This window comes from Arvicola amphibius, chromosome 12 (genome assembly GCF_903992535.2).
Source record: "Arvicola amphibius chromosome 12, mArvAmp1.2, whole genome shotgun sequence".
In the NCBI taxonomy this organism is placed as follows: Eukaryota; Metazoa; Chordata; class Mammalia; order Rodentia; family Cricetidae; genus Arvicola; species Arvicola amphibius.
Genome location: NC_052058.2, coordinates 21355730 through 21495714, shown reverse-complemented (window position 1 = coordinate 21495714; position 139985 = coordinate 21355730). Strand labels below are relative to the sequence as shown.

The window sequence follows — 139985 nt, the reverse complement described above, 5'->3', positions numbered from 1 at the left end:
TTCTGTTTTCTCTCTGTGCTCTACTCTCAAAAATTTTTTAAAGATTATGCTGTAAACTCTGTCTCAGGATTCATTGGTATGCTTAAAAAATCTGTAAAATCTGTAGCAAAAAAATTAGCTTAAAACTTTGAACAAAAGGTTTATAATTAAAAATCTATGCATGTATAATCATAATTTGCTATAATTTACTAAATATGTGACTCAACTCTTGTTTAGAATATACTGTATTTGTAACTTAGATTCAACTCTTGTTTAAAAATAGGTAATTCTGATTTTTTTTTTTTTTTTTTTTTTTTTTTTTGGTTTTTCGAGACAGGGTTTCCCTGTAGTTTCTAGAGCCTGTCCTGGAACTAGCTCTTGTAGACCAGGCTGGCCTCGAACTCAGAGATCCGCCTGCCTCTGCCTCCCGAGTGCTGGGATTAAAGGCGTGCGCCAACACCGCCCGGCTCTGATGTTTTAAAATAACAGTCATGCTGGCAGGCATCTTTACTAAGGTGAAAAAGGGTACATGCCTTGTGACTTTGCTACCATCTTAAGATGACCATATGTCATCAACCAACTGAGGCAACCCCTATAAAACTTCTTAGTCCTAGGGGGCCCTTGGTTTATCATTGTGTCTCCCTTTTAATTATAAAAGTGACATTAGGGCCAGGTGATGGTGGTGCACGCCTTTATTCCCAGCACTTGTGGGCAGAGGCAGGCTGATCTCTGTGAGTTCGAGGCCAGCCTGGTCTACAAGAGCTAGTTCCAGGACAGGCACCAAAGCAACAGAGAAACCTTGTCTTGAAAAAACCAAAACCAAACCAAACCAAACAAAAACAAAACAAAAAAAGTGACATCAGGTTTCCAAAATCTTGGATTAGGATTTTTACATGATGGCAAACTCCCATATTAGGTATACTCAGGTTAACAAAGCTTAAAAATATATGTCTAACTACGTGTGTCTTTGCTAAATCTGTTCAACACCAGAGTTCTAGAAAATTTAAAGTAAAAAACAATGTGTGTTTAGTAAATATGTATTTCATAAATAACGTATGCTTGATAAATAAGTTTATAAATTCCTAAGGTCTGCTTGGATCCATAGTGATGTTTGCCTAGCCTCTTTGTCTTTGCTCACATTGCTGAGTGTTAGCTATTGGATAAACTGAGTTACACAAAAACAAACTGTGATATTCTGTAATGATACACTATGAAAGGATCAAGAAAGTTCCCAGTCTCTTGCCTATGCTGTAACATTCTATTTTGATGCTAAAGAATCTTCAATGAAACTTTTTACTCAATTTTTAATTATCCTTGTTCTCAAACTGAACAAGGATAAAGCTGTAAAATTTAATCTTACAAAAGCTACTGACTTGTAATTTATTTAGGGACAAGCTTTATTTAGCCTCCTGTATGTGTTTTCAAGGTTGAGCCTAAAGCAAGTAACTGACCCAGGTATAGTGAATAGATGGTCCTCAAACTCTTCAGAGATCAGCTGATTGTGACACTTAAAGTGTCTAATGAAAAAAGCTTCCCATTATAGACAGACATGCCAGTGCCTAAGGAAACCCTAAGGTCTCCAAAGAAGATATATGGACAACTGCACCTGATTTGTGGTAATACTAACCGTGGGGCAGAACTGTCCCATGCCTTGCTGCCCACCAGGGCTCTGTACACGCTGCGGATACTTTTGGGGTGATTGTCCTACTCTGCCTGGTCAGATAAGGTCTGTCCCCCAAGCTCGTCCTCCACAGGACGATCTCTCCGACCTGAATCTGGCAGCCGGAGTCTGAGGCTCTTGTGGAAGCTGAGGATGAAAGCAGGGCTGTATGTCAGCCGAAGACTGACCGCTGCCCCCGGAAGCCATGGAGACCTCAGAGCCTAGAGCGATTGTCTAGGTGGTGGGTAAGAGTCATTTTAATGGATACATAGGCCATTTGGATTATACTTCTTGGTCTGGTTTTTCCTTCTCTAGTCTCTGATGACACTGAAGAACTGATTGTAACTTTAACAGCAAGCATACCCCTTCCTCCCCCAAGGCCACAGCTGCCTTTACTTCAAAATCAGACCTCCTTGAGCTTTTCTAGAAAGACAGTTTTCCTTGCCACCAGATGCTTTTAACTCAAAATCATTTTGGGGGTCCAAAGCTTTTATTATGACTCAAAGGCGTAAGTCTACTGTTCTTTCTACCACGTGGATTTCAGTACAGTGGATTTTATAAACAGATTTTATAAACAGCTAACATATCTAAAACTTTTTTCTCTTTTTGTGAACTTAAAAATTTTTATATATGCTTCAGGGAGTCAACTTGGATCCACCTTTCTCAGGTCAAATGGAGTCCAGATAAGTACTCTCAAATTTCTCCACCTGCCTATTCCTGAGAGTTCTCCCTCTCTCTCTCTCTCTCTCTCTCTCTCTCTCTCTCTCTCTCTCTCTCTCTCTCTCTCTCTCTCTCTCTCTCTCCTGGCCTTGGGACTTCCTTCTCCAACCACTAGGACTGTGGGCCTGGAAGTTTCAAGTGAACACTGAAGCTAAAAAAGTTACCCTTGCCAGTTGGTGGTAATAACATACCTTTAATCCCAGCACTCCCTAGCACTCAGGAGGTAGATGCAGGTGGATCTCTGTGAGTTCAAGGCCAGCCTGGTCTACAGAGTGAGTTCCAGGACAGCCAGGACTGTTACACAGAGAAACCCTGTCTTGAAAAATAAATAAAAAATTAAAAATAAATTCCTTAACTTTAGCTTCTTCTGTCCCTGGTCTATCTGTACCAGTAGATTTCATTTCAACAGCAGACTGCTCTAGCAACTAACCAGTCCTCGTGTTCCCTTAGAATCTACATCCTAAACAGCTCCAGAAAGGCTAGCGCCAGGGAGTGTAGCCTCAAAAACTGCTTCAACTTGGCCTGCACTTCCCTAACCACAGGGGGTCCCCTAGAACCCCCACAGCTATGGAAACAGCCTGCACACTGTTGTGATGTTTTGTTTGTGGTCTAACAAATAAAGCTTGCCTGAAGATCAGAGTGCAAACCTAAGCCACTAGTTAGTCATAGAAGCCAGGCAGTGGTGGCACACACCTTTAATCCCAGCACTCAGGAGACAGAGGCAGAGGAATCTCTGTGAGTTCAGGGCCACCCTGGGCTACACTAGACTGATCCAGTCTCAAGGAGAATCAGAGCCAGGCAGTGGTGGTTCACACCTTTTATCCCAGTACGTGGAAGTCACCACCTTTAATTCCAGCACTAGAGGGATGGAGACAGGAATGATATGGCTGGGCAGAGAGAGGAATATAAGGTGGGAGGAGACAAGAACTCAAGTGCAGTCTGAGGATGCCTTCTGAAAATGCAGTCTAAGGATTCGTAGAGACAGGATTGCCCCTTCGGTATGAGCAGTGATAAAGAGGTAAGAACTAGTGGCTGGATCATCTGCTTCTCTGACCTTTCAGCTTTCACCGCTGACAGCTGACTCCGAGTTTTTATTATTAAGAACAATTAGAATCTGAGTAACAGCAGTCTTTTCTCTTTTCCTGGCCTTGGCCGGCATTCCAGCTTGAGTCCCCAACAATGATGCCCCAATGTCAGCAGGAAGTAATCATAGGAAAGATCACGTGGTCCCTTATCATTTATTATCAACACAAAGGCTGGGACCATTAGACTTCTGTTAAAAAGGAGTGTCAAGAATATGCCCAGAAGAAGGAGGACAGTGGGAGAGGCAGAGATGCCAGGGGGTGCGCTGACATTTAAGAAGGGAGGTAGAGGCCGGGCAGTGGTGGCGCACGTCTTTAATCCCAGCACTCGGGAGGCAGAGGCAGGTGGATCTCTGAGTTCGAGGCCAGCCTGGTCTACAAGAGCTAGCTCCAGGACAGGCTCTAGAAACTACAGGGAAACCTTGTCTCGAAAAAACCAAAAAAAAAAAAAAAAAAAAAAAAAAAAGAAGGGAGGTAGAGTGTGAGACAGTCCCTAAGCTGAGAAATGGAAAATACATTTTATGACTTGGATGTCTTATTCTCAGTGTTGCTGTCTATTTCTGCAATAAATGTATTTCTTTATTTTCCCTGAGGACAAGCCTGCTCGCTACAGCGCTCCCTCCCTTATCAGTGGTTCTTTTTCTCCATGGTTTCACTTATCTGAGGTCAGCTGGAATTTTCAAATGTTCAATGGAAAATTCCACAAGTAAATAACTCTAGAGTTTTAAATGCTTTGAGGAGCATGATGAAGTCTCTGCAGCCCTGCTTCATCCTACCCGAATAGACTCATGGCTTTGTCCAAGGGATCCGTGCAGCATGCACTACCTACCCATCAGCCACTCACGCATCTTGGTTGTAAGGTCAGCTGGAGGTATCACAGTGCTTGTGTTTAACTGACCTGTGACTTACTTAATGGGGGTCCCAAAGCACAAGAGTAGAGATGCTGGCAGTTCAGATCTGATAAGGAGCAGCAGCATAGGACATCCTCTCTGTGAGAGGGTGAGGTACAGTAAGAGTTTTTGAGGGATCCCATTCATAGAATTTATATGGCAGTATAGTAATGGCTCTATTTCATTATCAATTGCTAACCTCTTACTGTGCCTAATTTAGAAATAAAATTTAGTCATATGTAGAGGACAAAACATGGAGTATACAGTGCAGTCTATGACCTCAGACTTCTGTCTCCCCGGAATGGATTGGGAACACAGTCTACCAATGCGTAGGGGACCCTGCTGCATCACACTCTTGGATGTGGGCGCTTTGGTGAGTGACGTTACAGGCCCAGCATCCACCATGTAGAAAGGATGAAGTTATGAGAGGCTGCTGAAGAGAAAGGACTGAGAACCCAACCACAGGAATTACAGCAAGAAGTAAGCAGAGGAAATACAAAGTCCCCAGAGAAACACACGCAATGGGAAGGATGCCCAGTGTGCTGCGTGGGCTGGGGGAGTTAGGCATTCTCTGAGTTTAAGACAACAGTCATCAAAGAAGGCTGAAGGAGCTGGGCATGGTGTGTGTGGGGGGCATGCCTGTACCTCAGAAGTCAGGAGGCTGAGGCAGGGCAGTTGGGGAGTTCAAAGCCAGCCTGAGCTATACAATGACACCCTATCTTAAAAGAACCAAGAAAACAAAACAGAGGACTGAATAACTCATAACAAACAAACAAACAAAAAACCCTAGGTTGTAGCTGTATACTTTATTTTCTGATTGTTATTAAGGAACGGAGCATAAAAACAGGCCAGGGCTGGACTGTATGTGATGACAGAACGTTGACCTATGACCTTTGCAGCATGCAACCGAAGAGTGAAACCAGATTCACGGCATTCGTGGGCGCAGGAAAGTCAGGACTCAGGTAAAAATAGCTTTTCTCCAAGTCAGTACCAACCAGGGAAAGTGAAGGATGTTTCCCTGAGACAATCTCATAGATGCTGCTTCTAGTTACCCTGCCTCCAGCTTCCCAGACCAGCAATTCATCAGTCCTGGTTTGCACTGCTCTGGCCAAGCGCCACTCTGTGTGGTTTATAAGTGTCCGACAATGATTTTTCACAGTTCCAGAAGCGGGAAGCCTGGAGTCAGAATGTGACCCCGCTGGGCTCCAGGGAGAACCTTCTTCCGGGCTGCAGACAGCGGCCTTCCCAGAGCCTCACTTGGGAGAATAGAAGGTGAAAGAGCCTGCACCCTCCCACTATCTCCTTCCTTGCCACCTCCCACCTTCTTGAAAAGATACGAATTCCATTGCTGAGGGCTCTGTTATCAGGGTCTGACGCCTGATTCCTACAGGCTCCGCCTTTAAACAACACCACATTAGGATTAGGGTTTCAACACACAAAGCTGGGGGCAGCTGGAGAGGGAAGGACAAACATTGAGTGTCTGTCAGGGAACACAGAAATACTCCCCCCAATTATAGAGCTTCCCTGTTCCCCACCGGCCTCAGAACCTTCCAAATGCTAGTGAGGCCAGCTCACCTTCCTGCTAATAGCAAGCCCAGAATAGATGGTTTCTGTTTTTATCCGGGTGGCCTTTGTTTTTACAGTGTCTTTGGCTTTAAGGTAGACAGCTATGTTAACCATAGTTAAGACCTTTCTTTCAGAAACCTGTGCATTTGTCACGTCTCTCATATGATGGCTGTACATCTATTTTTGGTAGCAGGACATTCTGTCTTATGGTTGCCTATTGAAATGGTCACAGTCATGTGACATGCCAGTGGTGATAACAACCATTTGGATCTTATCGCTAACTTTTGGAAGTTCTCCAAGATTGAGGTAGATAGATATTCCTGCCCTATTAAATAAATATATTTTCATCTCTAGATTATTTAGGCTTTCTTTTCCTAATAGCAAAAAAAATAAGTTTTTAGTGTCTATTGAGTTAATCTTTTTATTCATACGGGTAATATCATATTAATAGAAATTCTAATTTTGGCCCTTACTTGTATTCTTATAAAAATACACCTCCTTGATCATGGTACATTATTCTTTTATGATGCTGCCGCATTTAATTGGCTAATATTTTATTCAGGATTTTTGCATCTATATTCATAAGTCAGGTTGGTCTGTAATTTTCTCTTTCTGGAGCTATTTTCATCACATTTATGACTGGGAAATCTCTTCTGTCTGCTGCTAGTACTCCAGACCCTCCTTCTTGTTAGTATTAACAACTGGCGTGTGCTTGAGATGCACACGCGTTTTGGTCACATTTGGAACTTGCGACCCACACCTGTCATCTTCTGAGGGACACAGCTGTCTGGCAATGCTTTTCCGGTTTTGTCCCACGTGGATTAGTTTGACAGATCGCTTGCATTCTCCTAACCCAATTCTGATTATTCATATTTCCCCACACACCTACCATTTCATCAAGATTTTCAAGTAATCTGACATAAGACTTTACATGGAAACCTTAAAAAAGACGGCCTGTGCATGTGCGCTTATAACCCTGTCAGCCTGTGGCTAAGCTGTGTCAGCGCTAACGCGGTTCGTCCCGTTTTCATTTCTCCCTCTCTATAGGTGTAGACCTTTTTATACATTGTTTGTTCTGTAGGTGTAGGTGCACCCACCCGGGTGGAGGTTAGAGGACACTTTGGGGGAGTTGGTTTTTTTGTTTCCACCAGTGGGTCCTGAGGATAGAAGACAGCTTGTCAGGATTGGCAGCAAACAGCTTTTCTTGCTGAAGCATTTTGCAGTCTTGGTATAGACTTTTAAAAAATTCAATGTACAGCTTGAGATAAGGATCTGACTTCTGTGTATTTGGTTTGTACAGGAAGACCCTGGAGGGGAGCCAGGAGGTGTTGTGGATGCAGGAAGGCAGCCAGCACTATGGGCACGGGGACAGGATCCTGGGAGTGTCTGAGGAAGAGATGCCTGCCTCAGGGGGTGGTTCTCCCACCGGGAATGACAGTTATTTATACACACTCCCTAGGGTCACTGGTTGAGGGCAACTGAGTATGAAGGTGGAGCAGGTAGCGTGTGAGGAAGTTCATTCCTTCCTGAGGTGCAGGCAAGAGGCCCCTACAGCCTCAGGAAAGCCACTGGCAAGGGGTTGCAGCTCCTGACACCAGCAATCTCTAGAAAGACAAGAAGCTCGTGACGCTCTGTGCACGTGGGAGGGGTTGGGCACCTATCACTTAATCATCTGCGGCCCGTGTGTCATTTATTCCTTTCCATAGATTTCAGCTAGTTTTGGCTTTTTATCTCTGTTAATATATTCTTCTACTTAAGATTCATTTAATTAATTCGTTTATTCTTGTGATAGTGGGGTTTGAACCCGGGGCCTCATGCAAACTAAGTTCTGCCATTGAGCCACACCCACAGTGCTTGGTTTTCACTTTTTATTTTGAGGAGGGATTTCAGTAAGTCATCCAGGCTCTCCTAGAAGTTACAATCCTCCTTCCCCAACCTCCTGTGCTGTCAGGTCTTGCTTTCTTTGAGTCTTAATTTATTCTCGTCCTTGTGAGCACACACATGTATGTTGTACTCGTGTCTTGTGGGCCCGAGGGCAAACATGGGTGCCTTCCTCAAGTGTTCTCATTTTAATCTGTCTGCTATTAGTTTGCTTTCTGTAGTTGTAATCAAGACAACATGACCAAAAAGCAGCCTGAGGAGGAAAGGGTCTATTTGTCTTACAGGTCAGGATCACAGTCCATCCACAGGGGAATCCAAGGCACAGACTCAAGCAGGATAAGAACCTGGAGCCAGGAACTGAAGCAGAGGACGTGGAAAAGAGCTGCTTACTGCTTGTTCCCCACGGCTTGCTCAACCTGCTTTTCCCCCCCAGTGGGTCTGCATTTCACCTTTGCTTATAGTAAACACTCAAATCACAGCTTCCCTCTCTCATTCTTTCCTCCCCTTTCTTTCCCTCTCTTCCCCCTTCCCTCCCCTACAGTCTCGCCCCTACCCTTTCTTTCTTACTCCTCTCATTCTCTTCCCTTCTTTCCCCCTAACTTCTTACTCCTCTCATTCTCTTCCCTTCTTTCCCCCTAACTTCTTGCCCCCTCCCCTTCCCTACTCTTTTCTCTGCTCCCTGCCTTTCCTTCCTTGTTTTTCTGGCATAGGTTCTCCTAACCTATTCTAGGAGGTCCTGGAACTCAAGGTGTTTCTGCTTCAGCCTCTGATGTGCTGGGATTACAAGTGTGCACTCCAGTGTCTCAGGTTAATACAGTTACAATTTAAAAGGTGTGTATGTGTGAGTGTGTTTTTAAATATGTGCAATTGGAGGCTAGCAATCACTTTTGGGTATTGTTCCTCAGAAACCCCCTTTTTCAACCTGCTTTCTTCTAACTCCCAGACAACCACAATGGGCTGGGCCCACCCCCAAACTAGCATCTATCTGTCTGTCTGTCTATCTTCTATCTATTATAATCATCATTTATGTACTATCTTCTCTCTGTGTGTGTATGTGTGGTGTAAGTGTGCGTGTAGTGTGTGCGTGTGGGTTGTGCACTCACCCACATGGGTGTGTGTGTGAAGGCCATAGGTTGGCATCAGAATGTCTGCCTCAGTCACTTCTCTACTTTATATTTTTGACAGACTGTGTCTCTTGCCTAACCTGAGACTCTCTTTCAGCTCCTGGGATCTGCCTGTCTTGGTGCCCTAGTGTAGGTGTTTGCAGAATAGTGCACCCCCACCTACTGGGAATCCAAACTCAGGCCTGACACTTGCTCAGCAAGCAGTGTAGTCACTGAAATATCTCCCAAGTCCTCCAACTTATTTTTTGGGACAACGTCTCTCACTGAACTTGGAGCTCACTAGGTTGTCAGCCTGGCTGGCCGGCAAGTCTCAGGGGTCTTCCTGTCTCTGTCTTCCTGGCACTAAGACTATAGGTGTAAGCCACCACACCTGGCTTTCCACGCTGTCCTGGGGTCTGAACTTTGGTCTTTATGTCTGCAAGCCAAGCACTTACTGCGTCATCTTCCAGTCCTGTCTTTTTAACTTCTTGAGTTATCATCCTTCTTCATACATTTTCAGTCTTTTTCATTAGTAATGCAGTAAAAGCAGCTCGGATGGAAGAGGTCAAGTAATTGAGAAATTAGTTCCACAAGGGCTTTGCACTGTGTCTGAACTACAGAAAGTGCTCAGCAAATATTAATGGCAATTTTGATTGGACACTTTCTTTTCTTCCTTTTCTAATTTTTTTGTTTGTTTTTTGAGACACAGTTGTTGCTGTTGTTTTTAAAACTCTTTGGTCTTTGGGGACCCACCACCCAGCTCCCAAATAATTACATGGAGACTTATTTTTACTTATGAATGCCTGGCATTAGCTTGGCTTGTTTCTAGTCGGCTTTTCTTAACTCAAATTATCCTATCTACCTTTTGCCTCTGGGATTTTTATCTTTCTTTCCTTCTTACTCCACGGATGGTTGTGTGACTGGGTGGTTGGCCCCTGGCATCCTTCTTTCTTTTTCTTCTTTTTGCTCCTTTCTCCTTTCCTTTCTCTTTCTATTTATTCTCTCTGCCTAGCAGCCCCACCTATCCCTCTTCTGCCTAGCTACTGGCTGTTCAGCTCTTTATTAGACCAATCAGGTGTTTTAGGCAGACAAAGTAACACAGCTTCATAGGGTTAGACATATGCAACATAAAAGAATGCAACACATCTTTGCATCATTAATCAAATATTCCACGTCATAAATGAATGTAACACATCTTTTATTTTTTTGAGAACACATCTTAAAAAACATAACATTGCACAACACAGGGTTTCTCTGTGTAACCCTCTCTGTCCTAGAACTTGCTCTGTAGACCAGCCTGGCCTTGAATTCAGAGATCTTCTACCTCTGCCTCCTGAGTGCTGGGATTAAAGGCATGTGCCATCACTGCCTGACTTTGATTAAGTATTTTTAGGTTACTGGCATTATCAGAGGGTAAGTTCAAATGCGATGGACTAATTAATTTGAAAGAGGCTATCCCAAGATGGCATAGCACTCGGGTGGCAGCATGGATTACTGCAAGTTGCTTTTAGTCAAGTTTATAGTGAGGATCAGGAACAAAATACAGAGCAAAAGGACAGAAAAGTATGCAGGCTGGCCTGAAAGGGGCAGCTGGGAATTGTGGACAAGGAGGGCCTGTTTGTTAAGGAGATTAGCGTCAGTAAAGAGAAGTGAAGTCCTTCCAATGGGACGTCAGAATACGAACTGAATGCATTTTGAATCATGAGATGTGCACGAACCTTTGGATGCCAGGGGCCACTGTTACTTTTCTGTTGCTGACAGAAGTAACAGGGAGGAAGGCTTATTTTACCTCACAGTTCATGGTGCAGTACGTCATGGTGGGAAGTCAAGGCAGCAGGAGCTAGGAGAGCTTCTGGTGACATCACATCTACGATGAGGAAATGGAGAGAGGGATGGATGCTAGTGCCCAGCTGGCCTTCTTGATGCCATACAGTCCAGGATCCCCACACAGGGACTGGTCCTCCCTGCAGTTACAATGGGTCTTACCAAATCAATGCGCCAAATCAAGACACTCCCTCACAGACATTCTCAGCAGCTACCCTTGGTGAAGACTTCTCCAAGGTGGGATCAGAGTCTCATCTCCTAGGAGATCCCAGATCCTGTCAAGACGGCAGGCAACGCTGGTCATTGCACTTCTTATTAATTATGAGAGCTTGGCCTTTAGCTTAGGCTTGTTACCAATTAGCTCTTGTAAGTCAAATTAACCTGTTTCTATTAATCTACATTCTGCCACATAGCTTTTTACCTTTCTTCCATATGTCCGATTTTCTCCATGTCTCACTGGTGTCTTTCACATGCCTAGATTCTTCCCCAGTTCCCCTCTTTCCCCAGAAGTCCCTCCTAATCTCTCCTGCCTAGTTATTGGCTGTTCAGCCCTTTATTAAACCAATCAGGTGCCTTAGGCAGGCAAGGTAAAACAGTGATACATCTTTACACAGCTCAAATATCCCACAGCATAGCACCTTCAGTTGTGTCTGTGTTTATTCTAAGGAGGCAACTCTCAGTAGAGCCCCTGGGTTGACTGAGGACGGCGGCTAGTCACCAGAGACCAGGCCTTGCAACTTTCAGTCCTCCCCCATGGATATAGCCATTGATCTCATTAATTATGCCTGTCAACAGGGAATTCTCTTAAAAGCTCTAAACAATGGGGTGCAAGAGCTTCCTGGACAGCAAATGCATTTATGCTCAAGAAGGTGGCATGTCCCAATTCTATGGGGACAGAAACTTCTGTGCTCAGGACCCTATAGGGAAAAAAAAAAAAAACCTCTAAAGAGTTTACAGTGTGTTTAAAAATATACTTAGGCTTGGGAAAAAAATAAAAAGGATAGAGAAAGTCCTTATAAAAAAGAAATAGAGTAGCCAGGCATGTTTGCACACACCTTTAATCCCAGCACTTGGGAGGCAGAGGCAGGTGGATCTCTCTGAGTTTGAGGCCAGCCTGGTCTGCAGAGTGAGTTTCAGAATAGCCAAAGAGGCACAGAGAAACCCTGTCTCAAAAAAACAAAAATTAAAAATAAAAGAAATCAAGGTTTTTTTTTTTTTTGCCTGTCCGTAGCATCAGGCAGCCCCTTAAGGGTTCCCAGCTGGAAACAATTCTGTTCTGTGCCCTGTGTGTTCTTCCCTGACTGGAGCCTTCTCCATTTCCTCCAACTCCCAGGAATCCCAGCCCTCAGTGAAGGAGTCTGATCTGAACTTGACAAGGGGTACAGAGCATTCAGGAAGATGATCTGTTTCCTCACCTTGACACATGAACTCCAGACATTTTTCTGTGAGTTCCCCCCAAGCTTTTGCCCTATACCTATGGTTGGTTCTGTCCTGATCTTTGGCAGCTCAGGCCCAAAAGGAAACCCCAAAGTCAACACCCATCATTGGGAGTCTAGTTTGGACTTGCCTAAGCCATGGCCATGGTCTAATCTTCTTTCCAAAACTCCCATCAGGGCAGCACAGAAGATCAGAAGCTTGGAGATGCTGCCATCTCATTGGTTGAGATGAGATTTATCAGGGTCCCCTTCAAGTCCAGCCACCACATTTCAGTATCTTGAGGATTTTCTACACTTCAACTGGCTGGATCAGGTCTCACACCCAACTCCAGGGCTTCAGGGTGGGACCTGGGGCCTGCTGCCTACACTGAATGACTGTATCTGGGTTTTGGTGCTATTCTCTTCTCGCTGCTGTGGCTGAGTGGTGTCCTCTTTCATCGGACTGGCTGGTGATAGCTCCGTTTGGACTTCTGATCCCTTCAACTGTAGATAATGGAACAGTTCTGACTAGAAAGTGATGAATCAAGTGTAGTTCACACCTGAGAGGCCAAAAAAGCCTAGCAGGGCAGCCTGAATCACATCTTCATTGAGTACGGTCCTGAGGCTGGAGGATGAGCCTGGGTGAACAGCTGAGTCTGTCAATGAGCTGTGGCGTCCACGAGACTCATGTGTTTGCATTCTTTCCCCTTTCTTTATTTTTTTTATCAATGGACTAGCAGCAGGTTCCATACAATTTTTGATAAACTAAGTGTCTTAAAGTAAAAAGAAAAAGAAGCTTCTTCAATACTTATCGCAAATGTCTTGTTAATTTAAAAATGCAAACACAAAAGCTCAAATAAAGAAGCATTGCATGATATTCTTGTCCGACTTAAGTAAGCACGATTATAGGCTTCAGCAGTAGAATACAGTAAATAGGTAGGGGATTCCTCGCTCTTCGGCTCAGTGAGAGCTGTGGGCTGTGGGTGTGAGGGAGACAGTGCTTCTCCTTCATACATCTCGGTTTTTCTCACGTGATGTCTTGTTATGATGGATGTGAGTCTAATGTTTCAAAACACAGGTAATTTTGAACAGTGTGGTACCTAAGTGAAAGCCGCCTGCTTCCCCTGGCGCTGTGTGCTCTAACCAAGAAGAGAAAGAGCCCAGCTGTGATGGGCACCAGTGTCAGCTTTCCCAGGGTTTTCATGGATAGTTAAAAACATCATGTTTAATTTGCTTCGTGGGAAGCTTTGAGAGGTTATACTCATTCTCTGTTGCTGTGCACCAAACTGCCACATGTCCAGCAGCTTGAAAGGACGTGCACACTGGCTTGCAGCGCCCATCGGCACCTCAGCATGGTTTATTGGTGCTCTGTCCAAGGCTCACTGGGATTTGTTTGTTTCTGGAGGCTCGGCTGCAGGGGAGCTTCTGCCCAGCTCATTCAAGCTTGTTGGTCAAATTTGTCTTCTTGAGATTGCATGACCGTAGAGTGTTTCTTGAGAACATGATCTTAGAATGTTGCTTGGTGCCGTCTGGAGACAGGTCCCAGGTTCTAGAAGCTAACCTCTAATTCTTTACAACTGAAGGTCTCTCTGACCTCAGGGAGGGTCTGATGCTTCTTTTACGGATTTTCATCTGATCAACAAGTCAGACCCAGCCCAGATCATCTTCCCTTTTGTGAGTGCAAACGCAACTATTTAGGGACTCTTAATTATGTATATGAAGTCCCTTTGCCGCAGTCTGTGGTTTAGATTCTGGTCACAGGTGCTTACCCCACTTAAGGGGAAGGAATAGTTCTATAATCACGAAGGGGACCCTAAGCATCTCTCTACCACAGAATGCTAACCCAGGAAGACAGGAAACACACAAAGCATGCTAACAGAATGTGTTCAGTTAGTGAACTTTGAGAATGAGAGAGAGCACAACAGACTAATTCTTTTAAGTCCTTTACTGAGCAGTTCCGTGGAAGGAGGAGCCTGGCAGAGCTCTGATCTCTTTCTTTTTTCTTTTTTTTCTTTTTTTTTTTTTTTTTTTTTTGGTTTTTCGAGACAGGGTTTCTCTGCAGCTTTGGAGCCTGTCCTGGAACTAGCTCTTGTAGACCAGGCTGGTCTCGAACTCACAGAGATCCGCCTGCCTCTGCCTCCCGAGTGCTGGGATTAAAGGTGTGCGCCACCACCGCCCGGCCCAGAGCTCTGATTTCTAAGCATGGGTGCCACCTGGCTGTTGTGGGTGGTCCAGTTGGTGACATGATGTTCTTTCTGGGAGCACTGATAGAAACTTAAGACAGATCAGGAAGACCAGGAACAGCCAGCCACAGGCAGGGCAGTTCTCCTTACTGCCTGCTAGTCTCTAGCATCTATCCCTTTTGGTAGAAACCAACCACAAAAGAGCTGCCAGTGGAAAAACGCACTTTGTTGAGTCCTGGACCCAGCACCATAAACCCATCCGAAGCTAGGAAGTTATCTTAATGATCAGTACTTCACAGTTGCCTCCCTTAGATAAGGCTCTAATTCAAAAGCTCTGGGTGTAGTCATCTAGTCTGATAACTATAAAGCTGAGATCCTACCAACTTTCTTTCCTCTTGAGTTCAGAACTACCAAGTGAGAATTTCTGTTTAGAAGCTGGTAGTCAAAATATCAGTTTACAAAGCCAGGCATGACGGCTTATGTGTTTAATCCCAGCACTAGGGAGGCAGAGGCAGGCTGATCTCCGTGTTAGAGACTAGCCTGGTCTAAAGAGCACATCCCAAGACAGTTAGGGCTACACAGAGAAATCCTGTCTAGAAAAACAAACAACAACAAGAGCAGCAAAAACAGCTTGTTTACTAACAAAGTCTCTGGTGTAAAGTATGTAGCTGGTCATTCTTGCTGACATCCCTGACTGAAACTTTGTTATTTTTTAATATCTATTTATTTATTTTATGTATATGAGTTCTCTATCTGCTTGTACAACTTTATGCCAGAAGAGGACATAAATCCCATTACAGATGGTTATAAGCCACCATGTGGTTGCTGGGAATTGAACTCTGGAAGAGCAGCCAATGCTCTTAACTGTTGTACCATCTCTCCATCCCCTGACGGAAACTTCTTGTGGCAAGGCCTACAGGCCCAAAGAGAATGCATTTCTCAGGTGCTGCTAGGTTCCCAGGCAAGGAAACCATGCTTGAAGGCAATGGTGAAGGGACATGGTCCAGAGGAGCTGAGCGAGGCCGGGAGGGTTTCCCAGTGGAAGTGAGCAGTAAGGAACGGGCTTTTTCAGACTGGAAACCTATTCAGTCACAGCCTGGCTCTGTTTATAGGTGCTGTAAAGGGACAGGGTTCATGCTGCAGACAAGCTTAGGTGGCAAACTGCTTTTGTGGCATTCACAAAGCCCAGGTTCACTCAGGGCACCCCATAAACAGGGTGTGGCGGTGCACACCTGTAATTCCAGAATGTGGGGAGTGGAGACAGGAGGATAAGAAGTTCAATGCCATCCTTTGCTACAAGTTTGGGATCATCCAGGGATACATAAGAGACTATCTCACAAAAGAAAAAAAGGAAATTAAAGCATTCTAGGAACATATTATTAATGGTAAAAGGAGATTGATGAAATCAATAATATATTCTGTTGAATCTGCTCTACCCAAATATCATTTCAGCATACAATAAATATTAAAACTACAAAACTATTTCACACACTTCTCTAGTTTTCACTAAGAGCACTAGTTGGGGTTCCACAGAAGAACAGAATCAATAAGATATTTATGAAATTATAAGGACATTTACAAATTAGCTTTAGTTCTTTAAATTAAAATAGAATTACATCATTTCCCCCTTCCTTTTCCTCCCTCCAACCTTTCTCATACACTGCTTTGCTCTTCCTCAAATTCGTGGCCCCTATTTCTGTAGTTGTTGTTACATACATATGTATATTACTGTTATATATGCATGTAACAACAGTTAGATAATATACTACTAATATATTATCCTAAATATATAACTACAACCTTTGCAGTCCTTATAATATATTTCAATGCTGACCAGTTGTATTGGGTAATCAGCTGGGGGCTCTTCCCTGGGAAGGATTACTCTCCTTTCCTTAGTTGCCTGTACTTCTCTGTCCAGGGTTGAGCCCTTATGAGATTTTCCCTTTACATCTTAGAACGTCTAATGGTGTCCTTGAATAAGCAGTCATGTTGCTGAGATTCCATAGGTGTAGATTCTCTGACAGTTCTATGAGATGAATCTCATAGAAAACTTCCTGCTTCTCTGACTCTTCTAATTCTAATTAGCTCTCCTGGTCAGAGGCTAGATGGTCCCGCAGAGTCCATCGGCTGGTTGGAAAGCTGGGTAAACTAACAGCTGCTCAGCCAAGAATCTGGAATCTTCAGAACGAAGGGATTTACTGTGACTACTCTGATCTGAGGCTGAAGGCCTGGGAACCTGCTGGTGAGTTACTGATGTGAGTTTGTGCTCAGTAGCTGAGAAGCCCAAGTTGGTGCTTTATAGACAGTGGAGGAGCAAAAGTGCCCCTGCATAACAAAAATATAAGATAAAATTTCCTTTATCTTATATTTTACCATGGGGCTTGTGGTTTACCGGTAAGGTTCCGGGGTACCTGTCTCCTTCGGCAGCTACATGGCATCTCTTTGGCTCTGCCTTCTTTCCTCCTCTATCTGCTTGGGATTCTCACCTTGCCCTATTCTGCACTGTCATAGGCCCAAAGCAGCTTCTTTATTGACCAATGGTAATAAAACATATTCGCAGTATACAGAGGAGAATCCCACATCACCTCCCCTTTTCTGTCTAAATAAAAAGGAAGGTTTTAACTTTAACATAGCAAGATTGCGTACAACAAAACAGTAATGAAGGAAGAATTATAGTTATAATATTTAGTCTGTTTATGTTTGAAAAATTAAGGAAAATACTATTATCTATCCTATTTTTGTGAGTGAGTCTAAAGTTTTTTTTTTAAGTTTTATATCTATCTTTTCTCAGGTATTTGATGGGGTTGAAGACAAGATAGTGGTAGTTCCTTTCCTCTCATGACTTAGTCAAGACATTTATAATACAAGACTTAGACTCCTTAGGATAGAGTAATTATTGAAACATTTAACATATGTTTCTTGCTTAGTATTGTTTATGCTGGTTGTAGTTCTAATTTTTCTACTTGATATCTGTTCTTATTGTATATAGTTTTGTATTGGGTTTGAAACTATCTTAATTTAGACAAAAGGGGGAGGTGCTGGGGAAACTCCTTCAGCCAATGGACTTTGAGATGCTGAGCCAGGTTGGGCGTGGCCTTGGGTACTAGAAATGGGCACGCTTGCCAGCTTGCTCTCTTTTTTGGTTGCTGGATTTGGTTCCTGTTCCCAGCTCCTGCAGAAGACTATGAGTCTACCCCTAAATAAAGAACCCTTTATTATACCCCATTCTGAGCTAGCATGGAATTATTTTATCGTGTCCATCTGCACATCAGTCTTGTGTGGGTATCCAGGATAACCTCCCCGTCTCAAGACATACATATGCATAAGTTACATATGCAGCGTCTTCCACACCCTTTAATGTGACATTTACATGTTCTGGGAATTAGGATGTGGACATCTTTGGGGATCATTATTCAACTTCTGTAGAAGGGACTTTTTTACAATTATATAAGGAATGCTGTGAGCTGAGCCTGCAGTTTTTGTGCTCCCCATCCAAAATGGTGAATTCAGCTCACCTTGCTCCTCTGGGAAACACTTTCCTTTATCCCAGGCTGTCTGTAGCGCTGCTGGTTGTTGCGGAGACACAATGTTTCTTCTTGCCCCACGCATCCTTCCATTTAGGTCCCTTATTGTCACGTGTGTTTGTTCTGGCAACTGAATGCACCCTTTTCCTTCAGATTTAGAGATTTTCAAGAAGCATTTTGTCATACTCTCTACTTTTAATTCTGGGTGAGAAGATGGAGGTGAATAGCCAGAGTCATGGACCGGAAGAGGTTTGTGTGTCCTTGCAGAGGAACCTAAGAGGTTCCTAGACTCAACACTCCATCCTTACCTTGCTTTCCATCTCAACTATGTTCCACAGGGTCCAGGCCAACATTGACCTTCAACCCACGCTGGCTTTCTCAATCAGGTCAGTTCATTCCTAACAATGATCATTCGAGTCAATAATTGTTAATAATAGAAATAATGACTCAGGAGGCAGAGGCAGGCGGATTTCTGTGAGTTCGAGACCAGCCTGGTCTACAAGAGCTAGTTCCAGAACAGGCTCCAAAGCCACAGAGAAACCCTGTCTCAAAAAACAAAAACCAAAAAAAAAAAAAAAAAAAAAAAAAAAAAAAAAAAAAAAAAAATTAGAAATAAACTTGGATTAACTCAACAGGAAAAAGTAGTGGACGGAGAGCCTTTGACAGAGAGCCTTTCCTTAGGAGATCCAATTTCTTGCTTTTCAGGATCCGTTTTCTAACCTTTAGGATCCCTTCTTTAGGAAAGGGAACTCTCCTTGTTCCCTTCAGACTACTGGGACATGCTGGCTGTGACGCTCAAGGCCAGGTATCCTCAGACACCCACAAGTCCTGTGTGTCTCTCTCCACCAGATGGATGAACAATCACAGATCCTTGATGGGACCAGGGAAAAGGTCCCTGGGGTGAAGTTCTACAAGAGGAGGTAGGCAAGATCCTACTAACAGCTAAGCAAAGTATTGTGATATAAGCTAGGGACTTTAATGCTATGTGTTATAGATACATATGTGTGCCCAGAAGAACACATGTAGGTACACTTCCCCTCCACAAAGTTTGAACATCTACTATGTACGTGTACTGCACTAGAGTTAAGAATACAGAAGTGATTTCGTTTCTACCCTAGAGGTTTCCCTGACAGAAGAGTTGCTGGGAAGTTTGATAAATGTCTTAGGTGTTAGTGTTGAGTACAAAAGTAGCACAACAGGGCTATGGCTTTGTTTGGGTGGGTGTGCTCTTTGGGCGGGAGTGTCTGCTTGGGCCTCAGAATGTGACTACATGTGCATTCAGGGTCTCTTAAGAGCACTCAAGATAGATCGTTAGTGTTGGTCCTAATCTAATATCATATGTAGTTGTAAGAAGAAGAAATTGGGATACTTTAAGGATACATGGGGACAGAGGAAAAATCAGGCGAGCTCATGGGAAGAAGACAGCCAATTACAAGTCAAGAAGCAAGGATTCAAAAGGAACCAACCCTGAGACAGCTTCATCTCAGCCTTCCAGCCTCCGGAACTGTGAGGGGAAGATGTTGTCCAGGCCCCTAGTCTGGGTTATTTGTTAGGAGCTGTGGTGTGCTCAAGGATGAAGGCCTTTTGCTCTTGGAAACCTTTTATGGAAGAGACATTTGAAGTGGGACTTAGTGAGAATCCAAAGATTGGCGTGTGTGTGTGTGTGTGTGTGTGTGTGTGTGTGTGGTGTGTGTGTGTGGTGTGTGTGTGTGTGTGTAAGGTTGGATAGTGGGGAAGGATGTTCCATGCAGGGATTTTCAGCTAACAGATGAAATGATGAAATAGCACGCGGGTTTATGAGTACAGAACATTCCACATGACTGACAGAATGGGGTAGGGTTGGGAGATAGATAGGAGAGCAGACACTTGAACACAGGCAGAATCCGAAGAGACTGCATCTTTCAGTTTTATCTTGTAAATGTCCAGATATCTTGAAAGCAGAGTGTAACAAGATCAGATTTGAATTTTAGAAGGGCTCTAAATGGTGTGGGGGAAGGGATTAAGGAGGCAGTGTGGGGGCAGCAGGATCAGACAGAAGAAACAGAGAGTAAAGCAAAACTAGCCCTGGAGTGTTTCTCTGGGGGAAACACTGCCTGCTGTGAAGCCTAGAGGCTACTAGCACCGGGCTGAGCAGCAGACTTCGGGTATCAGGGTAGACTAGACACCTTCTGAGAGATTAGGCGGGGAAAGACAGCCTATGGGAGGGAGCAGGTCTGAGAAAGCCTAAACTGGCTCAGAGTGGAAGTGTTCCAGAACAGGAACTGTGTCCTAGCGAAGTTCTTTCTCTAGTACCTAGCTGTGCTCAGTCATTGGCTAGAAAAAGCTCGGGGCGGGGGTGGGTGGGTGATGGGGAGCTGGGTAGACTCTGGGTTAGCATCGGACACATCCAAAGGTGCGGTGCCTGGAGGCTGTCACTCAACTGAGCCCCTCACACCAGAGTCTCCAAGCAGGAGACGCGAGAGCGCCAGTTTACCGCAGAGGGCCAAGGCAGCCCAGTCGTAGCGATGGCAGTACTGAGGAATAGAGCAGTGTAAAAGGCGGTTCCTCCATCTTCAGCCCTCCTCCTGGGGCGCCCCATTCAGACAAACCGAAGCCGGTTTCTGCAAGTCTCTCCCAAAGGCTTCAGCTGTTTCTCTTGTGCACGTGATTGCTGCCCCCTTCCCTTTTTCTGCTGGGTCAGAATGTCCCCTTTCATTATCTTTTGGAATACCACAGGCGCAGTAGATGCACAAACAGTTCAGGCTTCCGTATCAAATAGCTCAGATTGGGACTTGAATAACAGACTTATCGCCTCATAGTTTTGGAGACCGGAAGTTGAGAGTTGGGGGCTCAGCAGGATTGGCGTCTTCTGAGTTCTCTCTCCTTGGCACGCAGATGGCCATCTTCTCCTTGTGTGCTCACCTGGGCTTTGCATGCAAATCCCTGGGGTCTCTCTGTGTGGCGAGATTTCCTTTACTTCTAAGGACGTCCATCAGAATGGATTATGTCTTATTGAATGACCTTATATCTGATTAATTACTTCTTTATAGGTACTGTATGTAAATGCAGCTACTTTTGGAAAACCTGAGGATCAGGATATCAGTAAATAGACTTGGAGGGGTGCACAGCCCAGCCCATGTGATCTATATTTGAGTTGAAACTAGTGTCATTCTATCAGGGTCTTTCCATCTTAGCTTCTTATTAAACAGGGCTTTCCTGCTGTCCGGATTCTGGGTTGTTTTGTTTTCTTTGATGATGATTGCGCGTGCGCGCGTGTGCATGTGAATGTGTGCATGTGTTCGTGTGTGTGTCTGTGTGTGTGTGTGTGTGAACATCAGAGGACTACTTTTAGAGGTCAGTTCTCTCTCCTTCCTGAAGGTCAATTATTGATCATCTTCTTACTTACCAGTTCTGGAACAAATTTGTAAGAAACTTTATTTCAAACTTGCTTTAAACTTTCTCCTTCATTACATTATATAAAATGCTTATTTTTTTAGACAGGTTGTCACTATGTATATGTACCCCAGTATAGTTTTCTTGTGATCCTTCTGCCTCTGTCTCCCAAGTGTTGGTGTTACAGGTGTGCACCTCAGCGTTTGGCTTATCCACTGCTTGCACACACTAGACAAGTACTCTGAGCTACCCTGAGCTACTCTCAGTCCTCTCCTCTGTACTCTGAGCTACCCTGAGTTATCCCCAGCCCTCTCCTCTGTACTCTGAGCTACCCTGAGCTACCCTCACCCTCTCCTCTGTACTCTGAGCTACCCTGAGCTATCCTCACCCTCTCCTCTGTACTCTGAGCTACCCTGAGCTATCCTCACCCTCTCCTCTGTACTCTGAGCTACCCTGAGCTATCCTCAGTCCTCTCCTCTGTTTTCTTATCATCTGTATGTGTATTTTATTTAATATACATATGCAAAAATGTAGATTTGTTCTTAAGCATAAATGTTTTCATATTGAATGAATAGATTTGTAACTCGTTCCCTTTGAGACAAGTTCTTTTGATATTGGTGCACACAGATATTGTGTTGATTAGTTCCTGATAATGAGTTGCAGAGAGGTGGAGATATCTGTATCGTTCTCAGGAAGATCATTAAACACTATGCCTGAAGGGTAGCCTGGCTGGTGTGGCAGGGTGGCAGCACAGAAGGGCAGCTTGATCTTTTAGTTCAGTTCTTTCAGATTGCTAAGAGTCAGGCCCAGGTGTAGGAGAGCTCAGGCAAGCACTAACAAGGGAGGATTCTTCTGTTAACAGCCTCCTAGTCTGGCCTTACTGAAGAGTGGGGACCACTCGGTGACCATCGGGGAATGACGGCCACTGTGGCTGTGTAGGCAGCCTGCTGTCCCTGCAGAAAGGCCTTTAGTCATAGCTTATCTCCTTCCTCCACTCTGCTCTCCACTTTCACTGCTTTCTGCCCTCCTAGTTGGTGATCAAAGTTCTCTAAGAGAACTTGGCTCTGTACAAAACAGAGCTCACCTCTGAAACTACTGGGTTAGTCAGACCCTTGACCTTTGCTCTAATCAGTCATATCCAAGGTAGCCCGATCATAAAATTCGGCGTCTGGCCAATTTTGCAGGTATCAGCAGAAAGCAGGTTTCTTCAGAAGAGGCCCATGGACTTGGCAGGCACTGAGAATATTACGAATGTCTCTCCAGTCCATCCACTTCAGCAGGGTTTTAGGAGGCTGAATCAGTTTGCTGAGACCACTGTAACAAAATTTCACAGATATAGGGGCTTAAGAACTACACACTGGAAGGCTAGGGGTGTAGATCAATTGATAAAGTGTTCGCTATCTCATATTGAAGCGTGAGTTTGATCCTTAGCACTGTATAAACCAAGAGTGTTTTATTCCAGTAATTCCAGCACTTGGGAGTTGGAGGCAGGAAGATCAGATGTTAAAGATAATCTCCGGCAATACAGGAAGTTTGAGGCCAGCTTGGACTATATGAGATAAGGAAGAAAAAAGAGGAGGGATGGGACAAGAGGAGGAAGGGGGGAGGAGGGAAGGGGAGGAAAAGGAGGAGGGGGGAGGAAGAGGAGAACAAAAAGAACCAGGATTTTAGTTTTGAATAGTTCTAGAGCCTAGAAGTTCAAAATCAAGGGAACAGCAAGGCTCTTTCTTCCGAGGCCAGTTGTAGCTGGAGGACTATCTTCTCCATGAGCTTCACATGGGCTTCCTGTGTGTCTGTATCCAAGTGTCTCCCTTTTATAAGAATATGAGTCAGGTTGGTTTAGGGCTTGTTAGGGTTATCGTTGTTGTGATGGAACACCATGACCAAAAGTTGGGGAAGAAAAAGTTTACTTGTCTTATATTTCCACATTGTAGTCCATCACTGAGGGAAGTTAACGGGGCAGGAACTTGGAGGCAGGCGCTGATGCAGAGGCTGCAGAGGGATGCTGCTTCCTGACTTGCTCTTTATTGCTTGCTCAGCTTGCTTTCTTATAGAATCCAAGGCCACTAGTGCAGGAGTGGCACCATTCCAATCAATCATTAATTAAGAAATGTCCTACAGGCTCACTTATAGCCACATGTTATGAAAGCATTTTCTCAGCTGAGGATCCCTCCTCTCTGATGACTCTAGCTTGTGTCAAGCTGACATAAAACTAGTCAGCGTAGGACCTATTCCAATCTCATTTTTAACTCACTCACCTCTTTAAAGACTCCATATATGGTCACATTATGATGTACTGCGGGCCAGAGAATCAATCCTATGGGTTTCTGGAACCCATAAAAGAAGATAATCAACATGTTACCTCTTCAGCTCCTTCACACATGAAAGAGGCCCTGGACTTGTGGTGGATGCGGTAGCCTGTATTGGTGGAGGCCACTCATTCGTTTCCTGGCTGCTCAGACCCAAATAATCACACAGAAACTAAATTAATTAAAACACAGCTTGGCCAATCACTTAGGCGTATTGCTAGCGAGTACTCATATCTTAAATTAACCCATTTCAATGAATCTGTGTATTGCCACTTGGTTGTAGCTGTCCAGCATCCATCTCCTGCGGTGGCTACATGGTGTTTCTTAGACTGCCTACTTTCTCCTACTCTATCTGCTTGGAATTCCCACCTTACCCTATTCAGTGTTGCAATAGGCCCAAAGCGGCTCCTTTATTAGTCAATGGTATTCACACATGGGAATCCCACACCAGGCCTGAACCTGTATTTCTTGCTTTTGACACTAGGCATGGTAAAGGTAATCAGAAGGGCCCTTGGTAGCCCTTAAATGTTGCCCATGAGTGGGAGAGGATGGAGAGGCACTTGGACAACCATGTAGGATAACTATCATTGTCACCTTTGAGAGACTACAGAGGTAGCTGTGAGGTGAAGGGTTAAGGGATAAAATGTGCCGAGACTGGTGTGCTGGGGAGCTAGGGGTAGGCAGAAAAGGGAAAGAGCCTGGGGAGGGTGGTAAGACCGGAAGGCTGAGCCAGAGCAGTGAGTGCTGATCTGAGTGGGGCTATGGATTCAGTTCACTGCAGAGAAGCTTGTATGGCCCAGAGGTCCACCCTAAGCATGCCCCCGGGGATCACTCAGATGGCGGGATGTCGATGTCCTCCCATCTCCAATCAGTGGAAGAGATTGAGAAGAGTGGAGGACACAGGTTGCTGACTGCCCCTAAACTTCCGCTTCATCTCGGTTCCAAGGACCAAGACATTCTTGTCTCCCACTCTTATTTCTATTCACCCCTACACCACGTGATCCCCATTCCTGTGCCTTGTCCACGCCTGTTCCTTCAGGTATAACTTATGCCACTTACACTAGCCTTCTAATCCTTCTTGAGCCATTCTAGAAACTTCCAGAGCGGTGGGACATGTGCCTTGGATGCTGGGACTTTGCTCTGGGTCTTCACATCTGTTTATTCTTTCATGGCTTGCAGCTGTTTCATGCACTCATGTGTAGCATTACAGAAATTATTGCTGAGTAGAATTCAAAGAAATTGTTTTATGCTGTTTTCTCTAGGTCACATATGGTAAAGGGTTCCTTAAGGTTTCTTTTAGTAAAAACAAAACAAAAAACTCTTTCCACCTACTAGACCTTGACTCTTAACTTCAGACTGATTTAAAGTACTGCCCTCCCAATGCTTACGCTTGCAGTTTTACAAAAATGAGCTCATAGCTTCATCTGAGCCTGCTTATCTGAAAAAATTTGCATTTTTTCAGACCATTTATAAAGCTCTAGAACGGTTTCTAACCAGAGATATGGCATGGTTTCTTCTGATATTCCTAGAAGCATTTGCATCTTAAAAGATAAACTGGGTGGGGGAAGGTAGTGCAACCAAGAAAGAAAATCAGAGAAATTAGTGTCAGGGGAAGGGTGGCTCTTGGAAAACTACGATGGGGAGGGACATTGTTTTTCTTTCCCGGTGCTGGAGATTGAACCCAGAGCCTTGCACTTGAACCCAGGGGCTCAGCCCCCCCTGGTTTGTACCCAGTGTTATAATTTCCCTCTGCTCACACCAATTTTGCAAAGTAAATGAATCATAAAGTTGGAAGAATGAACACGGCAAAATAGAAATAAAAAGGCAGTCAGACTGACAGCGTAGCGAGGCTCATTTAGTTACACACAGGACTAATGTCATGCCTCATGGAAAGTAGGCAGAGGTTTCCCCAGTCCTCTAAACCAAAGCAAAACCTGGGCCTTCACACAGTCAGATTAATATTTCTGAGGTCAGCCCTGGGGCGTGCAGGATGAAAGGACTGGAGAAGCCCGTCTTCAAGAAGAGAAAGTCACTGCTCAGCCAATGTTGCTGCAAGGGAGACCTGTGCATTTAATAATAATAATATTTATTTAATTTATTATTATTATTATTATTATTATTATTATTATTATTATTATTTTGGTTTTTAAGGACAGGGCTTCTCTGTGTAACAGCCCTGGCTGTCCTGGAACTCACTTTGTAGACCAGGCTGGCTTTGAACACACAGAGATCCATTTTCCTCTGCCTTCCAAGTGCTGGGATAAAAGGCGTGCACCACCACTGCCTGAGAACTGTACATTTATATCTCAGATGCTCAAGTTCATTACATAAGGTATATAAATGTCCACTAGCCGATGCTATGGAAGGAGTTCTTACTCTGTGTTGCTCAGGAACTGACAAGAACGTCTTTGTGCAGGCTCTATTCTGTCAACAACAACAACAAAAGCTTTTGAATGTTTTGGTGGGATTTTTTTTTTCTTTTTTTGAGACAGGGTCTGTCTTAGGGTTTCTGTTACTGTGATAAGATACCATAGCCAAAAGCAACTCGGGGAGGGAAGGTTTTATTTAGCTTATACTCCCACACCAGTTCTTCACTGAGGGAAGTCAGGGCTGGAACTCAGACAGGGCAGGAACCTGGAGGTAGGAACTGAAGCAGAGACTGTGGAGGAGTGCTGCTTACTAGCTTGCTTCCTCTAGCTTGCTCAACCTTCTTTCTTATAACATCCAGGAGCAGGGACCCAGGTGTGGCACAGCCCATAATGGGCTAGGCCCTCACACATCAATCACTAATTAAGAAAAAGCTTTGCAGGCTTGCCTATAGATCGATCTGGTTGGGGACGTTTTCTCAGTTGAGGTTCTTGCATCCCTAATGACTTTAGCTTGTATCAAGTTGACACAAAATTAGCCAGCATAGGGTCTTACTATGTAGCCCTGGCTGTCCTAGAACTCTCTATGTAAACCAGGCTAGCTTCGAACTCATAGAGGTCTGCTTGCCTGCCCCTGCCTCCTGAGGGTATGGTTCACCATGCCTGACCTGGAAAAAGTATTTTTGATGAAGGTTAGTAGGATCTACAGTTACAGAATTGGAAGACAAACAGGGCTAACAGCCTTGCCTCTATGTGCATGTGTGTCTTTAGGTCAGAGGTAACTTCGTCTGTTGCAGTCCACCTTCTTTTGAAACAGAGTCTCTCACTGGACCTGGCACACACTAGTTCAGCAAGATTAGCTGGTCAGGGAGCTTCAGGGATCCTACCATCTTTGCTTCTTCAATGCTAGGATTACAGGGACATGCTCAATGCCTGACCTTTTGTTTTGGTGCTAGAAGTCCAAACTCAGGTCATTATACATTCATGGCAAATACTTTACCAATTGAGCTATTTACCTAGCCCCAGAACTGTCTCTTTTTCACTAGTAACAAAGTCCAGAAGATCTGCAGTTAAATCTTATATTCGTTTCTATTGCTGTAACAAAACACAGTAACCAAAGCAACTTATAGAAAAAAAAAAAGGTTTATTTGGGTTTATTTGTGGTCAGAGGGAGAAGAGTCTATCGTGGCAGGGAGACATGAGAGCAAGCGGGAGGCATCGTGGCAGGAGCAGAAAGCTGAGGGCTCACATATTGAGCTGCGAGGACAAAACCGAGAACGTGCACGGGGAAACTGCGTGTGAGGTTCCTTTAAACTCTCAAAGCCCACCTCCAGTGACACACTTCTTTCCACAAGGCCACACCTCCTAACCCTCCCCAAATAGCATCAGCAACTGGGGACCACTATGGGGGACATTCAAACTATCACAGACCCAAACAAGGGGCTTCTGGTGGAGTCGGGTGGCTAGAGACATAGACCTGAGGTTCTCTCTGCTTTTGAGATTCGCCTTTCCTAGAAATCTCTCTTTAATCACCTGCTAATGTATACAGAGTGGGACTGTGAGGCCTCTTTGTTCTATCCCTTTAACTTATAGCTGAGAGAAGACGAAAGCTTTAGATGTGTTCACAATAGACTAGGGAAAAGCAAAAAGGGAGGAGGGTTGGAACCAGGAGTCTGTCTCATAAGATGTGGGCTTTATCTGCATTGCTTTAGTTGCTGGCCTGTCTGGAAGTCATCCCATCGGATTCATCCTTCCTTCAAGCTAGAGCAGGCCCCTGAGAGAGAAGGATTTCATCCCAACTACCTGAGACCCACTGTGTCAAATCTGGTGTCCTATCTACAAATCTACGTTTCCCTCAATTGTTAGCACAAAAATCCAGCTCTCTTTTGCCAAGTTCCCCAACTATCTTCATGACTACCCCTGCATCTTTTCCCGCTTCCTTCTTAGAGGATGTGGTAATTGTCTTTCATGTACCATCTGGTCTCTGCTCACGGGTCCTCCTGAAGCAGCTAGGGTGGTCAGAGGCTGTGCAGAAATGCTCCTGGGGGAACTGAGACTGGGCAGGGTAGGGGGACCATGGTAACTGGCATTCCCCACATCCGTAGAGAAAATATCAGGGAGGGAGCCCACAGATCTCCTGTGTGCACCATTACAGTCCTTAACGATTGCTTCTGCCAGGAAGCCCCTTATTTAATCTAATCCCCCCACTTTTCTCCATTGAAGGTTCCTGTGATGGAAACTTTGGTGAGCCTTTAATTTCACGTTTCTTGCATGTCCCTGTGTGTTGTTCCTGTTTTTCTGTCCCATTCCGACCACCCACGCCGTTTGTGAATGTCGGCAAGGACAGCTGTCTGGCAAAGGGTCCACAGGCCCTGACTTTAGCTCAGTCAGGGAGACTGGCTCCATTCTATAAACTCAGATTTTTGTGTAGACCTGCACAGTCTGTCCTGATGTTATGAAATTTGTGAATATATATGATGGTGTACTTTTTTTTATAATTTATAAGTACAGGTAGGGACATTATATACATAACTTTAGATGCTGATTTTACCACCCCACAACAATCCTTTATTTTAGGACTCATTCTATGTATGTATTTAGGATTTATCTCTTTTTTTTTCTTGTGGTTCTATCATATTTTATTATATAGTTAGATTATATTTTTAACCCTTTATAGTAGATATTTTTGTTTTTATCTATCATAAACTATACATATTATTTTTTTAAAGACTCATGCCAGTGTTCTACCTGCATGTATGCCTACAGTCCAGAAGAAGGCGCCAGATCTTATTATAGATGGTTGCAAGCCACCGTGTGGTTGCCGGGAATTGAACTCAGGGCTCCTGGAAGAGCAACCAGTGTTCCTAACCTCTGAGCCATCTCTCCAGCCCCTATACACATTATTTTTATACACAGTCTCGATGAGTCTTTGTCAACTTGCCACAAGCTAGAATTATCTGACACTAGAGAACCTCTACTGAGAAAATGCCTTCAACCAGACTGACTGGTAGGCAAGCCTGCATGGTGATTGGTGTGGGAGGGCCCAGCCCATTGTGGGTGGTGCCACTCAATGAACCTCTGGTGCTGGGTTGTATAAGAAAGCAGTCTGAGCAAGCCATGGGGAGCAAGTCAGTGAGAAGCGTTACTCCATGGCCTCTGTTCCAGTTCCTGCGTCCAGGTTACTGCCTTGAGCTCCTGCTTTTATTTCCCTGGATGATGGACTACAAGCTATAAAATAAAATAAATCCTTCCTAAGTTGCTTTTGATAGTTATCACAGCAATAAAAACCTGACATGCTAGCCGGGTGGCGGGACGCAGCCCTGCTGCTCCATCAACATTTACATGTAAGAACAAAGGAGTTAGTCTAACAAACACACATATTCCCCCCCTCTACCCTTCATGCTTAAGTACTCTACCCACACACTTGTCATTGTATGTCACCAAATGCTAAGGATTCTTGAATCTATCTTCCAGCCTAGAACAGACATTTAATTTACACAGACTTTAAACTGATGGATACCCCCATCGGGTAATGCCAAAAGTGCCTTACCTGATTTAATGTATCACTTCTCCCACACACCTGCTCTTTCTCAGTTTCCCATCGTCTCCAGCTCCTCTGTCTCCATCATCACGTGCTGGGTATCTAGCTCCTTAGCACCAATCACACCCTCTCCCTTATTTCCCCCCATCGCCAGTCTCAGCTGGTGCTCTCCTCTTTTGCCTACGCAGCGGCAGCCTCTCTGTCTCTTCGCCCAGAAGCTCTAGGATCTCAACTGCACATCTAATTGTATTGTTCCAATTCCTTACCTTCTCCCATCGTTCTGGCACAGTGTGAAGTTTACTGGTCACTACCTCTCCAGACTCACTTCTCCAGGGCCACCCTCCCCATAGCCTGCCTCTCCAGCCTGGCCACATTTCCCAGAGTCCAAGAATTCTCCTGGCTTCTACCCTTTCCTTAGGCGCCTCCATCTTGAAATGAAACTTCCTGATTTCGCCATCATACTGAACACTTGCCTGTGTTTCAAGGTGAGGTCAAGATGACTTTCCTACTGGACTCTCCTCTCCAGTTAGAATGGAAGACTTGCTTTATATATTTACACTTACAATACCTTATGTCTTTTTCTTCTCTGTCAGGCTTGAAGCAGCACATTTCCTCAGTGTATGGCCTGTAGAATGTATTTAATAAATGTTTGATGGATGAATAAGCTGATGAATTAATAATAAATAAATCCCTGTTTCTCTGCTTTGCGTGAATCAGTCAAAAAGGAGACATTGTGACAGACATACGCAAACTTCCAGTGAGTTATGAATGTCACTGCTTGTAGGAGAACGTGTGGATACTTGGAAACTCAAGAGCTCTGTGACTAGTACTGATTGAGAGACCAGTCTTGGGAAATGGGGAGTGTGCCCGTGACCTTACAGGCCTCTGTATCTTAGGAGTGATGCTAGGTACCCTGTGGTCCAGGAAGGAGGTTGAGTATTTGTCTTCCTCCGTGGATCTTATTTCTACAGTTCATCATCATGATCTTTAGGACCGAATACCAGCTATGGTGTTGGCTCTGAAGGATACCATGGATATGTGGAGTTTGATTTGTGAGAGATTCAAAGGCCAGAGGGAAATCTCTAGGCATCAAGGGTCAGGAGTGTCTTGGGGTGGAGGAGGGTTGTTCATGGAGGAGGAAGCCTGCAGCCTGAGAGGTAAGATTGGCCTTTTCACACCTTGCCTGTCATTCGGTGCCTGAGTCTTGTCTTCTGCTCATTCTGTGACAAGGGGTCACTTGCCCTGCTGTAAGAAACAGCAGAGTTCTTCTGTCTACCATGGTCTCCTTTGATTGGGCGATCTTGGGGACCTACCTAGCTCCCCCTAGCATCAGAGTGGGGTACCAAGAGGTCCTCCCAGGAGGTGAGTTCATTGTCCCCAGGAAGAGGCTCTCCTTGGTGGTATATCTTGTTTTCCATGCAGAACCTCAGCTTTGGGCCTGGGATTGCCACTTATCTTCCAACCTCACAGCCTGGTGGAATGTGGAGCTTAGAGTGGCAGACAGGTGAAGGGAGAGGGAGAGGAATCGCGGTTCCATGTAACCACAGAAGCTGCGATTTTTTTTTTTCCCCTAGAGAACTGTTTTCCTGAGGTCTCATCATTGCTAAGCCCTGCATATCTTGGCCTGTGACATAGGTATCTGCCAGGTTGGGTGAGGGAGACACAGTGTATGAATAGGGAGACACAGAGGTGCAGGAGTTTTGTGTACAGTTGAGTTCAGAAGACCTGCAAATGTCCATCGCTCTCCGAGGTTGGTAGATGTCTTCCAGATCCGACAGCATTTCTTGTTTTTTCTGATTGGATGGACCACTGACATGAGGCTATATGCCATGCTATACAGAAAGTTCACAGCCTCTCAGTCAGGTAGGTGGTGTGTGTGTGTGTGTGTGTGTGTGTGTGTGTGTGTGTGTGTGCACAAGACTCTCAGAGTGTCAAAGAAGAGACAGCAGCTGTTTTGACTCAAGTGACTCTTAGGGTCTGGAGTCTGAGGGTCAACTGCCTCCTCAAGTTAATGTCTTTCTCAAATGGTTCTGAACATCTGGCAGGAGTTCCCCCCTTCTACCACACATGAGTCCATCCTAATCCAAATAAACAAGGCAATAAAATAACCCTGAGACAGTCTGCACCTCCATGCTTTCTTTGGTTCCAGAATTCACTGAAGGACAGCCCTTCCTACCTCACTCACGTGATGGGCATCCTGGTTCCTTTCTCCACATTAGAGTACCACAAGCAGGAAAATCAGTTTATAAGGTGGCCAGTCACTGGCTTTGGTCATAAGAGTCCCTTCTGGAGTGCCTTATCATTGTTTCTCTCACGGGACTTGATTCCATTTTTAAAGAAGATAAATAGTCTGGTCATACCTCTACTAACTTGATTTGGCCAGTTATTTGCTCTATCTTTTTCTTATCTTACCCCAAAGATGAATTTTATATGTGATAGAGCAAGAAATCAATCTTCCCTAAAGATTGTTCTAGCTTTCACCCTGAGCTACTGGGATTTAATTTTAGAACCTTCCATACCAGGTATGATCAGAATGTCTATTTGCCTAGGGGTGTTGGTCACCAGACAATCTTATAATGCAATTTGCCATGGAGGCTAAGAGCCAAGTATGATACGTTCTATCTCCAGAGAACTGAAGATTGAGGGTATCAGTCCAACCTTTGGACGGGCTGGGAGCTCAAGGTTAGCCATGTGGGTGGCAGCATGTGATGTAGCTCTAGTAAAAATTCCACGGCTTGGGTGAATGCTCACAACATACAGGGAGACGCTGTCCGAACTCATGAGAGACGTCTCGCATGCTTAATGCTTCTCTGAACTCCTAGGTGCTTCTTCTCCAGCACGACCGTAATCTGTACCCTTTCCCTATCCTAAATCACAGCTAGGACTGCAACAGTTGAGTGGTCCTTCTAGCAAATGACTGCAGCGGTGAGCGGGTGGGTTTCAAAATCCCTCAGACTTGGCAACTGGTGTCAGAGTGAGGGCAGTCGTCTTGCCTACTGCATTTCCTCTAACTGTGCACTTGGTTAAAAGCCCACAACGCTGTTTCAAGTCTACGTAACATGACAAGCTAAAACACCAGCTGGTTAGGAATGGGAGGCTTGAAGAAACAGTAGGGAAATCAGCCGCAGCTAAGGAATGGAGTTAGGGTCTAAGCTGCATCCATTAGTGCTCAGTCCCTGCCTTAGGTGGTCGGGCTTCCTAGCAGTGACTGAGAAAGGGTGGCAAGTTGTATCCTGAGAGCGCAGGAATGCCCAGAGAAACGCGGATCCTTCCAGTGGGAGGCAGGTTTTCCCCTCAAGAGGACACTTAGTGGTAACAAACAGCATCTTGGTCGTCTCTTTTTTGTGCCTCTAAAGAATAGTCCCACTTTATCACACTCTTTTATACGAGCTGTGAGTTTTGTAGCAAAACATATTACCGGGCAAGTCTACACAGTCCCCTTTGATATTGCTTAGGTTTCATTCTTCTTATCGTCCGGCTCTCCCAGGTTAATGATTCACAGTGGGGGCCCTCCTTCCTCCCTCCAACTCTGAAGAGCTCGCAGCTAAAGCAGGCGGTGATTACTGCGAGGGTGTATAGCATTTTTGTAAGGCTAAGTCATAGCGAGGGTGAGAAACACACTTTTAAAGGATTTTTAGTGGCGTTGGGGAAGGCTTTATAAAAGACAGTCCATCATTCTCCATAGAGGTCTGGGAGTCCCACCTGCCAACTCCTGAGCAGAGGGTGCAATAGGACATTTAGAGCTGAATAATTGCCATGGGGTTTAATTGAACTGCTGAGATGGGCTAGACCAGTCCATTTCTTCATTGTATTGGGGTTCCTGTAATATTTCCATTGAAGGGAGCATGCATATTTTTGCCATTTTTGTTTATTTTAAAATGATTTTTACTGTTTTATTTTTTATGTGTATGGGTGCTTTACCTACATGTCTGTCATCTTTTGAAAAATGAAGTGGCTGGGACCAGTTGCTTGCTCCTTCCCCCCATCCCCAAAAGTTATTCACAAGAACTGCAGGGATCCCTCCCACACCTTCTTGCCCTGCTTACCAAATGCCCCTAAATCTTCCACTTTTCCCTTTGTGCCTTAATTTCCTCTTCTAGTAGTATTTTTTGGGAGGGTAAGGGGTGTATGTGTGTGTTTGTTTTGATTTTTTTTTTGTGGAGTGAGGAATCCCCAAGGCTTTCCTGACTTTGTAAATATTTCCATAGATTGAGAGAAACAAAGGGAACCTCTGAGATCCATGTTCTCTGAGATCCTGTATCAATATCTCACAATGGTTGGTCTAGATTCCAAAACACTTCAGTCAGCCAAGGCCAGGCTCCCTCACAGCTTCTCTCTCAGAAGAAAGATGTAGCCCAGAGAGCTGAGTGTCCTGAAGCGTTGGGAAAGCCATCATAGGTGACAAGCTCTTTGGGGAACTTAACAGGGAAGATAGAGCATTTTGTGTGTTATAAAAGAAGGGCTGCAGACTGTAGGAAGAGGGGAGGGCTGTGTTCTCAGACCAAAGTATGAAATTCAGATGGAGATCATCCAAGATGAGACATAGAAATTATCTGTAAAAAGTGAATAATCAAATGAAGATATGTCCCTTATTAAGAAATTAAGACCAGGGACTGTGACATATCGCAGAATGAGAGCCACAGAAGAACACATCCTGGCCACACCAGCTGAGTTGTGTCTGAGTCCCTGATAGCCAGACCATTGCATTCAAGGGCCACAGAGGGCAGAAGGAGCCATATTACAGAGACGAACATGATAGACTCTTGCTGGGCTGTTGAACCTTAGCTTGTATCCTCTCCTCTCGTCCAGTGGTTTCAACCTTTCTAATGCTGCAACCCTTCAGTACTCATGTTGCGGCAACCCCCCCAACCACACAATTATTTTCTTTGCTTCTTCATAACTGTAATTTTGCTACTGTCATGAATCATTATGTAAATATCTCATATGTGGCCCCACATGTTGAGAACCGCTGCTTTAGCATCACGCTCCCAGGCGGCCTTCTGTGATGACTCCACGTTGACTGTATAAGGAGAAAATGCCAGGGTAGGGCAACTGCAGCTGGTGTATTTGACCTGGACACCATAAGCAAAGAACGCTCCTTGCCTCCTTAATTTGCCTGGTTTTCCCTCGCAGTACATCTTTACTTGATGGGAGATATTTACTGAGTATTGCTCATCTTTCGCTGACCTCTAACCTAATGATAATGAAGGCTCATGCTTTCCTCTTCACCCCATATCCTACGTCTGGAATTGTGTCTTGTTTTTAAATGAAGCTTAATAAATATTTGCAGGAGAATAGCTGATTTCATGTCAGTTGATAACAGTTCTGATAACATGGAGAATGATCATAGAGTCTGATCAATTCTGGGATATTTACAGTTTACTGCAAAGACTTGGAGGCTGAACAGTACTGAGCTAACTAAGAAAAATGTCAGCATGTGCAAAATCTGCCTGGGTGGCCAGCCGGCCCTCCTCATTCCTCTCTGTCTCCTAACGCTTGCTGTGTGTACCTCTAGTCTCAAATACAAATCAATAGTAACGAATGACTACATACAGTAATTAATAATGACACCAATATGGTAATGACATTTACTAGTCTCTGTGCCAGAACATCTCCAGATTTGGCCCTATTATAACTGCAAAACCATTTAATCAAGTAAAGATCACACCAACAAGATACCAGAAGCCAGTCCATCTCACCCATCTCGGAATAGCAACCATCAGAAATGAATGACAACAGTCGCTGGTGAGGATGTGGGGGAAGAGGAACCCTTTTCCCCACTGAGGAGACTGTAAACTGTCGCAGTCGCTATGGAAATCAGTATGGAGGTTCCTCAAAAAAAACCTAAAAATAGAACCCCTGTGCTAGCATTCCTGGGTGTATACTCAAAGGAACTGGGGACTACAAATCACAGAAATACTTGCACAAACGTGGTGGTTGGCACCCTACTCACAATGGTCAGCCAGGAAGTGGGACTAACTTAGCTGTTCATCAACAGATGGATAAAGAGAATGTGGTACATATATAACAATGGAATTTTATACAACTGCGAACAAAGATGAAATCATGACATTGGCAAAAAAAAAAAAATGGACAAAAGTTGGAAATTGTTAAGCAAAATAAGCCAGTCTCAGAAAGATAAAAACACCCTGTTTTCTCTCCTATGCACAACCTGAATTTAAAATTTCTCTCTCTCTCTCTCTGTGTGTGTGTGTGTGTGTGTGTGTGTGTGTGCATGTACGTGTGTGTGCACGTGCCACAAAACGGGAAAGGGTGTCATCAGAGGGGAGGAAGAGATTTTACACGAGGTGGGAAATAGAGAGATTAATGGATATTTGTAGTTGGAAAGCAAAGTGGGGGATGGTTTGGGGGAGAATCCAGAGGGAAAGGGCAGCGGGGAAGGGGAAACTATTGACAACCAAGGATAATGATTCATATGTAGTAAGATGCTGTGATGAAAGCCAGTACTTCGCATGCTAACCCAAACAATGTTTTTAAAAAAGAAAAGACAGCAAAACAAAACAATACTAAAAAACCTGATTTTGGTCCAAACTTTGCATGAAATTTTGTGGATGTGAAGTTGTTCTACATCCTTGACCTGTGGATTTTGTATTTGGTTTTAATTTGTAAGATAAGAGGTTGGGCGAGCTCAGTAGATTCTACTTTTTAAGAATGTGCTCTGAAGTAACCTACTTTCCAACAGGTACTGCCTCTGAGCCCCCATGTGTGAAGAGATAAAAGCAGAGTTCTCAGGACTGGTACCTGCCACCCGGCTGCAGTCTGCGAGGCCAGCCCAGGAGAACAGGTTAGACGCTGGTTGAGCCTCTCTTATGCTCCCCAGAGCCCAGTTTAAGAAAAAAAAACAGACAGCTTCATTTCACGGCTTTTCTCAGGGGAAACCTTTTGTGACTGGAGACTAAAGACACCACTTGGCTAGGGAGCGTCCTCTCTGCTCTCACAGAACTGAAGAGCAGGCACAGCATTCTTTCCAGTTTACAGCAGACTCACTTGGTGACCTTGCACGATGAGCAGGCGGCATCCCTAAACTCCATCCTCCATACCTTCACCCAGATTCACTGGGTATGAAGTGTGGCCAGTGGCATCACCAGCATTTTAACCATCTCCCTGTGTGCAACTCTAAAGTAGTGGGACAAAGTCTGCACTTTATTAATAAGGGCAATTAATATAAGGGGACCAGAGGGGATAGGTAAGTCGAGGGAGCCACTTTGGCATTCTGGGATATGTGATGCCAATGAGACGAGGTCTTAGTTGTTCAAAGGTGCAGCTGGGGGAATAGCTTTAGGCATGACATGGTTGTATGCTCAGGGCTCAGTCTGGTGAACCAGATGCTGCCAGCATGGGGGACATAGTGCTGAGCTGTGCATCCCAGTGTCCTGCTCCATAAGTGGGCTGATGGATACTTTTGGCTTACCTTCCTCATCTTAGAGATTCTGGTGTCTTATTTTCAATAATCACAGATAGTTGCTAATTAATGAGGGGGCCCTGACCCTCACAGTGCCAGCCATTAGTAACCACCACAGCTCATATTCATTGAGACCTCATCATGGGCCAAGCTCTATGCCAAGTGCTTTCCAGGCATTATATCAACTTGGTTTTTTACCTTTAGAGTACACGTGTAAGCATCCAGTTCTGCAAAGGAAGGAGCCGAGCAGTTTAGTTCCACTTGTATGGCTTTCCCCATTGTGTGGTCCACTGCCCACTCCAGGTCTCAGGGCAGCTGGTTGCCCATTAAAGCCAAGGATAGCCATTGCTTTCTTGACATATGCAAACCTTTCTCATCTCTGCCTGCTCTTTCTGATTTTAAGGGAGGACCTTCTTGTGATGTTAGATGGGTCCCTTTTCCTGGGCTCTAGATGTCACCTCCAGACAACCCTCTGGGTGAGGGGTGGGTGGAGAAGAAGCCTTATTCCATTCTCCCCTTCACCTCTATCTTCAATGCCTTTCCCTACCTGCTCCTTCCCTCGTCATCTGTATATAATTATCTTTCTCCTATCACCACTAATGAGTGTTCCTTATACACTACACTTGGCCCTTTCTCATCGCCTACTTCCTTTCTTCATCAAAGGTAAACGTGAGAGAGTATGACTTAATCTCTTGGTCAGGTCTGTAAAAGGTCCCTTGGCGAAGCCCATACCCACAAGCAGATAAACTTTCCATCACTGCATTAGGAGGCCTATGCCAATATTCTTGCTCTTGCATCTTCCTTTTTGAGACCCTCTCTTTCTCTTAACCTTCATGGCTAAGCCTATATCACTATATCATGGTACCATTAATATCATTTCCAACTCTGCCTTACCATGCTGCCCAGTCTTGAAATTCTTTTCCATGTCAAAGGGACCAATCCAGTCTCTAAAATCTTAAGAGAACCTCTCAGGCTCCTGTTTATCTACTCTTAGCCTTAGCTCAACCTCTTTTCTGTCTGCTTTTCTTGGTTCCCGTGTTCTGGATGTTCTTTGTGCCTCCGTGTGCTCTGACCTTTCCCCCACCTCCATGACGGCACATGCTAGTCCCTCTTGAGGAAAGTTCTCTTTTCTGCCTCACAAGTGACTCCTTTGGGTGCACTTCAACAATCTGAAGATCATTTTGTTTTGCTCCAGCTACCTTCATGGTTCAGTTGAATAATTGCCCTTATAACACGGACACTTAAAAAGGAATAAGAAAAAGGGCACAGCATCTATCAAATGCACAGACTAGCCCAACAATGGAGGATGCATGTTGGCCAACATTTTTCATCTTCAGAGGAGGATGAGTCATTTGGAACTTACTCTCTAGTAACCCCTGCAGGACCATGTGGCTCTGCCATGAGGGTCCCCATCTTTCTGATCCAAAGGGAACTTTCTATGTTCAAAAATCAACTTTTCACTACTTCTCCCTCCCCAGGCTCTATATAAGAATTAGAATGGGAGATTTATTTCTTGTTGACTTATTTGTTGACCCAGATAGAAGAGAGGGGATATATAAACTTTACTGGGGTGAGTCTACTATCATGCATAATAATGTCTTAGAGTGTTTTGGTGGCAGATTTTGATTGTCAGCTTGGCAACAGTAAGGAGCACATTTGCATGTGAGCATTTTCAGAAGATGAACCGAGGAGATAAGAGCTGTCCTACGTATGGACAATATCATGCTCTTGAGTTGGGGGCCAGGTCTGAATGGAAACAAGAAACCTATTCATCTCTTTCTGCTTCCTGGTATACCATGGAGCTACCCACTGCCATGTTTTCCTTGTCATGATGAACTGTATCATCTTGAACTGTAAGGCAAAATTAAGTCTTCCTCCCCAGGTTGCTTCTTGTCCAGTATTTGGCCACATGGATGAGAAAATTACCAAAGTACTGTTTCCCTCTTAAAATACAGCCTTTGAAAATAACCTGGGTGGAAGGAATATTTCTGGGGGTGGTGATCCAAGAAGGAATGAGAAGAATGAGATAGAGAAGGGAGACAAGTCAGTCAAGGGTGCGTCAAAGATCAGTGCTGGTGTGGACAATGAGGGCTCCATCACTCTTAAGAACCATGGTGAGCAAGCCTCAGAATGGTCTCATGGAAGGCCGAGGAGACTGGGGCACTCACCCAGTACTCCATTGACGGGTTTGTATCCACCCTCTACTTCTAAGATGCTCCTGTGCTTGGGTTGAATTCACTTGCCTTTGCTGCAGTAAGATCAAAGCAGCAGGTGGGCTGGAAAGATGACTCAGAGGTTAAGAGCACTGACTGTTCTTCTGGGGGTCCTGAGTTCATTTCCCAGCAACCACATGGTGGCTCACAACCATCTATAATGAGATCTGGTGCCTTCTTCTGGCCTGGAGGCTGAACACAGTGTACATAATAAATAAATAAAGAGCAGAAAAGCAGAGCATGCTCAGGATGAAAACTTCAGCAAGTAAGGTAGGGAGGTTGTCTTAATCATAAAAACTGTCTAGGATAGAAATCTGGTTCCAAAAGAGACTCACTGCAGAAAACGTTAAATGCATGGTATAAACAAGATGTTGAAATGGATCTCTTTCCGCTTGGCTACCCTGTGCTGACAATGTGACGGATGCCAGGAGATCAAAGGCAGCGTGAGGGAGATAAGGTCTCCCTTTTCAGAATTACAGTGGAAATTAGAAGAACCTGTATCATTGCTCTTAGAAGCCCTCTCCCATGGAGAGAGAGCAACTTAGAAAGCAACATTCTTGGACATAACCATCTCTTTGGAAGTGTCCCCTGCAGAAGACAGTCAGAGAGGACAGCAGCCTAGGGCAGGCCCAGGAAAGTTAGAACTGATTATGGACTGGGATCTGACTCCAACTAGGGAGCTAAAAGCATGATACTACACTGTCGGTAGATACTGGAATCTGTCAGGGAAGTAATATTTACAATCATGGCCTTCTTGGTTACGTAGGGAACGCTATAAGAGGGACACTTAAAGATGTGTGTGTGTGTGTGTGCATGTGTGTGTTCTGTGTGCGTGTGTGTGTTTGTAAAGGGAGGTATGTTTCAGATGTCTATGGAAGGAGAAAGGAGTTATGAAGGACCATCCAGAATGGATGCCTTAGCCATCAGAACTGCTTAACATAAAATAGTCCCTTTTAACCTCCTCCCAGGACAGAGTACAAAGTCATTCACTCAGAGAAGAACAATTTGTCACTCCCAGTCCCCCATCTGTCTGGAGAGGGAATCATGAGCTGTGGGAGACACTGCTGGGAGTACCAAGGAGGAAAGGGCAGGGTGAAGGTGCTGAGGGGAGCGGTCCAGGGACCTCCCTCTCCCGTTGTGTACCTGCGCTAATGGGTAGCAATTATTTCACTGTAAGTTAGGATTGGAGTTTTACCTCTCATTTCTGAGCTGAAACTAGGGCAAAGTTCTCACCCAGGGCAGGAGAAGACTTCAGATGTGGATAATATTAAAAGGGCAGCACGAGGAAGCAAGGAAGCTTCCTTTGGAGCACAGCCCAAGAGCTGAAGAACGGTTTTTTGAAAATGATGCTGAGAAGTGACTTTCTCCACAGTGGCCTGGAAGAGCTCAAGTGAGGAGTGTAGACAGCAATCATTTTTCTCTTTCCGAAGATGTGATGGACTGTTCATATTTATGGGGGCATGCTCAATAAATAGGAGTACAGCCATCTCTGGCTGCCAGCGTGCCCACTGGAGCAGCAATGGAGATGGCCTTCGACTCACCCTTCAAGAGAAAACTTTTCTTCATCTGCAAGGAGTGTTAGGAGCTGGCAGCCTCCAACTGCAGTTCTTCAAGGCCCACCACTTTCAGGGCAGCTCCAGCCAAGAACTGCACACAGGGCAGGCATTGGTACCTGACCCTCTTGCACAAGATCTATTCTTGGGCAATCCTACCCAACTGAGGCATCCTCACCTACATCATGGTACCACACTCTCCCAGTTGGGCTTGCTCTCTCCTCCGTTGTCTTTCACAAGCGTTCTCTCTCCCATGAAGCCTCTTTTATTCTTGACTCCAATACGTGAAATCTTTAAACCCTGGACATTATACACACGAGCTTGTTTTCTTTTTAGCTTGCTTTAATTGTATTCTTAATTTTGTGTAGTTTAGTTTTAAAAACTGGTGAAACCGTGTATACATTTATCATGTACAACATGTCACTTTGAAGCATATATATGTGTGTACCTTGTGCAATGGTTAAATCATGTTAATTAACATATTAACTGCCTCAAATAATTTTTTGTACTACAAACACAAAATCTATTATCAGCTATTTCTGAGAATACTATTTATTAAATGTATGTGCCATTAACTGCAATCGCCATGTTGTATAGTAGCTCTGTTGAATTTATTCCTTCTGTCCACCTGAAACTTTGTGTCCTATGACTACTGTCTCCCCATCCGACCTGATCCACAAATCCTGGAAACAACCACTCCACTCTCTACTTCGATGGGTTCAGTTTTTAAAGATCTTACATGTGAGATCATGTGGCATTTGACCTTCTGTGGCTGCCTTGTTCAGCTTAGCATAACACATTCTGGCTCGTCTCTGTTGGTGCAGATGAAGTTCTTTTTCTATTTTTAAGGTCAGATAGTATCCATCATATATATGTACCACATTTGCTTTCTCCATCCATCCACCAATGGACTGGGCCGTGCCCTTCTCTTGGCTGTTGTGACTAATGCTCCAGTACACATGGCACTGCGGATAAATCTTCAACATACTAATTTCATTTCCTTTGAATACAGATCAAGCAATTGGGATTGCTGGATCAGATTTCTTTTTAAATACATGGGAAAATTGGTTTTAAAACCTTCCAGGCTCAAGTTAAAACCTGACCTGTATTTATAGAAAAATCCAAATCAAAGAGGCTTGGTTCTCAAGGGCACAAGAACTAGCACTCTCCTTCACTTAGCAGACCCTCTCATCCTTGAGAGTTTTTCCTCAACCCTCCTGACTTCAGGAGCTTTTTGGAGGCTCTTCCTTTTTTTCCCCCTTTCTCTTTTGTTCATTGTGGTAGTTTGAATGTAATTAACCCCCAAAATCTCATAGGGAGTGGCACTGTTAGGAGGTAAGACTTTGTTGGAGTGGGTATGGCCTTGTTGGAGGAAGTGTGTCACTGTGGGGGTGGGCTTTGAGATTTCCTATGCTCAGGATACCGCCCAGTGTCTCAGTCCACTTCCTGGTTGATTTCTGATCAAGATGGAGGCAACACTATGTCTGCATGCTGCTGTGCTCCCTGTCATGATGATAATGGACTGGACTTTTGAAACAGTAAGTGAGCCACCCAGATCAAATGTTTCTTTGTAAGAGTTGCCATGGTCATGGTGTCTCTTCACAGCAATAAAAACCCAAACTAAGACAGTCATGAAATACCATTTTGGCTTCCTTGTCATAGCATAGGACTTGTTGAATTGAGCACTGCTAGAAACTTCAAGGCTATCCAGTTTGAGGATCCATCTGGTGTCAGAGATGCTGTAGACTATCTGAACTAGTGACTGTCCATCTTAACTTGAATACAGGGAATGAACGCTATCTAACACAACCCATTCCATCTTTACAGCCACAGTTTATCTTTTCTTTTTTTATTTTTCTTAACCTTTGGTTTGTTTATTTTTTGTTTTTGTTTCTGTTTTTTTTTTTAAGACAGGGTTTTTCTGCGTTACAGCCCTTGCTATCCTCGAACTAGCTCTTGTAGACCAGGTTGGGCTCAAACTCACAAAGATCGGCCTGCCTCTGCCTCCCAAGTGCTGAGATTAAAGGTGTGCACCACCACTGTCCAGTTCTCTTTTTAACCATTTTAAAAATTTCAATTATAGTGTGTGTGTGTGCATGCATGCATGCATAAGGAAGGGGTCAGTGGGTATCAGATCACTTGAGGCTGGAGTTTCAGGCAGTTTGTGAGCCGCCTGTTATGAGTGCTGCACATCAGTCTTGGGTCCTTTGTAGAACAGATGTGTTCTTAACACTGAGCCATCTCTCCATAATGGGTTTCCCTATAATACTTTCATGTATGCATCTAACATACTTTGATTGTGCTTACTCTCTATCATTGTTTCTTGTGTTCCTCCTTCCCCACTCATTCTCTCCTATTCCTAATTAGTCTTCCTCACAAAGTCTAGGTTTTGAAAACCATCTAGGCCTAGGTTCTGCATATGAGGAAAAAAAAAAAAAAAACAACCCATGGCCATTTTGTTTAGCACGATTACTTCTGGTTCCATTTCCTTTCCTACAAATTCCATAGCTTCATTACTTATGGATGAATAAAATTATTGGTGTATACATATCACGTCTGCTTTATGCATTCACCTGTTGATGGGCACTTAGGCTGGTTCCGAAACCGCTACTGTGAAGACCATTGCAGTAAACTTGAGTGTGTAGGATCACTGCAGGATGCTGATTTAGATTCCTCTGAGTATATTACCCAGGAATAGCTATATCATATGATAGCTCTCTTTTCAGTTTTTTAAAAGAGCCTCCATACTGATTTCCATAGTGACCTAATTAATTTATATTTCTACTACTTTCAGTTCTACATACAGTTTCATTTCTGTTATTGTGATGAAATACCCTAAAAGCAACTTAGTGGAAAAACTGTTTTGGCCCATGATTCCAGGCTACAGTCTATCAAAGCAGGGAAGCAGTATCAGGAGCCTAAGACTGTTGCTCCAGATGAACAAGAATAGAGAGAAATGATTACATGCATGCTTGCTTCTTTGCTTATGCTTGCCTCTTACACAGTCCAGGACCCCTGCCTAGGGAATAGTGGGCTGAATCTTCCCACATCAATCAACCCCAGAGACATACCCATAGACTAACTCAGTGTAGGTCATCCATCATTGAGACTCTTTTCCCAAGTGATTCTAAGTTGTGTCAAGTAGACATGTAAAGCTAACTGTCCACCATACTGCCAAGAGTGCACATAGGGGTTCCTTTTTTTCCATAATATGTTTCTCTTACCTTGATTCTCTACAATCTCTTCTCAAATCTGATTTTCTCTATATCTTTGATCAAGATTGATACTCTGAATGATTTGAAATATTTCTATGACATTAACAACTCTAACAAACTCCTTCTAAAATGATTGCTGTTATTATTGTTGTTATTTTCCTTTTGAGACAGGGTCTCCCTATGTAGCTCCAGCTCACGATGTAGACCAGGGTGGGCTGGAATTCAGAGCAATCCACTTGCCTCTGCCTCCCGAGTGCTGGTGTTAAAAGGTGTGCACCGCTATGCCTGGCCTGAAACAGAATTTTAAGAGAATCAGACTTTCCGTGCTGCCTGGGGTGGGGGGGTATCCAAAGGATGTTTCTCTCAATTCACACTGAAATTTAAGGGGTAACTCACACCGTGTCTGGAGCCCTTGACATCCTGCAAGTGGAGAAGAAGAATGTCCTCAAACTCCTTGCAGTAGGAACCCTCTTAGGTGGCACCAACCTTAACTTCTAACTGCAAAAGGCAAAGTGATGATATTTGCATCAAAAAATCAGAGGAGGACCTGGTGAAGCTGTTGCTGACAGCTCCATCCATCATTGCCCCTGAGAACCCTGCTGATATCAGCATCTTCTCCTCTAGGAACCCCTGGGGCCAACCAGCTGTGCTGTCCATTTCAAGTGCCAGCCGCTCCACTCCTAGGACGTTCACTAGCCAGATCTAAGAGAACTTCAGGGAGTGATGTCTTCTGGTGGTGCCCAATCCCAGAGCTGACCATCGGCTTCTCACGAGGGTGTCTTGTGTTAACCTACCTACCGTTGCTCTGTGTAACACAGACTCTCCTCTGCACTGCTGACATTGCCGTTCCATGTAACAAACAGGGGTATTCACTCAGTGAATCTCTTGGGAAGTTCTGCACACATGCAGCACCATCTCTGATGAGCACCAACGGTGCCCATCTGGTCATGCCCGATTCCTACTTCTATAGAGATTCTAAGGGATTGAGAAGGAAGAGCAGGTGCTGTTAGAAAGGCTGTGACCAAGAAGGAATGTCAGAGCGAATGGACCGTACTTACTCCTGAGTCCACTGCTTCCAGACGGGAGGTGACAGACTGGCCTGCAGGTGTGCATGTGTCCTCTGTACTCATGCAGCAGTTCCCTGCTGACGATCAGATTGTTCAGATAGCCGCCGGGGTCTAGTCTGCAGTCCTCACTGTGCAGGCTACGGAATCAGATGGAACCACCACTAAGTGCTCATCAACTGTTTTACAGATTCTTGAGCAGCAGGGAAAGGTGGTTGGAAGACAAACCAGAGTTTCTTAGGAAACAAGCAATCAATCCCCCGTCCCCAAAGTGGGAATACAGATAGCTTTAAACAGAAGGGCTTCTCTCACTCATCCTTTCTAATGCTGTGAGTGTGCACTTAACAGGGGCCAGGAACAATGAAACATACAGAGGAAATAAATTATAGACTCTCAGGGGAAGTAGAGAGCGCAGCAACACAGGACACACTGAGGTGGCGGGGAGCACATGCCGAGGGCCGGCAGCAGGCTGGTGCATGCATATATGATTTCCATGGGATCTGGACATGCAGAAAATTGGAAGCAGAAAGTTGTTATTAAGAAGTAAGACTTGAGCTGAGTTTGGGGGATGGGCAATCTGAGTCAGTGGATAAATCATCTGACTGTTAGACTGGGGAGAAATGTCCCATGAGGGCCAGTGAGGAACTTAATGGGGACAGAGGAAGTTGGAGTGCAAAGTATTTCCCTCTCTGTTCCTGTCAATATCAATCAGTCATTCTTCTTGGAGAACCCCATACCGACTTCTCTTTCCACAGCCTGTGGAGCTGACCAAGCCATTCTTCCCAGGCAGGGATTGCTGATATGGGGGCCTTTCTCTGGTCACTCCTTCTGCTGCTTCGAGAAGGTGAGTAGCTGCCTGTGCTGTGTAAGACTCTGTACCCCTCGGCTCTACTTGGCCTTAGGCTAACAAGACCCTTCCTTTAGGGATGATGCTCTGCAGTAAACGTGGATGTGCATGCATCATAGCATTATGTTGGCTTAGATTGCACTGAGCATGTACCCAGGAGTGATATAGCTGGATCCCAGCCTAGTTTTGAGGAACTTACATTCTGATCTCCAAGGGATGAGAGAGGAGACTATCTGGGGGGCGTGGATGGGGTTGCAGTTCAAGAAGGACAAGGAAAGAGGGAAAACTTTGGATGGCGAAGAGATAAATGGGGACCATTCCTGGTCGGCTTGGGTGCGGTGGAAATATAGAACTACAGAGGTAGCTAGAGAGTCACACTGAACATGGAGCTAGAGAAGGTGCTCAGATGAGGAGTAGCCACGGCTACCATGCCAACTAGCCTCAGTCTCCCAGAGATATCGGCTGGCCTACATATGTCTTTTTTCAGCCAAAGGGTTTTCTGGAGATGATGAGGACCCTGAGGAAGTGGTTGCAGCTCTTCTAGAGTCTATCAGTCTCTCTCTGGAAATACCACCCAATGAAGAGGTTGAGAACATCACCTGGATCTCTCAAAAAAACCTCGCCATAGTCGTACCAGGGAAAGAGGGACAGCCGACTAGCATCAAGGTGATGGATCCTCGCTACTGGGGTCGAGTGGACATCTCGGAGTCCAGCTACTCTCTGTATATCAACAATCTGACTTGGGAGGACTCGGGACTTTACCAAGCCAAAGTCAACTTGAAGACATCCCAGTTCTCTATCACGAAGTCTTACGATCTCCTTGTCTACCGTGAGTTTAGACTCCTATTATTCTGGCTTTTCTGAGGTTAGCATGGGAGATTGGGAGCTGAGGTAAGCTTTAAGAGGCTGAAACTGGAAGGCAGACCGCCTCTAATGTGCTCTGCTCCAGTGTCTGAGCTCAGCCATGGGAGACTGAGCTGGAACAAGGAGCCATTAGGTACTGAGGCTGCTTCCACAGAGGTTCCCAAAGCAGCGAGTGATGAGGATCATGTATAGCAAGGGTATCTAAGGGTCCTTTTTCACCCAGCAGACTGTGCATCCTCTAGATAAATAGCTCTTGAGCTCCTTATTCCCCTGTGTGGTTTGAGGGTTACTAATCATTTCTTCCCCGCTTGAGCCAACATTTCTTCTTTCTACCTGCCTTACTGAATCTACTTAGGATCTTGGAGAGACCACTAAAATGTAAAAACCCTTGGGAGGGTGGTAATGCTTTTTACAATCAGTAAGACTGAGGAGAATCTGGAAGAAGGAGGGTTCTAAAGCTGAGAGTGAAGTTAGAAGGAGTACTGGTGCACATCAGTCTAAGCACATTCCCTGGGACCCCGTAACCACAAATCAGATGCTTGTTTTTATCTGGTTTTATTTGTTTTATGAGCAAAGGGCCTCTCAGGATAGCTAGAATACCCACGGCTTGAGAAATGTAGGAAAACGGACCCAACTTCAGAACGTTCAGCGGGTCTTTGTGGTTTTTTGTTTGTTTGTTTTGTTTTTGTTTTTTCTCTTTTAGGGCGACTGTCAAAGCCCCATGTCACTGTGACCTTTAAGATTTCCGAGGAAGGTGCCTGTAATGTATCCCTGAGGTGCTCTGTAGAGAGAGCAGGCATGGATGTGACCTACACTTGGCTTTCCTCACAGGACAGCACTAACACTTCTCGTGAAGGCTCTGCCATCAGTACATCCTGGAGGCCCGGTGACAGAGCCCTTTCCTACACGTGTAGGGTCAGCAACCCCATCAGCAGCACCAGCTCCCGTCTCATCCCTGTTGGGTCCTTCTGTGCAGGTACCAGAACCCTAGAGACAATTCCTGAGACTGTGCAAGTCCTGTGACTGAGGATACCATCTCCTCCCATGCCCGGGGCTCTTAAGGAGAGCACTGGACTCTAGAACATAATGCTCTCCCGTAGAAGCTTGCCATTGGATCAGAGAGGGGCCCTCCCTTTGTCAATTGCTCTGGATTCCCAGAGGATTCTTCTGTACTTGGCTTGAGACTGATGGCCAGATATCAGTCCTCAAGCGTCTGTGCACAGAATAGGTATTTCTAGAGACATGTGCTGTAAGATATGAGACGATTATTCTCCCAAGAGCCTTTCTGAGACACTTCAGGTAGACATCTGCCCTCTAAACTTTATCATTCTTCTAATGAACTCTTGTTCTTTCTTCCTATCCTAGATCCTGGCTCTCCCGAGAAACCTCCAATGTTCTGCCTCCTGGCTAAGGGCTTGCTCCTTCTCTTACTCTTGGTAATTTTAGCTGTGGGACTCTGTGTCTTTCGAGCCCAGAAAAATTATGAGATGTCAAGGGTGAGGAAACTCAAGAGAAACCGAATTAAACTGAGGAAGAAGGGGAAACCTGGTCCTAGTCCAGTCAGACCACCCCTTGGGGACCTCTGTTCTGAGCTCTGACTCCTCTTAGCCTCCAGGGAAATCATCTGGGGGGCAGGTGGGAGGGCAGACCAGGGTTAAACACCTGAAAGGACCATATTCCCCGAGAGACACCATCTGGCAATAAAGTCAAGTCCCCACCCCTCTGCAGGAGCGGTGTGTGCTTGGTGTTTCTGTTTGTGCTCAGCAGCCCAGAGAAAACCTGTTTTCCACCTTCACTACCTGTCCCCGTGTCTTTACTGAAGCCCTCGTGTGTCCCTTCTCAGGCTTGCCTCTGAGCAGGAAAACGAGTCTGAAGACCCCGTTAGAGTGAAGTGTTTGTTTTTACTATGTGTATCCCATTCTTCACTAACCCAAGTCTCACAATACTCTAAACTACACAGCAGGCGTTCTCGCCTGATTGAACTTGTGACAGCCATTCATTTAGAGTTCCATGCAAGTGCTGTGCCCAAGACTCCTCGCTCTCCTACCCCATCCTCATTCTGACAGGTAACTTTACTTGACTCTTCTACCCACCAAGTCTATATGGAAACCGCCCCACAAGGAGGTGGCGGAGGCCCCTGCTCAGTCCTTCCCTGGGTTATAGTTGAGTTTAGTGACCTCTGTTGTCTCCCTGATGCCAGCTGCTCTGAGTCCTGCTGCTCACCTGGTAGGAGTGACAACTTACTGGGTCAATTACCAAGATCCTGTACCCTTGACTTCTGTTTGAGGTTGACATAGTTTATCCAGGTGTGGTGGCACACACCTTTAATCCCAGCATTTGGGAGGTAGAGGCTGGTGGATCTCTGAGTCTGAGGCCAGCCTGGTCTACAAATCAAGCTCCAGGACAGTCAAGGGCTAGAGAAAGAAACCCTGTCTGAGTTGATTTTGTTGGCCTTCCTGTTTTTTCCTTACAGATTTCTGTTTTGGGCCTTCCGATTGGTATCTTTGGTCAATGTACAGCTCTTTACTCTTGCTCTTTCCGTAGTCCTGGGTCGGATGTGCCTATCATATTGTTTTCCCAACGTTCCATCTTAGGTGTTTTACTTGGTTGATTGCCAGGGGAGTGGGGAGGGCACAAGAGAAGCCACTTGATCAGTAGGACAGGTGTAAGTAATGAATGAATTGGTGGAGGTGATATAGGATGTGCCAAGGAGGGAGCTGGGTGTGATCTTAGGAAACCTAGGTTTTGCCCTGCCACTTCCCCGTGTCCTGGGATACTGTGTTTACCCAGCATCCATCAGTTCAGTTCCACAAAGAACACATACTTGAAAGGAAGACAGGTGTAGCTTCTTGGAGTTCTTACAGAGAATGGGTCTCCTTTAGGTACTGAACAGTCTTGTCTTCAAAAAAGGTCAGTAGCCCCAACTTCTGACACTTTCCATGCCTGTCAGAGGAGGTGCCACTGTAAGGTGAGGGCCGGCCTGGGCAAACGACCTGGAGTCCATTTTTTCACCTAGAGGGACAGCCCTTTCTCTTGTCTTAGGAGCTGGCATACAGAAAGCAAACAGAGAAATGAATAGTCTTTGTGTGGCTTAGTCCAGGAATCTCCCTGGAGCTGGCAGAGTCCCTTCTTCTCAGAGCCAATCTCTGAATAGAGAAAGCCCAAAACGGTCTGGAAAAGGAAGGCTTAAACCTTGAAGAAAGTATATACTCAGAAGCTGGAATAGGAATCCGGTAGCATGTTAAGATGCTCTTATTCATTGTTTGAAATAGGTTGATGCAAACTGGAAAATGGACATTCTAGCCAGACAGGAAACACACACCAAGATGCTCACATGTGAAGTAGCATAGCACCTAGGGACTGCCATGCTACATGCTATGACTAAAGAGTGCTTGAGAAAACAGGCTGGAGAGACATGCTCTAAACGGTGAGGGGACCAGGGCTCATGCACACATTGCCAACAGACTCCCCAGGTTCACGATTTTCTGATAGACTCATCCAGAAATTGAAATATACAAAGTCGCCGATACATTAGAGGCAGTACTGGTTGGCTGAATAAATTTTCCCAGAGGAGCAGTCACTATGGCTTAAGGACAAACGGGAGGAAAATCTTTAGTTCTCACCTTTAGGGATTCCTCTTTTTTTTTTTTTTTTTTTGAGTTTTATGGAAGTTTTATAGTAGCAGAATAAAAGCCATAATTTTCCAGTACATTGGTGGAAACATCAGGTCAGTGGTTACAGCAATATGGGGTTATCTCTGCTGTCAGCCTCATGTTATCTGATGGTCCTTTTTTTTTTTTTTTAAATCTACTTCACTTTTGAAGTAAGGAGGGTACAAGTCACAGGACTAGATTTTGTTTCTTATAAAAACAAAACAAAACAAACACATAAGATACATCAATCAGACAAAAATGACAATAATAAAAAACATTCAGGAAAAACATAAACATGTAAACTTTTAAAATTTGAAAACCATTTAAAAATCTCATTTAAAAATAATTTTTTTAATTATTATTAAATTAGTTTAGCTTATCTTTCTACCAGAAACCACCAAAGACAGCAGAAATGAAACTCTTGGACCAGAGGTGGGGGCCAGTGCCTTCCAATTGGTGAGGAACCAAGAAATCAAAGACTTCCCCTTTTGAGCTTATAGTTTGCGGTTATGTTCAGGCTCTGTTCACTAACATGAAATCATCTTGTCAACTGTTAGGGCAGCCTACTATGCAAACTAGCAAAGCTGCTAGTTCTGGGTCCTTGTTGGGGCAGTGGGAAAGACCACGTTTCTGTCCCAGCCTGCTTTCCCCTGCTCCAAGCTCTTTGTGTGGCTCCCAACACTCAGGCCCTTACACCTGGGAGAATGTTCCAGCTCTCAAGGCTTACTAAAGATGGAAGACCAAACACAGCGATGGGATCTGATTTAGATGAGCAGCATTCGGGGTGGTGTGATAGTGATTCAGTTGTGCTTAAAATCTTTCCCCAGGGTCTGCTCCCGACCCCGATGTCATTAACTACATGCCTGTTACACTCAGTGGGAGATTTACCCAGTCAGTTCAGGGAGGGCTTCGGGAGGAACACCCTGGGAAGTTCCAGGACAATGTTGCCTGAACCTGGTGGGAAAGCAAACAGCAAGCAGGCACCCCCACAACAGCGTCAAGCTGAGAGGTACTAAATTCTGAGGGCAGGTACATTCTGCCTATGGGTGAAATGTCCCAAGGGGGTTGGTTCCGCGATCCAGGCTGGATCTCAGGCCCTGAATGTGCCTCCGTAGGAACTTTTGACTGGGCAGGTTCCTCCATCTGGTCCAGCCGCTGTTTTCTTACTAGTCAAAAGGAGCTGCACTCTCTTCGCGGGGTTTCAGTGCAGATTACAGGAGCAACGAACCAAAGCATGAATCTACCCCAGGGTTTGGCACCCTGCAAGGGATTCGGTGTAGGATCAGATATTTCATTCTTTCTCTTTCAATCTCCGTTGTCAGGGTGCCTGTCATTTCTTCCCCCTGGGCTTATTTCTCTAGGTCGTTGGTGCTAGAAGCTGCTCCGGCAGCCCCAAACTAGCTCAGCCTTCAGCAAGCTACACACAAGGGAGGAGCCTGAGCAAAAGCTGGGAGCTAGCCAATACAGACAGGTATTTCCAGTCCAGCGAAAGGAAATGGGTGGGGGTGGGGATACAGAGAGGAGATCAGATGGTCCCGGGACTTGGGTGGATCCCCAGGGAGGGGGCGGGGAATAGTGCTCTTCCCCAGGTGCTTCTGCTCCTTGGCTCAGATTTCAACCTTCGATGCCTCCTTTGTGGCACGCTTGTTCGGAAAGGGGAGAAGGCCACGGGTAAGTTATAAAGGAAGAAGGGCATGCAAGCAGCCTGCAAAGGGGGTAGGCTTCTGTGGCTCTTGGTGCCCGGGTCGGTCTGACCCAGTAGCCCATCTGACTCGAGGCGGGAAGTGGCAATCAGCCTTCCCACCTTTAGTTGTATAGAGCTCCACGAGGGGGCGACTGGAGCCCACGTGCGACCGCGTCCTTCTGTCTCTAAACTACAACTCCCAGGCGGCTCGGGGGTCCCGCCCGCCTTGCCCGGCCTCTGTGGGCTCCAATTGGACGCCGCGGGAGGGGGGGGGGGGTTGGCGGTCTCCAGGGCGACGGGAGGCGCTCGGGGCATCTGAGGCGGGGAGGCGGGTCCGCCCCCTATTGTGTGGCTGCGAGAGCAGAGCTGTGCGGTGCAGAGCAGGTGAGGGTGGGGGTGTCCTGGGGCGTAGAAATGGGGTACCGGAGGGGACATGGAGAGCAGTGAGGAGTTGTGGGGGCCAGAGGGAAGCGGGGGAGCTCTAGAGAGAAGTGAAATTATCTGGGGAAGCAGAACTAGGGTAGTTCTGGGAGCGGAGTGGAATCACTGATGGGTGAGTGGGGGTTCCAATAGATCTGGAAGAGTGTAAGAGGTAATGTAGGGGAGTTCTTGGCGGGTTCCAAAAGAGAGGCGTTCTAAGAGCCAGAGAATGCGAGGGAACAAGAATTGTTGTGGTGGGCTATCGGAAGTGTATTATGGGATGAGTCCTGGAGGATTGGGGGGTGGGGGATTCCCGGGAGAGCAGGGTGGGGAAAAGGGGGAGGGCGAGTGGGAATTCTGGAGGAGGCCAGCCAGGGGTGCTCTGAAGCGAGGACCTGCTGCAATTGGAGATCAGGTGTGAGAAGCTGGAATTTTGCAGACACTGAAAAGTGTATGGCAGGGATGGGAGTCCTGGAAGAAACGAGGGACTGCTGGATGGGATGGGAAGATCAAAAGGACAGAGGATGGATGGGGAGCAGAGTTGGAAAGATTCCAGGAAAAGTGGGGTACGTTCTGGGGTTGCCTTGGTCACAAGACTCTTGGCCGAGCTAGAAGAGCATGGCCTCTGTATGGTACAATTTGAAGGTTTTCCAGGGAAGTCCAGGAGAGCTGACTGAGAGGAGCAGCAAGAGGCATGGGAACTAATTACCAGGGGTCAGTGATACAGGGGTGTTACTGCCCCTGTGGAGGGTATTTTACAGACAGTGCTGAATTGTGTGAGGCCCACAAGAGGGTGGAGGCCTCAGAGCAGAGTCCACTGGGTTTGCCAGGCCCAGGTCAGGGCCCTTTGGTCCTTAGATACTGAGAAGTTGGTATTGCTGGGAGTGCCTACCTTCCATGCTCCAGGGCTAATTTTGTGTATCCTGCGGACTCAAAAGCAGTTTTAGTTACTCTCAGATCATGCCTCTAGGGTTAGGGAATGGAGGGCCTGGCAAATCCTCACACCCCCAGGATACTAGAGAGGAGTGTGTGGGAGTAATTAGGGTGAGGCGCTAAGTCGGGGTGTCTGGCAGAGAGAGGGTTCTCTGGCAGCATCTTGAAGAAAGTGGCTACAGCTGCCAACCCTGGATCTGTCCAGACCTGGAGGATGCTGCCCCCTCTCCCCATCCTCTGCAGGTGGGGAAGGCAAGCTCCTCCTCTCCCAAGTCCCTGCCAAAAGCAGTGTTGCCTGAGTGGAGAATATCTTCAGGCTCCAGGGTGCCACCCAGAGGGTGGGAAATGGGGTGAAGAATTGGATGTGGGCACTCTGTGGAGCATTCTCTACAGGGGTTAGAGCCTACCTGAGACTTGCTCTTGATTAGCTGTCTGCTTCCAAGCAAGATCCTTAGGGTCCTTACTGGTCACACGGGGTGGCAGTGGTGAATAATGGTCCCATCATGTCATCTGTTCCCTTGTTGGCATCAGGAGAAAGGGCAGAAGGGCAGGGAGGCTAGTGGACGATGCCTCTCCTCTCCAGGACTTCCCATGTGTGAGAATCCTTAGTTCCCTTTGCTTACTTTGCTAACAGCGGTGTATCACTTGCCAGGCATTCCCAGAATTCCCTTGCTTTTTCTAGGATCTGCTCCCTTACCCATGTAGTCTCAACCAGACAGTGCTCTCTTGTTCTCTAGTGAATCCTCAGGGATTCAGGATCTCCGGTTTGGGAGCTAGGAGAGTCTAGCTGTGGGAGAGTCTGGCAGGAGTGAGGCTGAAGAGTTGGTCCCCAGCAGTACAACTCCAAAGATCTCTGGTCTCTGTGTAGATCCCTTCCTTTCCTCGATGCCTTCTTCTTCCCGGCACCTTGCTCTAACAGGGTTTTCTTCTGGTCTCCTCCACTGACCAACTCTTATGTTGCCTTATATTTTGCATTTAGATCTGGTGGCTCTCCAGACTGGAACTGCTCCCTCAGGTGTTGCGCGAGCTAGGCATTAACTGGAAGAGTGGGAGCCGAAACTGGTTGCCTGAGGCGGATCAGAAGGACCGATGCTCTCTGGGATTGCTGAGCAGCAGACATCCTTCCGGCCCCTCCATCTAGGCTCCTTTGGATAGGAGGGGCCGGGTGAGCAGGCCAGCTGGGCTATGATTTGGTGTCTCAGTCTGACCATCCTCAGCCTGGTCATCAGCCAGGGGGCTGACGGTGAGCCAGACCCCCGGGGATCACTGACTCTGTTACCCTGGGATGTGACTTTCCACTAAGGGGTTAACTGTGAGTGTAGGAGAGGGGCTAGGGCTGGCTCAGAGAGGTTGGGGGTTCCTCCTGTCGTGCAAAGTCTTAAGGAAACCAGAGAGATGTTGATGGAGCCTCCCCATCCATATCTCATCTTGATCCCTTGCTGTTCCCTCATGCTACCCCACCTTGTTAGGTCGAAGGAAGCCTGAGGTGGTCTCTGTGGTGGGCCGGGCTGGGGAGAGTGCAGTTCTGGGCTGTGACTTGCTGCCTCCAACTGGCCGTCCCCCTCTGCATGTCATCGAGTGGCTGCGCTTTGGATTCCTGCTTCCCATCTTCATCCAGTTCGGCCTCTACTCTCCCCGAATTGACCCCGATTATGTGGGTAAGAGTTGTCCTTAAGTGGGAGGGGGGAGTGTCACCAACAAAGGAGGGCTGAGTAGGCTGCTCTGGGCCCTCTCCAATCGCATCTCCTGCTCAGCTGCCCTAATTGCTTTTAGCAAGCATGGCCCTGCACCCCAGTAGTGCTAATTCATTGAAGGATTCATTTATTTGCACATGATGCATGCACACATTAGAGCTTTGCTCTTTTAGTTATGCGCGGCGTGTTGCACGGGAGATCCTGCAGTCCTGTCCCAGGTATCCATCCTAACTTGCTAATTGTTCTATCCTCATCTCACGCAACCTTCCAGACTCCATCTTGATCTTCTGTAGTTTCCCCACTTAGCTCTATGCTGGTCTGTCGACCTGCTGCTCTGTGTCTTCCCTACTGTCCGGGATGCCAGTTTAGAGGGGCCAGGCTTTTCGGGGGAGTGGGCTGAAGGAACAGCAGAGTTGGGTAGGGATGTGGGCTCTTTGGGTATGAGGAACATAGTCTGATTCTGAGTAGCAGAGAATATGAACACAGGCGGGGGTTGCCGGGGTAGGCTCCAGTTCAGTTCCCCAAAGGTCTAGGCATAGGCCTATGCTAGAGGATTGACTGGGTCACTGCTTGCGGAGGCTCCGGTGGAGCCATACTGTGTAGACCCCCCTCCCAGTAGAAGAAGGACCTCTTTCCTACCGCACCCCAGCTTGTATCTAATCCTGGATGGAGCCTTAATCTGAGTGGTTCACTGGAAGGTCTCGGAGGACCGGTAGGAGGATGGGTCTGGGGTCCTGGGCAAGAGCGATCCTTGGTGCTTCCTTTTCAGAAGTGAAACCCGGAAAAGGCCACCTGGATTGATGCTGATGGGGTATCTTTTCTGACTTCGGTTTGAATCCTGAGGGAAAACCTGGGATTGGTTGGGCTCTTGTCACGGGCTGGCTGAGCTGAGGGGAGGAGGTGCTGGCAGGTGCCTGCCGAAGAGAGTTTATTTTCAAACTGGGGGCAGTTATTGGCAAACAGCCTAGCTGGGAGTGTGCGTGTGTCTACACAAGCCCTGGGGACTTAATGAAAGTGGGCCTCAATTAGCACAAGTAGAGAGAAACAGCACAGGCACAGCCAGCCTCCCTGTCTGTGCCTGCCTGTGCCCAGGGGGCTTTGGCTGCAGGGCTGAGGCTGGACAAATTCAAATTATCACCAGGCAGAGACAAGGCAGGGGTGGGGGAGAGGTGAGGTGGGAAGGGCTTTCCCTGGGACTCCACCTGGGAGACGTAAAACTCGGATATTTGCTGCAGTGATCGCTTGGTATTGTTTGTTGGTCCCTAGACAGATGAGCCACGAGATGGCCTGCTTCCCTGTCTACCTGTGGGGTTTCTCCAGGTCTAAAGGCTGTGAGTTACCGGCCTTTCAGTTTTCTTCTTACCTCGACCCTTTGTTCCCGTCTGGCCCCTGAGTGGCCTGGAGCTCCTGGCCAGCCACATGGGTCCTGCTCTGGTGAAGACCCCAGAGGGGAGGCCTCTGAGCCCATTAACCCTTTATTGCTTTGCAGTACTGAAGAGGGGGGCCTCTCGGCCTTTGTGCAGGGGATTCACAATTGCGGTTGCTAAGCAACAGGAGGTGGAGGTTGCTGAGGACAATGCTGTTCTGTCATAAACCCTGTGGGCAAGTGGAGGGGAGATGTGGCCTGGGACGGCATGAGGCCGGTGGCCTAGAATGTGGAAGGAATCACAAGAGAGATTGTAGCTTTGGGAACCACACGGAAGGGAGAACTGGTTTTGGAGGGTTCTGGAAGCTGCCAAGTAGAGGAGCCTAGATGTATAAACTAGTACAGGAGTGGTAAAAGGGGGTATAGAATGATCTAGAACTAATAGATTAAGGTCGTTTCTGTAAAGTATTTAGCATAGCACCTGGGTGGTGTGAAGCAGACCAGACTGGGGAAAGGCAATCTGGACTCAGGTTTCCTGGGACGGATATTAGACTGAGTCAGTCAGGGAGACTGGCTCTTGGCCCTTGACTCTCGTGCTGTGTTTCTGGGATGCCCGGCAGAGGAGAAGGGACTTGTGTTTCCTGACCTTGCTGAGTTGCTTGACAAATCCCTTCTGACTGTCCATCTGGAAGGCCCGAACTCACTCTCATAATCCCCCCTTTCTGCCTTTGATCCTTCTAAGCCGGCTGCCTCGATGCGTCTTGCCAGGACTTCTGCATGAACATACACCTGTCCATGTTCATGGTTAATTTTACTGTGGGTTTCTTGCCTCTGCAGAGCCCGAGAGAGCAGACTCAGAACTGTGTAGGCACATCTGAAGTCAGTTAGGTTTGGTCATGCAGGAGGAGGGCAGGCCTGTCGGAAGTGGGCCCAGGAGACAGGAAGTTACAGGACTGGACTCTGGTTACCTTGTTCTGAAACACGGCAGCCCAGCAGTCTGGACCTCCTAGGGAGGTTAGTTTGTACAACATGCCGCACTGAATATCCTGGATAACAGACATCAGGACTATTAGTCATTAGCGGCTAACATTTCTTAAGTGAAGTCGAAGATTATGTTCAGTGCCCTGAACGCTATTTGATTCTAATGTTGGCGTTCAGTGGAAAGCTCACCGACTGGGGAGACCTGGCTCCATCTCCTAACAGCTATGTAATTTTGGAAAGCAGTTTGACATTAGTTCCTTTATCAATAATGGATTTTGGGGGAGGATTAAATATGGCGACTGTCTAATATTACGTGGCTCAGCTTCAGCACTCAGCCTTTCTTCCTTTGCTCTGGAACTCAGCGATCACCATAATGAAAAGTTCTATCCTGTGGGGCATTGGAAGAAGCTGCAGTCTGGGATCTGCTGGGCTTGGTGGCCTGGCACGTGAGAGCGACAGGACTCCTGAAGGTTTGGGGAAGGGTATTCTTATGTTAAATATCTACCTGCTAGATCCATTTTTATCTCCTGGGCGGGGATTATACACCTAGACCTATAAGCGGGTTCACCCATTCTAAAGAATCCTTGCCCCGGGGACCAGCTGTTAGAAGGGAAAAAGCTCACTAGCCACCCTAGATCCTATGGCTCTCATCTTTCCAGTGGCATCCAAGGGCATACAGGCTGAGTTTCTACTTCAGATAGGCCACCCTAGGGTAGAGTGGAAGCTGCTTGGAGAGAGTGGGCCTTGCAGCAGCTGCAGGATTGCTCCTGCCAGGGAGGGTTGGGATAGGCAGGACTCCGAAAGCACCACCTGGGAGCTGCATTTGCCTGTCCTCTGAATTTTAGGAAATCCCATTTGTTCCCAGCAAAGGTCAAGTGGGGATGGGCACCTGGTAAGTGCAGGGGGATGAAGCAGCTGGACAACCCAGGTGAGAGGCTGCAGGCTTCAAGGTGGAAGGAGGCAGAGAGGGAAAGACTAATACTTAGGAGGTAGGATTTGAAAGATGTAACGAAGAAGTATATGACAGAGGATGACGGAGGGATCCAGGTTGTGCCTGGCTCCCCAGAGGGCAACCTGGTGTGTGATGGTAGTTCACTGGGCATGGAAGAGGAAAGGGAGGAGATACTTTATCAGATGACGGATGGGGCCAAGACTGAGGGTCGACTCCTGATTTCAAGTCTGCATCTTATTCATTGGTTTCACAGCCTTTATTTGAGCATCTGGTGATGCCAGGTACGATTATCGTTATCTCCGCTTTATCTCTTGCTTTCCACCTCATCCCAATTTTTCCCTTTCTCAGTTTTTACTGATGAGGAAACTGGAATTGACAGGTCGAGTAACTTGCCCCAAGGAGCATGCAGCTGAGCTGGATTCATGCCTGGGTATTTGGGGCTGGGGCTGCCAAGCATGTGCCCTTCTCACTTCTGCTGCCCTGCTAGGGGCATCGTAATGGTGTCAGAGTGCAGGGTTCCCTCAGAGGAGGGTACAGAGGGGTTCGGTGGGCATCGCAGTCAGCCTGGTGCTGTGGGTATGCTGTGGGTGCTGACCTGGCAGGAATGAGGTGTCATTGTGCGCTGGGGTGTGTGGCTTTGTGGGGCCGCATGTGGTCAGTCGGCTGGGGTGTGGACGGGATGGATGGGCCGGGAAGGCTGCTGACACCACTGCCTGGCTGGGCTGGACTCCGGCCACTCTAAGGCGCTTAGGCCACTGATAATAGCTCCGAGGGATTACGGGCTTTGGCAGGCGAGGTCTGGGTCCCTGGGAGGGCCAAACACTGCTGGGGATTCCAGGGACAGAGTCGTCTAAAAGCAGGAGTACTCCCAGAGGACTTCTATCTTGATCTTATAAAGGGAATCAGGGATGGTGGATCTTCTAGGAGTCCAGGGGAGACCAAACACTGGCTCTTCACTCGGTCTCCTAACAGTCTGAGAAGTCCGGAATATTTGAGGGTAGCATTCTCTCCACTTGCTATGCCTTGAATTTTTCTGGTCTGGGTCTCAGCTATTGAAAGGCAGGAGTAGTCGGAAGGATTACACATAGCAATCTGTCCTCAGTGATCACAATCCCATTTGTTCCTCTGCAGACCCTCACTCTTGGATAACAGGCCTAGGCTGTTCTCCAACCTCTGGGAATGGCCTGTGTGAACAGGACCGGGATGCAGGTGGGGGCCCCTGCAGAGTCCCTTTCTTCACCACCCTTGATTTAGGACTTCCCTCCTCACAGGACGAGTCCGACTGCAGACAGGAGCATCTCTCCAGATTGACGGGCTCCGGGTGGAAGACCAGGGCTGGTACGAGTGTCGTGTGCTCTTCCTGGACCAACACAGCCCTGAACAGGATTTTGCCAACGGCTCCTGGGTGCACCTGACAGTCAATTGTATGAAGCTGGGGAGCAGGTGGTGCAGGGAGGGAGGGGGGTGATGGGACCCCTGGTGGTGAAGGAGAAGAGGGAGCTCTGTCTGTCCCAGCGCATGGCATCGCTGATGCCCTGCCCATCCTGGCGTCTGCTCACTGTGTTTGCTCATGTAGAGCTTGCTTCTTACCCCCTGCTCCTTTTCCCCGCTTCAGTTCTTCAAAGAAAACCCAGTCAGCCTCTAGGCTCTGAGTCAGGAAAACTTCTACTCCTTGGGTCTTGGTTATAATGTATTGGGTTCTGAGTGATACAGCTCACCCATTCATGGCTCTTTTCATCCAGGACCTTGCTTCCTCCTCAGCACTATTCGGGAGACAGTTGTAACTATTCCCATTTCCTAGGTGACATGGAGACAGAGAATCAGGTAGAGAGGCAGCATGTGCCACCAATGAGTGGCTGGAGATGAGTCTAAGACCCACACGTGACTCTCCCCTAGCTCTGGACATGCAGCCAGTGTTGGGATGGTCCTATGTCCCTGGTACAGCAGACAGGTGTCCCTGGGCTAGTATTCTCATGTACCCAGGCAGGCAACTGCTCTGAGACAGGTCTCCCTGGCTTTTGAATACTGCTTTGTGGGCTGATAGCCTTTCTGGCAGCCGCTGACGCCTCTTTCCCTCACAGCGCCCCCTCAGTTCCAGGAGACTCCTCCCTTAGTACTGGAGGTGAAGGAACTGGAGGCTGTTACCTTGCGTTGTGTGGCCCGGGGCAGCCCCCAGCCTTATGTGACTTGGAAATTCCGAGGACAGGACCTTGGCAAGGGCCAGGGTCAGGTGCAAGTGAGTGGGCCTCCCGGAGTGGGAGGGCAAAATTGAGCGGGCAGGAGAAGCGCCGAAGCCAAACGGGGAGATGGGTTGGAGGGAGGGGCTGGTCATTGGCTTCCCTGAGCTGGGGTGCTGCCTCCCTCTGCTGGCCATCCCTGGAAGTGCAGGGTGTGAGGCTGACCAAACCGGAAGGGCCTTACTTAGGCTCATTACTTAGGTGCAGAACGGGACACTGTGGATCCGCCGGGTGCAGCGAGGCAGCACTGGAGACTACACCTGCCAAGCCTCCAGCACAGAGGGAAGCGTCACCCATACCACACAACTGCTGGTGCTAGGTGCTCTTTGGTGGGAGGGCTGGGGACACGGGCCACCTATGTGAGAAGACATGACCTGTGTTGTGGGGAAGCACACAGCAGATGGGGAGGAGGCTCAGATCTGAGGAAGGGGCCCCTGTAGAGTGAGAGAAAGGATGAAGAAATGGGCATTTTAGTGCCCAGCGGTGTATTAGAGTGGAGAACATGGGTGCTAGTGTTATCTTGAAAAAGAGGTTCATACCTACCTCTCTGGACTTTGACAAGCACAGAAAGTGACGCATAGTCACGTGTGCTCAGCTTGACTGAGAAGAAGAGGGAAAGGAGCTGTGTGAGGCAGGAATCCATCTTCATAACACCTGGCTTCCTGGAGGGGAAACAGATCAATCTGTGATCCACTGAAGTGCCATTGTCTTTGCTGCTTGACAAGGGCAGTTCTGGGTCACAGTTAAAGGACAGAGACCCTGGCATCAGGAAGGCCCAAGGAGAAGTCTTGCCTCCCTCTTTGATCTGGGGCGAGTTACCTCATAATGTGCCTGCCTCTGAAACCTCACTTCATCTGCCAAAGCAGAAAGATAATCTTCTTAGCGCACTGGTTCTTGTGGGGGCTCCATAGATGAGCCAGCAGAGGGCTATGCTCGCAGGCTATGGCAGGTGCTGTGTATGTGTGTGCGTGCTCACTTGCGCAGGTCATTTCCCACTTGTTACTAACAGGCTGTGTGTGTGGGCCCAGCAATGGAGAAGGCAATGGGGCATGGTAGCTAGAGACAATGTTGCAGAACGTGTGTGATTAGGTTGGACTGGCATTCTGGACCTCGGATTCCCTAGGAACAAAACAGAATCAGCCTGGCATGGGGATAGCCAGCTGCCCAGACTGGCCAGGTGACGATGACATATGGAAAAGTAGGTGGACAGAAGGGGGTTATGGGTAGGAAGGCATTGGGGTAAAAGTTTCCTTTCCGCATAAATGGCCATTAGTGTTGAGGTGACATGGGAGTCTGGATCCTGGCGTCGTCACAGCATCTTTGGTGACGGATGGGTACCTATGTGGGAGACATGGATGTGACAGGGACAGAAAGGGACAGAAAGAGTAAATGAAAGGGTTAAAACTGACCCTCCTTCGCATATAGTTTCCAAGCAGAGGAAAATAGGGTAACTAGGGTTACCTGTCACTTCTCGTGAAACAAGGCCACCTTGGAGTAGGGAGCAGCCTCTGGAGTAGGATGGGTTTTCAGTCACAGCTTCCGCTTCAAGCCCTCAAGGCCAGACAGCAACTTATCCTCTGTTACAGAGGGCAGAGCCAGAAGTGCCCCGAGGGTGCCGGGAAGATGAGGAGCTGAGGTCATCTCTCTGCTTTGTGTTTCCCATAGGGCCGCCTGTCATCGTGGTGCCCCCCAACAACACTACGGTCAATGCCTCCCGGGATGTTTCTTTGGCTTGCAAGGCTGAGGCATACCCTGCTAACCTCACCTACAGCTGGTTCCAGGATGGCATCAATGTCTTCCACATTAGGTAGGGTAACCTAACCCTTGGGTGCTGGAGACAGGGGACTGACGAATAGTATGTGAGGGACTTCCTGTTTGGGCGAGGCCCGGGCTCCTCCTCACACATACCAACAACTTTGCAGCCGCCTACAGTCTCGAGTTCGGATCCTGGTAGACGGCAGCCTGTGGCTCCAGGCCGCTCAGCCCGACGATGCTGGCCACTATACTTGTGTGCCCAGCAATGGCTTTCCGCACCCACCCTCCGCTTCGGCCTATCTCACTGTGCTCTGTAAGTCTGAGCCTCCGCTCCCAACCCCGCTCCCACCCCTACCCCCGAGACAGGTCTAAGCCCCTGTCCCCCAACTTGTCTCTGCGTCCTTTCAGACCCAGCACGGGTAACAGACATGCCTCCCGAGACACCCCTGCCCATTGGCATGCGGGGGCTGATCCAGTGTCCAGTTCGTGCTAATCCCCCACTGCTGTTTGTTACCTGGACCAAAGATGGGCAGGCCTTGCAGCTGGACAAGGTACAGACCGGGGGCAGGGGAAGGAAGGTCCTAGCCGGGTGATGCGATGTTCCGATGGCCGAGTCCAGTGGGTGGCTAAGTGTAATTCAGTGCTGTGGTTGGGAAACATGCTTCTTACCAGATACCGTGTTGGGGTGTAACAAAGAAGTATCCATCCCTAGAGCATTACCTTGGGGCTAGAACAGTGACAGAGACTGTCCTGGGAGGCCAGAGAAGGAACAAGGCTTTGTTGCTTTTAGGTCCAGTTGAGGAGGGAGCAGTAACAAATTCGGGGACTTTGGTGATCGATCTTGAAAAGTGGGCTGTCATTCCATGCAGAAACCATGTCAGAGAGGCAGGGTATCGGATAGTGTGTTGAAGGGACGGCGGATGGCGCAGTGACATGGGAGCAGCTGCGAGCACCTGTAGGGACTTGAGTGGTGTAGAAAGAGCTAGAAAGACAGGTTGGGTCTTAAGGAAAAACTGCACGCCAACTTCATATGACCTCATTCCAAGCTGATTGAGATCTTTTGTTTGTCTGAGGAGACTGTAAATTCTTTGAGGCTTTGCGTCTTTTCGGCACAGTGTCCCTGGGGCTTTTTACAACTTTTACAACAATTTCGGTAAATTTTTTGTTGAAAGTTTATAAAAATCTTGAGGCAATAGCAGCAGTGGGGTTTGGTGGCGGTGATGTGGCATCAGGGCTGTGAGTAAGGGTTTGGAAGGGGCAGCTGGAAGGTGGTTAAGAGAGAGTTCGGGTAAGGGGTTGTGGGGCCTGAGCTAGAGAGGACCTGAAAACAGGCTTTAGCACTCAGACCGGAATGATGGACCAGGATTTAAATACAGAGTGAGGGGCCGCACTTCATTCAGGAGACTGGGGGTGGGGTGGGATTTCTTATAGAACAGGATTTGGGGTAGGAGATGCAGAGTTTAGCAACGCAGTGCGGGGAGGACAACCAGGCAGGGAACCCCGCCGACTCTAGGCATGCTGTCCACGCTATTCTCCGCTATTATCTGTGAAGGGAGTGGCACCGTGAAGTTGCGCTGTGCAGTCTCACACCCACTGATAATAGCCCCTGACAGGAGAGAGAAGTGGAGGTCTAGAGTCCAGACAGAGGGTCAGGCCAAGACCTAGAGCTGATGGATTGGCTTTCCACAAGAGACTTGCCCATATTTCTTCCTCTCTTGAGTTGCCTCTCTCCACCCCAGCTTTGCCTCTCGAGTTTCTCTCTACTTTTCATTTCTTCTGCCCTCTAGTTCCCTGGCTGGTCGCAGGGCCCAGAGGGCTCACTCATCATTGCCCTGGGGAATGAGGATGCCTTGGGAGAATACTCCTGTACCCCCTACAACAGCCTTGGTACTGCCGGACCCTCCTCCGTGACCCGAGTGCTGCTCAAGGTGAGGTCACAGCCAACCTGCTGGGTGTGGCTGGGTGGCTGAAAATATACATTCTAAGCCATGTTCAGAGGGTGGAGACAGGCAGACAGGTGTGGGAGGGGCTCCTAAGTCTGTTTCTTGTGGTGGCCATAGCAACAGCCAGCAGACAACGCACACATTAGACTGGGCAGTGGGACATCAGTCACGTACACATTCACAAAATGAGATATCTGTCTAATCTCAAGCCTTCTGCCTCCCTTGCAGGAGTTCTACAGGGAATGGAGGAAAGGGGACAGGGAAGGAAGGGAGGGAGAGAGGGAAGATGATCTGTAGAGACTCACCTATCTCAGAGAGTCTGGCCCTAGCCCACCATTGCCTTTCAGTCCTACCCATTGGGAGCAAAGAACTGAGAGATGGAGAATAAGTTAGAGACTAAGACAGCATGGCAGGAGTCTGGGGGGGCACCCGAGCTGAGAGACGAGAGAGGGGCTGTGAAAGAGGCCCCTCCCGATACAGATCTGGCCTGCAGGCTCCCCCGGCTTTTGTAGACCAGCCCAAGGAAGAGTATTTCCAAGAAGTGGGGAGAGAGTTACTCATCCCCTGCTCCGCCCGAGGAGACCCTCCTCCTACTGTGTCTTGGGCCAAGGTAAGGCTCCTGAGTCCCGACTTGGCTCCACCTGGGTCCATGCCTGCCCTTCCCCTGGTTGTATTTTTGGAAAGGAGGACATGTGAAGGTACAGGCTGTCAGAGGCAAGGTGGAGAGGGATCAGATTGTTACCTGGAAGATGAGTGGCCGGCCCCCTTGGTGAGGGGTGGCTGCATGTGTCCTTAGGGCTCACCAGTGGTTCTGTAGGTGGGCCAGGGGCTGCAGGGCCAGGCCCAGGTGGACAGCAACAGCAGCCTCATCCTTCGACCCCTGACCAAGGAGGCCCATGGACAATGGGAATGCCGTGCCAGCAACTCTGTAGCCCAAGTGGCCGCTTCTACCAATGTCTATGTGCTAGGTTAGTGTTCTGGGATGGGGCTGGGGCTGGGGGAGCCGTGTGAAACAGGAGATGGAGGTATTGTTCTTGGGAGGTCTAGGTGGGGATTTGTGGGGATGGGATTCCCCCAGGGTCATGCATGGGTGGAGGACGAACCTCCGATTTACTCTTTATTTACCCTACTTCAGGGTCCTGATCAGCATCCCTCCCTCCATTCCCCCTACCCAGGCACCAGCCCCCATGTCGTCACCAATGTGTCTGTGGTACCTTTACCCAAGGGTGCCAATGTCTCTTGGGAGCCTGGCTTTGATGGTGGCTATCTGCAGAGATTCAGTGTCTGGTACACCCCACTGTGAGTGACCTGTCCCTGACTTCACCCTGGATCTACCTGGCCCTCTGCCCTTCCTTCCATCCCTCTGTGCCTGGCCACACGCTAGCTCTGCTGTCTTTTGTTTTCATAGATTCTTAATATTCGGGGCCAAGGTCCTGAGACTTTGGTGCTTGAGCAGAGGGGTGAGGTCAGCTCTTTGAAGCCCACACCATCCTGATCTTCCTTGCTGATGAGATTTCCCTATATTCCCCAGGGCCAAACGTCCTGACCGAGCCCACCATGACTGGGTCTCTATGGCTGTGCCTATGGGGGCTACATACCTCCTAGTGCCAGGGCTGCAACCCCACACTCAATACCAGTTCAGTGTCCTTGCTCAGAATAAGCTGGGCAGTGGGCCCTTCAGCGAGATTGTCTTGTCTATACCAGAAGGTAAGGGGTCCCCATCCTTGCACTGCACAGAAAAAGGATGGGGAGGACCTGGGGTGGAGATGGGGCAGAGATGCTGAGCAGCTTGGAGTCCAGAGAGGGTACAAAAAGGCTGTGGCAGAAAGTGTGGGTTCTTGGAGTTGGGGAAGGTAGGGAAGGGGCAGAATGAATGAAGGATTCTGAGATTCTTATCCCTCATTTGTCTGTATGTCCCATCCAGGGCTTCCTACCACACCAGCTGCCTCCAGGCTTCCTCCAACCGAGATGCCACCTCCTCTGTCCCCTCCTAGAGGTTTGGTGGCAGTGCGGACACCCCGGGGGGTACTGCTGCATTGGGATCCCCCGGAACTCATCCCTAAAAGACTAGATGGTTATGTCCTGGAAGGACGGCAAGGCTCCCAAGACTGGGAGATATTGGACCAAGCTGTGGCAGGCACAGAAATCCAGCTGCTGGTGCCTGGCCTCATCAAGGTGTGTGCAGAGTGAGAGGGTCCTCCTGGTGACTTGACAGTGTCCTCTTCTTCCCTAATCCTGTCTTCTCATCCTGACTTGGCCATTTTCACCCCCTGTCCTACCTCATTCTTACCTCTGACTGCAGTCTTCACAAAAGGGACTGTGGCGGGCAGTGCTGGCCCTGATCCGCTTCATGGCCCTCCACCTCTCATCCCCAGGATGCTCTCTATGAGTTCCGCCTCGCGGCATTCGCTGATGACTATGTCAGTGGTCCCAGCAACATAGCCAACATCTCCACCTCTGGTGAGAACCCAGTGGGAGGGGGAGTTGCTGGAGGTTATATGGCGATACACACTCCTCTGAGCCTCTTTCCTGTCCCTTTGCCCAGGCCTGGAGGTGTACCCCTCACGAACACAGCTACCAGGTCTCCTGCCCCAGCCTGTATTAGCTGGTGTTGTGGGTGGGGTCTGCTTCTTGGGCGTGGCAGTCCTTGTGAGCATCCTGGCTGCCTGCTTCATGAATCGGCGCAGGGCTGCCCGCCGCCACAGAAAACGCCTGCGCCAGGGTAGGTGCCATCCCTCTCTTCCCCAGGCCCAGGGTGCCCTCACTCCTCCATCCTCATCACTAGGGTCCTGAGTACTCCTTGGTCACTTGAAGGGCTGCCCATCAGCCAGATGTTACTTCCTGGGAGAGCAGTTTGTCCCCCGCCATTTTCTTTTACATGGTCTTGGTGCGGCATTCTTCCGATCTGGTACCTGGCCCTTACGTACCCTTTTCCCAGTTGGATGGGAATGCGGTTGAGGGTTATATCCCTGGAGCTTGGGCAGAACTTTACCTGGATCACCTGTGGCTCTTGTGTCTTTACAGATCCACCCCTGATCTTCTCCACACCGAGGAAGTCAGGCACGCAGTAAGTCCCTTGACTTCTTTGGCTTCCTTCTGCCTCCCCGTCGCTTCCTCTGTTGTACCTTCAGAAGGAATTAGAAAAAAATAGAGGGAAATGAGACTAGAAGCATGTTGGCCCTGGCTTGGGGACTAGTCCCACCTTATTTCCCTTCCACCCCCACCACCTGTCGCTGCCCTTGCTTGCTGGCCGTAGCTCTGCTCTGTTGTGCAACAAACCTTGCAAGGCCAGACCCGTATCTTCTCTTTCCTTAGCTCTGCTCCTGGCTCAGGCAGCCCCGACAGCGTGGCCAAGTTGAAGCTCCAGGGCTCCCCAGTCTCCAGCCTACGACAGAGTCTGCTCTGGGGGGAGCCTGCCCGACCTCCTAGCCCCCACCCGGATTCTCCAATTGGTTGTGGACCCTTGCCACTGGAGCCCATTTGCCGGGGCCCAGATGGCCGCTTTGTGATGGGACCCACTGTGGCCCCTCCACAAGAAAAGTTATGTCTGGAGCAGGCAGAACCTCAGACCTCAGCCAAATGCGTGGCCCAGCCCTTTGACTGTAGCAGTAGCAGCCCCAGTGGGGTACCACAGCCCCTCTGCATTGCAGACATCAGCCCTGTGGGGCCGCCTCCTGCAGCCCCCCTCCCAGGTCCAGGACCCCTGCTCCAGTACCTGAGCCTACCCTTCTTCCGGGAGATGAATGTAGACGGGGACTGGCCACCTCTGGAGGAGCCTACACCTGCTCCACCTCCAAATTTCACGGAGCCCTGTGCTTCTTCATCTTTCCTTCCGCCGCCTGACTCACCTCCCACAAACCTCAGGGCAGTGCTTCCTAGGACAATAACTGGGGTGGGGGCCTCCTCAGAGCACCCTTACACAGCTCTGACTGACTGGACACTGAGGGAGCGGGTGTTGCCGGGGCTTCTCCCTGCCGCCCCTCGTGGTAGCCTCACTAGCCAGAGCAGTGGGAGAGGAAGTGCTTCCTTCCTGCGGCCCCCCTCCACAGCCCCTTCTGCAGGGGGAAGCTACCTCAGTCCGGCTCCAGGAGACACCAGCAGCTGGGCCAGCGGCCCTGAGAGGTGGCCCCGAAGGGAACATGTGGTGACAGTCAGCAAAAGGTAAAGGCAATAGCTACCCATCTTTGCCTGGCCCTCCATCCTACCTGTCAGTCCAGGTCTCTCCCCTGCTCCGCCCCCACCTGCCTACGCTCTTCACCTTCCACGTTCTGCTCCCACTCGGAGACCAGACGACTCCTCTTAGAAGCTCTGCTGAGGTCGAGGAAGCTCAATCTAATTTAGAGGAGCCTGGGTTCATACTTTGCGGGCTGCCCTCTGTTTCTCTGCTAACGCTTTCCTCCTGTCCCAACAGGCGGAACACGTCTGTGGATGAGAACTACGAATGGGACTCAGAATTCCCCGGGGACATGGAGCTGCTGGAGACTTGGAACCAGGGCTTGCCCGGCTCTCGGTCCCGCCCTGAACTTGAGCCAGAGTTAGGTAGGTAAACTTCCTAGCCGGCTGCACTGTCCCACACTTCTTGTCCCGTGTTGTGAGCTGGTCAGTCAGTTCCTGAGTCCCGGGCTCCCTGCCCTGGAGTGTCTCTTGCTCCCCAGGCTCACTGCGTGCAAAGGGCCTTTGGAGCCTCAGGCCTGAGCCCTTCACCCAATTAGTCACTGTAATGCATCTCGGCTCACATTGTCCTGCCTTCCCTTTGAAGGTGCGAAGACCCTAGAGGAGAGCTGCCTCCTGAACACAGGTCATGCTTCTGGCCCTGAGGCCCGTTGTGCTGCCCTTCGGGAGGAATTTCTGGCCTTCCGCCGGCGCAGAGATGCTAGCAGAGCCCGGCTACCGGCCTATCAGCAGTCCATCTCCTACCCGGAACAGGCTACTCTGCTATGAGCACAGTGTGAGGCTAGGAAAGGCATATGGATCTGCAGAGGAGGCCAAGACTCTGACTCCAAGCTCGGCCACTGCCCCTACCCCTTTGTGCCCAGGCATAGACCCCTGATGATGGCCTGAGGGTAGACTTGCGTGAGCTTGGTGTAGAATGAATGTATTGACTCTTTAGTTGAGTCTGGGGGGGTTGAAGCGCGCGTGTGTGTGTGTGTGTGTGTGTGTGTGTGTGTGTGTGGTGTTTATAGTGTGGGTGGTGCAGGTTCTTTTGCTTTTTTTTTTTTTTAAAAAAAAACCAAAACGGTGAATAAAAGTTTGAAAAACATGTCTCTGTTACCTGTCTTTGTGTTTAAGAGAGGCGAGGAAGTCCCTGGACCTGTACAGAAAAGATACTGAATGGGACACATTCAACCATCATTCAAAAAATAGTTGTTGAGGGCCTAATAGGGTCAGCTAGTGGAGATTTACTGTTAGGCTAGAAGCCATGAGAAAATACAGAAGTCGGTGAGATAATGCTTTGTCCTTGGGGAGTTCTTTCTGGTCAGTGAGGCAGACAAACATTTACAGCAGACCAAGTTCTGTGATAAAGCCATAAGCTGGCTATTACATTGGCACAGAGAGTCCGGGTTGCGTCGTTTTGTAAATACTTAGAACGTGTGGGACTTCTTGGGACCCTCACAGAAGGCGGAGAGCATTCCCTGTGTGCCAGACACAGTTCTGCGCTCTTTCTGAGTGCTGCTTAAGTCGCCACAGCTTTGAGTTTATTTTGTAGACGGGGCAACTAATACTTAAGATGCTTTCGTAATTAAGCAAAAGCCACACGGCAGGTAAGAGGCAGGACAGGTGAGGTGCCAGTGAAGGAAAAAGCTTCCGGGGATGGGGTGGGACACCCTAAAGGCACAGAGGACCTAACGACATTCTGGAGGTATGAGTGGGGACTCTGGGCAATAGAAAATGCCAAGATCAGCGTGGAACTAGCTCTCTTTTTTTAAAAAAACAATCAGGCTCAACGGAGGACTCCCCTAGAATGTGAAGAAAGACAACACTGGTGGGTTTTAAGTGGGGACTCCAGGTTGACGCCTGGAAAAAAGCAGAAGGTGTTCTGGACACCCCTAAACTATTGCTTCCCACTCTAAAGGGGCAGGAAAATGCCTGATTGCTTCCTCCACTAAGCCCCACCCTTTTCGATCCCGCCAAGATTTAAGGAAAAATATCAGGTTATTAAACAGGAGATGGACGAATGGGAGAGAGAAGCTGGGTCTGAACCCCAGGCCCTAAGTTGTACCACACCTCTTGGGCTCTGGGCAAGGAGTGACCTCACTGTTAGTTTTTGCCCAGGCTTGAAGTTAAATGGCAAGCAGAACCACGTGGGGGTGCTGTCCCAGCCTGTAAGCCCCAGTCCGGTCACACCCTGCTCAGTCCTGGGGGAAGGCTCTTCAAGTACCTCCTTTTATCTTGCCAGTTTTTAAGCCTGCAATCGCGAGCTAACCTAGGCAGAAAGTTTTCTACTGGATTGCAAGTCTGAGGTTGTTGAGGGAAGATTGAGTTCTCATGGGTGGAAACCTAGGCAGGGCCGCCAAGGACTCAGCAGGTCCTTTAACAAACCTCATTCCTGCCTACAGACCACCTATCTTAAGCACTCCAGCATTCCTCTAGGCTGCGCCTTTAAACCTTCTCGGCCCTTGCCCCGCCCCTGGTCCGCCCCGTCCGAGGCGGGACCCTCCAGAAAACTCCAAGTCCGGCCGGGTCTTCAGCTCCACTCGCCGCTGCAGCCCCTGACGTGCGCGTGCTCTTATCCAGCTAGCTTGGACGGTGAGCAGGACTGAGGGACCGAGGAAGCGGGGTGGGGTGGGGGTGGGAGTATGTGTGTGGTCTGTAGAAAGCAAGAAGCCAACACTTGATTGTTGCTCCAGGGAGCGTGGGGGTTATAGACTGGCTGTCGCTAGGGTCTGAACCCGGCGCCCCGCCCCGTGCTGTCAGGTCCGGTTCCCAAGCTTTGATTCTGCATAGTTGGGCAATTAAGTAAAGTGAGCTTTGCGGGTGCTTAGACGGGGCGTCCGTCCCGACCCAAGGGTCGGGTCCCAAGCTCCAGCAATCTACTCCGGCGTCGAGGTCTTGGGGAAGAAAGAAGGAGGGAGTCCGACGTTCGCAGGCTGGCGTTGAGTGGTGGCGAGAATAGGGTTCTGGAGCGCGCTCTGGGGCGTCTCCGCAGTCCCTGATTTTACCGTGCGACCCTTTCACTTCCTGGTCCAGGAGCACGTGTGGGCACTGCCTGCCTTCTGTGTCCTCGAGACTGCCCTTTTGCGCCCTTTCCTGCTAGTTTGCTTTTCTGGGTACTTGGGTTCACCACCTGGGGTCACGGGTCTCGGTGCCTTACTTGCACAGTGGCCTGGTCTTCTGTGCGACCCCATCCCTTTCCTGGAGAGCCTTTGACCTCGGACATCTCGGGGCTGCAGCCCTGACTGCACTCGGATGTGTCCTGTCTGGAGGGGTTGGCTGCTGTCCAAGCTCTCCAACCCTAGCCTAAGCCCCTCTGCCCCCTCCCGTGCCCCCTGCTGCTGGGAAAGCTGGTGGTGGCCGCGGGCGGGCGGGCGGGCTGCCCAGACCTGCGTCACCCCAGTGGCGGGAGGGTGGTGGGTGACTCATCCGCAGTAACGGCCCAGGGTGTGGCCGTGGGGGTGGGGGCGGCGGCTGAAGGGGTTGGACCTGCAGACCGGAAGTAGATTGTCTCCTCGCTGGGCTCCGCAGGTCTCCCCGTTTTCGTATGGGAGAGGTTCTGGAATACTTGGTATCTGGAGCAGAAGCAGCGGTGATGGAAAGTGGAGGCGCGGTGTGGGAGACCTGTGGCTGGACGGGCTCCCCTTGTTCTCTTAATTTGGAGCAGTAGTCAGGGACAGTGCCTCATCTTCTAAGCTCCTCCCAGTTTCTCCTTCCTGCAGTTCAGGGTACACCTCAGCCTTCGGGACAAGGTTGGGAGGGGTGAGCAGGGTGCTATCGTTTCAGAGCCAGCAAAATAATCTTTGTCCTTGCCATCCCCTTGCGCACCCATAACTGAGTTTACTGTCTATGCCAACCCCCAGGGAAGTGGCGCCTAGCCTGTCTTCATTCACTCCATGGCCTTGCCCTTCAAGATTGCCAGGTGTGGGCTTTCTAACTCAGGAACGTCTTTCCTGCCCAGGATGTGCCCTCTAGACTTCTTTGATTCTTGCTTCTCTACCCACAAACTACATATGCCCTCCCGGTCCCCCAAAGCTGCCTCTGGCTGTACCCTGAGAGCGGTTAGGATCCCTCATACCCCTTTGCCCAGGCCTCCACCCAAGTCTGTGTGGAGTGGGTGTTCCTGCCTGGGGGGCCCCCACCCTGCCTCCATTCTTCTGTTTGGTACACAGAAGTCATGGCAACAGCCTCCACCCCCTCCTCTCCTGAGCAGGCCTTGTGGCTTCCTGTTTGTGGCGCTTTCTCTTCTGCTCAGGATTCTAGGTGGTGAGGGGGCTGCCCCCTGGTGGGGGGAGGGTCTTCCCCCTGCAAGGCATCCCCTTAACCACAGTGCTCCCCAATGGCCTTCTGCCTACTCATTGGGCATTTCTGTTTCAGAAAAGTCCCAACAGTCCCAGCTGGGAAGTTCCCTATGCTTCATCTGCACAGTAAGAGGACAATCCCCTTGTTTTCCCAAAAAACACTTAGTCAGGAATACCAAAGTCTGACCCTTCCCAACTTGCTGTTCCCCTTGACTTCAGCATTGACGTTGAATGGGGCAAGGTAAGCTGCCAGCCGTGGTTTGGGTGGAGCCCAGGGCTGGAAGGCCTTTTGCGGCCCCTCCTCCTTTCCTAGCTCTTGTAACCTTGTAGGCCTGAGTGAGGATTGTTCCCAGGGCTGCTGTTGGCTCTGTAGTTCGCCGCTGCCAGCCCGCCATGTAGGCTGTCCAGCTGTTGCCTCCACTTGAGATACCCGGTTCTGGTCGTCTCCCACACCTGTCTTCCAGCTGGACAGATGTCTTTAGCCCACACCGGAGGGAGACTTGCTATTTTCTCTTTCTCTGAGGGAGGGCTGGGGTAGGTCTCCTGGGTGTAACTAGGGTGGGTCTCTTCAGCTGCAGCAGCCACAACCCATCAGCTGTCTGCCTGAGGGGGTAGGGAGAGACACAGCTGCTGGCCAGGCAGGCCTGGCTGGGATAGCTTCGTCTGAGAACTCCGCCCCATGGCTCTGCCACATTGGGGTTCTGGGGTCATGGCCTCAGAGTGGAAGAGAGATATTGCAGCTGGACGCCAATGACCTTGCCAGCTGTGTCCAGGCTCCAGAGCCAGGGGAGGGACCCTCAGTAGTCCTCTGGAGATAGATCAGGAGCAGCGGGGGACACTGGAAGAGTCTGTCTTTGGACTCCTTCTCAACCCCGGTATTTGGGTTAATCATTCTCTTGTCCTTTCTTTACTTATGCCCAGGCTTCAGGCCCATGAGCTTTCTGGAAACAGCCTGAAGTGGCAGGGGTGAGGCTATTTCCAGAAGAGAAGTGTAGAAATTGAGCAGGAGAAGGAGTCTTGCTTCTGATGAGAGCTTTTAGCCATCTTCTTTTCCTATCCTGTCTCCTAGTTACACCTAGACCACATAGACTGGGAGCTGCGTGGCTGCAGGTGGACAGTGTGGGCAAGGACCTTTTCTGCCAGGCTGCAGCCACTCCACACTTCTACCTGCCTTCATCATGCTGATCGTGTGTGTGGCCCGTGGCGTGGTGTGGGTCGGGACCCGGCCTGACATTTATCTGGTCTGGCTGGGGGAAGTCTCCTAATGAAGTTTAAAAATAGCTGATTTATGGGGCAGATCCTGCCGGAAATGTGCAGCTGGATAACCCAGGGTAGGAAGGGGCGGCCATGTTGAAGGGTGGGGAAGGGGGCGCTGACCCAGCACACAACCTCTGCCCAGACGCATGACATTATTGGAGACAGCCTGGCTTCTTGTATTTTGGCAGAGCACCAGCGCCCGTCGTGGGGGTGGTGGGAGTGTTTAACCTGGGGTACATGAGAGAGGGAGCCAGAATGACTTCATCCCTTAAGTCTGACCTGGCCCGGAGCCAGATGTGGGCTCCCTGCCTCTCATTGAATGGAAGCTCTTGTCCTGGGAATACCAGTTTTTGAGCTGTCAGAGACAGCTAGCTGTATTTGTGACCAGAGAGGAAGACCCCTAAACAGGGGCTGGGAGTCACAAGTGGGGGACAGTGTCCCTCCTCTGTTCCTGGCTCCTTCACGCATCAGCAGCATCTCCAGCGCTTGCTCCCAGGTTCCTGGGTGTGGGACCTGTCAGAAAAGTGGTGGGTGGGGACGGCTGCTCACAGTGAAATGCTGCCGACTCAGACCTGTGGCCAGAAGCTACCGGTCCTTCCTAACCAAGGTCCTCAAGGAAAGTTAAACTCAGCCGTGCACTCTGCCACCCGGCCGTTCTTTCTCCTTCCAGGTTTCCCTGAAAATAAGGCCCAAGGCTCTGGGTTAATTTCCCGGTTTCTGCTGTAACAAACTATGAACTTAGTGACACATGGGCTGCTCTAATGGGTCTAGAAACCCAGTGAGTGTGTGTGTGGCGGGGGGGTGAGGGGGTCTCACTGGTGGAGGTCCAGTGAGTGTGTGTGTGGGGGGGTGGGGGTCTCACTGGTGGAGGTCCAGGTGCTGGCGGGGCGGAATTCACTGGGGCTGAGGAGCTAGGGAAGAATCCATTTCCTTTTCTTTACTGGGCTTATAGGGGCATTGCCTGATTCATAACTGCCTGATATACACACTCGTCCTTCCCCCGTTCCCATTCTGCCTTCCCCCTCCCATTCTGCCTTTCCCCTCCCATTCTGCCTTCCCCCTCCCATTCTGCCCTCTCCTCTCACTGAGAATGAGAACTCTTGTAAGAATATTGGGCCCGCCTGGCTGACACTTGGTAATCACTCTGTCTGCAAATGCTCCCCTCCTCCTTTTTTAACTCCTGTAAGGTGATCTATACCCCAGTTCTGGGAATTAGTGTGTGGACACCTTCAGTGGTAAGAGGAAGGGAGGAGGAAGGGGGTTATTCTGTCTGCCATGATGCCTAGAAGGGAAGGGAAAGCATTTGGTTTTTTACTGTGAGGTTTCACAGAGGAAATTCCCTTTGCAATCTAAAACGCTGGCCTCCCTTTCCCAGCAAGCCCACCCAGACTGCATCTGTCGCCCTGGGTCTGTTAATTACTGTAACATGACCTGAACTCTGCACCTTAGCGTTCACCATGTACACTGTTTACACGATCACCTTCACTCCCTGTGTCCCCTCGATGGCACTAGGAAGAGTTCAGGGCTGAAGACTTTGTTCTCTGCTATAATCCCTACTACAGATGCTCAGTGAGGAACCTAGTAGTTAGTGGAAAGCAATGCCACTCACTCCCCCTCTTGGCGCAGGTTTCCCTTATGCTCTATATTCTCGGTTCCTGAAACATTTTCTAAGGCTCTGAAGAGCAGGGTTGGGGGCTCGACTGACTGATTTGCCTTTGTCAGACCTCATTACTCCCAGTAAAGATCTGAACTGAAAGCATTTACCCCATCCTTTATTCCCGTGGGTCCTAGGCTTCATCCTAGACATAAACCATTCATTCAAATGAAATTTAGGATCTGTGTAGCCTCACACCAGAGGGCCAGAGTTCAGAGCCCTGCTGTACTAGCTCCTGGGCAGGAATTCCCTCTCTGACCCTCGCAGGCACCCTGAGTATTGTAGAATTGACCGTGGGCCTGGTTCTGTCCTCCCCACAGCTCCTCACTCTCACCGCAGCTGTCAGAATGGCCAACCGGGGACCTTCCTACGGCCTGAGCCGAGAGGTGCAGCAGAAGATCGAGAAGCAGTACGATGCGGACCTGGAGCAGATCCTGATCCAGTGGATTACCACCCAGTGCCGCAAGGATGTGGGCCGGCCCCAGCCCGGGCGTGAGAACTTCCAGAACTGGCTCAAGGATGGCACGGTGAGAGCTAGCTGGGAGATGCAGAGAGGGCAGGGCTGGTGCTGGGGCATGGGGGCTCTTTAACCTGAATAAGAGAAGAAGGAGGGCAAATAGACCCAAGTGTGCTGTCAGCCTGAATCTTTCCAGAGGCTGTTAGAGCCCCCATGCTTTCTGACCTCTCCATGGGGTAAAGGTCAAGGTGAATGTGCCCCTTGAAACAGCAGCTCGTAGGTGATGGTAGAATGGCTGTTTGAGTCTGGCAATGGTGGCGCACGCCTCTAATCCCAGCACTTGGGAGGTAGAGACAGAGGGATCTCTGTGAGCTGGAGGCCAGCCTGGTCTACAGAGCGAGTGCCAGGACAGACTCCAAAGCTAGAGAGAAACCCTGTCTCAAAAAAAAAAAAAAAAAAAAAAAAAAAAGAAAAAAATCACACACACACACACACACACACACACACACAAAGTAAAATAAATAATAAAAAAAATGCTCGAATGCTGGCTGTTTGAAAGAGGGTGAGAAGGTAAGCTCCGGCCAGTGATTCTGGAGTAGCCACACACTGGCTCTTCATCTGGGTTCAGAGGCAGGAGGGACCTTGAGGTTCACCCTGGGAGACCACCTCTCTGGTTCACTGTCTTTGGTGCTCTGGTCTTGAGTAGGCATGTCCTCACCTCTTCCAGGTGCTGTGTGAGCTCATTAATTCACTATACCCTGAGGGGCAGGCCCCAGTAAAGAAGATCCAGGCCTCCACCATGGCCTTCAAGCAGATGGAGCAGATCTCTCAGTTCCTGCAGGCCGCTGAGCGCTATGGCATTAACACCACGGACATCTTCCAAACCGTGGATCTCTGGGAAGGTGAGCCAGGGCCCAGGGCTGTTACCCAGGAGACTCCCACAGGAAAACGATCGGTGGTGGGTTTCCTGAGGACGAGTGTGTGCATGCATGATGGAAGATGGGCCCTCCTGCACTATGGGAACAATGAATTCAGGAGTTTGGATGCCAAGCCTGGACCTAGTTGGTAGGTAGAAGGCATCTGGTACCCTACTCAGGCCATATACTTGTTTTCCAGGAAAGAACATGGCTTGTGTGCAGCGGACACTAATGAACCTGGGTGGGCTGGCAGTAGCCAGGGATGATGGACTCTTCTCTGGGGATCCCAACTGGTTTCCTAAGTAAGTATCTGTGGGATTGCCATAGGGCCCTGCTGGTACAGTATTCTTGCTCATTCCTGGCTGTCGAAAAGAAATGATGTCGCTGTAGAACCAGCCATTACAAAGCGCCTTTAGAACTCCAGAGGTGGTGGGAGGTGGTGGCGGCAGCAATGACTTTCCTTTTGGAGAGACAAAGAGGTGCTTCTAAGCAGCCCAGAGGTCTCAAAGGCAGAGATACCAGCTTACATGTCCAGGGAAGAATTCACTGGGGTAGCTGGCCTCTGACAGCCTCCTAACTAGTACCCCCCTTCTACCCAGGAAATCCAAGGAGAACCCCCGGAACTTCTCGGACAACCAGTTGCAAGAGGGCAAGAATGTGATTGGACTACAAATGGGTACCAATCGTGGAGCATCGCAGGCAGGCATGACCGGCTATGGGATGCCACGCCAGATCCTCTGATCACACAAACCCCCTGCCCCTGCCCTCCATGAATGGTTAATATATATGTATATATATGTTTTAGCAGTGACATTCCCTGAGAGCCCCTGGATCTCTAAGCTCCCCTCTGCCAGAGTGGGGTCCAATTTATCTTGTCACTTCTGGCAGTGCCCAATGATTGCCCCTCTCTCTGGGCTTACTAATACATTCCTTCCCTACAGCCATCAAAACTGGACCACCTCCCCCCGCCCCCGGGACCAAAGTCTCCTTCCCCCAGCCTGTTTCTCTTTTCCTGACCTCTGTGCTTCCAATCCATTCCTTGGCTAGGAGTCAGAGATGCTGCCCTGTGGCCTTATGCCATGCTGACCTTCCTTCTACGAGTATGCCTCTCCTACAGCTGTGGCTGCAGGGATTAATTTATAGGGAGGGGCCTGTGGCCGTCACTCCAGCCACAGCTGGGCTGTACTTAGCACACTTCTGGGCAGCTTTCCTCCCCAGCAAGAGGCCCTTTTGGCTTCTTATTTTCCATTCCTCTCACTGTGGCTAAGGGGTGGAGCAGCAGAGACAGAGGTGGAAGAGCTGCCCACCGTGGTCTGGGGCTTGAGGAACATGAGTTTGCTGATTTTCAATAAAGAGTCTCATTCTTTTTTGGATGGAGTCAGGCTGTATCTAGGGGCACTGCGCCTACGTCGGGGGGCGGGAGCCATACCAGGCAAGGAGGGAGGGCAGAGGTGAAAGGTTGCTGGGCTGAGCCCTGTCTTCATTTTCGTCTGTATCCTCTTTCTGTCATCTGGTTTAGGAGAGGACAGGCTGGGATTAAGAAGAGACAGGCCCTCACTTGGGGTAGTAGCATTAATGCGGATTGTATTGGCTGCGATTGCTGAATGGGAGAACTGTTTTCCTCAGGGAACTGGGCGAGTGGTCTGCTGCTCCTGGCTATGTCTGGACAACGACAGGCCTAACCAAATAGGAGGCCCATGCTGGAGTAGGCTGTTCCAGCATGGGGGCTGAAGGTGGGGGTCACAGTGGCTGGATGCAACCAGAGCTTGGAAATGAGCAAGAGTGAGTTACCTGACTGTGCAGATGCCTTGTCCATTGACCCCCAGCACCTGTGAGCTGCATTCTGGGGAGAGCCTCGCTGTAGCTTTCCTCTAGACTTTGGCCTTGGACAAGATAATCAACTTGGGGTCACTCTGTCCCCAGCCCAACCCAGGAATGAATGTTTGCGACCTATAGGCCTCCCATTATCTCAAGGCTTCCTATGTTGGCTTCACATCTTCCCACGGAGAACCTGAAGGACTCTGGGTCAGTTAATGCCTGACCTTTGCCCACCCTCGCCAGCCAGTCTCAGTGCCGTGGTCTCCCATGTCCCTCTTCCCCTTTCTGCGTTGGGTACTACCCATCTCTTTCAGAGCAGAAAGCCATGACACTGTACCTGAGGCTCACATAATGCAGCAGGTTGTAAACAAAGAGCTTTTGTCCGGCGGTCTGATCCTGGAAACACCTACTGTGTGCCAGACACCGTGCCATAGTTTATAACTATCGGCCCATGGCTCTCAGCCTTATCCTGACACCTCACCATGGAAGAGATAGCGTTTTCTTGCTTGCTGTGCTGCCAGGGACTGTGGCACAGATAAGATAGACTGCAGCCTCTGTATAAATCTCCAGGGGTTGGCTGTCACTCTTTATCTCTCCTTCAGGAAGGCTCTGTGGACTGCCAGTGTGAGAGGTGATGTCACCGCAGAGAAAACACAGAATCCACTGATTTTTTTTTAAAACATCCTTCCCTGATTTAACTATTTAGAGCTGCAAACTGTTGTTGACACACACGGCAGTGTTCTGGGATGGGATATGCCTCAGCACTGATGCTGCCTGATCCCAGAAGATTCTTATAGAAGTCTAGGAGGTGGATATTACCTTGTTATCACTCCTATTCTATCCCCTTAGGTGTTATAAAGGGCAAGAAACTTAGCCCCATGAAGGAGCAGAAATTTGAACCCTAAGGGAACCTGGCTGAAGGTGGAGTTCATTCAGCTTTTGCTGTTACAGGCTCAACCACAGCGGGGATGTAGAGGGACTGGGGAGTGAATGTAAGGTAAGGGATAATGGGGTGCTGTTCCCGTAAACTAGAGGGGATGAGTTCTCCTAAGGCTCCTGTGAAGGCTGTGTAAGCCCAGAACAGAAAGGACTTGCATGGTGAATACTTGTAAAGACCCAGGAAATGGAAGTGAGGGGACAAAGAGTGGACTTGGTGTGCACAGTGGGCTGCGAGATGGCTGAAGCCCATTGGTGCTCAGCACAGCTTCACTGCCGAGTATGACCATGAAGTATCAGCTGGCTCTATCTGACTCGCTAGAGTGACATTTTCAAGGCAGACAGCAGTGGGGGTCTAAGAAACGCTCATTTTCCTTCTGGCTGTGATCTCCAACTGTTGGCCTGCAGGCAAGTCTGTGGGGCATTTCCTTGATTAATGATTGATGGGGGAGGGCCCAGTCCACAGTGTTCTGGGCCTGATAATAGAAAGCAGACTGAATGAGCCATGAAGAGCAAGTCAGTAAACAGTGTTCCCCTTCTGCTTCAGTTCCTGCCTCCAGGTCCCTGCCTTGAGTTTCTTGATTCCCCCCAGTGGACTGTGACTTAGGACGTGTAAAACAAATAAATCCTTTTCTTGCCAAGTTGCTTTTGTTGCTGATGTCTTCCTTACACCAACAGAGAGCAAACTAAGCCAAAACCCTTTGGGGGCTCTAGCATCTTAAGATCTTGTATCATTTTCTGTTTTCTTTTTAGCTTTTGGTCCCTGCTGAGGTCAGTTTCACTCCTGACTTGGCTCTTCTAATTTTTCCTGGCACCCTTTCAAGCCCTGGAGCCCAGAATGGGTCCCAACCCTGATGCCAGGAGAAACAGCCCCTTTGTACAATGTCCCCTAGGTTGCTTGTCATCTCCTAGTACCGTTCTTTGTGGCTTTCTGTGTGTATTCTGTAACTGATACTGCAGGAAGAGTCCAGCTACCTAAAACAATCTCCTTGGAGGTCTCTCCATGGTGTTTGCTCTTTTTATCTCCTCAGAGCTTTGTTCAAATATCACCATTTCTGACCACGCTCCTTAAAACCGTGCACCTCCTCAGCCTGCATCCCCCTCCTTTCCTGCTGCCATTTATGACTGTCCGAGAGCCAATATGTTTTAGTTACTCATTTTCAGCCTCCGCCCATAGAATCTACACTGCACAGAGGCAGGGTTTTATTGGTTTTTTTTGTTCGTGTAGATCGGTGCTACAGGTGCTGGATAAATATTTGTTGGATGAATAAACGAACGACCCGTCACACCAGCTGCTTGCTCTCAAATCCCCTTGCCTAGTAAGACAGGGCCCAGCCAGCCCAGGGGCACGGCAACTCAACCACTCTTCTGATCTGAGCTGGGACGAAGCTCCTTTGTCGGCCCCCATGCTTCCCTCGTGCTAATTTTCACAAAGCAAAACCCCAAGAAGCTTCACTCCCTGCTGCCAGAGACGCTGCGAAGTGGATGGAGGGTAGGGTGTGTGTGTGCAATCGGAAGGCAAACTGATGATTTGAGGTGAGGGGGATGGAGCGTGGGAGAAGTACCGGAAGAAGACAGCGGAGTCAACTTTCTGTCGTCATTTGCTTTGCCCTCATCCATGAAGCAGAAAGTCACTCTGGAGGTATAGAGGAAGTAGGCGTGGCCCTTGGTGGCCAATAGAAGGAAGAATTAGAGAAGGGGGCGAGGGATTTCAGAAGCTCCACCCAGTTTGGCTTGCCTTTGAGAACAAGCAAAGGTTTGCGCTGTCCCTGTGTGAGTGTGTACCCAGGTGTGTGTGTGAGCACTGACTCACACACCTGGGGCTGAGCCCCAGGTGGGAGAGAGGAATCTGCGTGAGGAGACTGTGAGGAACTTGTGTTGAGTGTCTGCCCAGGAGGATAACGGGTGTGCAGAGGTGTCAGTCCTGTGAGCGTAGGCTGCTGTGTTTTGTCCACCAAGGAGAACAATGGGCACCATTCCTGCCCCTGTTGCTTTCTGAGAACTTGGCAAAGGGCCCAAGGAGCAGTGGAACGGGGAGAGAGGACTGGGTAATAGGACCCTAGGGAAGGGAACAATAAAGGGCCTGGGATTAAATTTGTTAAAGAAAGGCTAAAACAATGAATTAGTAACTGTCTCTGCGAAGAAGTAGGTTTTAGTCCCAGTGGCCAGGGAAGAGGATTACAGAAAAATGCCCTAAAGTTGCATCTAGAGAAATTTAGGTTAGACAAGGAAAGATGATACTCTTGCCTCTAAAGATTATTGGCCTCTGGAATCTCTCAAGGGTCAGAAGGAATGTCTTCAATAAATAGGACAAATCTCATTTCCTAATGGAGGAAAATGGGCAATTCTGCCTGGAAATGCTCAGATACACCCCCCCCCTTTTATGTGTGTGTTTTTCAACACTTACTGCACTTACTGAGGTTCTGTTGCAGGCCGTAGAGGGTAAATTATTGATACATGTGGTCCTGAAGAGAAATAACATATGGATGTGAGCTGTGCTGATTCTTGAAGCCAGTGACACATACCTTTGAGGAACGCATGCCAGACTCCATGGGAGGACTCTCTTGTCAACTCAATACCCTGGAGAACTCCTGAATGCCGTGGGGACCAGGGGTCACCTATATCAGGAATTATCTGCCCCCTCCCATCTACCCAAGGAAACAGGGGAGCCTATTAGGGAGACTTGAAATAATGAGCTTTGTGGTCAGAGGTCCAGTGTCTGCGGGTGGAGAGGGCTTAGTCTTCTTCTTTGGAAAGGGCCTGTCAAAGAGGTGTGAGGAAGAGACCAAGGGATCAGCAGGGGCAGACAGGCCAGTACCACTCAAACCTGAATTGGGCATGGTGAGGTGACAGAAACATTCTCCAGACACCGGGGCGTCATTCTGCTTCACTCCACTTTCCCGAAGAATCCGACTTTTTGGTTGGTTTTCTATCAGGCAAGTTGGTTTTCTAGTGACGGTAGCGTGATGATGGGGATGGGGATGATGTTCACTATCATTTTTTTGCTACACACTCTGCAAGGAACTCACTGGTTTGGATTTATTCCTTCATTGTTTCAAAGAGCAATCCTTGAATTTTTTTTTTAAGGTTACGGCACCTGTTGCCTTCTGGCAGTGGGAGCCCCACAATTAACAAGACAAGCGATCTCTGCTCCCCTGAAAGCGGTAGGAAAAGTAAGGAGCCAGTTATAAAACATGCCTTGTGGCATCGTAAGAGGGGCGAGGCTGGGTCTTAGGGGGATCTTCAGGATGGGTACCTTGACCCATCATCACCAGCATTGTCACCGTCATGGTCAGGCACCTACCACACCCCGGCTCATATTTCCCTACTAGAAAACCACTTAAAAAATTGGACCCTACCATACACCTTCCATGGGTGTACGGAAGACAGTACATCTGGAGATGCAAGGGTGGCTGGAAGCATATGAGGAGGCCAGGAGTGGTAAGGCTTCCCAGTCACAGTGTGGGGTGTGGTAAGACGCAGAGATGAGGTTGAGCCAAACTGGACTATAGATCTTTGCACTTAGAGATGATGCTAAGAAACATGCTTGAGAAGAGAAGTGAGAATCAGATCATCGGAGGAGCTTAAAGGGAAGTTACTGGATGCTTTTCCGGGAGACAGGGTCTTGAAGTTGCGGTCTTGAAGTTACTGGATGCTTTTCCGGGAGACAGGGTCTTGAAGTTGCGGTCTTGAAGTTGTGGCAGTCTTCCTGCCTCAGCCTGTCACACGCTGGGATCCAGGCATTTACCCCATACCTCATGACTGAATGATGCTGAGCTAGATAACAGAGTTGTAAACTGCTTTGTTCAGAAAGTTCTAAGAAGCTGCAAGCAAAGAATGCTCTAGACTAGGAAAAGGATTGCTGTGGTGGTTCAGGCTGAAGTGAGGCCTAGGCTAAGGACTAGACGAAGATAATGGAGTTCAAAACTGTGACTCTTATTCAGAGCAGAACTTGGAGGGGAGAGGAAGGGGTTAAGAAAGACATTGGTTAGCGTGAGCAACTCAAGTATGTGCTAGCTGAGAAATCCTTGAAGAGAGGGTGCCAACACAGAGTAGGAATCGCTCCCATTTTACAGAGGAGGACACTTAAGCTCACGGAGTAGCAGTAACTACCCAGGGAAACTCGTGGACCGACTGAAACCCAAACTCTAGATAGCAGAAGGCCAAGCTTCTGCTCTCCCTGTTGTGGGGTTCCCCTGTGAAATGACTGACCCTGAAGAAGGGTTCAGCCCGCAGCTGGCTCGAGCTGTGGTTTTCCTGTGAGTGGAGACCGGGGCCACAGTGGAGGAAGGGAGAGGTCAGGCTTGGCAAGAGGTACAGGAAGTTCAGCTCTGCGGCAGCCACCTCTCTAGTTAAATGGAGATCGGGCTGCTTTGGAGAGGAACAGACAAGAGCTCCTGAGGCGCAGACCCTGGATCCTGCCTTCTGCAGGTTTCCTGCTCATGGCGGCCTGACCTTCTTAGACCTCCCTCAGATAGCCCCATTTTTACCGCCAGCAGACAGAAACCACGGCGACCACCGGGACAATACCCGAGAGGTGTGCTTTCAGGACACTCGGATGTTTATTGATCCCAAAGGGGTTTGTCACCTCCTGGTAAGGCTTTAATATTTCCTATCCTTTGGAGAGAACTGAAAAAGCAAAGCTTAGGGAGTGTGAGTGATTCTCCTGGAGTCCTCAGGTTCCCGAGAGCAGAAAAGCATACACTACACATTTCCCCTCGTCTCCTGGCTCTCAGAAGCAAAACGTGTTGAAGCCCGAAGGAGCCCAGAGTTCAGGATTTTGAACTGGTGCTGCATGCACTAGAATCCAGGTTTCTAGACTCCTGCCAATCAGCTGATGTTGAAAGCCCAGCACCCTGGAGCTGGGGCTGGCTATGTGCTTCAGGGAACACAGGTTGGTGAATCCTCCTAACCCGACCAACCGAAGCTTCATCTGCTAAACACAGCCCATTCTCTAAGTGACATCTTCATACTCCAGCACGGGACTCAGTGGGATGCCAGTGAGCAATGCAGATTCCAGCCTACTTACTAGAACTGAAGACACAGAACCTGGGTGGAGCTTAATTTGCATCTCAGATGGATTCTTCCTTAATTTTTAGGCAGTATATTCTAGAAGACTGGAAAAAAATTCTCTAACAAGAAAACTGAGGTCTTGGCAGAGCGCCGGCCTGAGCCAGGAACAGTTGTTGTCCCTACCCCCTCAACCCTAGCTCTGTTTGGTGACTGTGGTGGGGTTGCCAGGGGAACCAGCCTGTGCAACTTCCTGGCTTTGGCGTTTTCCACCCTCCTTGGCCTTATCTCAGCATCCGCCACCCAGTCCAGGGCTGTGTACTGGTCACGTAGAAGGGGAAGCTGGTGCCAGGCATGTCCAGGACTCCCAGGGAACATTGGCCCAAGTACTGAATGGTTTGGAGGGTAGAGGCGTGAAGTTCAAGAAGTCTGGGAGGGTGGGTAGGGGCACCATTTCATTAAAGTCTTTCTCTACAGCCTGGGAGGTACCTGCCAAATGGTGATGTGGGTGAGGGTGGTGGTGACTCAAAAGGGTCTCTCTCTGCCTAACTGATGTCTCAACTCATCTTCATCATCCCCTCTGGTGTGTGCTCCTCTCTCTCCTCTCTAGACCCAAAGTCTCCAGCACTTAAGGACCCCATTTCCACCCCAACACTGACATCCTTGCCTCCCCAGTTCTAGGGACTTCTTTCTGTTTGGTTCCAGATTGTTTCCTGTGTTTTAAGTCAGCCCTCCTCTCTCCCTGCCTTGGCTGGGTCTCTTGGGCAGTCGTTAAGAACAGGAAAGAGAGGGGAGTTCTGAAGACGGATGGAGAGCAGTTAGCAATTTAAGGAAAGTAATTCGTGCATCTAAGCGCTTATTTATGTTTTGAGCCTTACTTTGATTTCAAAAGAATTTAGGGTGGTTTGGAGAGTTTAAGTGTTCCAGGAAAGGGGATGGTGACGCAGCTCTCAAGCTTCGTGCAGCTTAGTAGAGAGGGTAAGGTCCATTCCTGAGTCCTGAGGTTTGTTCCACGTTAAGGACAAGGACTCCCCCCTGCTGCCCCCGCACGTGGGGGGGGGCTGGGGAAGAAAAGACTACAAACTGAGTTTTGAGCACAGCCTTATCTTCATATCCCGCCCCTTGGGGTGGGGGCTGTTATCCTTCCCCCCCCCCCCCCCCCCCGGAGGAAACCAGGCCCAGACCAGGGTCAAGCCTTGGGAGGCTCTCAAATCACTGTTGTCCTTTTCCATTCTGTTCCCCCAGGGAACACAGCATGGGAGAGCTTCCTCCAGGCCCTCTAAAATGGGATTTTGGCTGGGAACCAGACTTAGAAGAAACAGCCTTACTGAGGACCAAATGGATACCCTTAAAATGGAGTGACGTGATGGGACAGGTCCAGGGAGATGGAGGTGACTCTTGGCCTCAGGAATGCCTAGGTCTGAGTATAGGGGTTCAGAAAGACCATGCTGCCGAGCCCTGTGCAGAGAGCACAAACCCCTCTACAGGAAAGTGGAGTCCCGTCGCATTCACTGCGCATGCCCAGCTAACCCCATCCTATTTCCTTTCTTGCCTAGCTTCAGCGTGTGTCACCCTAGTGCTGGAAGGCCAGGTCCTCCATGCATTTCAGAGGGGCCAGAGGAAGGGGAGGACAGAGAGTAGCACAGCATTGCTCCGAGACAGGAGATACGCTTCAGTGAGAAGCCAGACTTTATTTTAATAGCTCCCTGAGACCATGTCTTTCAGGCTCCTCCAACTAAATATGCTTACTCATCATAGAGTCAAACTTCCTGTGCCTCCTGCTTCAGGCAGTGTGGGGAACAACTCAAGGGCCAGCGGGGTGACTGGCTAAGCACCCTTTAAGGCTTGGAGGGATGAGTAGGCTGTTCCAGGGCCAAGTCCCAACCAGAACTGACTGGCTGTGCCCCAGCCCCTTGTCTTCTCTCCTGGATCCTGACCCCTGGCTAGCGACCTAGGCCCTATTCTGGGACTTCCCAGGGAGCGGTGGACTTCCCTCTTCTTCTAACTACTTAGCCTCTTACCCCTTCTCTTCGCTCTCACCTCTGGGCTTGCTGGACGGTGAGGACATGATGAAAATGGGATAGAGTGGAGGAGGGTGAGAGGTTTGCTTATGGCGGAAGGTAGAAGGGAAAAGACTCTGAAGATGCGCGAGTAGAAATAGCTGGAAGAAGAAGAAAAGGATGTGGGGAGATGAGTGGGCAGGGTTGATGGAGGGAGGTAACCGCTTGAAGCCTCACCAGATAAGGATAGGGTTCTGCTGTGCTTTGGGCCAAGTTTTGCTGAGAAAAAAAAAAAAGAGTTCTTGATTTTGTGAGGCTTATGCAGTTTTGGAAGCTCCAATTGAGATAAGCAATACAAAATTATTAATCCAAAATTAAAAACAGAAACAAACACTTGGAATAATAAACAAAGCTGGAGTAATTTTAAGTTTTTGAGCATTCTGGAAAATGTTACAAAAAATCTCCACTCCTAGAGGAGTAATATGCTTTGTGAATGGCTTTTGGCCCCACCTCTTGGTCTCTACATAAGATAATGGTTTCACAGCCTGAGGTAACAACTTTTTCTGGGCTGTGGGTTGATCAACACTTTTATTATTATTGATAGATTAGAATGTTTCACTTCACAGTTTGTTGTAAGCAAAATCATGTTGGTTTTTATTGTTGTCAAATTTGGGGAAATTTGTATTAAATTTCTTTCTTATAGAAGCTGTAAGATTTCAGAGCATTGTTCAGTAATTAATCTTAAGTGTTCTTTGAATTGATGATACTCATTAATCAGATTGTCGCTGGTCCTCCTCTTGCTGTGCTAATATAGGTTTCATGCATTCTCTATCAATGTCAATGCTTTGTATTAAATCAACAAGGAATTTAACATTCTCCCAATGTTTGTGTCATTTCCTTCATCTTGTTAAATGGATTACTACACACCCTAAATTTAGTCTTCTTATTCCTCCAAATTTCATCTGTTCCTCTTTTGGAATTACCCCTTTTGTGGTATAATTTAAAAATTGTTTTAATATGCTTCTCAATTTCAAAGTAATTCCTACTGATTTCAGGGCTTGTTTTTTCTATTTCTGTTTCATGAGCTGCCAATTTTAAGTTCATTTAAATGTATTTACATACATACACTCAGTGACGTAGGAAGAAAATATATTGTCCATACATATCAAAATCAGAAGTCTTTTAAATTTGACTTGCATGATTGACACCTTGAAAAGTAGGCTGCTGGGGATTTAGGTCAGTGGTAGAGCAGTTTCCTGGGATGCCTGAGGCCCTGAGTTTGATCCTCAGTGTAAGGAGATTGCAAGTGGGTAAAAGGCAAAAACTTGACGTCCTGGGCTTGATCCCTGGATGTCGTAGCCAACGTTGGTATTCATGGTACTCTTATATGGAGATGGAAGGCAGAGGCAGGGGAATCACGCCACCCCACCACACCCCTGCCCAAACACGTGTGTGTGTGTTTGTGTGTGCCACAAATATATAAATAAACAAAAATATCAGTCCAGATGGAATGTTCTCATCAACCCTTCCCCTTAGGGCACAGGGGACTATGCAGAAGAGCAGACTGAGAGATCATAAGAGGCAGAGGTGATGGATGACACCAGGGAACAATGTCTTCCAGACACAACAGGTCTGATGCATGCATGAACTCACACCAAGGAAACAGTGTCTTCCAGACACAATAGGACTGACACACGTACGAACCCACAAAGATTGTTGCAGTGAACACAGGGCCTGCACAGGTCCAAGCCAAGTGTGGGAAGGGGACATGAGCTTCCATCCCTAACCAAGAAGCTATCTCCAGTTGACCACCCGTCATAAAGGAACAATTAGTTTCTCCATTAGAGTCTCACTGGGTATACAGATCACTCGGAAGGCCAGGCCCCAGGTCCAGCACTAGATGGCCAACACAAAATGAACTCAATGACCTCAATGATGTTTCTTCTTCTTGTTCTTGTTCTTGTTCTTCTTCTTCTTTCTTTTTTTCTTCTTCTTCTTCTTCTTCTTCTTCTTCTTCTTCTTCTTCTTCTTCTTCTTCCTCCTCCTCCTCCTCCTCCTCCTCCTCCTCCTCTTCCTTCTTCTTCTTTTTGGTCTTATATTGCTTTGTTTGGACATTTTATCTCCTTGCTGATCTTTTGCTCATATAATATAGTTTCTGATTTTTTTGTTTTTGTTTTGAGACAGGGTTTCTCTGTGTAACAATCCTAGCTGTTCTGGAATTCACTTTGTAGATGAGAATGGTCTCAAACTTATAGAGACCTACCTGCCCTTGCCTCTGCCTCTCAAGTGCTGGGATTAAAGGTGTGTGTCACTATCACCCAGCTGAGTTTTGTTATTTATTTATTTATTGGGGTGTATGTGTGTACATGTGTATGTGTTTCTCATGCTTTTTCTTTCTTCCTTTTTTATTTTATTTTATTTATTATTTATTATATTCACTTGTTTTCTAACGAGAGAGAGAAAGAAGTGGAGTTGGAAGGGTGGTGGGGAAGTAGGAAGGATCTGGAAGGAGATGAGAGAGGGGAAACTATCATCAGAATATATTGTATTAAAATTCTTTTCAAGAAAAAAGAAGCTCCAAATAAAAACATAAATAAATTACAATGGGGTTTAAAGCAGCCTATTCAATGATTCAGTATAATCAATTAATTTTATTAATTTTTCAAGTCTTTGGAAATATATTGTGGGTATGGAGAGATAGGTCTGTGGTTAGGAGCACTGACTGCTCTTCCTGAGGACCCAGCTTTAATTCCCAGCACCCACAGGGCAGATCATAATTCTAGTTCCAGGGGATCCAATGCCATCTTCTGGCCCCCAGGGGTACTGCAGGCGTGTATTGCACAATTTAATCATATAATACTCATGCACATAAAAATAAATAAGGAAAATGTTCAAAAAATTTAAGAAGAAAATATGTTGGAGAGTCCTTAAAATATCCTAGCTCTGCTCCACGGTGTGGTAGGCAGAATGACACACACCTTTCCGACACATTGCCCAGATGTCCAACCCTTTATCCCCAGAACTTGTGAATACTAACTTCCATGGCAAAAGAGGTTTTGCAGAAATGATGAAGTTAGGGAGCCTGAGATGGGGGTGATCTTCACCGTTCTGGGTGGAGAGAGTCCTGAAAACCTTTCCACAGCTGAGGGAGGTGTGACTGGCAGAACTGCTGGAAACAGTCAACAATGATGCCTTTGTGGAGAGTGGAAGGGGTCATGGGCCAAGGGAAAGGGGCGGCCTTAGAAACCAGTGAAACCCACATCAGACTTTAAGACTGTAATAAATTCATGGTTATTGAAGCTACTAAATTCATGGTGATTTGTTATAGCAGCTGTGGAAAACTAATACGCAGGACTTGGGTAGTTTTAAAATGAGAACACTGCCAGCCTCATTATGTGTAGGAAAATCCGGGTGACAGGTGTATTTCAGGAACTGTAATAAGGAAATGCAAAGAGAAAACATCAGCGAAGGAGAAACGCAAGTAGACAACTGTTCGGGTGCAACTTTTCTCTAATGAAACATATGATGTACGTATAACTATATATGTTATATTGTTGTGTCTCTTTTTAGACACGAAGAACTTTGGTTTTTACTAGGAATTAATATAAATGGAATTCCCACTTAAGATTTCATCCTATTTTTACTTGTGTGTGTGTGTGGTGTGGTGTGTATGCGTGCATATATGCTTGCATGTGTGTTCAGTTCCATTGTATAAGTGTGCATGCATGTGCGTATATGTGCTTGCAATGTGTTCAGACATATTGCATGAGTGTGCATGCATGTGTGTATGTGTGCTTACATATGTGTTCAGATACACTAGTAAGTGTGCATGCATGTGTGTATGTGTGCTTACATATGTGTTCAGATACACTAGTAAGTGTGCATGCATGTGTGTATGTGTGCTTACATATGTGTTCAGATACACTGCATGAGTGTGCATGCATGCAGAGACTGGAGGCTGGTGTTGGTTATCCTCCTCAGTTGCTCTCCTCCTTATATAGTGAAGAAAGGTCTCTCACTTAAACCCAAAACTTGCTGATTCTGTTAATCTAGGAAGCCATCTTGCTCTGAGAGCCCATCTCTGCCTCCTGAGATTAGGGATTGTCATACCTGCCCTGCTCATCAGGCATTTATGTGGATTTTCAGGAACTGAACTCTGGTCTTCAGGCTTGTGTGGCACACGTTTTATCCAATGATCCAGCTTCCCGTGCCCACTTTTACGGCTTTACAGCACTGATGGTTAGAGGAATAGTTTTCACAGTCTGGCTTCTGGCTTTGTTCATTCCCAGCCTTATCCCCTCACCCCATTTTTGGATCCTTTAGGCATCAGGCTCACAACACAGCCATATGGAGACTGGTTGATAACTTGTGGCCTGGATGTCCAGTAGGTTGACTTAGTAGCCTGGTGGGAGGAGCGTTCTAGGAAGCTTTCCTATTAAAGGAGAGTCTTAACTGTACATGCGAGTGATGGAAACCACACCATCATGTGTCATGGAATCCAGAATAAATGTTTCTTTAAATCAACTGACGTTGTGCAAAGATGTGACTAAGCAGACGTATTGCTCAGGGCTTTGCTATGAGCCTTAAGCGCCTCATGCAAGCCTCAGGCCTGGAGCAAGGTGCTGTTCACTGTGAGGTACACTCAGACGGAACACTGGGGCGTGATTTCTTAGGGCGCACTCTATCACCACCCCTCCCTGCCTTTATGCCTTCCCTTTAGCTGGCAGTCTGAGTCGTGAAAGGAACACGTGCCTTGTTTTGCAATTGCCTTTCTCGGCCTGACTTTCATCTTTGGTGGGGGGGCCTAATAGCTACCTCAGGGAGGTGTGGTTAATAATTGGATTCCAAAGGAGGTAAGAGTGGAAGAATCCAGGGAATGAACTCTGCAGCTTTTTGGATTAAGTAGCAGCAGAGGCAGCAGCAGCGGTGGTTGGAATTTGTGGTGGTGGAAGAGGAGGAGGAGGAGGAGGTGGTGGAAGTGGTGGAGGTGGTGGAAGTGGTGGAGGTGGGGGTGGAGGGGGTGGGTAGTTGGCCCTGTCTTCCTTCCTCCACTCCCCAGGGCTTGTCAACAGATTTCGGATGCTTAGGTTGGATTAAGGGTCAGAGTTTGGAGGGAGATTTGGGGGCTTGGAGAGACCCAGAGCTCAGAAAATAAACCTCTGAGAAACAAACAAACAAAAAGCAAAACAAAACAAAAAACCCTCACCTGGTTGGTGGGCGATTTTGTGAGGTGTGGGGCATGCAGGATCCCAAGTCAACTCAGTTCCGTCCTGCAGATGGGGAGGCATGGGGGAACAAGACCAGACTGGGTGAATCTTAAGCTCCTGAAAACATTCACAGTAGGTGAAATGCAGGCCCTCTAAGCTGGAGCTATGGATTTTGACGCGGTTTAGGTAGGATTTACGTATTTATTGGATGGAGCTTGCTATAATGTTGCCGAGGCAGGTTTTGAACTTCCTGTCTCAGACTCCCTGTGTTTTCAGTAAACTCTCCACGGATCTCAGAGCTCATGAGACTACATACACGTCTTCAGGGCTAGGTTGTTCCTTGGTCTAGTCAGAGTCCCTCCTACTGTGAAATTTGTTTGGTTTAATACAGCTTGCTTCTCTGCAGCCTGAACTCTCATCAGGCAGGTTTGGTTTGGCTCCTCCTGGAAACCCGTAGCAGTAACCATGGAAACCTAGGGTGGGTGGAAGGGTCTGTGAGGGAAAACCACTATCCGCCTGGCTGTTGGTCTCCTTTATAGTTGAGCTCTCCTGGGCCCATGGAAAGTAGGTCCTTTAAAGTTTGAGCCTGACTTAAACTGAAGGAAAGCCAAAGTGGACGTTAGGGGCGTATCCGAGGGTCTCAACCTTCAAGAGCCTCATTCCTGATCCTCTGTAGGGCTGGAAAAGCTCGAGGAAAAGGGTTCCTGCTTTAAAATTACCTTGTGACTGTCCCAGGAACTGAAAGGGGCGGGACAGGGGGCGGGGCTAAACCGCGAACTGCGGATTCTTGGTTGCTAGGGTAACGCGTCAGCGCCTGCGGAGCTGGTGAAAGCGCCTGCAGCTGAAGCTGTGGCAGAGATGGTGAGGCTCTGAGGCTATAGTTCCTGAGTCCTGAAGTGGACTGGGGCTCTGAGGCGGAAAGCTGGGGTTTTCTCTGAGAGGCTGGGGAGGATAGGAAGTTCTGGGAGTGAGGAGAGGACCACAGTGGAAACTGAGTGAAGGAAGTCCAGAGGCGGATTCAAGAGACTTGTTACTTGCTGACTGGCAACCTCGGGTGGGGTTGAATGAGGGGTGTGCTGCATCTTTCCCCGTCCACTGGGCTGGGTCCTTTGGGTTGTGTGATGTGATGTGATGTGATGTGGAGAAAAGCTCCAACAAGAAGGCCAGATGATAGGCTCGGAGACCCACTCTGCGGCTAACCAGCCGGGTGATCACAGGAAAGGCACCTAATGTTCCAGAAGAGCCTCGGCTCTCCCTTGTGTGAGAATGGTTTAGGATCACTCGTTGGGCACGCCGTAAGCATTTGTGAATGAATGAATGAATGGATGGGTGAATAAATGAACTGAACGAACAAATGAATGAATGAGGAGGATTCCAGGTTTACAAAAGTCCTGAGGAATGATTGGGATAAGTCGGACAGTCCTGAGATTCATTGAGCTGCCATGGCCATAGATTGAGAAGACCAGCGAGACCTGGTAGGAGCCATGGAAGCCTGGGCCTGCGTGTGTGGGTTCTGAGGGATAAGGGGAGGCTGTGGACAGGTGTTGGAGCATACAGTTACTGGAACTTACTTAGAAGGTCTGGCACCTGGGTGGCTAAGTGGGGTAATTGGGTTGTATTTGTGGACACACTTTAGACTCAAAGGCTGCCTTGCTTTTGTGGATTTAGTGGATTTCAGAAGAAGCTGGCTTATTATGAAAGAAGTAAGTTTTCAAGTTGCCAACTTTCAGGGACCCCCTAAAATGGAGCGATGGGGATCCCTTTCAGTTGCACATTTTATTTGATGTCTCCTCTCAGCACAACAGTGTGTGTGTGTGTGTGTGTGTGTGTGTGTGTGATGACCTGACACGGTGCCTGATATCTAAGGACAAGGGCTAGACGTTAATGCATGGCTCCTGTTTTAAAAGTATCCTTTCCCCAAGTATTCATGAATCAGTAAGTTGCAACTGGACTAGCTAGACACGCGGGCTGCATAGCTCCCAAAGCCCAGAGATTCCCACCCAAAGACCATTCAGGAAAAGGGTCTGGCTGAGTTACTTGACCCTTATAAAATTCTTTGGATAGGAATGGGTATATAGATACGTTGGGAAGGTAGTGGGTTTGAATAATCCCCAGCAGGCCAAGTGTGCGCATGCGTGAGTGTGTGTGTGTGTGTGTGTGTGTGTGTGTGTGTGTCTATATTGCTACTCACAAGGGTTATTTTTGGTGGTGTTTTGTGGTTTTTTTTGTTTTTTTGTTTTTGAGAGCATGGAGGAATGAGAAGAGGTGGTGGCAGGGAGGATCATAGACAGGCTATTAATCACTTCAAAAGAAAATAATTGATAGCATCCTCTAGAGGGAGGGGCAGGAGCCTCAGTAACAACTCTGCTGTAATGTTTAGGCAATCCTCCACAGATGGGCAATCTCATCCACTTAAAAATAGAGGACAACCAGCTGGATCACTCAGTGTGAAAGGCAAGGGGCCTGATGTGTGTGGGAGTCCTTCCTTCCTTAGTAGCCAAGTCTATGGAAAAGGATCTGAAGTCTAACTTTGCCAGCCCCTGTTGACTGTAAGAGGAGCTAGCTCTCAGAGTAGGAAGGACATCTAAGAACGAGCCTGTCTTTGTCTTTGTTCAGTTGACAGGTGTTGGACTTACGTCAGGGAAACTCCACACCAACCTCTTCCAGTCCCTGCTAGCACCGGCTTGCTGAATTTAAGCCGAATACACCAGATCCCGCCATCTATATAAACAAAGATGAGTTAGTTATTTAGGGGCTGCATGATCTCACCTTCAGAGTCAGGTGCCTGCCCCAAGGTTATACTTGTTTTCAACTAGGAAGATTATTTTGCTATTGTTTTTATTTTATTGTTCGGTTTCTTTTCTTTTTTTTTTCTTTTTTTGGTTTTTCGAGACAGGGTTTCTCTGCAGCTTTTTTAGAGCCTGTCCTGGAACTAGCTCTTGTAGACCAGGCTGGCCTCGAACTCACAGAGATCCGCCTGCCTCTGCCTCCCGCATGCTGGGATTAAAGGCCTGCGCCACCACTGCCCGGCTATTGTTCGGTTTCTTGATCATAAAATAGTTACCTACTCGTTGCAGAAAACTGTTCAGTATAAGAAACAGCTTCAGATGGTAATGTCCACCTGAAGTGCAGGGGGTGGAGGGCGGAATCACTGATATGCGATGCTATGCTTGGCTTTTACCTGAGCGTCCGAGAGCCAAACTCAGGCCCTCACACTTTTCATGCAACAAGCATTTTGCCACTAAGCCAGCCCTCTCTACCAACATTCCCACAGGAGTACTTACATAGTTCTTAGAATGTATTTTTCGTCAATAACATTTTGACAGTTTTATAGTTATATAATGAGGTTTAGTCATTTCACCCCCCCCCCATTCCTCTCACATCTTCCTATCCTATCGAAAAAGACATGTTTCTTAAAGACTTCGTATGATATGGGAGTCCCCTCAGTGTGCTGTGATTACCATTAATGAATAAAGAAACTGCCTTGGCCTGTTGCTAGGGCAGAACTTAGGTAGGTGTGTGGGGGGGACTAAATGGCATGCTGGGAGAAAGGAGGCTGAGTCAGGGGGACGCCATGGATCCTCCGCCGGAGATAGACATGCTGGAATTTTGCTGGTAGGCCACGAGCTTGTGGTGATAGACAGATTAATAGAAATGGGTTAAATTAAGATGTAGGAGTTAGCCAATAAGAAGCTAGAGCTAATGGGTCAAGCAATGATGTAATGAATACAGTTTCTGTGTGATTATTTTGGTTCTGGGTGGCCGGGACGAACAAGCGGCTTGCTCCATGCAACATTCATATATTATGGAGATCTCCCTATTTAAACTCTGTCCATTTGACTTAATCTTTCTGTCTCCGCATCTCCATCAGAGCACCCTTGTTTGGAACAGATTCTCATGCTCCTGGGACGAGATGGTTTCTAAAGAGAAAGGGGCTGCTGGGTCACCACAATCAGCTTGTTAATGCAGGGCCTGCATGTTTATCTGTTTCCTGATCAATCTTCGTCTTCCCCATTGCTACCCCTCCCCACCTTCTCAGCTGTTGGCAGCTGGAGCAAACTGCTTTTCCTTCCAAGTCTGTCTCTTTCCAAGCAGGAGCAGGCAGCTCCTGGCTAGCCACAGCTCAGTATCGTGGGGATATTTATTTGGTCATGCAAGAAATAAAACCAACCCTTTACCTCCTAAGAGGACCACTTGGCTACTGCCTCCGGTCCAGAGGGATCCAACTTTCCATTTCTGCTTGGTTCTTCATTTTTTTTCCTAGTGTGTTTACACAGTGACCTCTCTAGTTCTTGTTACTCTTGGCAAAATTGGTTATTCTAGCCCTGGGGTAAGGTTTGTGGCTTCAAAGTCAGCGGTTCTCAAATGAGGTTTTTTTAGATACCCAATACTAGTGCTCATAGCTTCCCCTGGGCCTGCTCAGTGGCTATTTTTTCTGTGGTCATTTGCTTTCCTTCCTCTGTTCTGACTTCTAGATTCAGGCAGTGGATTATTTCCTGTGGTGACTTCCTCCAACCTGGGTACCAAGGACACAGGAAAGAGGAGACAGTCCCTGCTTTGAGGGACCTATAGTCTGGTGCACAATGCCACACACCAGGAGCCCTTGAAAAGAAGCAGGAAAACAGATGCGAAAACAATAATAATACTTTCCATCTGTACTCCGGAGCCCTTTCATATACATTATTATCCACAGTGCAGACCGCATATGTGACCTGGAAAACGTGGAATGGTGGAGTGACTTGGAGTCAGACAAGCATTTCCCAGAGACTTCCGTCTCAGTCTGGTCTAGACTCCTTGAGGTCACTTTGTTTAATTTCTTTCCTTGTTTTGCATCACATGTAAGTTGGGTTCCTACTCTGTACCAGGTCCTGCACATTTTCCTTAATTGCATAGAGAACTTAATCTCCACCCTTCGTTATCCTTCCTCCCTCCCCCGCCATGCTTAGCCTCAATCCTACCCACTGAACTTTCTGTTCATTTCTCTTGTTCTATTTTCAATGGAAATGGGAGCATGTTCCTCATTGCCACCAATTAACAACCCGTCAGAGGCTGCTATTTGGCATCATTGGGGCCCATATATATATATTTGAGACAGGGTTTCTCTGTGTAACAGTCCTGGCTGTCCTGGAACTCGCTTTGTAGACCAGGCTGGCCTTGAACTCACCAAGATCCACCTGCCTCTGCCTCCCAAGTGCTGGGATTAAATGTGCTGCACCACCATCATCCGGCTGGGGCTACCATATTTACCTTTCAATAAATCCAGGCTTGTCTTCTCTGCTGTCTTGAAAACGTAAAGGGGGCTCCCTCTGTAAGCCTATGCTGGCAGTGCCAGGCAGTGAGGCGAAGGCACACCCAGCTTCTCTCATTGTTTGGTAGAGAGCCAGCTGGAGAATAATTGCCCAGTTGTGGGTAAAAACCTGACACAGGTGCTACAGGGACTGGAAGGTGGTCTTGTTGGTAGCGGCAGCTCACCGAGAGCTTGTGAAACACTGGCCAGTGTTTACTGAGCTGGACTGGACTGCGAAGTCCACGTCTCTGTTTACTCCATCCCCCTGGTGGCTTCTGATTCGCAGACTTGGAGGGACCCAGTGTGTCTAGACCATTTCCCCAAGATATCTCAGCTTACAGCGCTTTGTCGAGGCGGGTGTGGGCTCCTCCAAAGTAATGTATGAATCAGCTTTAGATTAAGGTTCCCGTTATCCAGAAGTTCTTGCAGAAACGGCTTCCTGGTTGCAGATAGCTACTCTCAGGGGCCGAGCCAAAGCTGGACTGACCGCTGGGACTGGAGGTTGTGATTAGCTGGGCTCTTGGGTGTAAGCAGCAGAATGAGAACTCTTGTTTAAGTAGGATGGAACACCCTGAGAGGATTTAGGAAAGCCCGCTGATTTTGCTCCAGAGGGAAGCCAGGTTTGGAAAATAGGAACAGAGGGTGCCTCTTCAGCTGTAACCAAGGCCAAAATCAAAACCGGGAACTGCTCTGGCGCGTGCTCCCCAGCAGTGCTAGCTTTGCGTGCTGGTGGTGTCCTTATCAGCGCCGCCCCAGAATGCTGACTGTGGCTGCTCTCGCCATGCGTGTCAGAAAGGCTTTGCTTGTTCTGCGTCTTGCATCACCGGTTCTCCAGCCGCTGTCAGGTCGGGGGCATCTTATTGGCTCAGCTTAGGTCCCCTGCTTGACTAGGAAGGCAAAGACATGATGTGTGCAGCTTTTGTTGTTGGGAATGAGCTTTGTCTCTTGCAGTTGTTAGTGGGTGTGTGTGCGCGTCGGGTGGTGGCGGGGGGGGGGGGGGGGGGATCGGGAAATCTGCCAAACATAGGAAGCTATTGGCACATTGAATGGTATGGTGTATATTACGCTTTGGTTAATTTTGTCTTATTGTAGTGGGTAATCAATCATTGTTTATCCACTACCTGAAGTTTGTCAGTCATCCCAGGCTGAGCTGTGACCCAAATGAATCTCTACATCTTTTATTTCCTTTTGTGGTATGTCCTTAGTGAAGGGGGCCCCAGAGCTTGGCTGAGAAGATGGTAGTGAAGAGGGCACGTGCAGCCGCCTCTCAAGGCCATTCTTGTGGGAATTGCCACAGTGGGGCAGGAAATGGGGTACAGTGTTACTCTATTCCTCTTGGAGTCTTTTCCTCCGTCCTTTCATCTGTACCTTGTGACTGACATGGCTTCATCAGCTCCTAAGATGACAGAAATGGTCTTTTGTAGAGCTGGTGCACCTTGTCAAGAGATTCCTGCCCCCCACGCGGATGTCGTACCCCTGCATTTCTGGTCCTATACAGATACTTTCTGTAAGAGCTTTTCCCACCCAATCACCCTTCAGGCCTTCGTCATAAGCTAGAGAAATGTTTGTGGCCTGTGGTCTGGATGTCACTGGATAATGATGTCCAATCCTTTCTGTCTCTCCCTGCAGCCACTAAGTACAGGGGACGCCTCAAGCTCCGCTTCCACTGCTTCCAACAGGTCACGGAATAGGACTCGCTATCGGACCAAAGCCGTGAACTCGGAGGTAGATGAGAGCCTTTTTGGAGGTGTCAAGGTAACTAATCATTGGCAGGTCCCCCACGGGTAGCCGCCCCCAGATAGCAGTGGTCTAGACCAGTTTGCTTAGGATGAAGCTTGTGCTAGCCACAGAGATTTCACCTCAAAGAAAAAGGGGGAAGTTCTGTGTCCCTAGCTGTCCAGCTCTGACATCTGGTATGTTCTAAAGCAGGGGTACCTGGTTCCTCACCTCTGAAAATTCCCAGTTCTTCACAGCATCAGAGTACAAAACAACACAAACAACCTCCCTTTGTCGCCTTCCGGTACTGAACTAAAACAGTTGCTTAGCTTGGGGAGACGAGCAAGACTGACCCAGACTAGGATGATGGTAGTTCCTGGAGCGCAGAGAAGGAGAGGTAGCGAGTCGTTTGGAACAGTTCTGGTGCCTGTGACAGACAAATAGGAAGGAGGTAAAAAGAGTGAGACTCGGAGAGCCGAGCAGGGAGGGGTTAAGAGAGAGGAAGAGCCGAGGGGAGAAAGAAGTGATACTTTTGGAAGCGTAGGTGGGCTGGGGAGTAGAGAGCTGGTGTCTGTTCCTGCTCTTCATTGGCCTGGCTGGGTATTGAAGACAGCTTTCCTGAGGGACCTTGGAAGATTTTCCACTCTGTGGTGGTTTCCCCCTTGGTAAAGGCAAGAATGAAAAGAAGGCAATTTTATAATCACCCTTAGAGACTCTTTTTGAGGAGAAGGGGACTCATGGAAATTTCTAGTCGAAGGAGGGTGGGAAATGGCCAAGGGCTCCGGGACTAGTCGTGTCCTGGCCCCAAGAAGTTCTTTGGCCTCATGGGTAGAAGAGAGTCCAGGAAGTGGGCGGTAGGGGGCAGAAGTGGCCTGTGGCGTGACTGAGTTGTGCCCTTCCGGAAGCAGAGATGGACAGCAGGTGGCAGCAGTGCTCAGGGGACAGGGCAAAGCGAACCAGTCCAAGCCACCCTCCTAGACACCAGGCAGGTGTCAGTTACTGCATTTATAGCGCCTCCATTTTCCTGTGTTTAGAAATTCCCTGAAGTGGGTGATTGTATTTTTTCGATAACTCTTTCACAGTTAGAAAAAGATCTGAAAAACATCCCACACCCGATCTGTGCTCATTTTGCTGAATCCTCGGTGATCTCCTTAAGCACTTTTCCTTTGCTAAGAGTCTCGCTGTGTAGCCTAGGCTAGCTTCACACTAGCCTTCCTCCTGCCTCTGCCTCCCAGTTGCTGGGATCACAGGTGTGTTCCACCATGCTTGGCCCAAACACTTTAAAGGCAGGTTCCTGTTAGGCCACTTAGCATGTCTGACTCCCTCAATTTTTTTTTAAATCACTAATCATTAGAAAAGATTACAAATTACTAATTCTAAAGAGTAGATTAATCTATAACATGTATTGCTTCAAACTCATTGTGGTCCAAGAATTTCACAAGACCAGAAATGTTCATAAAGAGATAACTACACATCAGAATTTTCGTTTTCATTCCTAAGCTTTTTAATATAGGGATAGATACGCACTGTCACCCCCTTCTCCTCCGCACCCCTTGGCACAGTCTCTGGCATCCTCAAGAGGAATGCTTGCCCATGAATAGAAGGCACTATAATGCCCTAGCTTCTTGATGTCCAGCAGTCTCTATCAGAGCCAGTTCCCCTTGGCACCCCCATGGCTGGATGGGGTGGAAGCTCCAGGGAAGCTACCCCTGAGGTTAGGATGGGTCAGTGGTAAGTGGAGTGACCAGTCTCAAAGTCTTGCTCTCTGATCTCATAGCCTGCACCCCAGGGCAGGAGTGACAGCCCCATCGTGCTGCTCCGTGATAAGCATGCTGTCCGGAAAAGTCTCACTGCTCTGGGTCTGGACCACAAGCCAGAGACAATCCAACTCATCACCCGAGACATGGTCCGAGAGCTCATGTGAGTCCCCACGGCCTAGTCCTGGGTTCTGGGCTCAGCCAGTGCCTCTGCGCAGGGTGATGGGGAAACCAGGCTGGGCCATCCAGCCAGCCCAATTCTAGCTGCCTTTCTAGTCACTCCTCTCCTCTTTTCTTTTACTTTTGGGTTTTTTTGTTTTGCTTGCCCTGTATAGATATTTTTTAAATCTCTTTTTTGTTAATATATACAGAAATGGATTTCATTGTGACATTTTCTTATATCTGTATACTTTGTTCCTAATTGTCCTTTATCCAGTGCCTTCCTGTCCTCCCTCTTCCCTTCTTCAGGGTCCCCTTCCCCCTCCAAATAGTCCTCTTCTGCTATCATGACACATATATGCCAATATCCTCTATAGTTCCCTTCTTCTACTTAAAATCTCTTCCTTCCTTAAAGTCCTCTATTTCCATGATCACAGGCATGAATGTATGCACGCACGCACGTTTACATGTGAAAGAGAAAAGAACCATGATGTCCCTGTTTTGTTTGAGAGTTCCTTCTCCTTCTTGGCCTTCCTCTTTTCCCTTTCGTGGTTACCAGTACACTGCCCTTCACTTCAAAGTTTCTCCTCCTTTTCTTAGGATGAGCTTTGGGCTCTAAAAGTAACTGGTAGAGGGGGGCAATGCTTCTTGGTCTTCAGCAGTACCGGTGGTGAAGGGAAGTGAACCAGATGAGTCACTTCCTTCTGCCTCCATCAGGAATCCAAAGCAAAGGGAAACTGACCAGATGTCTAATTAGCACTCAGGTCTCCTTCCCAGACTGCGTGGCTATCAGAGGAAATTCACAGGGCCTCTCCAGGTTCCTCTGGGATTACATCAGTCTTACTGCCTGTCTGGAGCAGCGCCACTGGACTCCTCCTAAGTGCCAGGAGCCGGTGCTGTGTTTGGTAGTTTAGCACTGTGTTTAATGCTTCACACTCTCTACCCATTCCTACCTCTCTGGCTCCATTGCTGAGTGATGAATGACGTAAGTTCCCAGAATTTGAAGCCCTTGACTCATGGCTTAAGCTGAGGAGACACAGCTGGATCCCAGTGAAGGAGCTGGGTTTGACTACAGCCTTTGTTTGCCTGAGACTGGCCAGCCTGAGCATCTGATAGCCTGATGTGGGCAGTAGCCTTCAGAGGGCTGGTGCTGCTTCTTGGAGTGGTCTCTCTGCAGACACACTGGTGGTGTTTCCGGTCCACTGTCATAGATCCAGGTTGCTCTTGATCCCTTCACACCCTCGGTTGTTTGGGGCCACACCACTTGGTGCAGTGTAGGACCACTACACTAATCTAATTTGACTAATCTGTAAATCTACTTCTTGGACACCCCCCCACACACACTCGTTTTAATAGACAAGATTTCACGTCCCGCCTCACATCATCTGCGTCTTCTGGCCATGCACCTGTTAAATGACCTCGCCCAGAAGCAGCCTTATTCCCACCTCTCAGCTGCTCCCTCCCCCACCCTTGATGTATGTTATTTGTTTCTAATCATTATAATTAGCTATAGGTTTGTTGAATGCGTTTGGGTAGCTACAAGGAGAGTTCAAGAGACATGTCTCCAGCAGCTGTCGATCAGAGTTCTTAATTAATATTTAGGGTTCAAAGCTTCTATCTAGGCTGGATGGGCAGGAATATTTAGATTTCCCACCAGCATCCATTTCAACCTCGCTGAGCATTCCCTTATACTTTATGTATCGGGAATAATCTCTTTTCAAAGTTCAACTCAGCAGCTTTATTTTGAGTGCTAAGTACCAAACTCTGGGTCAGAAATTAAGGTTACCGATGTAGTTAGGATAAAGCTTCATCCTGAAGAAGCTTGAAACACACCCTGCACCATTGGTCCTGATGTGAGCAGTAAAATGGAGTCAGAATGTGGTGGGGTTCAGAGGGAAATGCTTGGCGGCAGCGTGGCCATACATAAACACAAGGAAGGGTCGTGGACAGTTACACAGAGAATGCAGCATATGAGACAGATCATAGAGAGAAAGATGTAATTTCTTTTGAATCTGCAGCATCACTTGCTTTTTACCTGAATCCCTTCACTCCAGTGGTCCATGAAGTTGCTGACTCTCCTCCCTCAGCATAGTATGGGGAGAGTTTGGAGCCTGCTCTCCTCCCTAACGCTGGTCGTTTCTGTGTCAGTGTTCCTACAGAGGACCCCTCTGGGGAATCCCTAATCATCAGCCCTGAGGAGTTTGAGCGGATCAAATGGGCATCCCAAGTCCTGACCAAAGAAGAATTGGAGGCCAAAGAGCAGGCCTTCAAGAAGGAGAAGGAAGCCATCTTGGTAACTTACCTTCATAGCCTTGTGCTTGGTGGAGGGGTGGCAGGATAGGAAAGTATAGGGGGGAGGCCAGCTTCTTGTCCCAGAGGGGATAATCGCAGTTGAGACATGCTAAAATAAGGTGTGCATGTGCATTTAAATGAGAAATGTTGGGCAAGGAAGACTGGAAGGAAACCCCTGAGATACGGGAGGGCTATGTGGGCCACTGGGAGAAGGAGCAAAGCCGGGCTGTGAAACCTCTCAGCTGCGATACAGTGATGGACTGAGGCGAATCTTCCCAGGTTACCTGTGGCAGACAAGTTCACAGGGCATAACCCCCGCCAATGCAGGCTGGTGTCCCTTAGGAAGCAGTGACAATCCGCAAGAAGATCATGAAGCAGAAAGAAATGGCCGGGAGCAACAACAAGAAGCTGAGTGACCTGGAGGAGGTGGCCAGGGAGCGGGCCCAGAACCTTCTGCAGAGAGCCAGCAAGCTTCGCATGGAGCAGGAGGAGGAGCTTAAGGACATGAGCAAGGTGGATCTCCTCCTTTCATCTGAGGACTCACTGCCACTCCCTCTCTGCTCCTCTTCACAGGCTGGACTCGGCCGGGGAGGGACGGCTGTGGGCGGGGCTGGCAGGAGGAGGAGGACTGACCTGCTTGCTGGGTGACTAGAGCAAGTCACTTGCCCTCCCAGAGCCTCATTGAGTCCATGTGTAAAATAGCGACGGCAACACTATTTAGCAGAATCATTGACAGTATTAAATAAGCCAAGATGTAGAACAGCCTTTGTGAGCTGGGGTTGATAAGGATCTCGCTTTTACTTTTATTCTGGTAGTTCAAGTCTGGCCCCGAAGGTGGTGCAGACAATAGGATTCTTTTTGAAGTGCCCAGAGTGCTTCTTTTAGCAGAAGGCATAAAGATCGGGGGCTCATTTGCAATTCTATTCTGTAATTCATTTGTGCCTGGTTCCCTTATTGACCAAAAGAAAAAATGTCGACTCCCCAACCCCTTCAACTCTGATTTCCATCTCTTAGCTATTAAATCTTCTCTACTCATACCTGCTTTTATTTTCCCAAAACTCTTACATTCTGGGTCTTAATGATGACACCGTGGTTTTCATTTCTTTTATGTCGTGTTGGGTTCTTCTTGATCAAAAAAAAAAAAAAAAAAAAACCAAAAACCAAAACAAAAACCAAAACCTAGTGGTTTGATTTCTGCTTGAAGATCTTGACTCCCCTAAGCATAACATGGTGTTCCTGGGTCCCTGCAAAGGAAATACCAAAGTTTCATGGAGACTTTGTGTGTGTTTATGTAGGTGAATATCATAATCTTCATCGTATTTCGGAAGGCTGATCCATCACCTCTCAAACTCTACAATACTGAGTGATGCTGTCTCTCCTTGAATAAATCTTAGTGCCTAATAAGATTCCGATAAATATTTGAGCTATACTGTGTTAAGAAGTGAGTGAAAAAAATGATCTTTTTCTCTGAACTTGTGATGGACCCTGCCCATCTCCAGCACGTTCAGTAGCATTCTGCTCCCATTTCTGCCCCCTTAGATTTCCACACACCCATAATGCCTCCTTCCTTAACCTTACCCACAGGGCCTAGTGCCACAAACTTTTCCCTCACTCCCTAGATTATTCTGAATGCCAAGTGCCACGCAATCCGGGATGCCCAGATCCTGGAGAAGCAGCAGATACGAAAGGAACTGGAAGAGGAGGAGAAGCGGTTGGATCAGATGATGGAAGAAGACCGGCAGAAATCCCTCCAAAGGCAGAAGGATCGGGAAAAGAAGAGGAAGGAGGAAAGAATACGGTAGGTGAAGATGTGGGTTTGGCAGTTCCCCTTCCTAAGTCCTTCCCGTGTATCTTCAGGTCCAGGTAGCCCACCCAGCAAAGGGAAGAACTGAGAGGTGGTGGTGAGGCTCCAATGTCTCTCATCCCATACGGAATGCTACAGGGAATCACACAACCTGGAAAGCTTGGCGCACGCCTTTAATCCCAGCACTCGGGAGGCAGAGGCAGGCGGATCTCTGTGAGTTCGAGACCAGCCTGGTCTACAGGAGCTAGTTCCAGGACAGGCTCCAAAGGCACAGAGAAACCCTGTCTCGAAAAACCAAAAAAAAAAAAAAAAAAAAAAAAAAAAAAAAGCTTGTTTACAGGATTGTAATGGGTGCTTCTCTGTAGACTCCAATTCAGTGTCTGTTCTTAGTGCTTCCTGTCATCCAGTCTGCATTCCCCTCCCAATATCTACAAAGTCTTTATAAGCGGACCTAGTGAAGGGAATGCTCTGCTTTGTTAGGCAGCTCTAGTGTCCTGACCTGATCTCACACCGATTGATCTCACATCCTCTTTCCAGGCAACTCCTTCTGCCCCTCCTTACGTCATCTGCCATATGAAGCATTCAGCATCTGAATATGAGTTGAACATTTCTCCTTGATTCATTTCTTTGCCTTGTCTTCTCCCATTCCTGTAGCCTTTACTCAGGCCATAGGCTCTAGATGATACACTTACAGCACCCTGGGATCACTTGGCAGGAAGCACTGATTGTAGATGGAGTAGCCCTGTATTTATTGTTGAAAGGAGGGGCTTTGCTGAGCGGAGCTCAGGGTTCAGCCCTGTCTATCAGCAGCTGAGAGTCTTCAGTGTAAGTATGTACACAAAACGACAGTGGGCAGAGTAGGCACGAGAGTTGGGAGATAACAGAGGAGAGGCACTAAAGGAATTGGAGATCCTGGGCTTTGAAAATCTACAATGCACTGTGAAGCTGGGGAGGGAAGCTGTCTTCCCACATCATTAGAAGACTTGGGGGGAAGCTGCGTTCCAGAAGCTTGTTAAATGCGAGAAGGGAGAGATGGGTTAAGATGTAGGGTAACTCCTAGGCAGGCAGATAAAGAAGAGGAATATCAGGTAGGGATTGGAAGTAGAATTGGAACTAGATCACAGCAAACCGAGGGCTTCTGGCCCTGGACACTCAAGGGAAGGACTTTAGTGCAGAAAGCGTCTGTGTGCCAAAGGGACACTTGTCCATGATGCCCGTGAGACCTCCCGTCCACTGTGTGGGTAGAAGTGGGGGTGGAGACTTGGACTCTTGATTTCAGAGTCACTCCGGCCCTGCTTTCTCCCAGGGGAAAACGGCACATTGTGGAACAGATGAAAAAGAACGAAGAGGAGCGATCGCTGCTTGCAGAGCACCGTGAACAGGAGAAGGAGCAGATGCTGGCCTATATGGAGCGGCTCCAGGAGGAGGATTTGCAGGTACCAGGCTACCAGGCCATACTGAGTTTCTCCACCGGCAGGAGAGCCCTCCGAGATTCTGGGGCTCAAGGCATGGAGTGCTTTTCTTCTGACGGGGCACACGTTCATTTCACAACACCATCACCATAAGCTTCTTAATTGCTGTCTGAAACATTTGTTTGGCCATGGCATCATGCTGGGGATGAGCTGTGATTTGGATAAATATTGTCCTTGCCTCCCAGGGACTTGGGGTCTGAGACTGGCATATCAATGTGAACAGACGCATAAAGGAAATATATGGTTGCATGCTTTGCACAAGTAAACATCGGAATGTTTTACAATCCGTCCCTCGGTTACTGAGGGAAGTTATACACCCCACAGATGAACAGTAGCTCAGTTTAGCTTAGTTTCCTGCTCCCCGCTGTTGTCTCTCATTCGAAGTACACAATATCCCATTGTTACTAATCGTGTTGTGAAGCCAAACCTTTTATCCGTATTAGCTTCGATAAAATTAGTAGGACCATTGAATGAGAAAACATAACCAAAAACAAAATAACACAAAATGCCCGATGACACACCTATGTGAACCTTATAAAGTTTAAGATGGTCTTTTATTTGCCTTATCTGGTCTGTTGCAATACATGAGACGTGTAACAAAGACATATGCACATATGTCTGTAGGTGCACACGCCTTTGCATGTGATAGACACGTGTGTGCACGTGTGCCTGTGGGAAGCCCCAAGTTGATGTCAGGAATCGTCTTCCACCACTTTTCCGCCTGCTTCATGGAGGCTGCTTGCAGTCAAGCCTGGTCATGCTAGCCAGTTTGCTCTGGGGAGCTTTTCTGTGTCTTCTCAGGCTAAAATTGCAAGCGGACCACCGCACCCACCCAGCATTTGCAAGATTTCCGGGGGTCTAAACGCCAGTCTTCATGGTCCTCATGCTTGTGTGGCAAGCACGTTAGCCACCGAGCCATCTTGCTAGCCCTGGAGAAAGCATTTGAGAACACACACATTAATGTTTGATTAGTTCCTTGATAATTTTGTACCATGGGTTTTGATCACATTCATCCCTTTGCCCATTTTTTTTTTGAAAACTTTACACACAGTCAACAGTGGAAAGAATTGTAACCATATCCACAAGCACTTCACTTTGGTTTAATGATTGACCTATTGCCTTAATATTTGGCTAAACTACTTTTAGCTCTAGACATCTTGACACTTTGCTGTTAAGTACTTCGCCCCGCATCTATGAAGGACAAGGGCCCACTTACGTAGCCTCCGTCAAAAGCTCCTCCAAAGACCCCATAGAATTAACCTATATTCAATTTTCTTTAATTGGCACAGAAATGTATTTTTCTTTTTCCAAACCAGCTTCTAAATAAGCCTTGCAGGCTGCATTTGGTTAAACCTTTTTAGTCTGTTTTGATCTAGAAGCATCCCCCTATTTGTTGATACATTTGTTTCTTTAGTATATTTTTATTTTTAACTGCACATAGTAATTGTGCGTGTTTGTGGTCTACAGTGTGACAGGTCTATATGTAGGATGTGTAATGGTCAGGGTGATGCAAATGTCTGCCACCTCAGACAGTCAACATTTCTTTGTGTTGGGAACACTCAGAGTATTTTCTATTAGTATTTTCAAATGTGCAATTGATTATTGTTGACTATAATTATCCTGCTGTGCTATAGAACACCAGCAATTATTCCTCCTATCCAACAGCATTCTTGTACCTGATTCTTTTTTCCATGGTGCCATTTAATTCATGGAACACATGGTCTTTTATTTTTGTGTCCCCCACCCCATGTGTATGGATGATTGAGTTGTCATCAACGAGGAGGACACTGGGTGTTGGTGAGGGACTGGGGACCATTAAGAGTACGATCAGCAGGTTCTCAGAACACCTCCAGTATAAGGACTGCTGTGAAGAGTAAGTTGCAGATCTCTGGGGGAGAAGATGGGGCTTTAACCTCATGAACCTCTTCTTGTAAAGGAGACCAAGAAGGTAGATGCACCCAGCTAGGATACTGGCTCAGGGAAGAAGTGTGGGAAAGAGTCAAAAAAGAGAGGTATGGAGAGTTATGGGGAAAATATGCAGGGAATGAGATGGGAAGCAAAGACTTCAGCTAGATCGTGGTGGGCTGGGAATTGGTGGGCTCGCTGGGAAGTCCCAGCCCTCAGTGAGTCAACCCATTACACTGATGTGTCACTGTCCTTTGGATGTCCTTCCACAAGACACTCCCAACTCTCCAGGAAGTATTAGTAGGCAAGTTTAGAGTAGAATCCTGCCCCTCACCAGCCCTAGAGCTGCCTGTCAGCACCCCGGGGAGCAGGCCAGCTCTTCTCGCTCTGTTAGCAAGATGGAGAAGAATCAAGGGACTTTTCCTGGGTTTCTTTGAAGGGCCTCGAAGACAAGAAACAGGGAAAGTCCCTTCGGTTCCTTGGAAGTCAAATGAGCCAACAGAAACAGCAAACCAGAGAGTAAATACACAGGCAATGAAGCAAATAAATACATGATTATATAAATGCCCTAGATCAGCAGCGACAGCTTATTTAGCTATGAGGATCAGTGTGAATAATGCCTGGACAACCAATGGGAGTCCTGAAATGGGTGAGAAAAAGATAGAAAGGAAGAAATGGAGAAGGGGGTGGAGGGGCAGAAGGGAAAAGCCATGTGAGGGAAGGAAGAAGGAGAGAGTGTAAGAGTCAGGAGAGAGTGAGCCTGCAACCTGCAGAGCTGCTGTGGGGACCTAGTTAGGAAGCTTCCTGGAATAGGGGAGCGGTAAATTGGCTAGCTGCTGAACTGGCAGAGAGCAGCCCTAGGGGAGGCTGAGGGCAGCAAGGCCTTGGCCGAGTGGATCAGGCTGAAGCTAGGTTGCAGAGAAGCTGCAAGGCTTTGGGGAGGTACCGCTTTTGAAGAAATGGAGCCCGGAGCAGCTTGGGAAGCTGAGCAAGTGGGTGGGAAGACGTCTGAAGCAGAGCCCGAGATCCCTTGGCGGTGAAGGGCAGCCAGACACACAAGATTCCAGTGCCTCTGCCCACGACTCAGGAATATGCTGGGTGTGGTGGCCCACGCCTTTAACACCAGCACTCCTGAGGCAAAGGCACCTGATCTCTGTGAGTTCGAGGCCAGCCTGGTCTATGGCAGTTCTATGCCAGCTAGGGTTATGGTAGTGGGACCCTTCTACATAGTAGGGTTTAAGCCAGTTACAAAAAACCATGTACCTGGCTTAAAAAATACCTGAGAATGGTGGCTTGGGGTGGGACAAAAAATATAGACTTTCTCTTTTAGAAAAGATTTTGACAGTCCAGTTGGCGCTCTGCCTTCCAGGGCTCTGTATCTAAGCCTCCCCTCATCACATACTACTTGCTTTGGTCTTTGTTTAGTTATAGTTTGTTGGGTATCTGCTGTCTTCCTCACAGTGGGCTATACGCCATTGGGGGAGGGAGGGGAATGACACAAGATCCCTGTCTCTAGCACGGACAGAATGAAAGGGAGGCAATCACTTTCCAAAGGTGTGGCACCAGCCTCAAGTGTAGAAAACTTAGAGAGAACGGAAAGCCGAAACAGTCCAGCAAGATTTCCAGAGAGGGTAGAAATGCCAATTTTGGCATAGAATCTGTACCAGCTGTCTGTGTGGCCTTGGGGAAACCACTTAAATGCTGGACCTTAGGTTTTCATCTGTGAAAGCCTCCGTGACCCACCCGCCCCCCCCTTCCTGCCTTTCAGGACTTGGGAAATAGTCTCTGTTAATGCCTAATGAGTAGTAACGACTCAATCTGATTGACGTTTATTTTTTAATCATCACTACTGAATGAGATCTCGAATTTGAGTTTCTATAGGAGAAGGAAATTGAAAGTCGGAGGGTGGTAGCTCATGAGGTCGCAGGGGTAGACGTTAGCATGGCAAGAGGGAGAGAATTTCAAGAGCCTCTGTTTCCAGAACGTGTAGAGAGATAACAGTGTCAGGGGCCACCACCTAGTTGAGTTGGATGAAGATTGCAAAGAGGCGATTTGATACCAAAGTTGCTTACTGATCATCCCTGAAAGACAGCTTTACTCCGGGCTGGGGATGGCAGCTGGACTGCCTCCTGCCTCCGTGTCTCTCTGCACCCACACGCCAGCAGCTTTCTGTCTTTACCGTCTTCTACTCTGAGGCTGTCTTCCTTCCGCTGGCAGGAACTGGAGCGGAGGCATCAGGAGAAGCTGAAGATGCAAGCGGAAATCAAACGGATCAACGATGAAAACCAGAGACAGAAAGCAGAGCGGCTGGCACAGGAGAAGCTGGCAGACCAGATGGTGATGGAATTCACCAAGAAGAAGATGGTAGGGACTTGGCGTCTGAGTCTGGGACCTGTGTCTAGGAGTGACGTGTCCACAACAGACCTGAGCAATAATGGGACTCTAGCTGAAGGCAGTTGTGTCTTCATTCTAAAGTACATAGTCCTGGCTTCTTTTCTTCTTCATCGTGGCCAGATAATTTATTCAATAAGACTGTATAGCTTCAGAGACCACCCCTTCCTCCAAACCAGGATGACATTATTTTCATTAATACCTTCATTTAAAAGTTGGGATCAGGGTCACATGCAGTAAAAGGAAACAAAAACGATCGACGAAAGTGGAGTTTCTGTGAATTCCTCGACGTCTGAATACCCTAGAAATCAAGAGCAGCTTCTCCATACACTTTTTTGGGGGGTAAAAACTCTCATATAGGACATCTGGTATTGGGTATTAAAAACAGCCGTCATCCAGGAAGCAATGTCTGTAGATAAGCTATGGATGGATAGAGCTCCCCAGTGTGTGGAGTCATCCTGGGACAAATTTCTTTCACAGAGGCGATAAAAGGAACAAGTTTGGATGGTTCACTCTTGAGGTATCTGCTAAGCACTGTGGGATTGCCCAAAGCTTGGTTGGTGGTTTCCCCAGGGACTAATGAGACAACCTCCACCTGCTGTGTTTTACAAGGCTGGCAGGGAACCACAGGTGTTACTTGGCTCCCTGGCCTTGGGACTTTAAATTATCTTCAGAGCGAGGGGAGCAGTACAAAAACCTGGTTCAAGGTTCCTGCATTTGCTATCGGTCTCAGTCTCTGGAGATGCTGCCTGGGCTCTCTAGCAAAAGGCCTGAGAAAGACTCCTTTTACAAATGCTAGCTGTGCTATGTTTGTGCACTGCTAAGATGGGGGGGGGGCGGCCCGTCTCAGACAGAGCGAGGAAGTGGTAGGGGAGATGCTGGAAGGGATGATTGCTGTGGAGAACGTTTCTCTGGGCAAAGCTGCAGGCCTGTGGATTCTCCCGAGGGCTGCAGTATTATTTTCTTGCTGGCAGGCTCGAGAGGCAGAGTTTGAGGCTGAGCAGGAAAGACTCCGGAGGGAGAAAGAGAAGGAGATTGCCCGCCTGAGGGCCATGCAGGAGAAGGCCCAGGATTACCGAGCAGAGCAGGTATCCACTTCCTCTTTCTCCTGACTTTCCTTTGTCCCTCCCACTCCTGTTGCCATTCCTCGACAGCCGGCAAAGTGGCCTCCAAATCTAACCGCAGACAAATGTCATTTAATGATGGGATGCACTCTGACAAAATCCATCTGAGAAGGAAGGGTGGGCCTGTCCCCATTGTCCGTGGTGGCAGCGGGAGAGCAGAAGTATGCACTTAGGTTCTGGAGAAAGTTTTTGACTGCTACACAAAGAAGAATTTTCAGCTTTAACTGACTAATGAAGCGGAGGAAAATGTGGCATCTCTACCATTAGTATTTTTTTTTAAAATTAGGAGCAATTGTAGGTGTGCTTGGTGGTGCCTGAGGAACAGGGAAAGAATAAAGTTGAGAGAGGCAGGGCAAGGTGACCCCCCTCAGGACATATTCTGACCCCAAAGATCTGTGTCAGGATTCCATTTCTTCTTTTGACAATGACTTGCTGAGAGAGAAATCCATGGTGCTTCACGAAGCAGACTGGAGTCTGTAATCGGTGGCTCTGTCTCCTTCTTTTGTACCCTCATCGTACCTTCCCCTCTCCCATGCCCCTCGGCCTGCTTTCTCAGGATGCCTTGCGGGCCAAGCGCAACCAGGAGGTTGCAGATCGAGAATGGCGCCAAAAGGAAAAGGAAAACGCGCAGAAGAAGATGGAGACCGAGGAAAAGCTGCGCAAAAGCCGGCTGGAGCAGGTGGCTTTCAAGGAACACACGTTGGCCGTTCAGGTGCAGCGGGACCGAGATGAGTTCGAGAGGATCCTTCGGTAGGAGGGCCCCGCAGAACCCTGGCTTCTTTCTGCTGCGTTGATAGAGCTGTGGCAAGGAGAACAGAGTGTGCTCAGGGGATTGTGTGTGTGTTGGATGGAAGGGCCCTTTCTGCCATGTTAACCGGCAAAGGTACATCCATCTTGATCATGTTGCCGCAATCATTCTGACTAGATGGATGGCTGAAATATTTCAAAGTCATTCGAGCCAGACATTTTATGATTAGAGAATTGGAAAATAGCATCTGGAAGTGTTTAAGGAACTAAGGGCTATTTATCCTGTATCAGTAAAGATGTAAACAAAGGTATACATCTGGTCTGTTCCACCTCCATCTAGATCCCACATTCCCCGGCAACTAGGGAAACTGCAGTAGGAGAAGCCCAGGGAGACAGAGGGTGGCTCCAGTCCCTAAGGTTTGTGTCGCTGGAGCCGAATTCCGAGGGAGTCTTTGCCACTGACTTGACTCATAGCTGTTAAGCAACATGTGTTCAAGACTCTGTCTGGGTATCATCAAGCTCATTATGAGTGAACCCTGTTCTTGCTTGTGCCATAGGAAGGCTTTCAGAGATTCCTGGTTGGGTGGACCTCGTCTACAGTCACCTCCCTGGTGCCTGGCAGCTCTTACCTTTACTTTTGGTTGATGATTTGGACACATACAGGAAAGCCCAGGACTTACACCGCTCACTCTTCTGAGACTCCCTCAGAGCGGCAGGCGTCCTTCTCTATTGTCTTCTCCCAGTCAGATCTTCACCGCCAGATTCAGTGCCAGACCCAATCTGACTGGGAACAACTTTCTTTTTGCTTTGTTTCAACCTCTGTAGAATAAGCTTTAAAAAAAATGAGGAAACAAACCAAATAAAATTAGCATTTGGAGAATGAAATCATAGAAGTTATGAGCAAAGGAAGCAAGGCTGATCAGCACTCTGGCATCTTGATGTCTGGTCCCTGGGTCCCTCCTCTTGAACTGTCTCAGTCAGGAGCAAGCCAGGCCAGACTTCCCGCACCCCTGCTGGAGGCAGAGCAGCTCTGTAGAACCTCTCTTCCTCCAGAACCAGATTCCTGGACTTGCACAGGTCCTTGCCCCTGCTTGTTCCCCCTGGCTGTGACACCTTTTGGCGCTTCTGCTTTTCCTGCCCCTGGGGTTGTGCTGTGGTCACTGGACACCTGGTAATGGAGACAGCCTCCCAAATCCCCCACAGAGCCTGCCCTTGGGCTCCAGATTGTCTTCCAGATGTCTCCCCTCTCCTCTCTGCCTCTATGCCCTTGGACAGCTGTGTGCCTTTGGCAAGCACTAATAAATATTAATGGGATGAATTCCAAGTCCTAATTTTGCTGCTGACCCACTTGCTTCTGTTTTGCTGTTTGCCTGGAGCATATACACTAGCCAGCTATTAAACTCGTCCGGTCCTTTGGAGAAGTCCAACTTCACCTGCCGCCCTAGCTTAGCATCCAGACCTAGTGTCTCCAAACCATGTGACTTCCATGACAGCCGTCTTCACTTCCAGAGTGTCTCTGCAACAGTCAGCAATCCATATTTTCTTACTTCAAAAGCATGACCTCCAGGACGGCCTACATATGGACTTCCTGCTTCTGGGTAGAAGGTCTTGAACTTTTAGGCTGTATGACTGAGCAAAGAGAGCTAAGTCAGGACCTTCCAGAACCATGGTCATTAGGGTTTGCACCCTAACAGGTTGTGGTTTAAACACTCTGAGCAAGTAGCTTTGAAATCTCGTAGGTGATCCTAACATGCCATCAGTATCCACGGCTGTCGCCCTCACCCTGTGCCATGACCAGAATGATAGCTACTTTTCTTAGTGTCACAACAACATATCCAGTGGAGGCAATGCGAGGAAGGGTTTATTTTGGTTCATGGTTTGAGGGGGTGCAGTCCTTCATAGCAGGGGAGTCAAGGGGACTGGTCACATAGCATCCATAGTCAAGGAGTGGACAAAAAGCCAGGCGGTGGTGGCGCAAGCCTTTGGTCCCGGTACTCAGGAGGCAGAGGCAGGTGGATCTCTGTGAGTTTGAGGCCAGCCTGGTCTACAGATTATGTTCCAGGACAGCCAAGGATAGACAGAGAAACCCTGTCTCAGAAAACAAACAAGGGGAAGGGGACAGACAGCGAAGAATGCTCGTGCTCAGTTCCTTTTCTCCACTAAACTTTTTAGTCTAGGACCCCAGTCCACAGGATGGTGCCGCCTAAATTCAGGGGGTGCATCTTTCCCTCTCAGTCAAACCTCCCAGGAAACTCCTTCACAGATATGTGCAGGGGGTGGTTCTTCTAGGTGCGTCTATGATCTAGTGGAGTTGACAATGAAGGTTAATGAAGTTCCTCCTCATTTAGACTTTCAACTGCCCCTCTTCACAGCAGCTCTTGAGTGATACACCCAGATCTCCCTTTTCCACACTTACTCCTTCACTTAGATGAGTTTGAAGCAATAGGAACTAATCTACATGCAAGGGAGTGATGACAAGCAGGGGGAGGAGAAGGGGTTACACTCCTGCCCCAGATCTGGGTGGGCTGTGGGGCATTTTATGTCTAACTACGGAGGGGGCATGGAGATGAGCAATCCCCTCCCTGTATATTGGGAAAGGCTCCATGGAGGTGTGGGATTTGGGGGCGACATTTGCATGGCTAGAGGAGCTGTCAGGACCTGAGGATGTTCCCCACGTGGGATGGGTTTTTGTAAAGCAGTAAGGAGATGAATAGGTGACAGTGGGCTTTGGCGGCAGGGGGAGCAATCTTTGTTTTGGTACAAGTGAGCCTGTGGGAGAAAGGCAGGTGAGAAGCCCCTGCCTAAGCTAGTTTTACAATTTGGTTTTGATTGTATTGAGAAGACATCTGATATTAGGTTAGATGGCCCCTGACCAAATTTCCTCAAGATGTAAATATATTTCATTTGAGCTTCTCTGAATGCCATTAGAGATGTCCTCCCTGATATTAGTTAGGGTCTACAAAGTATTCTTCTAGAAGACATCCTTAGAAGGAATGTGAAGACATCAGTCAATAAGGGATCAGGGAGATGTCAGACTGAGTTCTTGCCTTCTCCCAGCAACTCAAGTGGAGCTAACCTTACAGACGCTGTTTCCTTACTCTTGCTTGGTTTTGCTGATGTCATTATCATCAAAGAGGAAAGGAAGGAAGATAACTTAGGTCAGCCTAGAGAGGACTTAAATGCATTATTAGCAAGAAGAGTAGGGTGAGCTCCCATTGGGTGAAACACATCTGCGAATTTACACAGCTCAGCGAACTGTTAGACTGTGGGATTCTTGTTTAAAGAATACTACGGGAGCCGGGCGGTGGTGGCGCACGCCTTTAATCCCAGCACTCGGGAGGCAGAGGCAGGCGGATCTCTGTGAGTTCGAGGCCAGCCTGGTCTACAAGAGTCTCCAGAACAGGCTCTAAAAAAGCTGCAGAGAAACCCTGTCTCGAAAAACCAAAAAAAAAAAAAAAAAAAGGAAAAAAAAAGAATACTACGGGCTAAAGAGATGTCTCGGCAGATGAGAACACTGACTATTCTTCTAGAGGATCCAGGATGGATTCCTACCACCCACATGACAGTTTACAATCCTCAGTAACTCCAGTCCCAGGGGATCCAGTGCCCTCCTTTGGTTTCTGAGGGCATTAGGCATAGACGTGGTGCCCAAACACACATGCACACAAAACACCCATGACATAAAACAAACACTTTAGAAGTTATTAAGAATCTCAACATTATGATATATGACAACAGATCTGGTTCTGAAAGAGGAAAGCACAAAGGAGCACTTTTAGTCTGCTCCCTGGGGCCTGGAGGTTGGACGGCCGTGGACTTTGAAGCGTGACCAATGAAGGGTCACCTAGGAGCTCAGACAGTTGCATCCTTTTTGTTCATTCCCCAGGGCTCAGAGAGAGCAGATCGAGAAGGAGAAGATGGAGCAGGAGAAGAAGGCCATGGGGTGCTTACAGCATGCCAACGAGCTCCGACGGCAGGTGCGTGAGAACCAGCAGAAGCACGTGCAGGACCGGCTCGCTACCTTCGAAGAGGGCCGGCGCCTCAAGGAGGAAGCCCAGAAGCGCCGTGAACGCATTGAGGACATCAAGAAACAGAAGCTGGAAGAGCTGAGGTGCACTGGGTTCCTTGCTTTCTCTGCTCTTCTCCTGTTCCCCAAAGAGGTGGTATAGCAGGCCGGAAAACCGTGACTGGGGCTGAAGGGGTTCTAGCAGACGGTTCTAGGACTGCATCTTGTTGACTCACTGATAGCTCCTTGGCAGTGCGATAGGACGTTGGCCAGAAAATGCTTAGTGAGTAGATGGTAGGAACAGGTTGGGGGACAGGGTGCCAGACTGTGGGGGCCCAGGGCCTGCCTTCTTCTGTCACACCTTTGGTGCGGAACTTTACTAATCCATGCCGTGTGTTTCTCCCGGCAGAGCAACCGGCCTTCCCGAGAAATACTGCATCGAAGCTGAGCGCAAAGCCAACATCCTGCCGACCACTTCTGTAAACTGAAGGGGAGCATCTATGGTCTTTGGGGGGGAGGGCACACGTTCTGCCGGTCCCTGGGGCATCTACAGTTGCTGCTAACGTAGACATTTCATAGTTACAGATTAAAACTATTCTATTCTCTGAGGAACAGCTCGGCTTTACTACTGTGGGCATGAGGATTCCAGTGGGCTTTGAAGGTGGATCAAATAAATTACAGGGGACCTGAACATGGGCCGGCCTGACGCTCGGGCTCTGGAACCAGATGGTGCTCAGGTGAAGTTTTCTCTCCTAAGCAGTGAGATCCATTTTCTTGGGATGCGCCTGGCCTTTTCGTAATCATATGCTCTGTCCATGTTCAGTACATTCTTGCCTCCTGGCCCTGTACGCAGTTTGTAGGAATTTGGGGCACTGAGGCAGAGGTAAAGATAGGCTTTTGTTGAGGGCTGGTCAAAGGGCTGCAGGAGGCAGAGCTGGAGAGGGAGGAGCATGAATAGCCGAGGCTGGCTTATCCTGGGCTCCTGTGACTCAGCCCACATGTAAGGAGGGGATGGTGTGTGAGCCCCGGCTCTCTGTTCTGTGCTCAGTCCTCTCCTGCTTAGATCCTGTCAACTCCCAGCAGTACTGCAGCACAGACATTTACCCTGTTCTCATGGAGGTATGCCCAGGACCCAGCTCCTCATCCAAATGCAGCTAGACCTCACTCTTGGCTCTGTTATCCTCAATTCACTTTAGTTCACGAGTGGGCCTCCTCAAAGCCAGTTCTGTTTTAAACTTTGCCTACCTCGTCCCAATCCCATTTACTCATTAATTTCAGGTACTTACTGAAATACCTGTTATGTCATGTACCATCAAAGCGCTCAGGGTTTATAGTAGACTTGGTCCCCCTTTCTGGAAGCTTCTCATTTGCGCTTCTGATTCTCCCCTCAGCTTCACCCATTTCATATATCTTTAGAAGGTCCTTGGGTGTCAAATTTTCCATTAGGAACTGGAGTGCCATCTTTCAATGATGGAGATAATTCTCTGCCCATCTAAAATCATCACTGTGGTGCCTGTCTCCCCCATCCCCAGAGACCTGCTCCACGGCTCAGATTGAGAGTCCAGTCTTATCTTCCTCTATGCATCCTGTACCAAGGAGGAGAGGACAATTGGGTGCGTCCTGGGTGTTTACAACGCCAGGTTACAAGGGCCTGGGGCAAGAGTCCTCTTTTCATAGGGCCCAAGGAGAGTCACAAGCTGCTTCCTGTGTTTCCTCTTCCTTGGACATAGTGGCTTCTCCAGTCATTGTCTCCACCATCCTCAACTGGAAGACTGTGGCTTTCACACAACTTGGTGGGAAGCGCCATTGGATGGGGAATAGGCTTCTTTCCTTACTTTTGTAGCCCCCCCCCCCAACCCAATGCCCTCTGACCTAAAGAAGTGTACACAGTCCTCCCTAAAGGTCTTGGAAGATGAGGTACCCAGCCCAGGTTAGGAGGGAAAGCATTGGTAGTGCCATCAAGGACTCCAGCCTGTCTCTAGCTGGCACACTGGCACCACGGATTGTTCAGGTGTTACCCGCTGGGACCCCAGAGCAAGCATCATCTATTTCAGAGGACTTTCTTTCTTAGCAAAGCCAGAAACATCCTTGGTACCCAGGATTTGGCTGGTTCTATACCTGCTGTCCTTCCCAGAGCTGAAAAAATATGGGCCCCTCTGGTAGGCAAGCTAGAGAGGAAGGAGGTGTTTCATACTTATTACCAACTACTGAGTCTACATAGAGAAAAATGGGCCACGTTCACAGTTGTGAAGCAAGCCTGGCATTTGACCAGGCTACAGCTGGTGAAATGCAGGTCTGTGGCTTGCAGAGAGAGCCCAAGGTTCCAGAGCGAGACAGACTGGGCAGGGTCTAGGCCATACGGATAAAGGTCTGGCTCTGGAGAAAGGACTATCGTCAACTAAGAATAGGAAGATAGTTTGTGAGGGAATCACAAAAGATTACCCCTCCTGGCCCATTAACCTTTTTAAAATGTTAGAATTGTCCCGCGATGTGGAGGAGAGATTTGATTTCTTCTGCTAAGATTCATGATACACCCTACACAGCTCCCATAGCCTTCAGAATCAGTCAGCTCATCCACCGGATCCCAGTTCCTACAAGTGGGGCAGTTCTGAAAGCTGTAAGGGGGCATTGGGCGGTTCTGTATTGTCATCTTGTACAAACCTTTTACCCACTCTCTATAAGGTATATATATTTTTTTTTAGTTGTTGGAAATAAATGTGAGGCCTCCCATACTCAAGTCAAGCATTCTACTACCAAACTTCCCTCTACCTCTAGCCCCTCTCTAATCCTCCTCATGATGACGGACAGTGGGCCTATGTCCTTTAAAAAGCCACCTGGCTGAAGAAGGGGTTGGCGGGTCCATCTGTGGCAGCAATGGCTATGCCAGCAGGAAGTTGGGCGAGTACAGTCTGCAGGATGGGGGTGAAGAGCAGGGGTGGCATTGAGGGCTCAGGCATCAGGGATGACCAGTCTCAGTCCTGGCTCTAAAGGTTAGCTCTTGGCCCTTTGCTGAGCTTTTTCAGTTAAGGAGACTTCAACTGCCCTCATCCTCAGAGACACAAGTAGCTTCTGTTCCCCTCCAAGCCACTGATCAGCCTTGGGGTTATCTGGGAGGCTGCAGGGGAGTGTGTGGGGGATCAGGAGAGAAGTATGAGGTGCATTGGTGTTGGTGCATTGTCTTTGTTGATGTAAAGTTGTTTTTTGTTTGTTTGAGTGCATAAACTATTAGTAACTTAATTGTAGCAGAATTTTTTTTGAGACATCTCTCTCCATATCCCTGGCTATCCTGGAACTCACTATGTAGACCAGGATGGCTTCTAATTCACAGAGATCCACTTGCCTCTTCCGCCTGAGTACTGGGATTAAATGCATTGATCACTATACCAGGGTCAGATTCCTTTATATATTATATCTATATTGTCTTATATAAAGGTATGTATTGGTTTCTAAGGATTTCTTAACCTGTCTTATGCCTCTGGAATCCTTCAGAACTTGCAATGCCGGACTGGGTTGGTCCAGCCTAGGAAACCCAGAGACTGGGCTCCTATGTTTAACAAGCAGCTGCCTCTGGACACATGTGCCCCAGGTGCTGCCTGGCTCTGTGTCCTACCTGCCCCATGAGCCTGTTGCCTGCACCATGCTCTGTGCTGGCTTGGGGGCAGTCTCTGAGCCTTTGCACCTGCTCCAGTCATGCATGACTCAGCTGCTGGTTCTGGTGGCTTAGCCAGGTAGTCCCTGACTCAGTGGGGTGCTGGGATGTCCTTCGGTGCTCCCGAAAGCTTTAGCATCCCCATGTGTGACTTGGGCCACAGCTGGGCATTAATTGCTCTCAGTAAAAGCATTTTGAATAGGCTCGGATGAAAGGGGCTCTCAGAGTTCAAAGCCCCGCAGGGATTTGGGGGGTGAAGAAAGGTGGCCTCTGTTTAGGTGACAGAAGAAAGAGACGCTGAAGTCTCAGACAAGAAGTCTGGCACACAGGCTTGGAGGCTTAGGGACAGAGAGTTCCTCACTTTTTGTTCTTTTGACCACACCTCTCTTGCTATATTCTTGTGAATTGGGGGTGGAGGGGGTGGTTTGGGGATAGGGGGAGGAGCACGGTAAAATCAACTGCTCCTAGAGACTTCAGGTCCCTTCCTATGTAAAGTTCACCCACATCCCCTTCTCCATACTGAGATGCATCCCAGGATATCGTGTGAAGGTTTCCTGGAATATCTGAATTTCAAGATTAATTTGTCTGTCTTTAAATAGTTCACCCCCTTTCTCTGCTTTAACGCCCACATCTCCTGCTCTTGTCTCTGCTTGCTGGGTTCTGCCTCTGGAGGTACAGACTCCTGCGTTCATGTCTACATTCCTCTTGGAAAGGGTGGCCTTTGTCTCAATGGCTTTGATGGCGTTGGAGCTGGGACAGTGATGGAGCTGAGGTAGTGGTTTTCTCAGACTCCCAGAAAGAGGAGGTGAGCTGATGACAGGAGGAAGGCCTGGAAGAAACCAGAGCTATGACGTTAAGATTTTTATTTTTATTTTCTACATGACTGCTGGAGAAAGTCTGCCTCTGGGCTGATGGGAATGAGCAACAAATTATGAGAACTAAGGCTAGAAGAGACCTAAGAGAATTGCCAGCATTCCAGCCTTCTCTGTAAACCCTAGCCAAACGGCTGGACAGTCTGACTCACAGTCCCCCGCGAGACAGGATGCCCACTACCTACCCGCTAATGGAACCCAGTCATCCCAGAGCAGGCCCTGCTGCTCAGAGAGCTCAGTCTTGAGTCCACCTGTGTCTTCCTGTGTATCAGATGCACAGCCCTAGCCTCACTCTTTGGAACTACACAAAACAGGTACAGACTCTGTAGGACCAAAGTCCTCTGTCTCCACTCTGCATAGCGAGCCTTATTGGGGAAGTGCCTGTGGTTTTGAAAACCCAGGGCTCGGCAGAGGCTGCCTGGGGAAGTGTTGGAAGGAGGAACCTGGGGGAGGAGGGGAGGCTTGGGCAGGGCTTATGGTTCTCCTGACAGTTAACCCTTCCCTCTCCAGCCAGGCCTGGCAGAGCTAGAGAAGCCCCACCTCTCACTCAGTCCTTTATCCTGGTATCTAGGCAACAGGAAACAAACAGGGAGGGCAGAGTGAGGGCCTGCCTGGTCAGGTTTAGTGGGGAAAGCTTTGAACTGAATACTAGTTTTCTTCCGATGCCTCCCTCCACCTCCTACCGCTCTGGACAGTTGTTCAGAGCAGGACAGGCCTGGGACCACCCTGGGGGTTGAGGAGACCACAGCTTCCTTTTGAAGATATGTGATTGGAAAGTCCAAGTATTGAGGCAAAAGTAAATTTCATTCCCACAAGTCCAAAAGTCGAAGTCCCAATGGGCATATATGGATTAATTCATCACAAAATCTGTCTTCACACACAAGGACACGTGGTCCAGGCCAATCAGCCTGAGCTGTAGAAGCTGTCCCGAGGACCTGGCTATGATCTCTGTGAATGACTTAGTGTCTGAGTAGAAGGTTCCAAGAGGTGTAGTTCCCAAGGATCTTATCTCCTCTGTCGAAGAATAATCAGCAGCTGTCTCTCCTGGTTTCATTCTTTTGAATCGTGTCTGGCAGGACCCTGGCATACTTCCCAAGCACTGAGACATAACTCTGGTCACCTCTGGGGTTCTCTAGTTCTCTCTATGGGCACATCATCAATAGTGTTTTGGATCTCTGCCTGAACATCATTTCCACCAAACAGAACCCTATGAATATTATTAGCACCATTTATCACATCATGGACTAAGGGTCTCTTTGCTTGTCCGTGTCTCTCAGTGGGGAGGTTGTAGGAGGTGAGCTGAGTCTTCTTTATTCCCCCCCCCCGCCACCACCACCACACACACATTCTGCATGCAGTCCAGTAGTTACAGAAGTGCTGAAGGTCTGAGGAATGGAGACGTAGCTGAATTCTGTGAGGTGAGGACACCTTTATCTTCAAGGCCTCTCAGCTCTTCCTCAGCTCTGTCATCAGGATTCCACACACTCTTTATGAGGGGCGCCCTCTCAACTTTGCTTGTCCCTCTGACAATTTCAACTGATGGTGTTCAGTCAACCACTCTTGACCCCGCTAAAAGTGGTAGGTCAGGCCACTTCTTCAGAAGTCAAGGCTGTGTGAACCACAATCAGCCGAAAGATACTGCTTGATGGGAGAGATTTGGGTATACCCAGGCTCCCTCTTGCAGTCCCCCTCTTTCTGAGGGGAGCCAGTGAAAACACAGAGTCTCAGGAGCTGGGCCATGGGTTCAGATGATCCTTGGGTTGTCTGTGTTTCAAGCTATTGCTTGAAGACCTGATGTAAATTTCAATCCCCAGCCCCACCGGCATATCTTCAAACTTAAGCACTCGCACTGATCTCACACCTGACTAACCCTCCTTGTCAGAACTTACAGTGATCCCCTTATATCCTCTGCACAATCTCTGAACCCCACAATCTCTGAACCCCTGCCCTTAGCCTCACCCAGTAGTCCTTCATCCTATTATCTTCACTGAAATCCGGTGGGAGTCAGCAGCTGCTGTAGCCCCTTGGTATCCAGAATCCAGCTTCTCTGTGACCATCTTGCTTTGAGACCTACATAATACCGCTCTCTGTGATAGTTCCTAACTCCTGCTCCCAACCTCCCTAGAGACTTTCTCTGCTGGGTTACTCTTCCCTAGATGTTCTGGGGTGAGTGCTAGGTCTACATGGAGGCATGGAAGAGGGAGTGGAGAGGCTATGAGAGAGGAAGGTCTAGAAGGAGGTTAGGTTGTAGTCCTGAGTCAGCTGGGGTCTTGAGCCTGTACCTCGGGAGCGTGGGGGAGAAGCTGGGGCAAGTCAGGCAGGAAGAGAAGAGCAAGGGGTTTGTGCGGAATTCTAAAGGGACCTGGGTTGGATTGTACTCCATCTCAGAAACTGGCTCTGGCTTCTCTGAAGCCTTGTCTGGCCTCCTTCATCCCTCACTGTCTCTGTTAGGTTTTCATCTTTGACTTTTTATTTCTGAGGTTGCTACTCTCTCCTGGCACAGAAGTCCAAGATTTTCTGAGATCAGCCTGGACCTTTATGAGATATGAAAAGGAAGTGGGGGGGTGAAAACAGTTAGTTAAGGGTGGAGACAGATGGTGAGGGCAAGGCAAGGGAAGAGTTAGAGTCGGGTGGCTCTCAGGAGTGGCACCCTCCTCCTTTGCAGAAGATGAGGCCCAGTCTCAGAAGGTGGAAACACTAGGCTGGACCTATATGCCTAATTCCCTTACTCCACCACCCCACCCCCAAAGCCGTGTGGCATAGGGCAGGAAGACCTACAGCTTTGTTTATAGGCTCCAAATTACAAGCAGGTGACAATTAGGCTTCAGTAGGTCAAGGGGGACAAAGTTGATGCTTTGCTTTTTCTAGTTTCTAGAGATTCTCTGTGATCCCCTCAAAAGTATTTTTCTAGAAGCATCGATTACTAGGTCCTTATTCTTTCTCAACCCCTCAACCTCAGCCTCTTTGAGATTCCACAGTCCCTTCCCCAGTAAATTCCTCTGACGGGCCTCATCTTTTGGTTTCAGAACTCCACTGGTTACTCATAGCTTCCTGCATCTGGAAGCTTCCTTAGGCTGTGAGCAGGTGGTAGAGCAGGACTTCAGAGGTTACATTTGTTGTGGGATTAAGTTGCTTCATCCCCTTTCATATGGCTCATGCACTTTTGAGTCCCTCCCTCAGACATAGGGTACACCAATATGTACGACTAGTATGTTTCCAGCCCTGAGTCAAACCAGAATTTAGCAAGAGGACACTGGTATCTTTTGATATCATAAAAAATCATTTTTGATTACCTTGAACCCTCTTGATCATATATATTTTCACTCATGTTTTAAGCGCAGCTGCACTATCTTTTGACCTTAATCCCAAACTTAATTCAAACTCATTTGTAACAAATCTTCAATCAATTTCAACCCAGCCTTTGATTTACCTCAATCTGTATCCCTAAGCATATCTACAAATGACACCAAAAAATGGATTTTTATCATAACACAAAGCCCAGCCTTAACTCCAAGCTGCACTTCTAGCTGTAATTCTAACCTTAATACTGGCCTTAACTTTAATCCTAACGTCAAATCTGGCCTCAACCTCACCCATAATTTCAAATAACCCCAAATTTAACCCCAGGGGCAGCCATCATGGCACATTAACTCAAATCCAGAGCTCAAATGAATCCCTACACCTCAGTTGAGTGGAACCACAGCTCTCTCCCTTTCCATTTGGTCTCTCTCTAATCCTGGCCCTTCCTGCTTTCCCCTCCACTCACCACTGGCTTCCTGCTCTTCCTCTGATGTGCAGCAGTCCATATGGCTACCAAGCCCTGGTTTGGACCACGCCGGCTGAGAGTCAGGATGCCTGTCTCTCCCCTACTTAACCAGTAGCTGCAACTGAACCGAATCTTTGCTTCTCTGGGCTTCTGTGTCCCTACCTGTAGAATGGGGACAATGACCCTTGTTTTCCAGAAGGCTCAGGACAACCTCATGAATCCAAAAATAGTTAAGGAAATGAGGACAGCCACTGTGTACATCTGGTGGGCCCTCGAGCAACCTGTTATTGTTGGCAGTTTGGGTAAAAGGATTTGGGACACAGAGCCGCGTGGACTCCTGTGCTTCCTTATTGTTCTGTCCTATTCTTCCAAGGAGGTGGGCCCTGGCAACATTCCTGAACCCCATAACTCTCCTGAAGACTCTTCCCTCTCTGCCCTTCCTGAGCCCCAGGTCAGTTGTGGAGGAGGCTCTGGGATCCCTTGAGGGAGCCAACCTATAGAAGGAGGCTTTTCATGACTCGCTTCCTGTTGGACAGTCCTGGAATCCAGGGAAGGTTAAGGAACGGTTCTGAATCCATGGATCAACCAACAGTGGCTGGCCTGCCCCCTTCTGCTGACTAAGACTCTCTCCCACTCCAGCTTCAACCTAACTGCCTAGAACTGTGATGGATTAGTCACCCTGATGACTGTAGTTGCCCACTGGTTAGTCCTGGCTTTGAGGGTCTTTGTTCTTAGGGGATTATAACCCCTGCTAACATGGGCCTGCTTTAAACCATCAGGGCCCGGATGAGAGTCCAAGAAATCCTTGAAGAAAGCACACAGTGGGGCTCAACTCTTCTACCTTCATATCTGTGAGAGATATACACACTCACATGACCTCTTCTCCTGCTCACCTCAAACATCCCCTCGCCCTTCACAGTCTCTCACTCCCCCCAAATGCCCTGATCCGTTCTTCCTTCTTCGTCAAGCCTTGGTGAACTGATTTAGATCTGTGTGGAGGTAGGGATCTAGACCCATCTTAGCAACTCCTGCTCTCTGGGGTCCTGGAACTTGGGGATGACCTTTGTGTCACCAAAGATGGAGAAGTAGTTGCAAGGGAAGATCCCGTTCTTACACACACCCTTTCTTTCCCTCCTCAGCCCAGGAGGTCCCACTTTCTTTGTAACGACAGAGAAAAGCTACATTCCAGTATTCCCTGTCACCTGGGCTTTCCCTCCAGGCTCAGGTCCCATCATGGGAGATGCATCCCTTCTCTGGTACACTGTCTTTTAGACCTGACCTGGCGTGGTCTCCATGGAAAGCAAGGGATCTTTGAAGGGGTTTGGACCTGGAAATATGGGTCTGCAATGGGGGCGCAAGCTAGGCTGCTTTGGGGTGTCTTTGGTCAGTAGTAACTCTTCAAATCCTGGCCATCCTTTCCTCCCCAAATCTTGCCTCTCCTTCCTCTTTCCCACTTCCCCCTAGGGAAGCAGAAGCAGGCAACAAATGAGTGGTGAGGGGAGCTCCGTGGACGCCGTAAAATGGGGCAACTGTTGTCACCCTGAGGACCTGGCCAGGAGGAAGTGGAGGTTTAACAGGTGCCTAATTACAAGTCCCGCTGGTCGCCGTGCACTACTCTTGGGACAGGGAAGAGCTTGGGTGAGGGCTGTGTAATGCCTGGGTAGGCCATCCTGTCACCCTGCTAATTAGGGCTACTCGGGCTCCTCCCCTAGGCGGGGACCAGGCCCCCTCCCTCCTATAGAAATAACTCCGGCTGCTCCTTAGCCTGGCACTCATTGCACCTTCCTGCCACCCCGGGCAGTGTCTGGGCCCTCCGCTCCCCCTCCCTCCACCTGCCCCATCCACCCACCACCAACCACCATCAGCCCACTGGAACCCAGCTCAGGCGGAGGAAAGATCAAGCCTAGAGACATGGGAGTTCGAGGAGCATTCCATCTACTACTCGTGTGCCTGAGCCCAGGTATGGGACTGGGCAGGGGCAGGGATGCTCAGCATTATGCCAGGAGGTCAGGGATAAATGAGAGCTCACAGAAGAGCCTCAAAGATGGCCAACAAGGCACTGGCAGAAACTGTCTACCTTCACTTTGCTGACACTGATTTGGATACTACCAAGGGAGCGTCTGTCTCCTCAGGACAGCCTGTGCCTGAAGGCTTGGGACAGAGTGCGGAGGCCTCTGAATAGATCTTCATGGTGTCGTTGACAGTGTGTGTAGCCCGTATATGTGTGCAGGTGTCCTCTGTGATGTTTCCACGCTGGGAGATGGAGATAGGGCTTGCTTGGAGATACGGAGTTAGTGGTGGGTGGGAATTGCAGGCAGGGGATGAATCAGGTGAGCAGCAGCTCTGGGTGGGAGCTGGGGAGGAGCCTGGCAATGATCCGTTTCATTCAGACTCTTCCCAGGGGAAGGGCCAGATCACCCAAGTCAGAGCACTGGGCAAGAGAGCTGTTTGCCTTAAAAGCACTTCGTATGCTGGGCTGTTTTCATCATAGCCAGTAAGAACCCAGGCCGAGGGCCGCTGGTCCGTGCCTTACGTGCCCAGAGAGTCCACAGTCCTGGGATGAGGCTGAGAGAATGTGGACAGGATGGATGGTAAACTCCCCTTCACCTCTCTGGGACACCTCTCTGGAAGGCAGGGCTCAGGTTTGGATACTGTGGCTGCCTGCCCGGGACTGGGCAAGTCTCAGCAAGGGACATCCTATTAAATATTGAAAATAGCTGAAAATAGCATGAGCCCCCTGTGGGGTCCAGATGTACAATGAAGGGTATGAGGAAAGAGACAGAGAAGAGGACTGTTTCATTATGTTTCTGTGTATGGGAGTTTGTGTGCCTGTGTGTGCGTGCGTATGTGTGATGGTTGCATTTCTGGCTATATGCCTGCTGCACCCTTTCTCTGCTGAGGGCTTCTCAGGGAGTGCCTACTCAGGAAGCCCTGGCTGTGCCAGGAGAGCTGGAGGCATCTCCGTGTGTGCTCTCTGCGTGAGGGTATGTGGGCTAAGATGCTTGCCATGTGGAATTGCGTGCCGATACTTTCTGAGCTGCCTTTTTAAATTCTCGCTTCCCTTTCCAGGCTAAAATCAGCTTGAAAATTTAGGATAGTTTTCTTAGCTTAGAACAGACGCTTGCTGAGGTGATATTCCCTCACAGAAGGTGGCCAGCCCTGGTGATTTTATAAGGGACAATCACCAGTTCCTTGGACAGCCTCTTGACTTACCAGTGTCCCTCTTTCTCCAAGTCTTGTCTAGGATTCTTTTCTACACCGACTTGCATAGGCTCTTCTCTCCATGCAAGCTGCCTTCTTCTCTTACATTCCCTGGAAATCCTTCCCCAGTGTCACAACAATATAAACCCGGGTGATATGCCAGGAACAACTTCCCAAGGGGTGGGAGGAGGTACAAAAAGGCTGGAACCCTTGGGAGGAGGCTGAGAAAGCATCTAAGGAGCTTTAGGAGCTAGGGCGAGGCTCCACGGCCTAGGACAATTGGAGCAAGACAATCTAGCGTGGGGTGGCAGCATTCTTTTCCAGCTTGTCCCTTCTCCCCAAACCCCTTTCTCTAAATACTTACCCTCTGTCCGGCTGACCTCCATGGTGTAGGTAAAGGGAATCCTCCCTGTCGTCATCTGTTTCCAGTGGCTCATCTCCGGGGTGGAGCTGAATTCTGGCTCATCCCTGGCTTGCCTCTTGCTGCCTCAGGATCTGGCAGATGGCATCAGGATCCTTATCTTAGGAATGAGCTGGTATTCTCTTGGCCTAAGGCTGGAGGAGGCATCTCCAGGTCCCGTTAGAGTCCCACAATCCAGACTGCCTGTTGGAGGATAACTCAGAGTCTGTTGGATTAGGACATGTTTGTGGGCTAGCCATGGTTTAGGAGGGGCAGGCCTGATGATGCTCGAGATATTGGGGAAAAATGTAAGGTCCTCCTGGCTTCTCCAGAGACAGGCTACACACAGAACTCAGGGCTTCTGCAGATATGTCTGGTCTTGAATGGACGCGCAGGAAGCCACAAGAGCTTGCAGTGGGTGTGTCTTAGATTAGTGTGTACTCTGCCTGTAGATGTGTGTTTGTGTATAGATCTAATAGCTTGTGTGTAATAACAATAAGGGACTGCATGGTCATATATTCACATTTGAGGGCTTGAAAGAACATACCTGTGTCAATTTGTTTAGCCCAGGACAGTGTATACCTGTGTGTCGGGGGGTAGGGTAGGGGAGTGGGGAGAGGCTTCCTAAATTTTTGGGATGGAACCCAAAGAGCATACTTACTCAGAACTTGGCCATCAATAGAGAAGCTTGGTGAGGGGCTTGTAGAGGGAGTGCTGCAGACTGGGGAGGCAGGGAGCTGAGTGTCTAGGGTGGAGCCCTGGGTTCACTCCCCCCTTATTCTTCTCTAGGTCTAACCGGTTGGGGCTAGAGCTTGCCTGAGGCTTTTGGGTAGGGAGGTGGGGGCGGGGAGGAGCTCACTTCTAAGCTTCCTGATCCTGCTCCAAACCCTGGGCTTCTACTCTGACTCAGTGGCAGGAGGGGCCCCAAAGGGAGCAAGCAAGAGGGAGCAGCTATACTGGAGCCACACAAACACACAAGGAGGACACACGGTCTACAGTGGTACACTTTACCATACAAGGTTTATTCTACATATACAAGCTGCCATAGACAAAGACATGCACATGAACACGGCCAGGCTCTAGGTTACAGTTGCCCAAGGTCAGGCAAAGGCATATGCTGTCACTTAGAACACTTACATAGCCAGCATACCTTATCATGCATCACACACAAACAGACACACACAGAGCACATAAAACATACCAACACTCACAGATAGACCTAGTCTTACGATTTTCAGGATGGAAAGGGATGCCAGGCGTCATTGTATCCACTTTGCTGTTTCTGGCTGGAGTGCTTCACTTGACCCAGATAAGGCTCAAACCCAGCCCATACAGGTGGCTTTTCAACAGCCTGTTTCTTCCAATAGAACATTTAACAACTTTGGGTGTTTCACACATGCACACACACAATTGCCTACACTATCATGTAAATATGTAGGTAGATATACTACAAGGTTATGTGTATGAATATCTTTGTAGCTACAAAGACTAATAAACATATAATGCACATTTGTGCATATATGTTCATATATTCAAATGCACCATTGTGTATACACATAAATTTAACACAAGAGCTATGTATGTAAACAGTATTCAAATGCACATCTACACAAGTCTAGAATATATACACAAGTTCACAAGGATGCCCAGAGACTGCCATATGAATAAACTAACAATATTAAGTATAGATAATGCCAGTACACACATACACACACACACAGATACACACACATACACACAAGAGATACACAGTCAGGGACACACAGACACAGATGACACACATACACACACAGACACACAGAGATACAGCAGTCAGGGACACACAGACACAGATACATGCACACACAGATACACAGTCAGGGACACACAGTCACAGACACAGATTCTCTCTCTCTCTCTCTCTCTCTCTCTCTCTCTCTCTCTCTCTCTCTCTCTCTCTCTCTCTCTCTCTCCCCTCTGGAAGCCCCACTGAGTTCTGGCTGACAGGTACAAAGTGGCAGAGACTGACTACTCAAGATTTGTTTCTGTTCTCATCTCCCCACCCACTTCGCCCTTCACCAGCACTGCTGTCTGCTGTAAGGATCAACGGGGATGGCCAGGAGGTCATGTATCTGGCAGAAGGTGATAATGTGAGGCTAGGCTGCCCCTACATCCTGGATCCTGAGGACTATGGTCCCAATGGTCTGGACATTGAGTGGATGCAAGTCAACTCAGAACCCTCACATAGGGAGAATGTGGTAAGTGCTTGGCACAGGATTCTCTGTACTCTGTCTACTCTGTGATGTCAAAACCTGATGGGAAGCCAATATCCTGAGGGAGAAGGAAGAAGGCAAGTGAGGAAACCAGGGCCTCGAACTTCCTCCAGGATCTTTTAGGGAATGAGGCAACAGGGATTAAAGCTGTCCAACTGGGAATCCAGCCAGCGGATTCCACATCCCTCTACCCCATATTAAGGGGGAGATTAAGTATGGCCCCCGACTTTAGAAGTTCCTGGTCTGACCTTATATTTCTCTAGAATATCTAATATTATTAGCTCTCACTCATTCTGTAAGAGATCAGTGTGCCTGACACCATCCTTTCCATTTCTTCAGTGAGAAAATTGAGTCTTAGAGAAGGTCAGTGAATTGCCCAATCAACTTGCATGACCCTCCTTGGCTCAGTTTATCTCAACAGCTCTCTCTTTCTCTTCTTAACAGTTTCTTACTTATCAAGACAAGAGGATCGGCCATGGCAACCTCCCTCATCTGCAGCAGAGGGTCCGCTTTGCAGCCTCAGACCCCAGCCAGTATGATGCCTCCATCAACCTCATGAACCTGCAGGTATCTGACACAGCAACATATGAGTGTCGGGTAAAGAAGACCACCATGGCCACCAGGAAGGTCATTGTCACTGTCCAAGGTATGACCACATTATTCTGGGCTCCCCTTCCTCAGGCTTCAGAATGGGTTGGCCATTGTGAACCTGGCTCTGTCTTTTGGCTGGGTGTCTGGGTTTATAATTGCCTGTCTTGTTACAGCACGTCCTGCGGTACCCATGTGCTGGACCGAAGGCCACATGTCCAAGGGCAATGATGTGGTCCTGAAGTGCTTTGCCAATGGAGGCTCTCAGCCCCTGTCCTACAAGTGGGCCAAGATCAGCGGGCACAGTTACCCCTACCGAGCTGGGTCCTACCACTCCCAGCACAGCTTCCACTCTGAACTTTCTTATCAAGAATCTTTCCACAGCTCCATCAATCAAGGTGAGTGGGGCCTATCCCAGGGAGAGTGAAGATAAGTAGAGGACTGGGAAAGGGGGGCCTGCTGGGACTTCCATGTCCTGTCAGTGGTACTAAGTCTAGGAGAGACTGCTCATTTGGGCATATCCCAGCAGCTGCTATTGAGGGAAGGAGAGAAGGCATAAATGGGATGTCAGTCAAAAGCAGCATGGTTAATTTGGAGAGAACACGGTCCAAGGGAGAGCTGGCCTTGAATCCTGGCTAGGATGCTGATTGGTGGTAAACCTCAGGCAAGTGGCTACCACCTCTGTAACAGATGAAAAAAGGATACTTACTAGTAACTACCATTCACCCGGATGTGAGGCTCCTAGCACTTAGAGAAGCTGGATAATAGAAAGGACCAGTGCTCAGACTCAGGATGTATTTCCCTGAGGTCACAGAGAATTAATGGTGACTCTGTCTTCTTTCTGAGAGAGGGGTCCTTCCTTCTTCCCTGTCTTTCTGTCTCAGCAAGGGGAGTATTTAGAGTGGAATGAATATTTTCTTTCTTGTTTTTTTTTTTTTGTTTTTTTGTTTTGTTTTGTTTTGAGTGGTATTTCATCATTTCATCCTCCATCCCACAGGGGCTGGGAAAGATAGGAGCTCTCTGAGATCAGGCTTCTCGGTCTCACTACCCCTCTGGTGCTCTTCCAATTTCAGGCATGGGCAATGGGGACCTGGTGTTGAAAAATATCAATGCAGATGACGATGGGCTGTATCAGTGCACAGTGGCCAACCATGTGGGCTACAGCGTCTGCGTGGTGGAAGTGAAAGTCTCAGGTATGAACCTCAGCCCTGAGAGTCCCCTGGCTGGGAGGGTTGGGTTGCAGGTACCTGGGGTTGTGGCCTCTGCCCTGCTGTCAGGCTAAGCCTTTGTCTAGAGCAGCTGGAAGCCTTCACCTTCCCACATCTTCCTCACTGAACTTCCCGGGGCCCTGGGTTCTTTCCCACAGACAATTGCCCTGGCATGTGCCAGGCTGTGGGAAGCCTGATTGCTTCCACTTCTCTCCACAGACTCCCAGCGTGTAGGCATGATCGTCGGCTCAGTGCTGGGCTCTTTGCTCATGTTGGCCTGCCTGGCACTAGGCATCTGGGGGATCATCGCCTGCTGCTGCGGAGGCGCCGGGGCTGGTGGTGCCCGCGGTGCCTTTGGCTACGGGGTCGGCGGCGGGGTCGGCGGAGGGGCCTGCGGCGGCGACTTGGCTAGTGAGATCAGGTAAAACCTGATGCATGCTGCATGCTGCTGCACGGCGGGGGACCGGCGCCCTGTCCTCTTCACCCCTGTCTGCCATCGGCCGGCTGGGAATCCCACCCCAAACCTGCCCGCCATCGCCATGGAGTGCTGGGACTACAGCATGTCGACCTGCCCACTCGCCGCATGGCTTTTCTGTCTTTCCCTTTCCTGCTTCCAGTCTTCACCTCTGCTCCCTGCCTTCTCTTTTCTTCCTGTCGTCTATGCATCCCTTGGTCTGTCTGGCCTAGACTGTAAGCTCCTGGAGGGCAGGGACCGTGTCTTTTCACCTTTCCCCTGTATTGCGCCGGCAAAACCCTCAACATGCCTATTTAAGAAGAGTTAACATCAGTAGTGCTAATAACTTATATTAGAAACAAAGTAGAAATAAAAATAGAACAAGAATAGCAGTGCTAATGATTGCAATGCCTTGGGGACGGAGGGAAAGAAGAGCGAGGGACAGGAGGCGATGAGAGCTTGTCAGAGTGCAAGGTGAGGGTTAGTCAAGGAAAGGAGAGACACAACTTCTGGATCATTAAGGCTCCCCTTCCAGCCAAACACTAGAATGGGGACCGAGGGCGCCTGTTTGAAGTATCCTGAGCTGCTGGGACACAAGCGGGGTCTAAAGGATGGGGATAGTGGCATGGGGGCGCTGCAGGGTCGCCTGCCCAGGAATGTACAGAGATGGGGAGAGTAGGTTGAGGCAGAGGCAGAGAGAGAGAGAGAGAGAGAGAGAGAGAGAGAGAGAGAGAGAGAGAGAGAGAGAGAGAGAGAGAGAGAGAGAGAGAGAGAGAGAGAGAAAGAGAAAGGGCAGGTGGAGGGGGGCGTGGGAGATGAGAGGTTGCCAAGAGCCCCCAGCTCTGCCCAGGCCGTGCCAACGCCGCGCCGTGGAGGAGCCAGCTCACGCGCCCGCCTGTTGTTTTCCAGAGTGGACGCCGAGGCGCCCGGGTGTAAGGCCAGCGGGCGCGGCAGCCGCGTCACCCACCTCCTGGGGTATCCGACGCAGAACGTCAGCCGCTCCCTGCGCCGCAAGTACGCACCTCCGCCCTGCGGCGGCCCCGACGACGTGGCCCTAGTGCCCCGCACAGCCTCCGCAGCCTGCGAAGCGGGCCCCTCCCCAGTCTACATCAAGGTCAAGAGCGCGGAGTCGGCCGATTGCTCCGACTGTGTCCAGGTCGAGCAGCGGTCGTGCAAGGACGGCCTCTTAGTGTGAGCGCGCAGCACCGGGCTGCGCCCCGGCTGGGAGGCGGTTCGGGGGCTCTCTGCCCGCAGCTGGGGACAGGCTCGGGCGGGCGCAGACCTGGCTCTCACCGGCCGCCTGGCGGCAGAGAGTTCAGGGGAATTTCCCTCAGCGATGCTAGGGAGACAGAGCCTCCTGTGGCTCTGAAGTAGGAGGGGGCGGGGACGGAGAAAGACAGTTCAGAACCCTCCCTCATCCCTGGGCTCCAGGGAGAGGAAGGGAGGGAAGCAGTCGGTATCCCAGAACCGCAGAGGTACAACAAGCCAGGAGTCCCCAGCCAAGGCAGAGGGCCCTCAGCCCTGGGAAGGTGGGGGTCAGGACTGACTTGTTTTGTGTGTGAGTTCTGAGCTTCGAGGCAACAGTGTTAGCACAATAAAGAAGCTTAAAGACGACAACGAGGTGGCTGTCCTGCGTTACACGGAGGGCTGGGCGTGGGGGTGGGGAACCTTGACAAGTTGTTCCTTACTGCCTTGCCTCCTGTCTGAATCCTCGGCTTCCCCTTCCTATAGCGGAAGCCACAGCTGGAAGAGGACATCAAGTCCTATTCCTTCACAGTACACATGGTAAACTGAGGTCCCTCAGAACAGATTTTAAAATTCCAAACCTTGTTTCCCCCTTTATTCTAGAAGAGGGAACGAGCAGGGGTGGATGGGTATTAGAGGTGACCTCTACACGTTCTCAGCATTTTCTTTTCTCCATCCAGCTACCTAATCTGAACTTCTTTATCTTTCCCAGGTGTGAGCCTTCCTTTCCAGTAGCCAGAAAGGGATCTAAACTCATTCAGACTCTGGAATAGGAAGACCCGAGGGTATCTAGCTCAGCCCTATCTTTGATGGGAAGGTTAAGTTTATTAGACACCCAAGAAGTGCCAGGTGCTTTCAAGTATTTTACTTACCACTTAACTTTGGTTCTATGAGGCCGTGCATCATTCCTTTTATACACAAAAGAAACTGAGGTTCAGGGGATTAAGCATTTCAACCCAGGCAAGCAACAATTCAGGATTTGATCTAGGAATATTTGACTCCAGGATACCAGGCTGTTCTCTGATAACTGAATTCCTGCTATTGCATTCCTGATGAAGGCGATCCCAACCCCTTTCTTACCTATCTTCAATGGCAGCTCACGGCCTCCCTAAACATGAGCCTTTGGTTGTGAAGATCTCTTAGGAAACGTCTATTGACTGTGTGTGTACCTTTTATTCTTTGGTCCAAGAGTATCTTATGACGACTCCGCTGCCTCTGTGGACCACATGGTTGTATTCCACACAGGATACTTGTCTGGTGTTAGTGGGTTAAGGATCTAGTTTTGCTTGCCTTTCCCCAGCTACCTGCTAGTTAAGATCCTAGATTCTTCTTTTGTTTCTCCTCTCCTCAAAAGACACTGGTCATTCCTAATCGTCCTTCTCCTGTCCTAGGGCAGCATAAAGTGGATGTGCATAAGGCGTAGAGTATCCTGCTTGGTAGTAAATTACCTGGAAACTACTGAGATGGCTTGGGGTCTGTCAAAGGGTGGTGGCGTTGTCCATTCTGTCCTGAAGGCATCAAGACAGATGAGAGAAAATGAGTGCTAGGACAAAGGGAATCAAAGACCGCTTACCTAGGGACTGGGGGGATGGGCACTGGGGGGTGTATAGAGATGAAGGGGAAGAGAGTTAAGTAGGGAGGGAAGTCGAAAGCTCCAGAAACCAGCAATCACTTGGTCATGTTTATGAGTGCCTTCCAGATGATTTATTCATAGATAGAGTTAGCTTTTCAGCAGGGCGCTGTGCCAGGCACACTTTGGCCCTAAGGCAGGTGACTGATGAAGCTGACATGAGGAAAAGGTGTTCCCACTCTGAGGAACTGCCAGCCCAGCCTGCTGCAAGGTGCTGAGGGGCTGAGGCAGCCATGTGACTTACTGGTTGTGTTGAGGGACATTCTTATCCCTGTTCTGGGAGACGAGGAGCCACGCTCAGACTCAGCGTTCATTTGAGCAGTGGCGATTGTGAGGCTCTGGCAAAAGCAGAGCACTTCTGTTAGGGTGAGTCAGCTGAAACGCGAGGGAGGTTTCTAAGTGGACAGTGAGGGAAGCTTACTTTTCCAACAATTGATTCTACTACAAGAACCTCTGGGGTCTTTCTTCCTCCTTTCTTCTGCTTGTAACCTGTCTGGTGTGGGGAGAGGGCACATGTGGTGGTGATACACATTGAACAATGGATTTGGGGGTGAGCTGGACTGGAGCAGGGGTCACGGAAGCTTTGATCTGTAGCTGGGTTGGTTACCAAATTTAGGTGGGCCACATCACTGTTCTTGCTAGTAAGCTTTTATTCATTGTGACAGATTCCTGAGATAATGAATTTTGAAAGAGGAAAAGCTGACTTTGACTCACAGTTTTGAAGATTTCTCTTCATGGTTGCTTGGCTTCCTCGTTTGATGAGACAGCACATAGTTGTGAAAGCACACTAGAGGGAGCGGTTCATTTCTTCAAGCTGGAAAGCAAAGAGAAAAAGCATGCGGAGGGACTGGGCATGCCCCGAATGTCTTAACTTCTGTCTACTAACTTCAGCTTCCCCTAGTCCTGGCAGAGACTAAAATCAAGTCACTCATCCAAACTCCAGTGTCATACAAACAGCAGGCTAGGCATAGATGCTACTTCCAAGAAAAATCTTAAAGATGGCGCTGATTTGTTGCTGTTTCTCCAGAGACTCAAATAGTGCAAAGTCACCCATTTCCACTCCTCTTTCCAGTTCTGTCTTTTGCACCTCTTCCCAACCCTGCCAGGACTGAATTCTAGTCTTTGGGCCACTGAAGAATTATGTAGATAATCGACATCTTCTTGGGAACACACACCCTTCTCTTGACAGCCATTAGAAACTCAATTCGTCATCCATAAGATTTTCTTGAGTTTTGCCTTCCACTGCATCTGATGGTGGGCATCTCTGCTAGAAATGCATCTCTGAGCCTTCATTTACTCAGCCCCTCTGATTTTCCTCCTCAGCTCTTAGAGGGGCATAGCGTCAGTTCCAAAGCCTGTGGGTAGGGGGGATCCTATGACTCACCTACTTATTCCTCTGGGGTAACCATGGCCACATAGGCTGACCACTGCATTTTTACAACCCTAGGTCAAGTCTAGGTCCAGCCAAACTCACTCTCTTTCTTCGAAGCTTCCTAGGACCTTCCTTCAGTCTTGGCCCCCTGATTTAGTGGGAGCCTGGGAAATTCTGTTCTATGTGTTTTCCCATCGGAAACAATAATTTCATCTATTCCTGGTATGAGAAAACAAAACCAATTCCACTCAGTTCCTTGTTCTTATTCATTAAATTAATTAAATTAGGGTTTTTTTTTTTTTTGCCCAACAGTCTCTGTTTATGTAAAATTGTAGATGCCAAAAGAAAGGGATTACACTGTATTTCAGGTAATGTGACCTAAATCACAGATTGGCAGGTATAGATAGCTCAAGGGTCAAATCTGTCCCATGACCTGATTTTATATAAAAGTCTTTATCAGCATCTGTGTTCTTAGTCGGAGTGTGCTGAAGGGCAGGTGAAGTGGTAACTTTGGGAAATCTGGAGAGCTTTGGATTTGGTCACTGTGCCCACTGGTGGAGAGTAGACGAAATGGCCTGTTGGCCCCTGTGGCCATTGCCTTTAGCATTGGAAGGGACAGAAGTGCTGGACAATGGCAAGGAGCTAAGCAGACAAGGACTGGGGTCAAATTACCGAACTTGTTTCATAAAGACCCAGTACAGTGTTGGTGGGTCCTGTGTGGATTTGGGGGGGGGGTAGGAAATAAAGAAGAGGAAAAGAACAGTTGTAATAAAGGTTTGTCCTTATTACAATAAATAACAAGTTTGTCTTGTTCACCTATGCAGAAGGAGCCTGTGCTTTTAGAGTCAGACAGAACTAGATACATAGCTTCTGAGCAGGTTTCCAAAGTGTCAGTTTCTTCATCTGTGAAATGGGACACGTATCTGATGTGCGTAGCACGCTCACGCACATGCACACACGCAGACACACACAGCTACATAGTAGGGACTCAGCAAGTGACTGAGTCCTCTATATCTAGTGTGTAACCTCATCTTTCACCAAAGGGCAGGCCTGGAGGCCTAGACCTAACCGTATAGGGGTTGGGATGGAGGCTGAAGTGGTTGGAGGGGCCACGGGAAAGGAGATGTTTTGGGATTGAATTTAGAGACAGTTTGCCACCTGGAGGGAAGGGGCAAAAAATTCTGTGAACAGCCAGTAGCTCAGTAGGAGGACGGGGCCTAGCCTGTGAGGCCTGCAGTCCACTAATACCAACAACAGTCCTCGTTAGTAACAGAGATACTCATAATTACAGGAAGCACTTGAAACACAAGCTTGGCAGGGGCCTGGACCAGCTTCCAGAATCCTCTGGTTCCTCCCTGGACCAGGGCATGTCTTCCCATCACTTAGGCCCACAGATGCTGCCCTCTGTAGCCCTGAGCATGACAGCTTCTCCCAGGTGGCCCATTCCTCCTGAGGGTTCTTCATACAGCTTTTAGCCTCTAGGAGCCTTTCCAACAGGGCAGGGTGGATGCAGATTAGCTGCCGCAGCCTTTATCCACGCCCTCCCCCCCCCACACTCTTGAAAATCAACTCAGTTCAGGACTGGGATGCTTTGGTTACCACCCAGCCATTCACCCTGCTTCTTCTTTGGTCAATCTCTTCAGCATTCTCTGGATTGCCCCTGCCTCTCTTCTACCAGAATGCCAACTGTCTTGAGACCCTAATCTCCAAAAACTCCTTGCTCTTGCTATATCCCTAGCCCCCAACTTGCCTCAACTTTTGGTCAAGGCCCGTTCTCTTGCTGGTAAAACTTCCCTGCCTTCTCCCTTGACCCCTTTCTCAGCTGGACTCACAGGAAGCAGGTGGGACTAGCCCCGCCCCTTCATCCTAGCCTCTCCTCTCCTGCTAGACCTGGGGGAAAAGGGTGTTTACTCAATTATCTTTTTCTGTTTGGGGTGTGTCCTGTTGTTCCCCAGCTCCACCAACCTAGGCTTCCCTTGAGGGTGGTGTGGCTTGGTCTCCTCCTTTCTGCCTTGGAGCGCAGGAGCTCAGCAAATAGATGAAATTATTGTGCTAACTGCTCCCGATTTGGTAAAGACAATAGTCAAGGCTTTGTGATTATCTCAGAGAGGTGGTGTAGAAAGGCCTCATGTGCCCTCTCAACCCCTTCTTGAAGGTGCCTGGGAACTTAATTCTTCCTGAGAGGAGGGGATGAACAGAGAAGGGGGTGAGTGGGGAAGATGTTCCTAGTGCCCTGGGCTTCCAAGGCAAGCGCTTAGGGCCGTGTCTCCCAGCTAGGTTGTATGTTCTTGTCTCTAAAGTTCTTCCTTGTGCAGCATGCAGGCTTCTTCTCATTTACAGCTTGTGAAGAACTTGAAGAAACGCTGTGTCTGTGATTGCTGCTATAAAAAATTGAGCAACTGGTCCTTGGTCCAGAGTCTAACCCGCTATTGTCACATTGCTCCTGTGGAGAAATCGGATTCCTTTGTTTCAGTATACGTTAAACCTTTCCAGGAACGGAGCATAGGCTCTGAAAAGGGAAATAAAGGAGCAGGCAGTTTTCCCCATTGGTATCCTTCCTCTCCCTACTGAGTCACCCGAGAACTGCACACCAACAACACACGTTCATTTATACACCCAGGACAGACTTCAGTGTTGCCTGCCCCAAAGATGCCTATTATCATCCCTAAATCCATCCTGTTACCTCCCTCTTCCAGCAGATGGCAACTCTGTTAATTTTTTTCTTATCTGTACACTACCATCTCCCCCGGGTCAGGAGATCCTGGTT

General features: G+C 48.4%; 5 protein-coding genes and 1 pseudogene across 7 annotated transcripts; 5 read left to right on the top strand and 1 right to left on the bottom strand.

The window, feature by feature from the left end:
* Nucleotides 1-11950: 11950 nt before the first annotated feature.
* On the bottom strand, nt 11951-17920 carry LOC119827062 (annotated as a pseudogene).
* A 27602-nt stretch (nt 17921-45522) lies between these two features.
* On the top strand, nt 45523-48192 carry Slamf9 (SLAM family member 9). Its single transcript, XM_038348519.1, has 4 exons — nt 45523-45727; nt 46218-46559; nt 47298-47570; nt 47960-48192. The coding sequence occupies exons 1-4, from the start codon at nt 45685-45687 to the stop codon at nt 48190-48192; spliced, it is 891 nt and encodes a 296-aa protein (XP_038204447.1). The 5' UTR covers nt 45523-45684.
* Nucleotides 48193-54469: 6277 nt separating this feature from the next.
* Nucleotides 54470-69171, top strand: Igsf9 (immunoglobulin superfamily member 9). 2 transcript variants are annotated; one of them, XM_038349591.1, is made up of 20 exons: nt 54470-54527; nt 54754-54942; nt 59549-59701; nt 60359-60513; nt 60716-60833; nt 62180-62321; nt 62437-62582; nt 62726-62820; nt 64057-64197; nt 64706-64822; nt 65030-65180; nt 65388-65511; nt 65744-65919; nt 66137-66387; nt 66588-66672; nt 66758-66934; nt 67237-67279; nt 67528-68373; nt 68624-68751; nt 68972-69171. In XM_038349591.1, the coding sequence occupies exons 1-20, from the start codon at nt 54470-54472 to the stop codon at nt 69151-69153; spliced, it is 3477 nt and encodes a 1158-aa protein (XP_038205519.1). In that variant the 3' UTR covers nt 69154-69171. The 2 variants fall into 2 exon arrangements, with proteins under 2 accessions (XP_038205519.1, XP_038205518.1); XM_038349590.1 differs by having other exon boundaries at nt 62678-62820.
* Nucleotides 69172-70802: 1631 nt separating this feature from the next.
* Tagln2 (transgelin 2) lies at nt 70803-78327 on the top strand. 2 transcript variants are annotated; one of them, XM_038350194.1, is made up of 5 exons: nt 70803-70959; nt 75897-76103; nt 76761-76935; nt 77150-77252; nt 77550-78327. In XM_038350194.1, the coding sequence occupies exons 2-5, from the start codon at nt 75924-75926 to the stop codon at nt 77689-77691; spliced, it is 600 nt and encodes a 199-aa protein (XP_038206122.1). In that variant the 5' UTR covers nt 70803-70959; nt 75897-75923; the 3' UTR covers nt 77692-78327. The 2 variants fall into 2 exon arrangements, with proteins under 2 accessions (XP_038206122.1, XP_038206124.1); XM_038350196.1 differs by having other exon boundaries at nt 70858-70959; nt 75916-76103.
* Nucleotides 78328-82299: 3972 nt separating this feature from the next.
* On the top strand, nt 82300-117139 carry Cfap45 (cilia and flagella associated protein 45). Its single transcript, XM_042054004.1, has 14 exons — nt 82300-82545; nt 83987-84283; nt 84915-85100; nt 98838-98963; nt 100702-100844; nt 102989-103133; nt 103475-103645; nt 104752-104930; nt 106243-106372; nt 110531-110677; nt 111679-111792; nt 112385-112578; nt 116462-116686; nt 116991-117139. Exons 1-14 carry the CDS (start codon nt 82300-82302, stop codon nt 117067-117069), a joined length of 2382 nt encoding a protein of 793 aa, XP_041909938.1. The 3' UTR covers nt 117070-117139.
* Nucleotides 117140-126779: 9640 nt separating this feature from the next.
* Vsig8 (V-set and immunoglobulin domain containing 8) lies at nt 126780-134166 on the top strand. The gene is made up of 7 exons (XM_038309505.1): nt 126780-126828; nt 130531-130706; nt 131166-131367; nt 131486-131707; nt 132383-132502; nt 132737-132938; nt 133881-134166. Exons 1-7 carry the CDS (start codon nt 126780-126782, stop codon nt 134164-134166), a joined length of 1257 nt encoding a protein of 418 aa, XP_038165433.1.
* The last annotated feature ends 5819 nt before the right edge of the window (nt 134167-139985 follow it).

What these genes read in the sequence shown, in the direction of transcription:
- Slamf9 (XM_038348519.1), top strand. Translation starts at nt 45,685, where the DNA reads ATGGGGGCCTTTCTCTGGTCACTCCTTCTGCTGCTTCGAGAAG. An exon ending in CCTTCTGCTGCTTCGAGAAG is followed by an intron (nt 45,728 to 46,217) that starts GTGAGTAGCTGC and finishes GTCTTTTTTCAG; the next exon opens with CCAAAGGGTTTTCTGGAGAT. An exon ending in TTACGATCTCCTTGTCTACC is followed by an intron (nt 46,560 to 47,297) that starts GTGAGTTTAGAC and finishes TTTCTCTTTTAG; the next exon opens with GGCGACTGTCAAAGCCCCAT.
- Igsf9 (XM_038349590.1), top strand. Translation starts at nt 54,470, where the DNA reads ATGATTTGGTGTCTCAGTCTGACCATCCTCAGCCTGGTCATCAGCCAG. An exon ending in GGTGCACCTGACAGTCAATT is followed by an intron (nt 59,702 to 60,358) that starts GTATGAAGCTGG and finishes TTTCCCTCACAG; the next exon opens with CGCCCCCTCAGTTCCAGGAG. An exon ending in AGGCCTTGCAGCTGGACAAG is followed by an intron (nt 62,821 to 64,056) that starts GTACAGACCGGG and finishes TCTGCCCTCTAG; the next exon opens with TTCCCTGGCTGGTCGCAGGG.
- Tagln2 (XM_038350194.1), top strand. Translation starts at nt 75,924, where the DNA reads ATGGCCAACCGGGGACCTTCCTACGGCCTGAGCCGAGAGGTGCAGCAG. An exon ending in ACTGGCTCAAGGATGGCACG is followed by an intron (nt 76,104 to 76,760) that starts GTGAGAGCTAGC and finishes CACCTCTTCCAG; the next exon opens with GTGCTGTGTGAGCTCATTAA. An exon ending in AACCGTGGATCTCTGGGAAG is followed by an intron (nt 76,936 to 77,149) that starts GTGAGCCAGGGC and finishes CTTGTTTTCCAG; the next exon opens with GAAAGAACATGGCTTGTGTG.
- Cfap45 (XM_042054004.1), top strand. Translation starts at nt 82,300, where the DNA reads ATGCCGTGGGGACCAGGGGTCACCTATATCAGGAATTATCTGCCCCCT. An exon ending in AGCTTAAGGACATGAGCAAG is followed by an intron (nt 103,646 to 104,751) that starts GTGGATCTCCTC and finishes CTCACTCCCTAG; the next exon opens with ATTATTCTGAATGCCAAGTG. An exon ending in AATTCACCAAGAAGAAGATG is followed by an intron (nt 110,678 to 111,678) that starts GTAGGGACTTGG and finishes TCTTGCTGGCAG; the next exon opens with GCTCGAGAGGCAGAGTTTGA.
- Vsig8 (XM_038309505.1), top strand. Translation starts at nt 126,780, where the DNA reads ATGGGAGTTCGAGGAGCATTCCATCTACTACTCGTGTGCCTGAGCCCA. An exon ending in ACTCGTGTGCCTGAGCCCAG is followed by an intron (nt 126,829 to 130,530) that starts GTATGGGACTGG and finishes GCCCTTCACCAG; the next exon opens with CACTGCTGTCTGCTGTAAGG. An exon ending in GACTTGGCTAGTGAGATCAG is followed by an intron (nt 132,939 to 133,880) that starts GTAAAACCTGAT and finishes GTTGTTTTCCAG; the next exon opens with AGTGGACGCCGAGGCGCCCG.